Source organism: Dromiciops gliroides, chromosome 2 (assembly GCF_019393635.1).
Source record: "Dromiciops gliroides isolate mDroGli1 chromosome 2, mDroGli1.pri, whole genome shotgun sequence".
Classification (NCBI taxonomy): domain Eukaryota; kingdom Metazoa; phylum Chordata; class Mammalia; order Microbiotheria; family Microbiotheriidae; genus Dromiciops; species Dromiciops gliroides.
Genome location: NC_057862.1, coordinates 412240661 through 412384839, shown reverse-complemented (window position 1 = coordinate 412384839; position 144179 = coordinate 412240661). Strand labels below are relative to the sequence as shown.

The 144179-nt window shown below is 41.5% G+C and overlaps 2 protein-coding genes across 3 annotated transcripts; both read right to left on the bottom strand.

Moving 5' to 3' along the window:
- Window positions 1-37070: 37070 nt before the first annotated feature.
- Window positions 37071-52163, bottom strand: POP4 (POP4 homolog, ribonuclease P/MRP subunit). The gene is made up of 7 exons (XM_043988401.1): window positions 51907-52163; window positions 48907-48959; window positions 43503-43726; window positions 41919-41996; window positions 41684-41745; window positions 39625-39726; window positions 37071-38552 (listed from the first exon to the last, which is right to left on the bottom strand). Exons 1-7 carry the CDS (start codon window positions 51944-51946, stop codon window positions 38416-38418), a joined length of 696 nt encoding a protein of 231 aa, XP_043844336.1. The 5' UTR covers window positions 51947-52163; the 3' UTR covers window positions 37071-38415.
- Window positions 52164-77722: 25559 nt separating this feature from the next.
- VSTM2B (V-set and transmembrane domain containing 2B) lies at window positions 77723-137537 on the bottom strand. Of its 2 annotated transcripts, none has more exons than XM_043979983.1 (6): window positions 137020-137537; window positions 135630-136474; window positions 134416-134600; window positions 132960-132989; window positions 130746-131247; window positions 77723-78438 (listed from the first exon to the last, which is right to left on the bottom strand). In XM_043979983.1, the coding sequence occupies exons 2-6, from the start codon at window positions 135700-135702 to the stop codon at window positions 78350-78352; spliced, it is 879 nt and encodes a 292-aa protein (XP_043835918.1). In that variant the 5' UTR covers window positions 135703-136474; window positions 137020-137537; the 3' UTR covers window positions 77723-78349. The 2 variants fall into 2 exon arrangements, with proteins under 2 accessions (XP_043835918.1, XP_043835919.1); XM_043979984.1 differs by lacking the exon at window positions 137020-137537 and adding an exon at window positions 136838-136967.
- Between the last annotated feature and the right edge of the window lie 6642 nt (window positions 137538-144179).

Below are 144179 nucleotides of genomic sequence, written 5' to 3'. Positions count from 1 at the left end.
ACACATCATGTCAGTCAGAAGGGCCCTGGCTTCTGTGATCACATACACAAGTATGCTTTTCCTAGGGCTTTTATAAAGAAAAGGACTATTTGCTGAACTAGCAATTGTAAGGTTCAGATAACCAAAAGAACTTCTGAAAGATTTGAACATACAATCAAACTGAGGGCTTACCAAACTTTGGAAACTTAACAACTTATATTTCCCTAGGGCAGTTCAGTGGACTAGTTCAGTTTTCCCCTGAGCCCTAAGTATCCTGTAGCTTCTCTCACCCCCCAAAATGAATGGTGTCTTTCTCTCCAGAATAGCCTCACTCACTTGCAAAGATTGGAGGTTGGCTAGGCAGGGCCCCTGGATAAGATTGATTTCTCCAGGACTGCAATTTGAGACTTCTTTAGCCAATCAGGAACCAGTTTGATGCAGGTATCTCTTGGTGCCCCCCCAAAACACCTTTGCATTTAACCCTATCTAATGAAATAATAGACATATCCTATCTCTAAATGAGACAACACCAGCACTCAGGATTCAGTGTCATCAGAGGTAATCCCATGGATGTGGAGACACCCCCCCCCAAAAAAAAGCCAAGCAGACCCTCCTTTCATGGGCTAAGCAGGGATCAGCCTTGGAGAATACCAATTAACAAAGCTGAAAAAACAGTATTCAAAAGAATGGGGGAAAAGACTACCATAATTAAATAAAGCCTCACTCAGGAGCCCTCAGTGATTGTAACTGGTCTTTACTAATAATAGCTGATTTTTATATCTGACTTTAAGGATTGCAAAGTAGTCTGGTTTAGCAAGACCTGCATTCAAATTCTGCCCTTGATGCATCCTGCCTGTGTGACCCTGGGAATATCACTTAAACTTTTAGTGTTCCAGACAACACTCAGACAAAGGTTCTTAATCTTGGTGGGGTCTGTGAATTTAAAAATGCATATATTTTGATATTTTCAATGAAATTGGTTCCCTTTATAATGCTACATATTTTATTTTTGTGCATTTAAAACCATTCTGAGAAGGGATCCATAGGCTTCACCAGACTGCCAAAGGGTTACAGGGGAGTAAGAACCCCTGAGTAAGACAGTAAATTGCACAGCAGTCGCCAATCTGCATTGGTGGAGGGTGTTTCCCTAACAGGAGTTTCCCATAACCAATGAAATGAAATAATCACAGGACCAGTTTCAAAAAAGATCAAAGTCCTTTACATGCATTATCTTCTTCAGCCCACAACAATTTTTGGAGGGTAATAGGTATAGCTATTACTACCCCATTTTACAGATCATGAGAGAGGCTGTGACTTGCTCATGAGGAGAGAACCAATGAAAATCAGGGGGGAGATTTGAACCCAGCTTTCTTCTGATTCAACTCTTCTCTGTCTTTCTGAGAGGTGCAACCAGGAACTACCAATAAGAACAGTGGATCTCACTTCCAACAAGTGTGAAGTGTAAGGAATTTTTGCAGTGACCTATAGAGAGCACAGATGTTTGTGTTTTTATGAGTGTCAAGTAACTGCTATTAATACACAAAGTGCAGGCTGATTGGGAAGAGAAGTTGAAAGGGCTTGAGGAATACTTCTCTACTCTCCAGGTTGTTAGGAAGAATGAAGTGTTTCTTGAAGGAATGGGGAAAGGGCTTGGAGGTAAAAACAAAGATTAATGGATCTGACGAGGCAGGGGGGAATTCTGACCCGCACTAGGGGGTTTGAGGGTGAAGGAATGTGACACAGAGGAGGAAGGAAAGAAGGACCACTAACCACCTGGAGCTAGGTAATAGCTATGAGGTTCTGCCTGGACCCTCTGAGGAAAACGGAGCTTCTTTTGCTCCATGAAATGATGACATGGATTCCCCAGGTGGTATCCACTGGAGAGAGATCATACAGTGAGGTTCAGAGGAAGAAGAGATGATTAATGACAGCTGGTAACTCCCTACTGTGGAGTATTGAGGCAACTATTTGTCCGATTGACATTAATCATAGAGTGGTCTTCTGTCTTCCTGGGGCATGTAGCAGGGATGTGTCCAAGAGCATCCTATGACTTGTAAAACCTGACAAGTACTTCTATTGACTCATATGGGAACAAATGTCACTGCTGGAACAAACCTAGGGGTCATTGCTATGGATTAGGAAAGATACAAATGACTGAAGATGGATATTCTATCATAGTGGTTACAAAATAGATCCTGGAGCCAGAAAGATCTGGGTTCAAGCCCCATCTCTGACAAATACTGGATTTATGACTGCTACCCCTATGTAACTCTCTAAGATCATAAACACCTAGAAGAGGCAGTGGTCTATGCTAATGAGATCACAGGTTCAGTACCTATTCTTATGAAAGAGCGTTATGAATATTATAAAGGCCTTTACCCCCAGAAGGTCAAGAAATTGAAGCTCTTAGGAGCCAGATTGTATTTTCATCATTGCTGTTGACTAAAGGTGGGGGATTCACAAGAGAAAGTCAGATCTGAGAAGAGAACAGAAGGTTAAGAACAGCATGTAGATTTCTGGACCACAGTTTTAAAGTACAAGAATGATGGACTCTGGGCTTGCAATGCATGGCAACTAAAGAGAGTAATGATCTCAGAGAAACTTGGAAAGACTTGCATGAAATAATGAAGAGTGAAGTGAGCCAGAACCAAGGGAACATTGTATAGATTAACACCAGTATTGTTTTAAGAACAGTTTTGAGTGAATAAGTAATTTTTACTATTATAAATATCCAAATTAACTATAAAGGACCTATGAAGAAAGACAGTACATAGAGAGAAAGAAAGAAATGTATCCAGAAAAAGTATGTATAGAATAATTTTACATACATACATACATACATACATTTGTGTCTAATAGTAGCCATCTCTAAGGCCAGGGGTGGGGATGGGGGAGGAAGAAAGAAGGGTAGAAAATTTACATAATAACTTTATTATATATTTAAAAGGAATATCAAGTTGTACATAATGGATTTGCAACTTCATGTGCAATCATCTTTTTATTATATTATGTTATGGAAATGCTTTATTCCATACATTTAAAATATAGAAATAAAATTTTAAAAAGAGGACTGATGAATATGTATATACTATATAAATATTTAATATTGAAATATCTAGTAACATGTTTATAGACATACACAGACACACACATAATACACTGTATATGCACATACCATAAAACACATGTTCATGTATATATTTATTAAATATATCTTCAATCCATAAACACAGATATACAATATACATACATATATATATGTGTGTGTGTGTGTGTGTGTAAGGAGTAGACCTACAATTTTATTGGCATAGGGAACTCAAAGTCCTTCTACCACTGTAGGCCAGAGCCTTCTCTACACTTTATAGTCTTTAAGTTGCCTAGAACAGGATCACACAGCCAGTTTGTGTCCGAGGTGGACTGGAGCTCAGGTATTGCTGATTCTGAGTCTGGCTCTCTGTCTACTATACCACCCTGCCTCTCAAGTATATGTATAGCTATGTGTACACACCACACACATGTATATATGTGTACATGCCCCAACACATGAAGATCTGTGTGTACACATCACATGTATATCTATATGTACATATCACAATATACATGTATATTTGGGGCCCCAGCAATAAAACTCTGACCTCATATTATTTCTATAGAAATAATCAATAAGGCAAAAGAGAGGATCCTGACAGACACAAGGAAGTGGCTTTGACCTCCTAGATATGACTGATCGTTAGCGAGGGGGAATTCATGTTTAGAATGCAGCTGTGAGTGTGCCTCTTATTCAAAGGGAACAGCCTCCCTAAAGGGGGTCAGAAGAGCATTGTATATTATGAAGGTATACTCAGGTGAGTAAACCCAGGGACTCAGGGACGGGAGGGTGAGAACCAGTTGGGAGCATTTGGATGTAGAAACAATAGCAATATTTTTGGGGAGAGTCCACTACAGAACACCTGGACGGAAGGAAGAAATAGATTAGAAATTCAACAAACAGATCACAAACCTGGCACAGAGGTATGATATAGTAGTGATAGGGGACTTCAGCTATCCAGACATCTGCTGGGGCTTGCTCTATGCCAAGATTGCAGGGGCTGATGAATTCTTGGCTTGCTTTAATGATAATTTCATTCTTCAAAAAACAAGAAGGGAAATTGATTCTGTGCCTTGTTCTGAACAATAGGGAGGAACTAGTTGCATGAATACAAATGATGGGAACTTTAGAGGAAAGTGACCCCTTGTTCTTAGAATTCATGCTAGAGGAAAGTGAGGAAAACTAGGCAGTCAGATTAATCAACAAGTACTTTTTAAAGCACCTATAATGGTATTAGGCACTAGGGTCACAACTACCAAAGTCAGTCCTTGCAGCCTCCTGGGGGGAAACCCCATATCCATATGAATAAAATACAAAATATATGCAAGATAATTACACAATACTTGGGGAAGAGGCACTAACAGGAATCAGGAAATGCCTCTTTAAAAAAAATGGTGCTTAAGTTGTTCTTGGAGGAAATGAGGGTTTCCAAGAGGCAGAGGTGATGAGAGAAAATTCTAAGGATAGAGTACAGGCTGTGCAAAGGCATGGCAATAGGAGGAGGACTATCACATACAGAGAAGAGGGGGCAGGCCAGTTTAGTTACAGCACAAAGACAAGAAGGAGGGTAATGTATAGTGAACCTAGAAAGGGGAGCTAGAACAGATTGTGAAAGGCTTTAAATGTAAATAGAGGAGTTTGCATTTCATTCTAAAGGCAATCAGGAAACACTGAAGTATTCTGAACTAGGAATAACACAGGTTTAGACCTGGGCTTCAGGGAAATTGATTTAGCATCATAATGAAGGAAGGATGGGAGAACAGAGACTATAAGCAGGGAGACCAAGTGGAGATTTTTATAATAATTCATTCCAGAAGAAATGAGGGGTTGGATTGGCATGACTGTGGTGTGAGTAGAGAGAAGGAGATGGATGGGGGAGATATTGAAGAGGAGGAGAAGGAATTGATAATAATTGGCAATTGATGGGATATAGGTGAGAGTGAGAATGAAGAAACTGGGATAACTCCTAGGTTATGAGCCTGAACAACTAGAAGAATGCTGGTGCTCTAAACAGAAATAGGGAAGTTGGGAAGAGAGATGGCTCTAGAGGCAAAGGAATTGAGATTGAGATGCCTATGGGACCTGTAGGAAGAGATGTCTAGGGGGTGGTTTGGAGATGTGTGACTGAAATTCAGGAGAGAGCTGAATACATGGATTTGGGTATCCTATGTATAGACAAGATGGTTGAATCTATAGGAGCTGGCAAGTTCAGTATGGTAGAGAGGATAGATAGAGGAGAGGATTCAAGACAGATCCATAATACATGCCTTTGCACGGGGGCTGGGCATATAGCTATTGATACTGTAAAAGACATTGAGAGAGATCAGTCCAACAAATAGGAAGATAATTATGAAAGACTAGGGAGGGAAGAACATCCACAATAATGGACTTAGAAAAAAAACCTGGAAAACCTCAACAAAATACTGGATACCTGAAAAACAGAGTACAAGAAACTGAAATGAAAAAAAAAGTGAAGTGAAACAGCAAAATCAGAACACTGATATGTCTATATGTATTTATGTCTGCATAAGCATAAAATCACACACATATATATTATCTATATTTTAAGAGTTTATCTGAAAAAAATACAACCGGGGGAAATAATCTAAGAAACATTGGTTTGCAAGAAAAACATGATGAAACAAACAAACATAAAACCCCAAATAGTATTATTGGAGAAAATGATGAAATGAAATTGCCTAGAAATAATGGAAGTAGAGGGTCAAGTGTAGATTGATAGAAACCATAATTTACAAACAGAATAATCTCAGATTTAACTTGTTCAGAAATGCGATTGTTATGTTCCAGAATTCCCATTTTAAGGCAGAAATATAATAAGTGGAAAGGAAGAGAAAAGTCAATTATGAAAGAATTCCTATTAAAATAATTTTAGGACTTCTCATCAATGCTGAGAAAGGAAAAGAAAGATTGGTCCATGATATAATGAAAAGCAAAGGAAAATTCTTTCCATCCAAGAATACTTTATCTTGAACCTTGGGGTATATGGGGTATTCAAGGAAGACTAGCACCTCTGGAAAGAGGGCTTGCTGAGCCCTTTGCAGGGCTGCTCATCGACCTTTGGTATAGACCTGGCACTCAATTTTCAATTTTGACTCCAAGAAGCTGTAGCATATATAGCAGCCATACCCCAGTAAACCACCTCTGCAGATGGGATAAACCAGGTTGAGGCTAAGCAATGGGCTTCAAGCCCCCTGGTGAGTTGGAGGGGAGGTGTCTACTCCCAAAGCATGTGAAGGCTTCCCTGGGTGGAATGGGTGAGAGAGAACAATCTCTTCCAATATCATGAAGCTTGCTAAAGCAGGTACTGTGAAGTGTTTAAAGCTTGGTCAGACATTGAAGACATCAAGGTCATCTACTGCATCTTGGACCATTGCCAGGCATCTTGACTTTTATCTTGCCACTGGACTTTGATGATTCTGGAAGAGAAAGTGAGGTTTACAATGTTGTGCAACTTTGCCTCACTTAAATTCAATTCATGCAAAAGTCAAGATATCATTGGTCCTTTTCAAAAAGGAAGGACAAACAACAATGTCCTGAACCCTTAAGTGTAATCTTTTTTTTTTTTAAGTGAGGCAATTGGGGTTAAGTGACTTGCCCAGGGTCACACAGCTAGTAAGTGTTAAGTGTCTGAGGCTGGATTTGAACTCAGGTCCTCCTGACTCCAGGGCAGATGCCACCTAGCCACCCCACCTTAAGTGTAATCTTACAGAGAGCTTTTAACTGAATTGATGATTTCCAAACATTTCTTTTGAGAAAACCAAAGTTAAGCAGAATCTTTGAAATGCAAAAACTTAAGAAAGGTTAAAAAAATTTGAATAGCTTAAAAGTGATAAGTGATGACCTAGTAATACCAACATCCTACTGTTTACATTCTGAAGAAGGGAGAGAAGAGGATTGTCCCTTTTGAGTCCCACCTTATATAAGGGTAATTGGAGGAATCATTTTTTAACACAGAAACTCTGGGCTTCAGTGTCCAAGAAAGGAGTATATGGGCATGAGGAACATAGTATTTTTGGTGATTGGGACATCATAGGTGAGTGATGTTTGCTGAATTAATCAATAAACATTTATTAAGTGTTTCCTGTATTACAGGCAAAGGAGGTACTTAGTGTTGGCTATTTTCTCAAGGAGTTTGACCATGAAGGGTAGGAGAGTAATACGATGATAGCTAATGGGGATGGTAGAATCAAGTGAGGGTTTTTTAAGGATAGGGGAGACATGGGTGTTGTGTATAGGCAGCAGGGGAGAAATCAGTAGATAGATTGGGAGAGATTGAAGATAGTAGAGTGAGTGGGACTGATAGTGGGATAAATTTATGGCAGTGAATGGGATCAAGGGTGAATGTTGAAGGGTTTGCCTTTGCAAGGAGAAGGGCCACCTTCATCTGAAACTCAAAGGAAGGAAAACAGTGGAGGAATATGGCTGAGTGACATGAAATGAAGAAGAGGAAAGAAGTGAGAACTATTTCATGAAAACACATAGATGAGAGAGTATCCAGAAGGAGAGAATGATCCTCAGCATCAAATACTGCCTAGAGTACTACAATTAAGAGGTCACTGGTAATTTGTGGGGAGAGAAGTTTCAGTTGAGTGATGAGATTAGGAGCTAGTTTGCAGAAGATTGAAAAGTGAGTGAAAGGTCAGGAAGTAGCAGCAATGGGTGTCAATAGTTTTTTCAGGGTCTTTGGCTGTGAAAAGGAGAGAAGATCTAGGATGATAGCTTGAGGAATTATAGGGCTTATTGATGATTTTAAAGGATAAGACTTGGGCATGTTTGTAGGCAGTAGGGAAAATTGGTAAATAGAGACAGAAGATGAAAAAGGGAATGATGATTGAGGGCTGGGTGGGAATCTGCTGAAGAAAATGTGAGAGAATAGAGAGTACATATGAGGAGTTAGCCTTGGCAACATCTTTATCCAAGACTGGAGTAAAGAATGGAAGGTAATATGGAGGCATTTTGAGAGGAAAAGAAGGGAAGAAGAAGAAAAATAAATAGAAATAATTCTATTAATAATAATTCTAGGGTCAGCTAGGTGGTACAGTAGATAAAGCACCAGCCCTGGATTCAGGAGGACCTGAGTTCAAATGTGACTGCTGACACTTGACACTTACTAGCTGTATGACCCTGGGCAAGTCACTTAACCCCCATTGCCCTGAAAAATAAAAAATAAAATAAAATTTATGATAATAACAATAACAACAATAATAATAATTATATTAAAGAAAATAAGAGTATACTAAAATTTGTGTGATACAACTAAAGTAGTTCATATAGGAAAATGTGTATCACTGAAGCATTATATTAATGAAAGAAGATAACAGAAAGCCAATAAAATGAATGTACAACTAAAAGTGCATAAAATCAACAAGTACAAATAGGATTTTGAAAAACAAAAAATAAACAAAGACCATTTAACTAAAGAATGAAACTAAAACCTTTTAAAAATTAGGGGGTGGCTAGGTGGCGCAGTGGATAAAGCACCGGTCCTGGATTCAGGAGTTCCTGAGTTCAAAATCGGGCCTCAGACACTTGACACTTACTAGCTGTGTGACCGTGGGCAAGTCACTTAACCCCCATTGCCCCACAAAAAAACCAAAACAAACAAACAAACAAAAACTTTTAAAAATTAGATAAATCATTTGATTTTTTTTTAAAGAAAGGAAAACCAAAAAAGCAAAATAACAAATGAGATGGGGACATTTCAAAATGAAAGGAGAAGAAATAAACAAAATTATCAGAAACTATTGTACTAGTTTCATTACCAACAATGTTGCCAATTTAAGTGAAATGGATATTTTTTATTTTACCAGATGAATAAAACAAAAATAGAAAATATAAACAATCTAACCTCGAAATAGAAATCTAGTAAGACATAAATGAACTAGCTCCCAAAGAAAAAACTCAATGGAATTTATAAGTAAATGCTAAAAAAAATTTCAAATAGCTTCTATGCCACATAACCATTTGCAAAAAAATAGAGAAAGAAGGTAGGTACATATTAAACTCCTTCTATGAGACAAATTTGTTTCAAGAAGAACCATAGGAAAGACTATATATGAGAAATCAATATAAATATTAACACAGAAATATTAAATCAAACTTTAGCAAAGAGGTTTTACCAGTATATTAAAGAATTATTCACTATCACCATTTTAGATTTATGCCAAGAATAATGCAAGGGTATTTTAACATTTCCAAAAACTATAGGAATAACAAATAAAATAAATAATGAAATGAAAAAAAACCCACATGAATTTACAATAGACAGGGGAAAAAACTTCAAAAAATACCGTATTCATTTTATGTCAACAATACTAATGAAGCTAAAAAACAAGAATAAAAGGACCTCTCCTAAATGTAATCAAAAGTGTCTGTCTAAAACTCAAAGCTAACCAACCATATTGGTAATGGAGAGATGATGGAAGCTTTCCCACAATTAACAGGAGCATAACAAGGATGCCCATTGTATTCACAGTTCTTAGAACCAGTGCTAGGAATGCTAACCATAACAATAAGGCAAGAAAAATAAACTCATGGGATAAGTATAGGCCACAAGTATACAAAATTATCTCTGTGTACAGATGATATGATGATTTGTTTGGAGAACCCAAAAGAATCAACAACAAAATTAATTGAGACAATAGTTTCAGTAAAGTAGTAGAATATAACCACAGAAATCATCAGACTTTCTGAATATTACTAGCAAAACTCAAGAAGAGAAGATAGTAAGATAAATTCCATTTAAGATAACAATAACATATTCATATTTACCAATTTACCAAGATATATGTCTTACTACATTTCATTTATTTGCTTGTTTATTTATTCATCTATCTTATCTCTACCTACCTATTTATTCATTCATCTATTTTTATTTATTCATTTATTTATTTAATCACTCACTTTATTCATTTGTTTATTTATAGAAATATACAAAGATCTATATAATTGAAAAGATACCCAATTTAAATTCCTGGGTGGTATGTGTAAGGTAAATAAGAAGATACTCCTCAAATCAGTCTTCAAATTTAGTGTGATACAAATCATGTATCAAAGAAATACTTTATGAATTAGACAAAATAATAGTAAAAATCGTTTGGAGGACCATGATGAGGTCAAGATCATCAAAGAAAACAATTTTTTAAAAAGTTAGAAGGGAGTTTTTGGTACCTTCATCTTCATATTCAAACTATACCACAAAGTGATAATTATCCAAGTTATATGGTACAGGGTAAAAAAAAAAGAAATAAAAGGAGATAAACAAGATCTAGAAATAAGTGCACATAGCAGTTTTTGATTAAACATTGACACATGAAGTATTGGGGAAAGGATTCTTCATTTGATAGGAATTGCAACGAGAATATTGGAATGCAATATGTTGAAACATCAGTTCAAATCTTCATCTTATACCTTATTCAACAATTAATTCCAAGTTTTGAAACAATCTAAATCTAAAAGGTTAGATCCTAAAAAAAAAAAATAAGGGGAATTTTATATCTTTCACAATAATGGATAACTACACAGGACAGACAATATTATTAAAGACAAATTGACAATTTTGATTACATAAAATGTAAAAGCTTTTAAACAAATAAAATCAATTCAGCTAGAAACAGAAGAAAAGATAAGGAATGGAAAAATCTTTGCATTAAATGTTTCTGACAAGTCTGACATCCAAAGTCTATAGTGAATTTACTATAATTTAAGGGATTAAAAGTCAATCCCCAATAGACACATGGTCAAAGTATATGAACAATTTTCATTTTTATATATATTTAGAATTTTATTTTCCTAAATTACATATAAAATACAAATTTTGACATCAATTTTTTTAAACCTTTGTGTTCCAAATTCTCTTCCTCCCTCCATCCCCCACCCCTGACAAGAACTCAAGCAATTAAATATAAGCTATGCATGAGCAGTCATGCAGAACATTTCCACATTAGGCAAGTTGTGAAAGGAAACAGACAAAACCAAAACTTCAGATAAAGGAACTAACAAAAAAATTATGCTTCAATCTGTATTCAGATACCATCAGTTCTCTCTCTGTAGATGGATTCCATTTTTCATAAGACCTTCAGAGTTGTCTTAGATCATTGCTTTGCTGAAAATAGCCAAGCCACTGACAACAGAACATCTCACAATATTGCTGTAACAATTTTCAAAAGTAGTACAAACTCTTAATTAACCACCTGGAAAAATGATAAAAATCACTAATCAGAGAAATACAAACTGAAAAAATCTTTAGGTATCACTCTTATACTCAACAAGTTAGGAAAGGTGGAAAAAGATGGAAAAGCTCACCAAGATCAAGTGGGAAAGCAGTCATGCTCATGCACTGGGAAAGCTGTGAACTGGTTTTTACCATTGTACAAAACAATTTGGAATCATGCAAGGAAAGTTAGTAAATTGTTCATACCCTTCAACCCAGAGATTCTGAAATTAGGACTCTATATATCAGGAGAGTTTTTGATAGCAGTAAAAGACTCATATCTATACAAATATTTATAGTAGCATTAATTTTATAACAAAAAGCTAGAAATAAAATATATGTTCAACAATCAGAAATGGTGGTATAGGAATGTAATAGAATATTAATGGAATAATACTATCCTGTAAGGAATGAGGAAAATGAAGATTTCAGAGACACATGGAATGATCAAGCAGAAACTCCGAAAAGAACAATCTACATAATGATTGTTGTTATTGTTTGATATTTTTTTCAGTCATGTCTGACTCTTTGTGACCCCATTTGGGGTTTTCTTGGCAAAAGTACTGGACTGGTTTGCTATTTTCTTCTCCTTTACAGATAAGGGAAATGAGGCAAACATGGTTAAGTGACTTGCCCAGGTTCACACAGCTAGGAAATGTCTGAGGCCAGATTTGAACTCATGAAGATGAGTCTTCCTGACTCTAGGCCTGGCACTCTATTCATATAATGTTTACACAGAGTAAGCACGTAAAGAAAGAAACAAAACTGGTTGAGTACACTGATCAATATCAGTACAATTCTGTCAAAGTTAAAGGACACATACCCCTTTCTGGCACTCTTATCAATTGTCAACTTTTTTTTAAAAAAAAAATCTGCTTTGCAAATGGATTTGTTTGGGTGTTTGGGGAAGTATCTTGTGTCAAAACAAAATGAGACAATACCTTCCCTAAAGTCATAGAAGTAGGCACAGATAGATAGAGTACAGTTTGCACCTATAGAGGGATTCTGCACATTGAAAAAATCACACTTCCTTTGTCAGTGTGTTACAATACAAAGAGCACTTTCATCAAAGTCAAAAGACCAGAGTTTCAATCCCTGCCTCCTACTTGTGTGACCTTGGGCAAATAGCTTAACCTCTCTGTGACACAGTGTCCTCATCACTAAGATAAAGAGGTTGGACTAGCTCCTTTCCAGCTCCATACCTATGATCCTAAGGATTAGTCTACATGTATCTAGAATGTAGTAGGCAATAGCTCTTCTGTACTCTATTTTGATGAGAGCACAGCTATTTTTTTTTATTCTGGACACTACATTTTAGGGGGTACACTGACAAATTGGAGCAGATTCAAAAGGGAAGGACTAGGATGGTAAAGGAAGGACTTGGAAGTTGGGTTGAAGAAAAGATATTTTATTGGGAAACTGATTGCTGTCAGTGAAAGAAAGGTTCCCTTGGCTCCAGAGAGAAGAACTAAGAACAATGGGTGAAAGTTATAGAGTAGCATGATGTAAAAAGAGCTTCCTGGGAGCAGCTAGGTGGTGTAGTGGATAAACCACTGGCCCTGGATTCAAGAGGACCTGAGTTCAAATCCGGCCTCAGACACTTGACACTCATCTAGCTGTGTGACCCTAGACAAGTCACTTAACCCTCATTGCCCCACCAAAAACAAATGTCATGGGGCGCAGAGCACCCCAGAATTTCTCTGGGGCACACCAAGGAATCTTCTCCTTGAGAAACTAAACCAGAGGACAGATAACGCCTAGAGGAACCAAATCGGACTGAGCTAGCTTGGGATTCCTACCCTTCATTCTGGTCTCCCTTATCCTGGGGAGATAAGTTTGGGTGTGGCTTCGGCCTTTGTGTTCTGAAGAGGGATCTGAAGCCACCCCTCACCCAATTCCTTTAGTCACTACCAGTGGGGGATGGTCCTCCACTGCTCACCCAATTCCCCCAGCTACCACCAGTGGGGGATGGTCCTCTCTCACTAAAGGAACTTTTCACGGGCAGATGGTCCACCCCCATCAGTCATCTATAAAAGTACCTTCCGGTCTCCTGTTCGAGGAGATTTGGTACCTCTGAGCCATGTGCTTTATGCCAAATCTCCCCATGAAAAGTCTAAGGATTTCTTTCATGGTTTCCCTCCCCCCACCCTTCCCTTCCCTTGCTCCTAAATAAACTATCACCTTGTTCTAACTAAGTTTTGTGTGCAAGAGGGTGTAATTCTTTAAAGAGGAATTCCCAAGAACCCCAACCCCAACCCGTACCCCATTTTCCCACCATATCACAAACAAACAAAAAAATAGAACTTCCTAAAATTTGAGGGGTCAGCTATGTGGCTCAGTGGATAGAGAACCAGGCCTGAAGTAAGGAAGATTCACCTTCATGTGTTCAAATCTGGCCTCAAGACACTTACTAGCCATGTGACCCTGGGCAAGTAACTTAACCCTTTTGGCCTCTGGTTCCTCATTTGTAAAATGAGCTAGAGAAAGAAATGGCAAAGCACTTCAGTATCTTTGCCAGGAAAACCCCAAATGGGGTCACAGACAGTCAGACACAACTAAAATGATTGAACAACAGCAGCAGCAGCAGCAGCAGCAGCAGCAGCAGCAGCTTTCCAGAAATGGAATGGACTGCTTTGGGAAGAAAATGGGATAATTCTACTTTAGACCTCTATGAGTAGTGTATGTTTCACTAAAGTTTCCTACAGAGATAATAGATGCTATTACTGAATGTTTAAGAACCAAATGGAGTGTTGTGGAAAAGGACAATTTGGTCTGGAAGTTTCGAGTTACAGTTGTGACTGTCATTCTTTGAAGTGAGTCTCCCTATGGATCCGAGGAGAGTATGTGTTCTTAATCTTTGATCTTTGAGAAACTATGAGAATATCTACAGAGAAGACAAAGAGAAAGAAGGGAAGAAGAAACATCTTTCTTGTAATAACTGTCTTAAAACTATTATTTTACAAAAAAGCACAAAAGAGAATCTCATAAAGAATCTGCAAGGAATTAACAATTTGCTACATAGAGATAACAGGATAACCTACTACTTGTTGGAGCCATTGTAAAGGTAATTCCTCTTCAAGGTTAATCTGAATTATTAACATTTTCGTAAATCTAAATAATTAACAAAGTAACTTCCGGATCTCATTTGCTCCCTTGGATTTGTGGAAGTAGCGAGTTGGCAGGTTCAAGTTACCATTTCAGATGATAATTCAATTCTTACAGAGGACTACAAAATCTAAATATCTAGCCCAAATATTTCTCCTGAGTTTTAGTTCCACACAGCAAACTTTTTAGCCAAGTGTAACTTAGTGCTACAATGGAAAGAGTACTAGGTCTGGAGTTCAAAGGATTTGAGTTCAAATCCCACCTCTCTTGCTTACTGTCTGTGTGACCTTGGACAAATCACTCGACCTCTCTGGGCCTCAGTTTCCCCATCTGTAAAATGAGGATGTGGCATTAGATGGTCTCTAAGGTTCCTTTCAGCTTGAGCTCTATGATTTCATATTTAAAACAGAACTCATCTTACCTCTTAACTGACCCTGCTTTGAACATCTTAATTTAGGTTAAGGACACATCTTTCCATTTTGCAGATTTTTAACCTTAGTATCCTCCCCTTCTCTTCCCTCTACCTCACTCGAACAACATTTCAGTCTATTTCCTTATCTCCACTTACATGGTTACCATCCCAATTCAGGCCTTGATCATCTCAGGCCTGGTCTGTTTTACTAGCCTTTTAATGTGTATTCTTGCTTCTAGTCTCTCCCCTTTTCAATTCTTCCTTCACATAATGAAAAAATAAGTTTCCTAAGACAGAGATTTTGATCATGTCACTTCCTTGCTCAAAGACCCTCACTGGCTCCCTCTTACTTCTAGGATCAAACCCCTTGGCCTAGCATTTAAGGCCTTTTACAGTCTGATTCCAGGCGACCTTTCCTGTTTTACTTAACACTTTTTCCCTAAGGCAGTAATGTCAAACTAAATAGAAACAGAGCCACTAAACTTTGCATAGGAATACCTTTGATGGTACTATTGACTTAGAAAACCACATATTAACATTATTTATTTTCTATTGTGCTTTTATATATTTTGTTAAATGTTTCTCAATTATATTTTAATCTGGTTTTCAAGCATGTTTAATACTTCTGCCCCCAAGGCACTCAACTTTCCAACTCAACAAATATTTATGAAGCACAGTGGATAGAATGCTGGCCTGGAGTCAGGAATACTCATTTTCATGAGTTCAAATGTAGCCTCAGACATTTCCTAGCTGTATGACCCTGAGCAAGTCACTTAACCCTGTTGGCCTCAGTAAAATGAACTGAAGGAAATAGCATACCATTCTAGTATCTTTGCCAAGAAAATCCCAAATGGGATCACAAAGAATAGGACACAGCAGAAATGACTGAACAACAACAAACAGAAATAGTAGTTACACAAAATCTTTTAAGAAAAGTACAAAGTGTTCTCAAAGCAAAGAAGGAAGAGATAAAGGAAGTGTTGACTATTCTATTTGACACTATAGTTGTACTGGGAAGAAATGTCAGGGAAGCCTTCATTCATTGAGTAAATTCATAAACCCACCCCCAATCCAACTCCTCATCCTTACCTTTCTGCCTCTATCTGTGGCACTGCCATTCTTTCAGTCACCCAGGTTAAATCTGACTTTAAAAATTGTTGATGTTTTTGTTTTTACATCACAGTCATTTTCTGGATATACTTCCTCCCTCTTTCCATTCTGCAATTAGTGAGTCTTCCTTTGTCACAGAGAAAAACATTTAAGTAAATTAAACCAACACAGTAATTATTTCTGACAGTATATGCAATGTTTTGGACCCATAGTTCCCCACCTCTCCAAGGAAAGAAGGGTGATACATTTTTTAAAAAACTTCTTCTCAAGGGCAAAGATCAGTCAGAATAATCATGCAGATTTCAACTTCATTTGTAATATTATAGTCACTGTGTATGTTGTCCTTCTGGGCCTACTTATTTCACTCTGCATCAGTTTATATAAGTCTTCCAATATTTTTCTAAATTTTTCATGCCTGTTGATTTTCACAGTACAGTTTCATTCATGAACCATAATTTGCCAAGCTATCCCCCAAATCAGTGGGCACCCACTTTGGTTTTGTTTGTTTTTGCTAACACAAAGAGTAGCTATGAATGCATAAATATATATGGGATCTTTCTTTCTGTCTCTCACCCCCTTGAGGTATATGTCCAGCAGTAATCTTTGAGTCAAAGGGTAAGAACAGTTTAGAAACTTCTTTGTGTACACTCTAAGTCACAGGATCCAGAGACTAGTCATTTTGCAGATGAGAAAACTGAAACCCAGAGACATTAAGTGACTTGTCCAAGATCACCCAGGCAGTAAGCATGAGAGATAGGATTTGAACCCAAGGCTCCTGGCCCTAGAACCGGTGTCCTTTCCAGTATTTGGCCAGTTAGGTCCTTTCCAGTTCTGTGATTCTGTGACTTGATCATTTAGGCCCTTTTCATCTGACATTCTGATGTGGATTTTTGTCCAACCATAGGACTGAGTTTTGCGAATGAGCTGGAGATTAAGGGTGGAAGAAGTAGGGCATAATGGGTTGGGGAAAAGGAAAAGGAAAAGAGAAAAAAGGAAGTGAGGATGGGAAAGGAGAGAGAGAGATGGGGGGGGAGAGAGAGCGCACGCGTGAGAGAAATGTGAATCAGTGGAGAAGACCAAGAGAAGTGAGGAAGAAGAGGAGGAAGGAAAGCTTAGTAGAGGCAGGTGAAGGACAAGAAGTGACAGAAAGAGAAGGAAAGGTCTGGGATGAATGAAAAATGGATGGTACCTCAAGTTTTTTCTACAGTTAGCAATCACTTCTTCCTAGAGGGGAAAGGGGAAAAAGCCATGGAGAGGAGAGGAGAGGAGAGGAGAGGAGAGGAGAGGAGAGGAGAGGAGAGGAGAGGAGAGGAGAGGAGAGGAGAGGAGAGGAGAGGAGAGGAGAGGAGAGGAGAGGAGAGGAGAGGAGAGGAGAGGAGAGGAGAGGAGAGGAGAGGAGAGGAGAGGAGAGGAGAGGAGAGGAGAGGAGAGGAGAGGAGAGGAGAGGAGAGGAGAGGAGAGGAGAGGAGAGGAGAGGAGAGGAGAGGAGAGGAGAGGAGAGGAGAGGAGAGGAGAGGAGAGGAGAGGAGAGGAGAGGAGAGGAGAGGAGAGGAGAGGAGAGGAGAGGAGAGGAGAGGAGAGGAGAGGAGAGGAGAGGAGAGGAGAGGAGAGGAGAGGAGAGGAGAGGAGAGGAGAGGAGAGGAGAGGAGAGGAGAGGAGAGGAGAGGAGAGGAGAGGAGAGGAGAGGAGAGGAGAGGAGAGGAGAGGAGAGGAGAGGAGAGGAGAGGAGAGGAGAGGAGAGGAGAGGAGAGGAGAGGAGAGGAGAGGAGAGGAGAGGAGAGGAGAGGAGAGGAGAGGAGAGTGTTTGGGGAACTGGAAACAGGATGTACCCTAGTCCTAAAACCCTGAGTCACAAACTTAAGAATTTCTCATTTCCCTGGATCTGGTGGAACAGGGGCTGCCTTTTCTTAACTCATCAGACATCAGGACTAACCAGCAATAAATCGAATGGCCTCGTGCACATTTCCCCTTTTGTTCTCCTGATCTTGGAACAAAAGATGAACCTAAAGCCCCGTGTTCTTGGGACCTGTCACCGGGATGGGCTCAGAAGACTGAGTTCAGTCAAAGTGGCTGAGGGTCCCAGTCTTTCTAGGACCAGGAGGCTCCTCCTGAGTTATCATTAGTCCAGGCAGCAGCATGAGCACTGCCTGCCACCTACTGGCCCAAGCATGGAGCTCTTGCCACCATTTTCAATGAGACCTTTTAGGAAGGAATAAACAGCTTTAGAGATCTCAGGATGCCTAAAAGGCTCCTGGCATGGATGGCCCAGGAGAGGGGAATTTCAGTAGAGATTATAATATTCCCTCCTCACCAACAGAGGTCACCACCAAAAGAGAGTGTTCTAATGGAAAGGATGTTGGACTTGGGAGTTGGCTCGGGACTTTCAAATCAGAGGGCTGGGTTGGGATGGGGTTCTAATCCTGACTGTGAGTCTAGATGTGTGGCCTTGGGAAATTCACTTAATCTCTCTCGGTCTCAGTTTCCCCATCTGTAAAACGAGGGGGATGGTCTCTCAGGGTCCTTCTAGCTCTAACTCTAAGATCCTATGGCTTGGTTTTAGTCCTAACTCTGATATTTCAACCAATCCATCAGTAAGCAATTATGAAGCACCTACTTTGTTCCAGGCATTATGTTAAATGCTAGGGATACAAATGCAAAGAAGAGAACAATCCCCGTTCACTAGCAGCTTAAGCTGTAATAATACTTATTAGCTAGCCAAGGCTAGCCATATCCCCTAAGCTGTCTGAACCTTGGCTTCTCCATTTCTAAAATGAGGATATTAAGACTTGCCACTCTACCTCACAGGATTATTGCAAAGAAATTATTTATAAACTTTATAAAGCAGTATATAAATGTGTTATTTTCATAGTGCAGGCAAATTTCTTTCCATCCCTAAGGCTACTAGATTTTGAACTAGATTTTGGCAAGGGATGGTGGTGAGGGGAAGGAATGGTTCACTTGCCCATAAGTCCTCCTCACTGGAGGTCTTTAAACAAAAGCCGAATGACCAGCTACTTGTTGGGTTGGGTTGCAGAGGGGTTGCTTTCCTGGGTGGGAATATTTAAGGTACCAAGGGGAGGGAATAAACATTTACATAGCATCAATTATATGCAAGGCATGGTGCTAAGCACTTTTTACAAACATCTCATTACCTCTCTCTGTGAGGTAAGGTGATGTTATTATGCCCATTTTATGGGGAGGGGGGACTGAGGCAGACAGAGGATAAGTGCTTTGCCCAGGGTCATACAACTAGTAAGTAGCTGAAGTCAGTTTTGAACTCAGGTCTTCCTGCCTCCAGGCTCAGTGCTCTATACACGTGCCACCTAGTTCCTTCCCCCTTCTCCTGCTATTGACTAATGAGATAGTGATACAGGTTGTGAGTTGCAGTCTGAGATTGAGGAGGTGGTAAAGGAGGCTGTCACCTGCAAACCGCAGTGCTCCTGTGTCCTCTGCCATTGGATGGCTCAGCTATCAATCAGTCTCCTCCCCAGTCACCAATGGACGAACAAACAATTGAAACCAATGACTTAGCTGGTCAGATGCTGAAAGGCAGACAGCAGTGACCCTGGCAGGAAGAGGGGGAGGAACAGCTTCCACCATAACATGACTGTGTGCCCTGGGGCTGCTTCCGAGGCCCCATTAGTCCAAAATTCCTGCCAATTAGCCTTTCTTCTGCTTCCTGGGACAGCTAATTGCAGTGACCATAATTCCCTCTCTAGCACTGATTTTCTCCCCAGGAAGAATTTACAGTGGCATTTAAAGTACCTAGAATTTAAAGCCACCTCCACAATCTGACTCTATCCACCTCTCTGGCTTTATTCTCTGTTATTCCTCTGTTCACCTTTTTGTTCTGGAAAACAGAACTATGTACTAGTTATTCCTCACACTTGACATTACATTTCCAGCCTCCAGATCTTTGTCCAGTCAGTCCCCCTCATCTTGCCTGTCAGAATCTTTTTTGTGCTTCATGAGTCTGCTCAGGTTGCTTGGTTGTTAGTGATCCCTCCCTCTTGTGTTTTTTTATCTATGTTTCCATATCAGTTTCCCTGTGTTGGATGAAAGTGTTTTGAAGGTAGAGAGTTCTTTACATGACCTTTGTATTCCCTGGGACTAGGGCATTGACTTGCATGTAGTAAATCATTAATAAAAGTTTGTTAAGTTGAGGTTTAAGTATCAGCTAGACAGAAATCTGGAAGAGTCAAAATAGCACTTGGTATTTTTCTCTTCATTGCTTTCTGGACCTTTTGGGGGCAAGGTATGACCTCTCTGAGCATCTGTTTCTCAGTTCTCCATAGTAAGACCGTATGCTTATGAAAAAATATATTGTTACAATAAAAAGACCCACAAATAATAAAAATCATTTCATTTTTGGAAAAGCCAGCCAGGAGCAGGTGGAGGGCATATTAGGTTGTTATATGTCCATAAATAAAGGTCAAATACCATTACAACAACTTCCTAAGACTTGGTAGTTGGTAGCAATGGAATTCTGCTACATGCATATTGCTTGGATTAAGTGGGCTGTCACTTGGATCATGGGTATTTTTTTTTCTTTTTTGTTAAGGTGGTCTTTGTTGTCTTCAGAGCTTAGATAAAAATAGAAGTGATATTTCTTCTGCCTTTTCCTTTTGACTTTCAATAGTGCTACATGGATAGGAAGAAATGTTGCCAGAGAGTGTCTGAGACCCTCTGAGAATATTTACTGGCATCATACATAAGTCTTTGTGAGTAAGTAGGGGATAGGCTTGAGGAGGTGTTTACTTGGGGTGTGGCTGCTGGTGAGAGAAAACATGCTAAGTTCAGTTATTTCTCTATTGCTGAAAGATCATACATGCTCTTCTAAATCCAACACCCTGTGGCAAAGCCCCAATTGTCCCACCTTAGTTATGATTCTGTTTTTACCTTTTCATTAAATCATAGGATTTAGAGCTAGAAGGCAACCTGCAAATGATCTAAATGTGGAAGTTCATGCCCAAAGAGGTTAAATGATTTGTGACCCAGTAAGGATTTGGAACCCTAGTCCTATGATTCCTTATGAAACCACAGAATGGAGAATCCTAAAAGATGAATCCCCTTTATTCCATCTTATCTTTAACCCTGGTCATAAGGGGATTCTCCATAATGAGATCTCGCCTGAATCTGAGTTCCTTGGAATGTGAGACAGAGCAAGGTCTCTGGGGTTTGTAGACTCAATTCTTTCACATTCTCCTTTTCCAACTAGGGAACAGCAGAGCTATATTGATCTGTGGCTGGGAGAACGCTCCTGAACGGGAGGAGCCCAAGTTATGAACTGACTGGGAGTAAGTACACAACAGGGAAGTCTTCCTAATGGGGCTCTCCACCTAGTTAACAATGTAATTGACGGGTGATGAAAATGCAGCTCTGTCACGTAACATTGACTGGGCTAGATAAATTCATGCTTTATGGGTTTCCCCTTAGGGACTTTCTAGGTAGAACGCCAGAGATCCTATAATCCAACGGGTCCCAGGAAAGGCAGGAAGCCCTTTCTGCCAACAAATAGCTGGGCTCTTTCCCAGCTGGAGAAAGATAGAAAGTCCTGAAGCATCACATGGGTGGCAGTGTGGTATGGTGGAGAGAGCCTGTGGATCACAGATTTGGGACTGGCCAGGACAGTCCTTAAAGGTCATCTAATGCAACTGTGCTTGCTTTTTGATCTCTAATCAATGAGGAAAGGTAGTTTCAGAGAAGTTAAGTGAATTGCCCAATGGTCACATGAATAGGCAGTAGTAGAGAGTGAGGATTTGAATTCAGGTCCTTTGATTCTAACTCTATCCTTATTTGTACTGTACCACACTGCTTCCCAGAGTAGTGCACTGGAAGTCAGGGGATCCTAAGATCATAGGATTTGAAAGCTAGGGTCATAGGGCAGGGTGCAGCTAGGTGGCACAGTGTATAAAGCACTGGCCCTGGATTCAGGAGGACCTGAGTTCAAATCCAGCCTCAGACAATTGATACTTACCAGCTGTGTGACCCTGGGCAAGTCACTTAACCCTCATTGTTCCGCCAAAAAATAAATTAAAAATTGAAAGCTAGGGTAGAGATAAGTCCATTTTCTTCTCTGCACCTGTTTTCCATATATAAAAAAATGAAGTGGTTGAATGAAATGACCTCTAAGTCCTTGTGCCAGCTCTGACATTCCAAACTAAAGCAAAGTCAGTTGTCCCTCCACCTCTCAACAGATGCCACTGTAAAATTTCTAGCCACAACTTAGGTGCCCCAAACCCAATCAAAGTCACTTTATTTCTAAAGGAAAATAGCTTTAGAAAAAATTCCTGGATAGAGATTTGGTATAATTTGGTATGTTTATATCTGAGTCACAACTCAAATTTTATGGCTCTGATAAATCATGATATGGGGCAAATAGAATGCTGTGCCTGGCATGAGGAAAACTTGAAATCAAATCTGACCTCAGACACTTACTTGTTGTGTGACTCTAGGCAAGTCACTTAATCTTGTTTACCTCAGTTTCCTCATCAGTAAAATGAGCTGGAGAAGGAAATGACAAACCACTCCAGTATATTTACCAAGAAAATCCCAAATGACATTATGAAGTGTCAGACACAACTGAACAAGTGGCCTGACTCAGCATTCCCACCATGCAGATTGAGATGCTAGAATGACCTATAGCATTAGGGTGAGGGCAGTGGGAAGTAGGCAGCAGGGCAGGTTTCTGACCACACTCTCTTGTCCTTGGGGGACTTCTGGCCCTTACACATTGCAAATGGCTTCCTTCAGTTTAACACAATTTTTTTTTACATCATAAAAGTATTTTATTGTTTTCCAGTTACATGTAGAGATAGTTTTCAACATTTGTTTTTATAAGATTTCTAGTTTCAAATTTTTCTCCCTCCCTCCCCAAGACAGCAAGTAATCTGATATAGGTTAAATATGTACAATAACATTAAACATATTTCTGCATTAGTCATGTTATAGAGAAGAATCAGAGCAAAAAGGAAAAACCTCAAAAAAGAAAAGCAACAGCACCAAAAACAAAAGAAATAGTATGGTTCAATCTGCATCCGTATTCCACAGTTCTTTTTTTTTTTTTTCTGGATTTGAAGAGCATTTTCCATCATGAGTTCTTTGGAACTATCTTGGACCGTTGTATTGCTGAGAAGAATCAAGTTTATCACAGTTGATCAACACATAATGTTGATGATACTGTGTACGATGTTCTCCTGGTTCTGCTCATCTCACTCATCATCAGTTCATGCAAGTCCTTCCAGGTTTCTCTGAAATCTGCCTGCTCATTGTTTCTTTTTTATTTTATTATTATTATTATTTGTGGGGCAGTGAGGGTTAAGTGACTTGCCCAAGGTCACACAGCTAGTAAGTGTCAAGTGTCTGAGGTCATATTTGAACTCAGGTCCTCCTGAATTCAGGGCTAGTGCTTTAACCACTGTGCCACCTAGCTGCCCCCTTACTGTTTCTTTTCTTTCTTTCTTTTTTTTTTTTTTTTTTTGGTGAGGCAACTGGGGTTAAGTGACTTGCCCAGTGTCACACAGCTAGTAAGTGTCAAGTGTCTGAGGCCAGATTTGAACTCAGGTACTCCTGAATCCAGGGCTGGTGCTTTATCCACTGAGCCATCTAGCTGCCCCCTCCCTTATTGTTTCTTACAGCACAATAGAATTCCATTACATTCATATACTACAACTTGTTCAGCCATTTCCCAATTGCTGGGCAGTCCCTCGATTTCCAATTCCTTGCCACCACAAAAAGAGCAGCTATAAATATTTTTGTACATGTGGGTCCTTTGCCCTTTTTTATGATCTCTTTGGGGAAAAGACCCAATAGTGATATTGCTGGGTCAAAGGGTACGCAAAGCTTTGTAGCCCTTTGGGCATAATTCCAAATTTCTCTCCAGAATGGTTGGATCAGTTTACAGCTCCACCAACAATGAATTAGTGTTCGAATTTTTCCACAGCTTCTCTAACATTTATTATTTTCCTTTTTTGTCATATTAGCCAATCTGATAGGTGTCAGGTGGTACCTCAGAGTTGTTTTAATCTGCATTTCTCTAATCAATAGTGATTTAGAGCATTTTTTCATATGGCAATAGATAACTTTGATTTCTTCATCAGAAAACTGCCTGTTCATATCCTTTGACCATTTCTCAATTGGGGAATGACTTGGATTCTTATAAATTTGATTTAGTTCCCAATATATTTTAGAAATGTTCCCTTTATCAGTTTAACACATTTTGATGGAGCACCTTTTAGACCCCAACACATTCAAGGCACTGAAAAGAAGACAGGAGAGGAAGAAGAAGACACCATTCGTGCCTTTAGGGGGTTTGCTGTCTCTTTGCGGGGACCAGATGTTGACATATGAAAACATTAGGCACTATGCATGTGTAACTGGAGTCAAGAGATTAAGATTCTAGTTCCAATTCTGACATTTGACTGTGTGATCCCAGGCAAATTGCTTCTGTCTGGGTCTCAGTTTCCTATTCAGCAAAATGAAAATCCAATACTTGCCTGGTATTGTGTAGACATTGCTGGATATGGAGTCAGAGAACCTGGGTCCCAAATCTCAACTCTGTCACCATCCATGTGAATTTAGGAAAGTCATTTTGTTTTGTTGGACTGAGATGTTCTTCTGTAAGAGGGACTTAGACAAAATCATTGCTAGGGTCCCTCAACTATAAATCCTATGAATTTATAAAAAGGTAGAAGCAAAGCCCCTTGCAACTTTTGTTATCTTGGAAAAGATACTCCATCTCTCTGAGACTCAGTTTCCCCATCTGTAAAGTGAGGACATTAGACTAGATTACCTGTAAGATTCTTTCCAGCTCTAAATCGATGTATGTCCTTCTACTCCTGTCACAATGAGTTTCTTAGTTTTGAGATCATCTACAATTTCTTTGTAACAAAGTACTGACTAGGGAATAGCCAATTTAATAGGCCTGTGATGGCAGCAACTTCTTTGAACTGGATAGGGGCACTTGAGTATACAAATTAAATGCGTGGATGAGCCCCATGCATCAACAGGTGGGCCAAATTTGGCTAATCTCTAATCTTTGACTCCAGGCTTGAAAAAGGCCAGGAAGCCTTCCCTCTAGCAGCAGAAGGACCTGAGCTATGCACCTAGGGCCATCTGGTCTGGGCCATCGCAGAGATGCCCACATCCTTAGCACGGCAGAGGGGCTGCATCATGACCTGTGAAGGCTTTTTGCCAATTGATGCTTCTAAAGTCAGGCTGTGTGGGAGACAGAGGACAAATAATGAGAGGTGGATAAAAGAATAGGTTCCTACCAAGAGACAACTGAAGGAGGGACTGGCTGAAGTCCTGAAAGGAAAGGCTGTGGATGTGGGGGAGAGATGCCATTTGGCTTCCCAGCCCTTTCGTCCCCCAAATCCACCTTTTGCTCTGCTCTGTGTTCTCTCTCTTAATTATCTGAATGAAGCTTGCCAGGCCTCTGCCTCATACAAGTGTTATCTATATGGCACCAGATGTTCCTGGCTCCTGAGAACTGAATGAATCTTCCTGCCCAAAAGGAATTTGGGGCAGATACATACAGGGTACTCCCAGACTTAAATGTTCCAGGATGGTTATCAAAGGCCAGAGAAATGCATGCTAAATCATCCTAGATAGAAAAGATAGTGACTAAGGGCACTGGAGATGGTACTGGGGGGAGGGATGGGAAACTTCAGAAAGAAAACCTTTCAAGGAGAGACAATGTAAACTCGGACAGATTTAGACTTGGATGGGAGTAGCTGCTTTTCCTTCCTTATCAACCTGAAGGGCTTGAATCTCCCTAACTGGGAATATGAGATTTGTTAAGCTAAAATGGAAGATTGGATGTGGATCTGCTTGGCTTCAGAGGGTAGAATTTGGGGGGTGAGGAAGTTGCAGGGAGGCAGATTTTGACTCCATGCTAGGAAAACTTTCTAAATCTTCGAGCTGTCAAAAAATGGAAGTGTTCCTCAGGAGGTGTTGGGGTCTCTGTCAATGGTCGTCTTCAAATGGAGTGTGGATGCTCATTTGTAATAAGACATTGTAGCTCCAGAATTCCTGTTCAGGTACGGGTTGGAGTACATGGCCTCCGAATCACCTTCTACTTCTGAGATCTTGAAAATTTTTCAGTTCAACTCTACTGAGGGTCCTGTGCGTTGGGCTTGCACACCTGTGACCCTGGGCAAGGGGCCCAGTGAACCAACTCGGGTCCAGCTTCTTCCCGACAGGGATGATGTCGATGTCATGCTTAGACATCTAAGCCAACTCTGCAGGAGGGGGAATTGGTTTCACCCTGAGAAATAAATGGTCTCCTTTCTCCTTTCCTCCCAAGACAGGGCACTTGTAACTTTTTCCACATTGGAGTTTCCTGGAGTAAATGAAACACCCTGGAGACCTGAACCCAAACACACTGGCCCCCAGGCCCCTTCCTTCTCATTACCCCACTCCTGCAGTCAAACTAATTTGGGGAATAAAAGCCCACAGCCTGGCTTTCTTTATGGGCCCCATTAAACCTTCTGTCTTCATTATTTAGGACGATGACTTACCTTTTACTCCATGAAGCCATAATGTGCCTGCTTCCATAAAAGCGACTAGAACGGCCTCGTGGCTGTTAGCAGATTTTCCTCTGAGTCACATAATCCTCGGTGAGCGTGGCATAACTATCATTTACATTAATTAGGCAGCCAGATAATAGGGTGTTCAATAGTTATTACAGCCTTTAAATTCTGTAGCAAACACCTCTGCCACCCAAGAACCAGGAAACGTCCCCAGCCCTCACTCGCAAATAACTGTCTGCATGCCAGGGTGTGAAGGGGTGGCCTGTACCTTCCTGAGCAATTAGCCAAGGGAAGCCTGGGTTTGGGGAGATTTTTCCTCTGCTTTTGTAGGAAGGCTTTCAAATATAGGGGAAGGGGTAGTGGTGGTGGTGGTGGTGGTGGTGGTGGTGGGTGGTGGTGAAACCCTTTCCTAAGCTTCAATGGATGAAAGGCAAGAAATTCTAGTTCTCACTATGGTACTAACTTGTGTTTTCTCTGTTTCCTCTGTTGCCAGGTGAAGATAATGAACCTCATTTCTTCACAGTTGTGAGGTTAACTGAGATGGGGAAGTATTTTGAAAAGCTAAGATTCCTGTATGAACACAAGCCATTGTCAGAACAATTTTTTCTTGTGTTTAAATAGGTCTTTGATTTGCTAAAGCACTTTGAGTCTCATGCCCGGGGCTGGTATTAATATATCCATTTTACAGATGAGAGAACTGAACATAAGATGTCAAAAGACAAGAGGCCTGAGGGCAGAAAGCAACATGGGAAGCCCCTTCTCCTCCTGGGGGGGGGGGAGGGGAAGAACTCAAAAGGAGAATAACCAGGTCAGAGAAGGAGGATGGCCAGGAGAAGACAGTATCCTGGAAGCTGAGGCAGAGGGTGGTCACTGAATTGAATTTGGCGATTTAGAGGTCATTGGTGACTTGGAAAGATTCGTTTAGTGTACGAAGGTGGTGGCACAGCCATTAAAAATGCTGGACTTGGCACAGGAAGACCTGAGTTCAAATGTAGCCTCTGATCCTTCCTTACTAGCTCTGTTACCCTGGGCATTTCACTTAACTTCTGCCTGTCTTAGTTTTCTCATCTGTAAAATGGTGATAATAGCACCTGCCTCCCAGAGCTGTGGTGAGGATCAAATGAGATGATATTTGTAAAGTGCTTTTTGCGAACCTTAAAGCACTGTATAAAGGCTCACTGCTGTTATGATTTTTAGTGTTCAGGAAACAAGTCAGAATGGGAGAGGGGTTGAGAAGGTGGGGAGAGGGAATGTTTCCTTTCTAGTTTAGCAATAAAGGAGGAACTAAGAGAGAAGACAACAGTAGATCAACAGTGGCAAAGGGTTTTGAAAATTTCTTTTAGTAAAGGCTTAGGCAAAGATGAAGGAGCCAGTAAAGAAGTGAAGATGGTAAAATGGAGGTTGAGAGAGGATGTGTAAAAAATGTGGTACAGGAAACAGGGGTGGTGACGGCTTTGGCTAGGAGGGGAGGCTCCTCATCCACCTGAGATAGGAGTAAAGAAGAAAAAGGTGTGGAAAGGAACAGATTTTGCAGGCAGTTAAGCAAGCTCCCAAGTGGATGGCCCTATTTTTCTCAGAAAAGTCATCATCTGAGAGACAGGGTGAGGAGAGAAGGTTTTAAAGAGTTGTGGGGGTGGGGGCAGCTAGGTGGTGCAGTGGATAAAGCACTAGCCCTGGATTCAGGAGGACCCGAGTTCAAATCCAGCCTCAGACACTTGACACTTACTAGCTGTGTGACCCTGGGCAAGTCACTTAACCCTCACTGCCCCTCCCCCCAAAAGAGTTGTGGGAGATGAATGGAATAGGAAGTCATTGAGGGTTGCTGTGCTCTGATAGCCCCATTGAGCTGAAGGAGCATGTGATTGTAGAGGGTTCAGTCAGGACAGGAAGGCAGGTTATGGGTATTATCCAGGGTTGGGGATTTGCAAGATGGGAAGAATGCAAAATTTGAGATATGCAAAATGTGCAGATATATAAATTAGGAGTAGGTATGCATGTGTATATATATATATATGTATGTATGTATAGATATATGTGTGTGTATGTGTATATACATGTATATTTATACAGGATTCATGGATGGAGAAGAATTTATTAAAATAGCTGACTATATGATCAAGACTGTGAGTGGAAGTAAAGCCAGAAGATGAAGGACTAGGAAGTCTGCAAGTGACCAGGGTTCACCTAGATGGGCAGTGAATAGAGCGCTGGACTTGGAGTTAGGAAGACTTGAATTTGAATCCTGCTTTAGAAATTTACTAGCAGTGTAACCCTGGGCAAGCCACTTAACCTCTCTCAGGGACATAGGATGGAAAGGAATTAGGTGCAGTAGAAAGACATCTAGACTTGAAGTCAAAAATCCTGGGTCCTCATCCTACCAGCAAATCAGTCGATAAACATTTATGAAGTGCCTATTATAGGCTCGGCATTGTGCTAAGTGTTGGGGATACAAAGAAAGGCAGAAGACTTGAATCTCCAGGAGCTCCCAAGATACTGGGGGAGAGAATCTGCAAACTATGTATAAACAAGATGTCATGAGATAGGTGGTGGGGTCCTCAGGGATTCCTCTGTAAAGAACTACAACTCTCACACACAGTCCAATTAGAATAAAATGGTCTTTTATTTGGGTGCTAGAGAAAGTGACCGAGAGGGAAGTTGAAGACGTGGGCTCCAGGGAAGGAGATGGCTTAGAAACAACCTCCTCCTCAAACTGAAGAAAGGCCAAAGCCTTTATATAGAGAGGATAGATGGGGTCACCACCTGACGGTGGAAAGTTCCTTTTGGGGGTGGGGAAAGTTTCAATGACGGGCGGTGGTCCTGAATTCAGGAGTGCTGTTCCCTGGCATGCTCAGGTAGCGGCCCAGAACTGTCCTGTCTTCCCTCTCTTCTCAAATCTTCCTACTCTCTTTTCTTGTGATGTCTCAGCAGGCTCCCCATCCCCACTCGGTGACCCTCTTCACCTTCTTCCTTCCCTTTCTCCCTTGAGCAGGTAGATAGCCAGCTTCACGCCTCCCTTAGGGCACTTAGGATCCTAGTTGCCAGAGGCTGGGGAGGTTCATATGGAGGCTGAGCCCACATTTTGTGAAGATGAAGCCTTATATTTTAGGACTTGTCCATGGTGCCAGGAAATCTTTGTTCATGGTTTTAGTGAGGATCCTGGCCCACGGTGACCCATGGTGCAGCCAAAGTCATTAAACCGAATGAAGTTGGGCAATGGTAAATTGTGAATTCAGCCAAACCTCATTAATTTGAGCCCCTCATTGGCCCACCTTGGAATCGGTAAAGATTTTGAACAGGGCTGACCTAGAGCTGATCTTTGTACATATCTATGAAGAAAAGGTCTCTGAAATGAATTAATATTATTGAATAAGATTTTGTGGGGGAAATTTGAGACTGAACTGGTTTTAGGTACCATAAAAGGTCTATTTCAAACAATCTTGAAAGGAACAAACCATTCTCATGTGTTCATTAAAATAGGTCCTCATAAGACCTCTACCCAATAATCTTTGTTAGCTTAGTGGAGTTCCTTGTACTTGCATATAACAAAAAAATTTTTTTTTAATTTCTTCAATTTAGTTTTGTTCCAGGTAATCTAAGTTAATGAAAACATTCTGTAATAAGGTGTTGGAATCAGAATGCAAACATTTGGGAACCATTGCCCCAGCCTGTCAGCTCCTGGAGGTCAGCCCCCATCTCCGACACTGCTAGGTAAGGTCGGTCACTCAGCAAGTGCACAAAAGCACACCTGCTGCCCACCTGTTTTTCTGGGCCTTGTGGTTGGGGACTAATTAGGGAATACTTGGGCAGGGCTTTTAGCTTCTCAGCAGAGAGGTGCCAGATAAATACAAGGTGTTTGTCGTTGTTGCTCAAAGAAAAGTAGACCAGCAGAGCGTAAATAAGCAGAATGTTTGCACCGTTGTTTAGCAAGCAAAGGATCCTGGCTGCTCAACACAGCCGGCTGTTGCGCATCATCTCCAAGCCGGCCTGCAAATTGCCAGAGTAATCTTCCTAATGCATTGCTCTGATCATGCCATTTCTAGCTCCAAAACCTCGATTGGTTCTTTGCCCATAGAGGGATATCCCAGGACCCCTGACTTAGTGCTAGAAGGGACCTTTGGGATAACCAGGTCCAACTCTCTCATTTGGCAGAGAAGAAGGCCTAGAGAAGTTAAGTGACTTGCCCCCCATAACACAAGTAGTAGAAAGCAGAAGTGAGACTTCTTCTCCTGACATCTGAGGCCCACCATGTTTTAGGCCCAACCATTCTGGCTTTCTCTACTTCATAATCTCCTTCACATATTCTCCTGTCTTGGCCAAACCAAGCTACTTGCTATTCCCTGTTTTTTTCCATTTACATATATCTGCATATCTCCCTACATGTCTTAATAATAATAATAATACTAAAAGCATTTATATAGCACCTAGGATGTACTGCAGGCAGCTAGGTGGAGCTAGGTGGTGAAGTAGATAGAATGCCTGGCCTAGAGTCAGTAAAACCTGAGTTCAAAACTGGCCTCATACACTTACTAGCTGTGTGACCCTGGGTAAGTCACTAAACTCTGTTTGTCTGTTTTATCATCTGTAAAATGAACTGGCAAAGGAAATGGCAAACAACTCTAGTGTTTCTGCTGAGAAAACCCCAAAAGGGGTCATGAGGAGTTAGACACGACTGAAAATGACTAAACAACAATCACTATGTGCCAGGCATTTTACATTTGATCCTCGAAATAACTCTGGGAGGCAGGTGCTATTATTAAGACCCATTTTACAGGTGAGGAAACTGAGGCAAACAGAAGTTAAGTGACTCACCCAGGGTTACACAGCTAGTAAGTAATTGATGCTGGATTTGAATTCAGATCTTCCAAAGCCAGGCCCAGTGTTGTATCCACTGTGCCACCTAGCTGCCTGCTGACAATCTAACATTGAGCTTCAGGGCCTAGCTGAAATGCCCCCTTTTGAAAGGCCTTCTTGGATTCTCCTCCCTCATACAGCACTCTGCATCTTTTCTTTTGGCACCTTCTGTCCTGTATAACCATCCCTATGTGGGCCATATGGTCCCTGCTAGACTGTCAGCTCCTTGAGGAAAGAGACTTCATCTTATTTATTTCAGCACCTAATCTCTCCCCCTACTCCGAAGGCCTAGCACAGAGCCTAGCACATATCAAGTGCCTGACAAATATTTTGTGAATGACTGAACTTTGGGATTCTTGTAGGTGCAGGTGGAGTGCTGTAATTCTAAAATGGTCCAGGATAGAACACCAATCACTGAGCCAGCTGAGCTGATCTCCAGGAAGCATTGTCATGGGGTGCAGAATCCACACCCAAGAAAAAGCAAAAGACAGGTGGCATCATGGATTCTTAGAAGGTCCTCATTAGAGTAGCATAAAGTATTTGCTCTGAGACCTTAGAGATTCATCCCCTTCATTTTAGACAGGATGAAAATGAGGCCCAGAGAGGGGAAGTGAAGTTGGGGTGAGCTTTGCTTGTGACAATAGTATATTTCTGTTATTCTATTGATAACCTTAGATTCTCACTCTTTCTTCCTTCCCTCCTTCCTCCATCCATCCATCCATCCAGTCTTTATTTTGTGCCTACTATGTACTAGATGCTCTAAAAAGCAGATGAAAGCACTGTGCTGCCCTCAGGGAACTTACAGTCAACAATACTGTAACTTAATGCCCTCAAGTCTCATTGGTAGCTCTGGCTCCACTCTGGAAATCTGGTTACATCTTACACATGCAAAATAGTTATGTGGGATTTAGAACTCAAAGGGGCCTTAAAAATGGAGTCCAATCCCCTCATTTTATAGACGGTGAAACTGAGGGCCAGAGGCTAATGTTTAACTTGTCTGGAAGACTAGTAGAGGCAAGACTCAAACCCAGGTCTCAAACCCAGGTGCACTGCTCTTTCTACTACAGCAAAACAGCCTCTAGGGCACAACCACTGAAGATAAGAAAATGGTTCTTAACTGGGGGATAGGGGAGAAGGCAGAGGAAGGTCATGGTGTTTCATATGTATGTGTATATATTTGGGATAGAGTGCTTCACTTTGATTATTGTTCTCTTTTCTTTTTCGTTGTTGTTTTTTGTTTTTTTATTTGTTTTTGGTGAGGTAATTGGGGTTAAGTGACTTTCCCAGGGTCACACAGCTAATGGTAAGTGTCTGAGGTTGGATTTGAACTCAGGTCCTCCTGACTCCAGGGCCAGTGCTCTATCCACTGCGCCATCTAGCTGCCCTGAGTGCTTCACTTTGTATATGACGACACAGAACTGGAAATCTGAGGTGTTTTCCCAGGAAAACAGTCAGGTCATAGTCAGCCATTCTCACCCCCTAAGTATCTGTAGAGAGGTCGGCAATGGAGCAGAATCTTGCTGTGAGGAGCTACCTGGACCATAACATATTTGATGCCATGACACTGGCTTTAGTCACACTGGGCACTAAACTCTGAGCTAAATGGCCTAAACGTTATGTATCTGTTTGTAGTTAAGTAGATATACCTTGTACAGGCACCTACTTGGTAACATGTGTCCTTCACAGCTCAAGAAAAACTGCCAAGAATGTTATTGAGTCTAATTTTCATTTGTCTAGCACTCTCGTTAATGATGTCTATTTAAGACATCCATTAAAGGCCCATGAGGTTAATTAAATGGACAATTCCAATAAAGTTCTATTAGAATCCCCCTATTAAATTAATATTATAGACTTTTAACAGATGTCTTAATTAGGCATTATAGTTAAGGAATGCAAACTAAATTAAAATCAAAGCCGCTGTCCAGAAAGAAAGCTTTTTACCATGATTTATAGTTTATTCTGAATCATCTCCTGTTTACTCTTTGGAATCTTGGAGAGAAGAAAAGTCACTGGTCAGCTTTTCCAGAAGGTGTCATTGATTGTTCCAAATTATCTGGTTTCTGGCCAGGGTGAAGTTCAAAACTCCTGACTTTCAGGGGCCCTCTGGCCCAGGAAGTCTTCTCAAGCAGCTCAATGTTTTCTCAGAGTGAAATAGAACAAGGATGACCACTGGATACAATCCTAAAAGAAGATTTGCAATACTTCCCCACAGACCTCAGAGGTACAGATCTCCAATGATCATACTGCCCTGGGGGTCTGACCGTACCAGGTCAACACCAACCTTAAGCCACTCTCCTTACTGCTCCCAAGGACATACTGCACTAATTTTCACTTCCATGTTTTTATTCAATCCGTCCCCCTTGCTTGGAATAATACCCTCTCCTCCTCTATATACATTCTTCTCTTCCATTAAGGACCAGATCAAACCCCATCTCTTCTCCATGGAGCCTTTTCTGATCACATTGGATCGTTCTTTTTTGAACCCCTAGAGTACCTTACTGTCTATGCCGCACATCAGAACTTGATTATATACAGCCTTGCTTCATTTACTAATTGTTCCATCCATTCATTTGTTCATCTTGTCTCTCTGATTAGGCTGTGAGCCAGGCTAAAAGCAGGGACCAGGCCTTATACTTCTGCGTTCCCTACATGGTAGGTGCTCAACGAATCCTGTGAAACCAATGGGAGGTAGCCAACTTTCTCAGCATCAGCTTAGTATGATCAAAAGGCACAATGAGGGGCAACTAGGTGGCGCTGTGGATAGAGCACTGGCCCTGGAGCCAGGAGTACCTAAATTCAAATTTGGCCTCAGACACTTAACACTTACTAGCTGTGTGACCCTGGGCAAGTCACTTAACCCCAATTGCCTCACTAAAAAAAAAAAAAAAAAGGCACAATGACTTGAAGTTGAGGCCTCAATTCCAGTGCAAGCTCTATCCCTTACTAGGCAAGACATAAGCCCTCTGGTTCCATTTCCTCATCTATAAAATGGACAATTACCTCCTTACCCCCACCCCTAACAATTTGTTCTACTTTTTATTTGTAAAAAATATTGTTGGTGGCCTCAAGCTGTTTGGAGATCAAGAAAGGATCAAGGACTAGCCTTCTAAATACATTCATAATCTGCTTTTTAAAACTTTTTAAAACAGTTAAGTAAATTTGGCAGTGGATCTTTTCTGCTGTTACATACACCTTCTCTTCCAATCCCAAATACTATCAAACTAGTCAAACAAGAATAACCTACATGGGCTCAGCCCTGGTAGCAATGTATAATTTTTATGTTATGTATAAACACACACGGTTCCAAAGGTTTGTCATGTTGGGGTGGGAGTGGGGATAAGCTCCCACTCTCTATAAAATGCTCCAATGGCATGCGTCTCAAATAGCCTCTGACAACCGAAGCCCAACTCCTGGCCTTCTCGTGGCAGAACTGTTTCCACTAACAGGAGAAGGGGCGAAGGCGAGTCACTGGCTCCTTAAAACCAGTCACTTCGGGCAGGTGGGGCTCGTTAGCCTTGGCAGGCAAGCCGCCCAGGGGAAGGAACCCTGATTTTAAACCTCCGCTGCCTTGCGGCTATGCCCATATATGGGAAAGGCTTCGGGAGTTAACCCCGAGGAAAAATCAGGAGTCGGAGTCCCTTAGGCAGTTGGATGTTGGACATCACATCCCTCTGGCAACTCCTGAGGCGGCACTGGTGCCAAACTGTATTGGCTCTGCCTCTCCTTTGGATCCACCAGTATCTCAGAGAGGGGAAACCTGCTGCATGGGCAACAGCTTGTTTTCCAATTGATGTGCCCAGGCCAGCGCCCTGGAGAGGACACTCCAGCTACTCCTCATGGGGTAGATACAACACGGGATGCGGCAGTTACTGGTTAGAAGTCACTCAGGAGCTGTGGCTCCCGTATTGGACTGCACAGTCACATTGTGGCCTGTGGCTCTTCAAGGCGCTGATCCATGGTTATCCGTGACTGATGGGAGGCCTACACAGAAACACACACACACACACACACACACACACACACACACACACACACACACACACACACACATCCCTTTCAATATGACTCCTTTTAAGTGAGGGACCCCGCTAGAGGGTAGGACCCCTGACCATTCTAACACAGTTAAGGTGAATTTGTCAGGGACCTTGCAAAATATATTCTGGGTCAGGTCTTGGTTAGACTAGTTGACCTTTGAGGTCCTTTCTGACTTTGAGATTCTAACTCCTCACACTCCATCTGCTGTGAGGATCAAATGCTGTGAAAGCCCTTTGTAAATTTGAAGGTGGTATACTATTATGATGATGATGACTCTGGGGAGGTACAGGAAGGTCCAAATCCAGGTGCCAGAAAATAACAAAAGCATGATGGTATTAAGCATAATAGGGAAGAACTGCTGGGGACCTGGAGAACTTAGAGTGACTCATGAGCAGTACTCATGTGAGTACTTTGTGCTCAGCCCAGTACAAAGCATGCCAGGAAGGAAAACCAATGAAATAAAAGGCACTTCTCAGGGCCTAATAAAATACAGTACACACAGGTACTGAGAGGATGAAAAGAGGAAGAAGCTTTGCGGAGGAAGTGAATCTTAAGTTGGGTCTGGGATATCTAAGGGGAAAAAAAGAGGTTCCTGAATTTGACCAACTAGTTTCTTTGCCTAACAGTTGTGGAATGCTGACTTCTTTTTCCTCTATTTCTCATCCTTTCCCCTTGACTCAGATAGTTTGGGTGGATACATTGACTCAACATTTCTTCCTCCTCCACACATATAGTCCTGACTTGCAACCTATAGCCCTGCAGTCAACCATGCCATTGCTGCTATGACTATGTCGATGCATCTTTGCCTTGCAGGTCCCTGGTATCTGAATCGGTGAACAGTTTCACCTCTCCCAGTTAGCTGAGAATCAGTGCACTTAACAAATAGCTTGATGGCCTCACTGTCTTGTGAGTATTAGTGGATTTCTGTGTTGAACTCTATTCTTGAGTAACTTTTAGGGGCCCAGCTTAAAAAGGTAACACTCCTATTGTGCTGCCATTCCATCTCACTCCACACCACGCCGCCCCCCCCCCCCAAAAAAGAAAAGTCTGCAAAGAATTGTTCCTACTAGCCACTAGTAGGCTGAAACATTACCACTGCCCGTACTCCCAGAGCCTCCCAAATGCCAAGTTCTCTGGCCTACTTTAAAGAGACAACTAAAAACCTGGCTGCACATTTAATGGTCCCCTGGTTCCTGTATCATTAACCAGTTTGCTTGACTTTCTTGGAACATCCAGGGCCTGTTCCCAAACTAACCTGTAGTGGGCTACTGGTATTGGTTGGACAATGCTGTATCTACATGGACTGTGCCTCACTTTTTCCAGCTATGAAATGGGGATAAGAGTACTAACCACTTGCCTCCCAGACAGAGGAGTACTTAGAACCTTCTCCAAAGAAAAGTGACCTTTCCAAGTCTCCTTAATCGAGGGTGAGGGAGAAGGGAGGAGAGGACAGGAAATTTGTGATTTAAGTAGCAAGCAACTTACACTGAAAACTTGAGTCAATGCCAAATGAAAAACAGATTTCACATGGCAAGTGGCACCAACAACTTTTCTGGAAAGCAACTGTATATTTATACAACATTAGAACCCTTTTACAATGAGTGCTGGCTGGCAAGAACAGGATGGTTTAGGAAAGAAAGTTATAGCACCTATTAAGAATTAATGATACTCAGTTATGAATGTGGCACTTTCAGCCAGTTAAAACAGAACAAAAAACACTTTAAATTAACTAACAGAGAGATTTATTTCCCCATCAAGAAAGCAGGTAGTTATGATCACAGCTTACAGGTAGGGCAGAAACAGCCAAGCACTGCTCACGAATATAAGAATGAGGGAGAGCCATTTCCTATCGACCAACATGGGGTCAAGGCACCAAAGGCCACAAGTCACAGTAAATAGGTTGTTTTGGGCATATCTGACATGCCAGGGTCGTAGCATTCCAGCTCTCATGTCAGAGCAGCTCATTACCTGGTCTGAATCAATACTCATCCATCCTGTGTGCAATGTTCTTTCTTCCTTAATGTGGAGTGCCTGTAACGTGTGGCTCAAAGACAAAGGATCATTAAAAGCCCTGCTTTTGTACAGAAGTTTCTGGTGAGAAGGGGAGAGGATGCCAAGGATGATCTGTGGTACACATCTTGTTTGTCAAAGGAAAGACACTTAAGGACACGGATCCTCCTCAGGATTTCCACCAAAATGACTGAAAGGGTTTCAGGACAAAGCCTGTCATCTCTCTCCCCATCCCAGAGGGGGTAAGTTAGTTGTATGGAGCTTCACTCCCTTTTAACACAGTCAACACTGGCCCGGCACATTTGAGTCAACAAAGAAATAGAACCTCCAGGTTTTAGCATCAAAGTACAAAGGGCCTTATTTTAAAAAATAATATGTATGTTGCATGCGTAATACAAGTTCACTTTCTTATTCAGATTTCAAAGAGTTATTACAGAGAGTTTTCTGAAATGGCTTCAAAGGACCCCTGGGATGAAGTTTCTGGAAATGGAAGGTCACACAATGTGTGGGAGTTTAGAAGGGAAAGCCTCACGATCCTCTCTGTTCTCCCAAGTGCCGTCACTTTTCTCTGGATGACACCATAAAGGCTTGGCACTGGAAAACGTTCCATTCCATATTTCCCTCTTTATAGTCTGCTACTGAGGAGTAAAGACTAGATGCTCCGACTCTTGACATGGGTCCCAACTACCTAATCCAATAGAACTATTAATTTGCAAAATAAAAGCCGGTGATTCGGAGGTTCTTTCTGCTGATACTGCTACTCCAGGGGGCGACAGACTTGAAGCCACTCAACAGTCTCACTAGAAAATAATGCAACCTGAAAATCATCTGTTTAACCAAAGAGGTGGGCAGACCACACGCAGAATTTTAAACAATATGGAAAGAAAAGACAACTAGCAATTGAACTGGTGAAACGAGCTGGAAATGAGCTACTCACTGGCCTGGCGGTATTTTTTTTTTAAGAGCAAGGCACCAAACATGAGCCAGCTGCCAGTTCAGGTCTCCTGCTTCCTTCTCACTGTTCTGAATTGCAGTGATATTTTCTTAAGCAGCCATGAGTTCATAGGTCAATTGTTCCTTTTGCTTTGAACTTCTTTGCAGAACGCTCACTTGATCGAAGTTGGAACTTGCTCCCATAAATATAGGAAATGAAGCCATCGATCTCTACAGTAAACACACAGTTTAACTTGGGAATAACTAAAAGGAAAAAAAAGACAAGTGAGAAGAAATTCTGGCACTCGTTTGCTTTTGTATGTGACATCGTCATTCAGGCAATGTTATAAATGAGGAAACAGAAATAAACCTGACTTCTGGTAGTGATGATGTCCACAGAATGTATGGGAAAGTTTTGCAGCCGCAAGGCCAACTTTTAACAAAAGACATCAGTCAATATGACTCCAATACCTAATTTTCACAATCAAAAGCCCTGGGATCAGACTTTCAATACTCCCCCAGGGAAAGAGCTGCCTAAGATACAGGTTTTCTAGAAGACATTTGTAAACGAAACTCTAAAATTTCACTTTGCCTTGATTTTCATGGAGGGAATTATTTACGCTTTATATTATCTTCCTGTGTAATTTAACTAGGAGAAAAACTAATCTCTGCACCCGTATACCAACATTAAAACAAATAACTAAACAACTGAATTAATGAGCAGAATTCTAAGGTTTTGAAAGTTTTGAATCTTGAGGTAAGTATGCCTCGGTGTGGCAACTTTAAGCACACTCTTTCTTACTTCTTATTCTTTTCTTGAGTAATGCCTCCCAATGTTCAAGCTGTCCTTGAATGCTGCCCATAGAAGCAGAGATGTCCAAGGACTCAGAAGGTGCAATTCTTTATCTCCTTCTTCTTCTCTCCCTTCTTTTCTTAAGTCTCAGCATTTGGAAGGGAGACTGCTAATCATGTCAAAGTCTGTACTTGGCATCCAGGAATAGGCAGAGGGGTCAACTGTCCTCCTGATGCAAAAGGCAGCCAATGGCCAACCCTTCCCACTGCCAGCCAGCCTCTTCTGTTGGTGTGGCAACCAACCCTGGTTATCCACACTCACAGATAGCGGGCCATTTGGGGAAGGCCATGGGGTCAGAAGGGAAATAGCTTCTGAAGCTGGCTTAATCATTTCCATGTTCCCATGAGTTCTGCACAGCAGGCTTTACAGGACGAGACAGACATGACTACCTAAAGACACCCTGTGACCAGCATGGCAGTAACCTGCTTACTGAATGTGTGTTACCCTCAATGCTGTCATGCCTACAGGGAAGTGGCCACATACCTTTTAACTTGTCATCTTTGGTGATAATTTTGAAGACGTGCTTCATTTCCTGAAGCAGAATTCCCGTAATGCCAACATAAGAGGGGCATTTAGATTTGGTGACTAAAGAATAAAACAGAAACAATGGTGACAGTATTTATGGCTGCTCTGAGCCTTTACAAGGAGAGATACATAGAATGTCAGAGTTGGCAGGGCCAGTTGTGAGTAATTAGACCAATACTTCTCTCCCTCCCCAACCGTCTTTCCAACCCCCCTCCCCACTTTGTACAAATAAAGAAACTGAGGCTTGAACACAAGAGTTACGTAACTAGCTAGCTGGTGGCAGAGAGGTGAGGCAAGAAACCTAGGTTTCTTAGCTCCTGGTGTAGTATTCATTCCACTGCCCCCAATGTCCTCCAGGAACGTCCCTTCTACAGAGGCAGAAGTGGTGACATCTGCTTGAACTATGGGATGTGAAAGTGCTTGTGAGAAACTGTAAAGGGCTGTATGGATGTAAGGTATTGTTATTATTTTAGTGCCAAGCATCAAATGGAGGGGTAGCCAATTAATCATTAAACATAAATCTACAGCTGAATGTTCATAAATATGACTAATACTCGGCAGTATCAAGAGGTCTTAGAGCCCTACAGCATGAGAGAAGAGACTAATTTTTCTGCATGGGTAATATAGAGAAGAAGTCTATTAAAAGGCAGTCAATTATACAAAGGATTTGAATATACTACCTACCAAGAAGTACCCTTCCACGAACATCTTCAAATATGCCAGTTGTGATGAATTTCATATTATGGATTATCTCCTACTTTTTCCCTAGACGTATTCTTCATCCAAAGGGACTATTTACTGTTTTCCCAAAACACATCATGTACTTTTCCACTTTAATACTATTCCTTACATCTATCATGTCTTCCCTTCATCTCTATCTGTTGAAATTCTATCCATTCTTCAAGGCCAGTTCAAATGCAACCATTCCTTGGTGCCTCCAACTGCCTGTGATGTCTTCTTCCTCTGAACCTTCTGTGCATTTTCTAGCTCTTCTTTGATATTGATGACATTCACCTTTTTATTAGTTCTCTACACATATTATATTTCAGTCTTTCCCACCTACCCCCACATTCCTCTCCTATGACTATCAGCTCCAGGGGCTGGGTCTTTGTGTCTTACTCTTTTGTGTACCCTGCTCAATGCCCAGCATAGGGCCTTGGACATCGTAAGGGCTCAGTATATGTAAGCTGAGTAAATGAATGGATGATAAATACAGTTTTCACAAGCTGCCCAGTTTCCATCTAGCAATGACTTTTCCTAAGTGATGAGGACATCATTATGCAGTAGGTACAACTCTCCCTCCAAAAACCTCACAGCTTGAGAGGCTCCTCAGGCAAATTTGATTTTTGAAATGATTTGGGTGGACAAAAGCAGAGGAGAGGAAGTAGCACTTTACCCAGAAAGCAGTTCCTTCTGGCTAGTAAGATATTTTTGCTATTGTTATCCTGGAAGGAAAATGTAATGTACCTCACATTATAGTCTCAGAGTCCTCAACAAACTCTACTACTAGTAGACAGGATGGCCTCTGAGGAGTTCCATGGAATTTCAAAGGAAAGGAAACCCAATTCTTAAACCAAGTGGAAGAGAATGATTCTAGTTCCACACTGAGAAGAGTATAAGGTAAGAACCTCACCAGAACTGTTTTTATTTTCAAAGCATCCCCAGCGGCAGCTAGGTGGTACAGTGTATAGAGCACTGGCCCTGGAGTCAGTTCAAATCTGGCCTCAGACACTAGCTGTGTGACCCTGGGCAAGTCACTTAACCCCAATTGCCTTAAAAAACCATCTCTAGTCATCCTGAGGTATATCTTGCCACTGGACCCAGATGCCCCTGGAGGAGACAGTGAGGTTGGTGACCTTGCATAGCCCTTCCTCACTTAAATCCAATTCACTGCAAGTCATGATATCACCCCAATGTCATGGAGGACAAATAAGAACAACAATCCCCAGCACTGTGCATGGCATATTGACTTGAAACCTTATTGACATTTATTAAAAATGTAAATATCATCATATACCTGTAATAATAGCACCATGAAGATCTGCTTTTAACAACTTGGCTTGAATAATCTGTGGTTGCCTATAAGACAAAAGATTTAACTACATCACCTCCAAATACAGAGTTCTGAAAGAGCCAAACCCAGAAACGCTACTTCAAACTGATACAGTGAAAGAACCACAAGCCTGGCTCTTGAGGTTTCATTTCTGGTAGCAATGAGAGCTAGAATTTAGAAAAGAAGAAATTTAACTCACATGTCTGGCTTAAGACCATTGCACAAGTCCCGGATATATTGTTTCCAGAGATTATGCAGAGGGAGAAACAGGCTATATCTAAAATGAATTCAGAAACAGGTCAGAGAGGTCAGGCAAAATTAATCAAAGATTACTATATTTATGGTTTGTGAAAATGCAGCGGTACAGGGGAGTTGCAAGGTCCCTGAAAAACATTAAAACAACAACTACAATCCAATTTCAAGAAATTAAACTTTCTGAACACAAAACCTGATTAGCAGGGACTAGCAACTATTAAAATCTCACAGTTCCCTTTCAGGTTACTGAAAATGCCTTTATTTTAAGCAATATCAGTAGGAAGATACACAACCAAAGAATTCAAACAAAGGCATTCATGTTGCTTGGGAGGGGGTTGAGCTGATACTGGATACACAAGAGTAGGGGAAATGACTCTGGTGTTCTATTCCCCAGTTTTACCAACAATTCAGTTCTCAACTCAGAAGGCTTTTGATTGCTGCCTTTACACAATTCTGACATTGATGATGAAGATTCTTTTGACACAAAGCTGTTCATGTGCAAACAGATTCTGAAGAACCAGGTACACACCTTTCAATATTAAAATGATGTTCTGGGACAAGTCTATAGCGCAGGAGGATGTACTTTTTGTGGGTAGTGTTATGTAAAGAAAGGGCACTAAGTCTAGGGTCAGAAGACCAAAGCTGCAGTGTGGTTCCTGATACTAACTAGCAGCTGACTGTGGTCGAGTCACTTTGACTCTCTGACATTTAGCCTCCTCATCTGTAAAGCAGGGACATCAATACTACTTACCTCATGGGTTGATGAGAGAATAGGGATTAGTATATTGTAAAGTATTTTAGAACCTATAGAAGTATGAGTTAACGAGGTACCATCTGTTGGCTCCAGTGCTCAGATGTATTCACCCAGACAACACCACTGTAGGCAGGAACTTTTCCCTACTCAAAACGTGCTGTTTTTGTGACAAGCTTCCACCAACACTTGTAAATTGGATTTCTCAGACTGTAGTCTGGAATGTAGGAGGTTGTTAGCTAAAGTTCTACAAACAGTGGCTAAAGGCAATCATAAGATGGGAAAACCAAGAACTACGGCTGAGGAAGGAAGATGTACTCCCACAACACTGTGACAATTCCTTTATAAAAATGTTCTAACACTTGTGGGTGGTACCTTCCTTAGCTAAAAAACTACATCTATGCTATTAAAAGTCACAACAAAACCCCACAGATCTTAAGAAATATCAATTCCTCTTTCCAATATTAAAACCTTAAGGACAAACTGCTTGTTGCCATGGGTAATGGTTTTGTGCATGACACTGATCTTAGCAATTAGAACTGAGACAGGAACCAAAGGATAGGCATCCTTCCTTCTTAGGCTATTCTGATTGGGGGAAAAAAAAAGGCAAACATGGAGAAACATTGGTAAAGGAAGGGCACCCCCTTGTGGCCGCACATTATAAAAACAAGAACAAGCTTCATTTTACCTACTGTGGGGCTCTCCAGTTACAAATCCCCCCAAATGAGGCTGCCCATCTCCATACAGAGAGGGGAAACTGGAGGCAAGATCTCTCACCTTTGCTGCTCTGGTCTAATTTCAAAGAGGCGCAACTCTCGTCTCTGCTTTGCAGAGAAGCCTTTGGATTTTCTTTTCCTTTCCTTGGGCTTCTTTGGGGGAAAGTACTCCAGCACAACGGCTTTGCGATGCATGTGGTCATGGAGTTTGGCTTCGGTCATATGGGGCATGCTCCGCTTGAGGAAGGCTTTCAGAAAGGCTTCAGCCTTATGGGATCCCTGGCGCTGTGTGGAAAGAAAAGTGGCCCAAGATGGCACATTTAACTTGGGCCAAGCTCAATCTGCTGCCTGACAGCTTCACCACAGTTAATGATGTCCCTTCTCTACAAATGCCTACACCAGCGCTTCTTAAATTTTCCCCACTTGAGACCCCTTTTTGCCCAAGAAATTTTTATGCAACCCTGGGTATGTAGGCATGCAAAATAGGTATATATAACCTTTTACTGTTGCCAACATTTTTGTGACCCCCATAATCAGTTAAGTAACCCCATTTGGGGTCGCAACCCACAGTTTAAGAAGCTTGTCTATTTTCTTGACTTTTCTATGCCTATATTGTCATCTATAACATAGGAATAACAACAACAACAATATCTCCAGGATCAACTTGTGGTGAGGGTCACAAAGAGTTTGGTAAGCAGGCCAGCTGTTACTCTAAGTATTCTTCATCCACCAATATTTCTAAAGCACTTTAATCTCTTCTTTGCCCCTTTCTCTTCCTACCTTCTATTATACTTAGCTGAGTACATGTCAAGATCTCTACCCAGTCCTAAGAAGCTCATCATGCTCCTTGAAGGCAGAGATTTTTAATTTTTGTCTATGTAACCACAGTGAATATCCAGATGCTTAATAAATATTTGTTGAATTGAATTTCTTCCCTTATTTTACTTGCTTAGTGTCTTAAAAGGAACACGACTCTAAAGGATTCCCTTTTCCTCCAGCCTCCCCACTGAAAGGAAGAATTAAATGAGCTGCACGGGAATTACTGAAGGACTAATTAAGAAACTGACATGAAATGGTTTTCAGCTTAACACCCCACATAGCCAATAAGTTAGTAAGTTATGTTCATTTCACCTCCATGACATCTCATACTGCTACCACCTTAGTACAATTATTATATTTCTATTTTCCATGCACCTAGACTATGTCAATATTTTTCTAAGCACTGAGTTTTGATTGTTTATTTGATGTTTTATTGGTACGTTTTCCCCCTATGAAATAATTTTCTAATGACTCTTTTTACATAGTCTCTCCCCAATAGTCCTCCCTTTTAACAAGAAGTATTACTAAGCAATTGGTCAAATGTCTCACTCCACACTGACAGTTCACCATCTCTTTGCTTCCCCAATAATCTTCTGAAGCTACAATTGGTCCCTGTATGCAACAGCCTCTTAACAGATGCTCCCACCTCCCCTCTGCCCTACTTTCAATCCGTTCTTTATACCACTGCCAAAATAACATTTCTTACACATAGATCTGTTTGTACAAAACCTTTTTAATTTAATGTAAACAAAATCATCCATTTTGCATTTCATAATATTCTCTATCTCTTGTTTGGTCATAAACTGTTCTCCTCTCCATAGATCTGAGAGGTAAACTATTCCTTCCTCTCCTAATTTACCCATGGTATTGCCCTTTATGTCTAAATCAAGTACCCATTTTGACCTTATTTTAGTATATGGTGTAAGATGTTGGTCTATGCCTATTTTCTGCCACACAATCTTCCAGTTTTCCCATCAGTTTTTGTCAAATAGTGAGTTCCTATCCCAGAAACTGGAGTCTTTGGGTTTATCAAGCAGTAGATTACTATAGGCACTATAGTGCCTAACCTATTCCATTGATCCATCACTCTATTTCTTAGCCAGTACCAAATAGTTTTGATGACTGCTGCTTCATAGAATAGCTTCATATTTGGTACAGCTAGCCCACCTTCCTGTGCATTTTCTTTTATTAGTTCCCTTGATATTCTTGACTTTTTGTTCTTCCAGATGAATTGTTATTTTTTTTTCCCTAGCTCTATAAAATAAATTTTAGGTTGTCTGTCTTATACATAGATCTGATCATGTCTTAGGCATGATCTCCACTCCAAAGTATTTAGCAGCTCCCCTGCTGCCCTCCTGAATAAAGTTCATACTCCTCTGAAGGTCACTGCAACTTGGCAAGACCCTATCCCTGTAGCCTCTAGTACAATGTACATCCCAGCTCTCCCACAAAAACAAACAAAAACCCCCAGACTGAATGTCTTGTAGACATCTTAAGCTCAATATGTCCAAAACTGAACTTATCTTTCTCATGAAACCTTCTCCTCTTCTTGACTTCCCTGTTACTGTTGTGGGTACTACCACCCTTCCAGTCAACCAGGTTTGCAACCTAAGTGTCATCCTTGGCTTTTCATTCTCTTTTAGTCCCTAAATCCAGCCTGTTGCCAGGTCCTGTCAAGACTATCTTCACAACATCTATCATATATGGCCCCTTGTCTGCTCTTACACTGCCACCACCCTGGTACAGACCTTCATCGCCTCACACCTAGACTACTGCAAAAACTGGCTGGTCATCTCCCTGCCTCAAGTCCTTCCTTGCTCCAGGCCATCTTCCACTCAGCTGTTAAAGGGATCTTCTTAAAGCCTAAGTCTAGCAAATACAAAATCCTTTAAAACCTCTCACAACCTGGCTGCTTCCTATCTTTCCAGTCTTCTTTCACATTATTCCCCTTCAGATACTCTGTGATCCAGTGACACTGGCTTCCTTGCTGTTCCACAGGACACTCCCTATCACTGAACTCCAAGCATTTTCATCAGCAGTCTCCCATGTCTGGAATTTTCTCCCTCACCTCAGCTTACTGGCTTCCTTCAAGTCTCAGCTAAAGTCCCTTTTCATTAAATTGTGAGATTTTCGAGAACAGGTACTGTGTTTTTTCTTACTTTGTATGCTCAGTGATTAGTACAGTGCCTAGCATATAGTAGGCACTTAACATGCTTGTTGACTGTGTGCCTCTGAGTCTTTGTTCGTGGCTTTCCTTGTGGCTAGAATATTCTTTATTGCCTTCTTTTCTTGTTAATTTCCTGCTCAGTCTTTATAGTCTAACATATGCCACTTCCATTGTTCAGCCTTCTCTGATCCCTTGAGATAGTAAAGGCCATTCCCCCACAAATAGCAAGATAATTTCCTTTTAAGACATATTAATATGTTATATACAAATATATCTAAACTCTCCTGGAATCTGTTCTCATTTGAGGATCAGTATAGCCTCTTCTATTCTACTTCCAAGTACTTGATACCCACGAATGTCAAAGAGAGGCTTAAGTCAGTTGCCAGTTTACGTTCTGCCACAGAGAATGGCCACACTAACCTCTACTCTGCTTCTCTGAGCTTTCCTTTTGACTAAAAGACCACTGGACAACATGGTAACAAAACCCTTTCTAGTCCTGCCATATGTACACTGTCCTTGGAGTGCCCTCCTCTGATGCTTCACTGTGGCCTGGGTATTCTTGAGGTTAACAGAGCTGAGCAATGCATGTCTACCCAAACTGGAAAGACTCCAAGTCCAGAGCTGGCTAGCTGGCCATGTGCACAAAGCCTCTTCTCTAGGGGGGCTGGAGGGTGATGAACTTGTCTGTCATCATTCCCGAAGGCTGTCTATGAAGCCTAGAGAGGTTGAAGGAATACCCACACTCATACGAATGAAACAAAGGCGCTTTAAGTACAAGCATATGTGGCTTGAGTTACATGACTTGGGTATTAATCTGCTGAGATGAATGAAGTCTATTCTGAGGCTACAAGGAGATTTACCTTTAATATGAGGGAAGGTATTAAAAATGGCTACTCCAAAGAGGGCTGTTTGTGTCAGGTCACTGTGTTGTACAGAAAGTAGCATGCTGACCACCAAGGAAAAAGCCAAATGTATCTTCCAAAATCCCATACTTCTTACAATCAGTCTTGGAAATGGAAGGACTTTCTAGGCACATTCCCCCCTCTTTTCAAAGGGGGAGTTTATGTCTGAAAAAAGAACAGCTCATCACATGTCCTCAAGCTGCAATTAGAGCACAACCATATCTGCAAAGAACCCTGGCATACTTTGATAACTTCAGTTCCTCATGTTATCTGCTTCCCCAGAACCCCTATGACACCCCACACTATTCAACAGGTAGTAACTAATAAGGCCAGGCAGCACATGCTATCTTTTTTTGCATGTTCAAGTCTTGTCTCCCTATACAGATTAAGGTATCTCCAGGTACATACCATGTTGAATATTTCTTTGCATCTTTAACAGAGTATATCATGGTCTTTGTACACAATTGTTTAATGATAACTTATTTTTTAAAGGAAGAAGCTCTTTAATAATTTGATGAGTTATCAGAAGATAATATTTTTATTAATTTTTTAAAAAATCACCTAAAGTTTCCTTTTTGAAGAGCAGCTTACCAGGTGCATTCAATTTTCAAAATTTAAAGCATTAATGCCAACATTATATGGCACAAGCAGACTGGGTAAGAACCATTTGATGCTAAAAGATGTGTCATTAAAAACCCCTTCTATGTAACTGTTTATAGGGGCCAGCAAAGCACAGTGACAAGGTCAGACAATGGCTTAAGGGGCAGTTTTGTAATGGCCATGACCAAGTATCCCTTACCTATTGTTTATATTCCATATGACATCAGAAAACCAAACAGCTGAAGTCAATTTAAATTTTATTTTAGTAAGATGGGAAAACAAGCCTTGTTGGTATAAGACACAGAACACTTAAATAACTGTTTCTTTGGTTAAGTCTATTAATCCAATCCAACAATTATCCATTAAATGCCTATTATATGCAAGGCACTATGCTAGAAGCTAGTGCAATTAGGCAGCACAGGGAATAGAGCATGTGGCCTGGAGTCAGGAAGACCTGAGTTCAAATGTGACTTCAGATGCTTACTAGCTGTGTGAACCTGGGCAAGTCCTTTAACTGTTTGCCTCAGTTCCTCAACTGTAAAATGAGCAGGAGAAAGAAATGGCAAACAACTCAGGTGTCTCTGTCAGGAACACCCCAAATATTGAAGAATCAGACATGACTGAAACGAGTGAATAACAAAAAATTCTAGAAGCTGAGGATATGAAGACAAAACAGAAGTACCGTTCTTCCTTTCTCCTCTACCTCCTACCCTCACCTAAAGCTTACATTTTGAAAAAGTTTGGTGTAGATAAAGCACAAATCTACATCTCTGTGTGTGTGTGTTTATGCTGTATACAGTTTGACAATCACAGAAAAGACAGAGAATATAACTAGGATAGCTATAACAGCATCCATGATACTGCTATAGCCAGGATATTTTCAATCCTTGTCACCACTTTTCTTTCCTGTTTCCCTTTCCAAACAGAGAAAGTGACACTTGCTTCTAAAGATTAGCAAATTACAGTACACACTGTACCTGAACATCGAGTTCTATGGCCTCTTCTTGAGAGAAAGCTTGGTAAATCAAATCTAGAAAACAAACCAAAAAGATATTATCGGGGGCCTCCATTAAGCATGGCCCCAATATTTAAGAAAACATCTAATCAATGAAATCTAAAGGTAACTATTTAATATGGAGGGAAGGGAGAAGTAGAGTTTCAGGGGTTCCAGGCAGTCTCTCATTTTGCTCCAAGGCCATTTTAATCTCAGGGATGTTAAGAGGTGGTATGCCACAGAGCTTGGAGACATGAGAACTGCAGAAAATAATCTTAATGAATTTATACATAATGTAACTACAGTTCAATTTACAACATTTACATAATACTGAACTTTTGAAGGGCTCAGACCATTTTGAAACTTCTGTGGGATCAGAATAGCTCCATCTCTTTACTGTAGCTTGGATGGCTAGATGCTCAAGGAAAAGTGACTCAGTATCTAAGTGGCCAGTAAAGTAGGTTCACATGACTTGCTCAAGTTCACGCCTGTCCACCTGTGTTGGCTCTCTGTACATGAGAAGGGGTAGGAATACTCAAAGTCAAAAGACCAGATTTTGAGTTCTGGCTCTTTCACTTATTAGCCATGTAGCCCTAGACAAATCACTTAATAATAATAGTATCAATAATTGTAAGCTCCTTGGATAGGACTCTTTTTCTTTTTTTGAACCCCAGCACTTAGCACAGTGCCTGGCACATAGTAGGTGCTTAATAATGTTTTTTGATTACTGATTAATATTTATTGATTGTTAGCATTTATATAGCACTTAAAGTTTCTGAAGTGCTTTACAAAGATCCACACGAGAATCCTAGGATGTAGATTTTATTATTACTCAAATTTTACTGATGAGGTAACAGAAACTAAGAGAGATTAAGTAACTTGTCCAGGGCCACTCAGTTAATAAGTATCTGAGGCAGAATTTGAATTCAATTCTTCTTGACTCCAGGTCCAGCACTCTGTTCACTGGAGCACCTAAATGGTTCTAACTTGAGCCTGTTTTCTGATTTATAAAAAAGAGGATAATTATTATGATAATAATATAATTATTCATGTACTTTCTATCTCAAAAGGTTGCTGTGATGAAACTGCTTTATAAAACTGAAGGCATTATAGAAATGTGGGTTATCACTATAACATTTAACACAATAGTTCTATCCTACCGTGACCATAAATGCCAGATTTTTAAAGGCATTGAAATTTTGATAAAAGGAATTCTTTTTAAAAATTAGGCTTCCCATAAGGGATATCCTTTATAAAGTTTGTGTTTGGAAAACATACACTATAGTTATAACTCATTTGAGGACAAGTACTATGCCTGCTAATGAGAGGGCCATATGCCAGTTTGTACTATACTAGAAAAGAGATGGGATAGGATGGGAAATAGGGTTTTTGTTCAGCAGACTAGTGATGTGGGAGACAGCCTGTGATGGTGTGTGCTCCACTAAGATTACTCAGTCTTTGCCAAGCATAGCTTTGCACTGCTCCTTTGATAAAACTTGGCACACTCTCTCAACTGATCCACTTCTGTGTTATGGCTTCCTCTTCTGAATACCTCCAGAAGTTTCTATAACTCTAGTGCTTTACAGTTTATATAACATCTCCACCCCAACAACCCTGTGAGGTAAGCTGTACAAGCACATTACTTCCATGTTACAGGTAAGAGAAGTGAAGCTCAGAGAGGTGGAGTGACTTTCCTAGTTATACAGGAGGGGCAAGAATTCAAAACCAGGTCTCTTGGATTCTCAGGCTGGTGTTCTTTTTCTTGTCTTTGTGATCCTTATTGTCACTTATTTGACCCCTTCATATACATCTTGTGTTCTTAGCTAGTAAGATTAAAGATTATGAGCTGAAATGGAAGTTGGAGATCATTCCCTCGTTTTACAAATCTGGAAATTGTGGCCAAGGGAAATGATTTTCCAAATTCACGCTACTTTTGGTGCAGTGAAAAATGCACTGGATTTGGAATTAAAAATCTGGATTGGACCAGCTCTATCACAACCTACCTGTTGAACTTTACTCTTGTCTCTTAACCTGTCTCCTCCTTTGTAAAACAAGTGACGTGCAACTGGATGTTCTTTTAGATCCCCTATCTAGCTCTAACGGTTTATGATCCTATGAACCCAGAACTGCAGAATAAGTTATTGTTTAACTAATTGGCAGCTTCCTCTCTTTTTATACATCCACTCTGCCTTCTATCTGTAGTCTTAGCTCCAGAATAACAGGGACTGATCTTCAAGGTTTTTTTTCCCTTGTGGCACTTAAGAGAGATGATCATACAAGTGCCCAAGTGGCATTTGCTGGAAGAGACCATGAAATGATTTGTAGCAAGCAAACGTCAGAGCTAAAACAAATGACAAGAGACTAGAGTCCTGGATACAGGAGCTGAAGAATATCAGGGATGGTTAGGACTTTTGGTCATAACATGTGACTGGCATATGATCAAAAGGCCCTTCAAGAATATTCCTAAAAAGTCACTTCCAGTAAGGTGAAATCCACAGCCTTACGAGCATTCCATTTTTGGACAGCTCTAACTGAAAGGAACATTTTCTTCCACTGGGTCTAATATTTGGTCTCTGAAACTTCTCCCTCTCTGCCCCGGAGCCAAGAACAAATTTAATTTCTCTTTTGCATGATGGCCCTTGATATAGCTCAAAACGATTATCACATCCCTCCCTACGTCTTCTAATTTTCAAATCCTGTCTCAGCTAGCCACTACTTTTTTTACTTTGGCAAGTTAACTCCCTCTCAAGGCCTCAGTTTTCTCATCTGTAAGATGGGTAGGAAGGACTAGAGATATGCCTAGTACAGTCTCCTCATTAAACATAGGCAGGGGAGCGGGCCGGGGACGGGCTGGCGTAGGGTCGTTCTGGAGGGTACAAGGCCAAGGCACGAACGTCCTGGCCTTTCTACAGACGCGGAAGACGAGGGCGAGGAAGCCGGCCCCAAGTCTCCCCGGCCGACCCACCGCCCGGTCCCCACTCACGCTCCATTCCCGAGCTGCTTCCGGCTCTGCCTGATGACATCTCGAGGCCCGCGCCGCACTCACGACGACGTCTCTCCGGCCCCTCCAGCTGCCTTTTTTCTCACTTTCAGCCGGTCCTACGCTGTCCTGTCGTGGCAGCGAGATGCGAGGCGAAGCCGCGAACCTGGCCGCAACTTGAGGACGAACGGGGAGAGAAAAGATAGGAGGAAGCTGGGACTCAAGAACACGGGAAAGATCAGGGGGCTGGCAGACGCCCGGAGATGACGCAAGGGGAAAAAACGTCATGCAAACGCGCCGACGCAGAGCGTGAAGGCATGCGCATTTCTGCGCCTCTCGGGGCGCCACTGTTTAAAAAACTTTGGAGGTAGCTGAAGCTTTAGGCTCCGCTCCTCTGTGGAAGCGAACTCAGAGACCTGGGTAAAGAGTAGAGAAGGGAGCGCGGTAGGGACCCAGAAAAGGACACTCTCTTAACAAGAGGAGTGCGAGTCGGTGTCGAAAGATGACCTCCCCTGCTGCGAGTGAGTGATCCCAAGTAGGGCGGTAGTCACACTGCAGTGGCTCTTAACCTGGAACCGCTTTTTAATGCTGAAAACTCCATTGCAATATAATTTGTTTCCTTTGTGATCCTCTATTTTGTTTTATGCATTTAAAAATATAATCTCTGAGAAGGGGTCCGTAGGCTTGATCAGGCTTCCAAAGGGTTCCATGGCAGGAAAAAAAAATAAAAAAAGGTGAAGAATCCCTGAGGTAGAGCTTATTTACCCCTCGCTGTGCAAGTAATATACTTCAATATATAGACAGATTCAAGATCTTACTGCTGTGGGGACTTCCTCCTTCACCAGGGCATTTCATTTACATGACAGGCACGTATTAAACTCCTACCATGTTCCAGGAGCTAGGGAATTTTTGTTATTTTTCTGGACCTGGATTTCCTTGCTATTGGAAACTCAGCCAATACATTGGCACTGGTTTTGCATTTTACCGACTTCGAGAGGTGCCTAGGGCGCAGAAAGGTTAAGGGATTTTGCCCTGGGTCACAAAGTTGGTGTGTATAGCGGCAGGATTTGAACCCATGACTTGTTGACCACCCAGACCAGCTGCCTTTAAAAGCAAGGTAGGCTAGGGATTCTGAGAGTAAGTACTTCCAAGGTATAGGGGACAGCCTGGACAAGACACAGAGATAGAAGATGGGAATACTAGACTTTATGGTGGGAAGTAATGTGAAATTCTGGAGGGAGCAAAACCAGTTTTGTTAAGGACTTTACCCAATGAGTTTATCTTTTATCCGAGGAAGTACTGGGGGAATCACTGAAATTTCTTGAGCAGGGAAAGGACATGGTCATACCTCTGCTTTAGGACTACCAGTTTGGTAGCTGTGTGGAGTTTGGATTGGAGAGGGGACAGATGGGAGGCATTGATGGTTCTGTTGGGTGTTTGTCCATGTCTTCCCATAAATCCTGGTAGAGAATTTACACAACACAACATATTGGAGCTTATTCTTTACTAGGCTTAAAACAAGTAAACAAAAAACCAAAGAGGTTACCATTACAATTCTCTAGCTATATACCTTTTATATTTTACTCTCACTGTGATTGGTTTAACTCCTTTCCTATTCAAATAAGTTCTTGATGCTGTATGCCACATATTGAGCCCATGCAATAAAGCTCCATAAAATAGAGCACTGGCCCTGGATTCAGGAGGACCTGAGTTCAAATCTGGCCTCAGACACTTAACACTTACTAGCTGTGTGACCCTAGGCAAGTCACTTCACCCCAATTGCCTCACCAAAAAAAAAAAAAAAAAAGCTCCATCAAAGTGTGGGAGAGGTTAATCAGCAAGCATTTATTTAGGTCCTCTGATGTACCAAGCACTGCTAGGTGCTAGTGATACAAAGATAAAAATGAAACCATACCCACCCTTCAGCTTTCATTCTATTGGAAGAAACAAAATGTATACTTATAATTAAACACAAAATACATACAAAGTAATTGCAGGACCTGAAACTAGTAACTGAGGTGATCAGGAAAGGCTTCATGTAGGAGGAGGTGACATTTGAGCTGAGTTTTGAAGGAAGGTAGAGGTAAGAAGAGAGAATATTCTAGCCATGCAGTATAGTATACAACCATATAGTATTGTTGTGTCTGAGGAACAGCAGATAGATGAGCTTGGTTGGTTAACAGATAGGTGAAATATGGGGAAAACCAGTTCCCTTAGAGCCATAGGTACTTCTTAGTGCCAGTGTTTACCATTATTTTGAAAAATAGGCTTATTGTATCTGCTCCTGTCTGGTATCAAAATCTATGTACTAGGGGCAGCTAGGTGGCGCAGTGGATAGAGCACCAGCCCTGGAGTCAGGAGTACCTGGGTTCAAATCCGGCTTCAGACACTTAACACTTACTAGCTGTGTGACCCTGGGCAAGTCACTTAACCCCAATTGCCTCACTAAAAAAAAAAAATCTATATACTAGATTGTTTTTGTTAGTTGCTGTAGCAAAAAAAAAAAAAAAAAGAAAGAAAGAAAAGAAAAGAACTCTTTAGTGTCAGCCGGTTTGGTGGTAACCTTTCTCTGCGTCCTGAGCTAAGTGTATCCTCAGTGGACAATCAATCAAGTGTATTAAGTGCCTACTATGTACTACTTTGGGGATACGAAGGCAATTAATTAGACAAAGACCATTGCTAGTCTCACACTGCAAGCTTTTTCAGCTTAAGCCCCATTTGCATAGCTTTTGAGAACCTAGGGTTAGCTCCATGCTGGGATGTAGTGGAAAAAGTGCAGGTATTAGAATGTTTAAATCCCAAAACTCAATCCTTCTTGGATGTTTTAATAATAATTTAAAAAATAAATTCACTTAGCATTTCTAAACCTGTATTTTTCATCTATAAACTAGGAATTTTTGTACGGTTTACCTCAAATGTGAGGAAAATGTTTTGTAATCCTTAAAGCTCTGAATGGGATTTTTTTCAGTGGGATGTCTGAGTAGCTATAGTGAATCATGTCATCGGTATTATCTAAACAAGAGCCAATACCTTAGATTGGGAGCTATTCTAGATGCTTGGGTTCTAGTACTGTTTCTGTTATAAAATCACGGGCAGCACTTTCCCTATTTGGACTTCAGGTTCTCTACCTGAAAGCGAAAAGTTTGAATCAAATGATTTCTAAGGTGTTTTCTTTCCCTGACATTCTGTAATTCCACAATGAATAGCCTTAAGGGGGAGAGGACAGAAAAAATCCTTGCCTTTCAGATGAAGGAGAGATGCAGTTTCTGATCACTGTAAAAGTTGGATAATGATTTGGTCAGACTTGTATATTGTACCCCATGTTGTATCAGTGCTTCCAAATTAATAGCCACAGTTGGTAGGCATTCTTATAGGGCAGTCTTATAGGACTGAGGTGTCAAACATGCTGTGTAGAGGCTGCAATGAAACCCTGCAACACTCCTGAATCCTGGCCAAACCAGATTCAAATGTAATGGGCAAATATTTAACAAAAGAAATACAAATACAATACAAAATAGATAATATCAACATGTTTTTTTTTAATCAGTTTGTGGCACCAGGGATCCTTATGAAAGGTGTAGTAGCCCCATTTCTATTTGAGTTTGACACCACAGTGATAGGAGCATTTACCACTATCAGTTAAAACTGACCATCAATCACATAGGAGGCACACATACTTTGTTATGGAGAAAATCCTAGTCTGAAACCTGGAAGATTTTAGCTTCGATGCTAATCAGGGTAGTCATTTCCCTGTTTTTCTGATAGAAAAAAAAAAGAGGAGTAATGCTATTGACATGTTAATTCTCTACCCTCTATGATTTATCAACTTTAATGGTATTTCTATGCAAATGAATAACATCTACATAGGCAGCCCTCATCTCTCTGTTCTCATTTTGTATCACTATCTATCTTCTATACATCTTCATATAAGTATCCAATAGACTAAACATGTGTGAAACGGAATTAATCTTTCCCTTAAAACTTACCCTTCTAGGGGCAGCTAGGTGGCGTAGTGGATAAAGCACTGGCCCTGGAGTCAGGAGTACCTGAGTTCAAATCCGGCCTCAGACACTTAACACTTACTAGCTGTGTGACCCTGGGCAAGTCACTTAACCCTCATTGCCCTAAAAAAACCCAAAAATCCAAAAAAAACTTACCCTTCTACCTAATATTCCTGTTTCTATAGAAAGCACCACTATCCTTCTATTTCTCAATTTTCCAACATAGTTATTCTCAACTTTTTATTCCTCCTCACCCCCAATATCCTGTCATTTGCCAAATCTTGTAAATTGTGCTTCCCCTGTATCTATCCCATCCAATCCCTTTCTCTCCATTCACAAGACCACTACCCTAGTTCAGGCCCTCATCAACTCTCATTTTGACTTAGTAGCTTCCTGATTGGTTGCCCTGCTTCCCAGCTCTCTGATCTCCAATCCACCCTCTATAAAGCTGCCAAAATAGTTTCCCAAAGTACAGATCTGACCATATCACTTCTGTATTTGAGAACCATTAGTGGCTTCCTATTGTCTCTGATAAAATACCTATGTTTATCATAAAGCCCTATACACCCTGGCTCCACCCTCCCTCACTTATGTCTTGTTCCATCAAAGCTGTCCTACTTGCTACTCCCAAATTTGGTATTTTATCCCTCACTTAAATGGCTTTGCAGTCTCTCTCATGTCTCTTTCTTCATGTCTTAGAATCTCTAGCTTTTTTCAGGCTCAGTTTAGGTGCTATTGCCACCCCCTAGTTTTTAGTACTTTTCCCTCCCTAAAATGACTTTGTATATACTTTGTCCTCATGTTGTATTATTGCTCCTCCCCACTAGGAGAAGGTAGGCTTGAGGACAGGGATTTATTCCATTTTTGCCTTTGTATCTTCAACACTTAAAACAGTGCCTTGTATATAATGGATGCTTAATGATGCCTCTTGAAAAGACTTGAATATTCCTTTAGTCCAAGTGAATGTTTGAGCCCTCACCTTTGATTTTAGTTCCCACCATGTCTTTAGAGCTCAGGTCTAAGATTCTATCAATTCCTGCTATATCAAACCCTACCTTGTCCTTTAGAAAATGGATGCTACTGAAAAATGAAAGCATTGATGACAAAGGTGGCAATAAATTTGTTGGATGAGAGTCAGTATTATTTTGTGGTCTCTGAGAAGGAGAAATAGCAAATATAAATTGAAAACTCAACTGTTTGGGATATTCAAGTATAGTGACTTAGCAGTACTATTTACTGTCAAATGGTTCATGAAATCCAAATTTCTCCAGGGTTTTAACTCCTGAAAATCACTATTGAAGTCCATCTTTGTACCTAATATATGCTCCACAACAGACTCTTATCTCTGTCTCCTAAAGGAGATTTTACTCATTGAGTTGTCCTCATTAAGAAAAGCTCAGTTCTTGTGAATGGAACATTTGGATGAGCACTACAGCTCTTTGGGGCCACATGAGTGTTCCTTCATTGGATTTATGGGGCAATTCCTGAGGCACTTAAGGGATTCACAGTGAAATCACTGTTGGCTGTGCCAGTGCTGTAAATCCAACCATCCAGGTGAAATGGATGCCTGGGGAGTAAAGTCCACACTTCTCTTGCCTTGTCTTCTCTGCTCTCAACTTTGGTGTTGGTATCAAGAACAATGGGAGCCTTTGGGTGAACATATGTATAGCATTGCTTATTCTGACAGAAGATTTTGATGAGGGGTAGGTAGTATGGAGCAACCTACGAGTTGATATGAAACTTTGAAAGCATCAGCATTGAAAAGGGATGGGGAAAAGGCTAAAGCAGTGACTTGATACATTGAAATTAGAGACAATATAAGTACCTGAAGAAGTCTAGCAGGGAGAGAGAGTATGAAGATTCAGAAGATGAAAAGTTACATTTTTCTCAATTAACCTGAGTATAGAAATTGATGAACAGGTGAAGGAAGATATTAAAAGACAAGTTGCAGAAGTTGAATGACATTTATGTAACATGACACTTTAAGGTTTGCAAATCACTTTGTATCTATTAGTTTATTTGAACCTTATTGTAACCTATGAAGTACTTATCGTACAGTCAAATGTACTGAAAGTTTCATAAGGATCATTTGAACTCAGATCTAGCATTGTGCCACATTTTCTCACAATAACACCTATCTTTACAGGCATAGCTTGAATACCATCTCTCTGAGCTCTTTTCTGACTACCTCAGCTAAAAGGGATCTCTTTCCCCAAACACTTGTCGCAATTTGTATCACTCATTTGACATTTGTATACTATTTTGTTGTGTTGGTTGTTTTTTCATATGTGTGTGCCTTATCTTTTTATCTAGACCATAAGAATTTTCAGGGCAGAAACTGTCTTTTGTATTGTTATAGCTTTCCTCAGTGTCTACTGCTGTGCTCTTCACATAATATGTCTTTAGTAGATGCTTTTTGAATTAAGAAAATGTATCTTCACACTTTTATATTTTTCTTCCTGTGCCTAGCTCAGAGTCCTGCACATGGTAAAATCAAATTAATTGTAGGAGTTAGGAAGGATGGTAGAGATCATTTAGATTAGCCTTATATTTCAAATGAGAAAACTGAGACCCCACGAGATTAATAGTATTCATTAAATACTTGTTGGGTGACTAACCCCCTAGATTCAATATCTTCCACACCAAGCCAGCTTTATTAGCAAAAAAAGGTCTTCTTCATCCTGCCCCCAACAAGACTATGTTAGAGGTGCCAATTTGGTATGAAAAAGACAAAGGTAACCTGAAAGGGGGGAAAAAATCTTTTCAATAATCCTCATACCAAATTATCTGCCCACAAATAATATTGAAGTAACACCAGTCAGAGTTAGAAAAGGAGTAAGAAAAAAGTTGTGCAGGGATTGCAGCACTGTCTCCTTTTAAATTATAATGCCCTATGGATTCTGGTTAGGACCTTTTCACTTCCACACTACCCTTCCCTCTAGTCTCTTAGAAAACCTGGCCATTGAAGTGCATGGGAATCAAGGCTGATTGCTAGAGAGGAATTTGGTGTGAGGTCTGATAGTCTAGTTCTTGAAAATTCTTTTCCAGCTTCCCAGAGGAAGTGTCAATCCATATTAACATTGTTTCATTCCTCCATAGTCAGTGGGAGATAAAAAAGAGAAAGAACCATGCCTAATTCCATATTTGGTCCAGATCAGCAGAGCAGCTCATGAACATGTGATGATGATGGAAAAGTCCTCTTCATAAGTAAGACTTGGAAACTTCCCTCTGGGTATTGTCATCCTTTCTCTCAGCTCTGAAATCTTGGCTAGGATCCCCAGATTTGAGAAGGAATTATGGGTGTGCATCGAAGGGAGGATAAATCTTTAACTACTGTACCTGGAGTCCTATTATCCTGTCACTTCTAGCCCATTGATCTCACCTTTCAGAGGAAGTTGGCTGTGAGAAGAACACAGTACAGCTCTGTCATCAAAGTTCTGCACTGTAGGCATTTTTCGAGGCAGAAAGCCCTCTGCCTACTGAAGCTGAACCCTTTTCTAACATAGGGGATGGCATATGCTTACCTGCTTTAGTTGGGAAAGTGTCAACTGAAAAGCAGGTGATGATTCCAAAACAACTGACATCCAGCATGTGGCGGTTCCTTGAAAATAGGATGAAAACTAAGTCTGTTTATACTCCTTCCTTGAATCTGCCCAGCACCAAGCTTTGTTCTTGAAAAAGAGGCAGCAAAAATTACATTTTCACGAAGAAGGCTGCAAACTTCAATTAAGCACAGGAACTATTATTTCAGGGGCTGGGAAGACTTCCTTGCTCCAAAAACAAACAAACAAACCACCTTCCTACTCCCACCTGCTCGATGATGTCAGAAAGTTCCTTCACTGAAGACCAGGTTTTTTATCCTATAATGAAAGGCAAGACTTAAAAAAACTAATCCTTTTGAGGGAAGGAATTCATTAACTTATCTTTATAGGGGATGTGTAGTGACCATAAAACATCCTTTCTTGACAGTTAGTTTTGATTTAGGGGAAGGAAGTTGAGAAAAGAGATACAGCGAGAGTACTAGATGATCCAAAGCCGGAGAAGTAAGGTGGCACTGTGGATGTGGAGGAGAGCAAAGAAATGAAATGCCAGGGGCACTATAAACAACACTTATTTTAAAAGAGGTACACACTTTCCAAAGCTGCTTTGTTTAGTAAGGACCTTTGAACTCTCAAGAAGGGCCGTTTTGATCCCTATTTGGGATATTTTGTCCATGACAAATTATACCAGGATACATTATTTCTGAGTATATATTTTCTTGCTTCCTATAAGGCTTAGAATAAGGAACATGAATAGTGAGTTGGAGAGCAGCCATCTCTGTCCAAATGCAGATGGTGTGGGTTCCGCTAGAGGGCAGCCTAATACAAGAATTAAAATTGAGAGCCCATTGCCAGCATGTGTCTCTTCAAACCTGTCAGAAATAGCTCTTTACTTCTCATTTCACAAAATGATAGCCTCCTCTACTTGAAATCTCCAACACTCATGAACCAGGACAGTTCCTTTAAAGTACAATGCAGTTTGATTTTGAAAAGCACCTTCCCATCCAGAGTGGATGACATGGAGTTAAATAGTTTAGAATAATATAAAGGTTAAAAGAAGAGAATTATGAGGCCCTGGAGAACAGGCTTGTTTTCCAATGACAGTCAGAAATTGATGGTATGTCTAGGAGAGGAGCAAGCTCTTCCAGATGACAAGATTAGTATTGTTGGTCCAAGTTTATTGTAAGGTTAAAGGGTGGGTTTCCAGGTCCTCTTAGTCCCTTCTAAGGTTGTGGAACTGCAGTGTATTTACTCTATAATGATTTTCCTTACATTGACCTTGATGTGAAAATAGTTACTCATGCCCCCAAAGTCAGTAATGTAAAACATTGACAGTGATCTATAGAAAATTGCTCATGACAAGGGTACTTTCATTTATTATATAGATGCAGAAGAAACTGAGGCAAAGAGAACTGAAGTTATTGAGCTAAATTGCTGCCAGATAAATATTTATCCCTTAAAGCGCATGGCCATCTGGGTGAAATTTCTTGGTCTTTTCTGAATTAAGAAGATCATGATTCCAGTTTTTCTTTCTAGGTAAGGACTTAGAGAGAAGAGATCAAAAGTTAAACACACTGACAGGACAGAGAAGTCCTTTGGCATTTATGTGAAAGGAATAGAGACACAGCCTTAGGTATTGGTAAAAAGGATTTAGTCTACTATGAGGTATGAGAAGGCCATATGTTATCTCTTCCATGAAACCCTCTCCATCCTTCCAGCTGGATGTGATCTCTTGGGATTTCATTTTGCTTATTGGAAAATAAGAGGTTTGGAGTAGGAGACCTTTAAGGTCCCTTCTAATTCTGAATCCTATGATTTTCCTTCTCTGACTCTCAGGGCTATTTCCACTGAAAGGGAAAACATGGAAAAAGATGGTGCCAAGGACACACTTCCATTTTGTCTAGGCTTGGCCTTTAACATAGACTCTCATAGGGATTAGACAGTATCAAGAAAGACACTGGCTTTTCTGTGTAGTATGTAAGTGGGGGAAAACAAATTATTTGGCAGTGCAGTATAATGGAAAGATCATAGAATGGGGATGTGCAGGGGCGGAGGGGGGGGAGTATATTTCATACTGGCCCTGCCATTAACTAGTCATGGAGTTGGCAAATTACTTCCCCTCACTGGGCCCTGGATTCCTTATCTATAAAATGAAGGTATTGAATTTAGATCTCCCTTCTTCCCAGATTATCAGGTATATAATATACTTACCTGTTTAATAAATGTTTCTTGCATTTGGATTGGAATAAACACTTGAGTGCCCACGATGTATAGAGTGCTGTGCTAGGACAAAGACTGGTGATCTCTAATGCCCCCTACCAGGGTTGACCAGAATCCATCTGGTCCGCTTTATTGATCACATGGCTTGGGTGACATGATAGCCGGAAACTCCAGCCCTTCCAATGAAATGGAGGAGCACTAGGCTTTATCATCTGCTAGGCATTGATGCCCTGAAGAACTTTGTCACTATCATCAGAGCTACTGATAGAACATAAAAAGTTCTAAACTTTAGCATCTGCCCTCCTGCTGTACCCTTAGGACTTCTAGGCTTTTCTATCCACTGTTTATCAGAACTTTTGCTAATGTATTGTTCTCCCAGTTAGAGTGTGAGCCCCTTGAGAGCTGAGACTAGTTATTTCTCTTTGTATCACCAGCACTTAGAGCATAGTAAACACTTAAATGCTTTTTCATTCATTCATTCATTCATTTGTTCATCCATATATTCATGATTCTGTAATTATCTCCATCATTTACTCCTCTACTTGGAGAAAGAGAAACTGGAAAGTTAAGTCCCATTTCGTATTTGAGTAGTGGTAAGGAAAACTAACGGTCCCCTTGGGTTTTGTAAAAATGTCAAACTTGCCATTAGTGACTGGATGTGTGTTATGTCTTGCCCAGCCCCTACAGCAGGTTTGTTGGATGATATTACTGCCCCTGTCTGGTAACTCACACAGACTTTTCTTGAGAGTACTAAATAGCACATTTCTCATTTAGGCTTGAAGTGTTTCCTGTTATTAATATGGGATACCTGAGCAGAGACATAGTTACACAGAGTATGAATGCTCCCCTGTAGTAACATAAATCTACCTTGTGGCACAGGGAGAGGGCTTACTTATTTTTATTAGGTAATTGATCGGCAGCATTGATTGGAAAAAAATAGGTCTTGTTGACCATTTTCTTGGATGTCGATCAATGATATTAATTTACAGTACATCATTTCCTGCAGCTGGCACTAATTATTGCAGATAAAGTAATGCATATATCATTGGGGGGAGTACATGACAGCTGTACCTTCAAAGGGGAAAAAAGAGATTTAACTCGACCAGACTGTTCAGCAAATAATGTCCCCCTCCCCAATAGCAGAAACCCAAGCTATCTGATTGAAATGCCTAAGCCTGGCATTCAAAACCCTGTCTTCACAATCTGACCTCGACTTAATTATCTAGCCTTATCTCCTTTGCTCTAGTCCAACTGGTCCAACCTACTTGATGCATTTGTGTCTCTATGTCTTATGCTTTCCCAATCTTTGAAATACCCTTTCCTCAGTCCCTCTATTCTGTTTTTCTCCATATTTTAGCAGCACCTTAGCCCCTTGGGAACTTTTCGAAGCCTTTCCTACCCATTGTAGCCCATAAAAGTCTCTCCTTTCTTAGAATTCCTATGTATTTGCCGTCTTTGTCATTCATTTGCTATTTAAATATACATTGTGGTATTGGTTGACTTTAGTTTTGTCTGGGCCCCTCAACTAGACTGTATGCTTCCTGAAGGCAGGGGTTGTACCTTACTCATCCTTGTATCCCCCCACAGTGACTTGCTAGGCACATGATAGATGTTTAAAAAACGATAGTTTTGCAAATATTGCTCACTGAATAAACAAAGCCATTTGTGTCTGTGGGTGAGACTACTCCAGCCAGGGAGATATGTGCAACAGGTACACACAGACTGCCAAGAGGAAAGGAAAAAAAAAAAAAGGCTCCCGAAGCAGATGATATTCGTGCGTAGCTTCTGCAAGGGAGGCTATTCTTAGGTACACTCAGGAAGTATCCTGAGCTCATTTATGTTCTACTGGCTAAGGGTCTGTGCTATTCATTTTGCATAAAGGAAAACATTTTCTGGGAGGAGAAAATACAATGTTATTGGCCAGGTCTTGCTTCACCCACCTGATGGGGAGAAGAGGCCCTTTGTTCAAATAGGTTCCCTCTCCCAGATCCCGATCTCTTTTTGTTGAAGTCCTTCCTTTAACGTAAGGCCCAACCCCAATGCCACCTCCTCCATGAAACCTTCCCTGGCACCCTCAGGTGAAAGTGATTTGCCCCTCTTCAGATTTCTCCTAATGCTTTGCCTGGCTCTCATTGAGTCTACCTTATATTATGTTATTTGTGTAGGTATCATACCAGTGTAGTAACAATAATAATTAGCATTTAAATAGTGCTTTAAGGTTTGCAAAGTGCTTTGTGTATGTTATTTCCTCTGATCCTCATAATAACCCTGTGAGGTAGGGTGAGGTATTATACCCATTTTATTGGTGAGGAAATTGAGCCTGAAAGAGGTTAAGAGATTTGTCTGGGGACATATGGCCAGTACATATCTGAGGCAGGATTCAAATTAGATGTTCCTGTCTCCAAGTCTAGCACGCTATACACTGGGCTATGTAATTGCCTTGTACAGTGGAAAGAACCCTCATTCTGGAGTCAGAGCACCTAGGTTCAAATCCTACCTTTGAGGCTTGCTACCTATTTGACTTTGGGCAAGTCACGTAACCTCCCTCTCTTGGACTCAGTTTCTTCATTTGTAAAATGAGGGGATTGAATTTGATGGCTTCTGAGGTCCCTTCCAGCTCTAAATCCCCCTATTAAACCCTAAGCACCCCGAAACCAGGGACTGGCATTTTTCACTGTTTTATCACTTGTGGTAGAAGCTTAGTGAAAATTTGTGGAACTGAAGATAATCTAGTACATTTTCTATAAGGAGAATTTGAGCTCCTGCATTTTAGAGATTGGATGGCAGCTGTCTAAATATAAGGTGCTGGGTTTCATCTCCTTTGTTTACTGTTTCCTGTTATGTGTATTACTGTAGGCAATGTGGTATAGCAGAAAAATCCCTGAGCGGGGGGTTGGGGAGGTGTCAACAATTAATATAAACAAACAACAAATATTTATTAAGCACTTACTGTGTGTAAAGCACTGGCAATGTAAAGACAAAAATAAATCATGTTGCTGTCTTGGTGCTGGTAGCTAATTTACTGTGTAATCTGGGGAAGAAGACTTACATCTATATCTATATCTATATCTATATATCTCTATATATCTCCATCTATATATCTATGTATCAGCTCATTGAATCCTCACAGCAACCCCATGAAGTAGGTGTTTTCATTATCCTCATCTTATCATTATGGAAACTGAGGTTCAGGGAAGTTAAGGGATTTGTCCATTGAGGTCACACAGCTAGTAAGGGATTTGAACTCATGTCTTGCTGACTCCAAGTCCACTGCTCTATCCAACAGCTACTTGCATGTCTCATTTGTAAATGCGGGTTGGACTAAGTGGCTCCTGGGGTCACTTCTGACTCTGACATTTTGTGATTCTTGCCATCTGTATCTGCCATAGAGGGAATCCCTGATCAGACATGGTTTGGATTCATTCCAGAAGTTCTGCCCAGCTCTGACATCCTGTGAAAGAGAATAAAATATTGAGTGTTAAAATGATCACTTAAAGTAATTCTCTTTTTCCCAAAGTGCTACCATAGTGCTGGGCACATAGCATATGTACAATGAAAACATATACTTTGTGATTCTGGAGGTCAGTTAGTCTAAAGTTCAGATCATAGCTTTAGAGCTGGAAAGGACCTGAGACTCCAATCCCCTAACTTTACAAATGAAGAAACTGAGGCACAGAGAAATGACTTACCCAGAGGCATGCAGCGAGAAGTGTCCGAGGTAGGATTTGAACTTATGTCTTCCTGATGCCAAATCCAGTGCTCTGTTATACCCCCTAACTGCCAGACAGACACACAGACAGATGGACAGAAACAAGGAAGAGAGCTCCTAGCTAGCTCTGTTGTTTGCACTGCAACTAGAAGGAGAGTAGTCTTGGCATAATTCTTAGGGCTCAGAGGAGAACTGGACTTTGAGATGAGTATTGATTTAGTAGTTGTTTGAGGGTGGATGGGAAAGAAGAACCCAAATCTGCCTGCTCAGGGTTAATCTCACAGTGCTGAATGTAGTTGCATTCTTTACTCATAGATTATCCTGTACCTGAACTCAGATGAATGAACATAGTTTTTACCAGGAAGCAGAGAGAGCACTGAATCATCTAAGGAAGTCTTTTTAACATTAGTTTCTTAAGAAAAGGAATGTCTCTGTTCTGTTCAGATCAGATTCTTTAAGGAGAGGATGCCAAATCCCCTCTTTCCACCCTCCCAGCTGCCTGTTAGGGACCGTCACTGTACTTTTCACCTTCAAAGTTAAAATTTCCACCTGCCCTTCAACTTAATTGCCGGTCAGGGAGTGAATTCCTTTTGAATTTCTAAACTAGATTTTCCGTAGTGAAAGCAGGAACTGTTTTCTTGTGGTGTACAAGGCAGCTAACCCCTAAATAAAGTTTATTTAATAAAGCAATTAGTTCCAGCTGAATTCACGAAGGTGGAATTATAGGTCCATTTGAAGGAAAATGAAAGGGTGTCAAGCTAGAAGGTCAAAAGAGGAGCTAATGAAATCTCCTCACCGAGTGTAGATGATGCAGTGCCCCAAAACACAAGTGTTCCCAGAAGGGCGTTCTCATTTCCAGAGCTCACACAAAACCAGCCCCACCAGAGTAAAACCACAGCATGACACACAAAGTTGGTACAGTAAAAAGTGTGTTGGATTTGGAGGGTGAGGGAGCTGGGTTTAAATATGTATTAACTATATGGCCTTGGGCAAGTCTTTGGGCCTCAGTTTTCTCATCTGGTACATGAGGATGTTAGAATAAAACCCCCTCCGGCTTATGAACCTGTTGTGATCTTGTATGAAAGTGCATGTTTGATATAAGTAACACTAAATCTGAATTTTCTAATATTGTGGCTTATACCATCCTAAAGACTGGAAGGGCATGGGGAAAAAATTCACATAATTCATCGAATCTATGCTTTCTATTTCGCGCAAATAGGGCTAAAGGTATTAGGCTTTAGGGTCAACTGAAGTCATTACTATTTCCTAAGTATAGCTGTAGTCCTACTTATCCTCTCATCTCTGTCTTCTTGCTCCTTGCCCTGGGCTGCCCTAAGAACAAAACACTACACAGTGATCATAGAATTAAAGAACTGATGATTGGAAGAAACCTTAAGGATCCCATAAGCAAATCATTGAACTCAGTTTCTTCCTCTGTAAAACAGAAATAAGAATACTTAGTGTATAAACCTCTCAGAGCTGCTGTCATGAAAGTGAAATGGATCTGAAGGTGACTTGAAAAGTATGAAGTACTGTATAATATGTTTGTGAGATTATTATTTCATTAGCCCTGTTGTGGAGAGGAAAAGCTATATGATTCATCAGACAAGTATGTCTTCTTGAGGTGGAGAAAGGTAAATGGAGTATTGGATGCGAGGCCACAGAGTGGAGAATTTGACAGAATCCTCAAAAGGAGGGAATGTCATTGATTGTTCTTGTATCTCTCTGAACTCATTTTGGGTCCTGTTCAGGTTCTAAAGTGGTGCAAAGGGAAGCAGTCTTCATGTTAATTATCTCCATTCTGGGCTCTCTCCATTGGACCACATCCTTCTCCCTCTCTCCATCCTTTCTCCCCCCCAGCTCCCTAGCTTTGGAATTATGCACTTCATTGCCCAGTAATTAAGTAGTGATGTACAGTGAAATGGTTATCACCAGGGCTCATTCAGGAAAATGAACCATTTTTATATTTAGCTTGATAACATTGAGAGGAAAAAAAAAACATAAATATTTTTAAAGGACTTTCTAAGCGAAGAGGAATTGGTCTCTAAACAGTTGTAGATTTTATGACTCATCAAATCTGCCAGTATTCAATCACCATCTTTCACATACCTCTTTTCAGATGTGCTTAGAAAGTCTATATGTCCATTATGTTCAATTCATTTATTTTAATCACACAACTGAACTAATTCCACATGAACATTCCTTCCTCCCTCCTCCACTCCCCTTTTACCTTCCATCAACCATTGCCATACTTTATGTGGGTACCAGATGAAAAGCCTCCTGCTGTCTTTCCCTGGCTTCCCTTTCCCAAATTTAATTAGCCTTTCAGTGATAGACAAGGGCCTGGACTGCTGTGTTTTCTCCAGCTCTATAAATGCCAGCAGCAATGTAGGCATGCTCTATCAAAACGAAACACATTCCATGGACCACATGGTGTTTTCATGGCTGTGAACATCAGCAAGGGTTTTTTCAGGCAAACTCTCCCTAGGTAGGAGAAAGTTATCAGTGAAAAGGTAACCAGGTCAACTTTCCTGAGTTAATCTCATTGACTAAGCTTTGTAAACAAATAAGAATCAAAATATCAGCCTTCTGTTACTTCTTTACCCCCTCCCCCTGGAGGGGGGGGGTGGGGCAGGAAGCTAAATTTAGAGATCTAGAGATGGGTCAAATAGATCTGTTGAGTTCATTATTGTAGATACTGCAAAAGTCAGTCTTGTTTTCTGTGTCTCTTGAAGAACAAAACAACTGTTGGAAAACTAAAAAAGTTAAATCAATCAGTTTTTCAAATCTCTGATGCTAAACCAACAATTTGCTTTTAATTTTTCATTAAATTAATATTTTAAAAACATGTGATCCTATACTCAGGGAACAGAATGAGACATATTTTTGGAACATGGCCAGTGAGGACATTTATTTTGCTTGACTATTCGTGTTTGTTACGAGGTCTTGGTTTTTCTTTTTCACTGATGGGAGAGATAGAAAATGGATTTTTCCTTATTAAAAAATTTAACTTAATTAAAAAAAAAAAACCCTGATCATATGATTAGATTTAGAGCTGGGAGCAGAAGTGTGCTGGTAAATGTTTAACAGGCAGCACTCTTGGGGGAAAATACTGTATGTATGACATACTTTAAAGTTTAATCTGCATCATTAACATTTTCTCCTTCACTTTCTTAAGTCTAGACAATCAACAAAACAATAAATCAAACTTTGGTTTGTAGTGTTTGCTGATTTTGAGGTATATTAGCACTCACGCTGAAAATTGAACAATCTGCTCTTCTGAGCCAGTTTGCCCGGGAGGAACTTCAGAGATTATTGTCTCCAACCCCTTCATTTTACAGAGGAAGAAACTGAGATTCAGAAAGTGAAGTGATTTACTCAAACTCACATAGGTAGTAGGACTGAGCAGGTCTTTGGTTTCAAAATTTAGTCTTTCCCCCACTATATTATGCTGATCTCATGAGCTGTTTTGTAATCTTGGCCATAGCTCACAGCATCTGAGTTAGAAGAGACCTCCAAAGTCAGTAGAGTTGATAAAACTCTGGATTTGGAGTCAGGAAAACCTGGTTTTGAAATCTGCCCCACCCATTCTAGAACTGTGTGACCCAGACAAGTCACTTCACTGATATCAGGCTCATTTACCAAATGGGCATGGTAATAGCACCTACCAAAAGGGCTACTATGAGGATTGTGATTTACGTAAAGTACTTCGAAAACCTTCGAACACTATATCAATCTCAGTTTTATTATAACCTCATCCAGTTTCTACATGAACAGATATTGTCTCTATAGCATTCTTGACAAGGAGTGAGTTAGCCTCTGCTTGTAGAACTTTAGTGGTAGAGAATCCACTAGCTGCTGAGACAGACCACCCTACTTGTAGCTAGAATTGTTAGAATGTCAAATGTAAATTGACTTCTCTGCACCTTCCTCCCACTTCTTCCAGTTCTACTCTGTGGGGCTGAGCGGAGTAAGGTGAACCCTTCTTTTAACATGGCAGTCTCTCAAATACTTGAACATAGATATCACATCCTCCAAAGTTTTCTTTTCTTTAGGTTAAACATCTTAAATTCCTTCAATCCACCCTCATATACTTAAATGAGACATTGTGGTCATGCATGGAAGTGAGTTGCATATAGTATGGTATCTAGTTTTTTCCCCATCTTGGGCTCATGGTGATTTAGATACTCTGGGTTTGTTTGTTTCTTTGTTTGAAAAATGCTTTAAGGGGGCAGCTAGGTGGTACAGTGGATAAAGTACCATCCTTGGATTCAGGAGGACCTGAGTTCAAATCTGACCTCAGACACTTGACACTTACTAGCTGTGTGACCCTGGGCAAGTCACTTAACCCTCATTGCCTCACAAAACAAACAAACAAAAAACCCCAAAACAAAACAAAAAACTCCTAAAGAAAATGATGCTGGAGAAGTAACAAGTCTTTTTTCTATAGCATATATTTCAAGCATTTGCCATGTTGGGAGTTTTCTTTTATCCTTGGGCTTGTAAGGCTAATTAATAACTTTCATTAATATTCAGGTACCATCCTTTAGTGTAATTGTCCCTCTCACTTCTACAGAAAGGATGAACTATATTCATCAGTCATAAAAATGGGTAGGAGATTTACTTAGAGTTGCAAAAGACAAAATCTTATTTTTTTTCTGTCACTTATTTCTTTGTAGTTTATTTCCATTTTCTAGGAATTATAGAGAGATTGCTGAAAATATTTTTTACTAGACAGATCCTCTTTTGTTAAGTCCTTAATAAAATTTAGGGAAGAAATGGCCAGTTGCTCATTAGTTGGTCTGAATTTTAGCTTGATGCATGGACAATGAATGCACCTCCCAAACTTAGACTTGGTAACTCATTGGCATTGTCTTCACAATGCCAGTTTTTGCTGTCCTTGGTTTGGTTTGTGTGTGCAAACCCTGACTGGATATAGCTAAAGTAATAGCTGATGTTTCTTTAGTTTTATTTGACCTAGAGTTTTTCCTTATTATATCTGATTTGTGTTATGCTCAACTTGCACCAGGCATCTGTCTCAATGCTGACAGGAGCCCTCTGATTCACATGGTGCTACAGAGCTTCTCCCAGGCACATCTCACTCTGAATTGGCCTGAATGTGTCCCCCCACCTTGCCACCCCCACCCCTCAACATGACTCAACCCTAGGCATCTGCCGCATGTCACAGTCCTTGTCCAAAGATTTATCAGTGTTCTTGAGTAGGCTTTAAGACTCCCACATGGGCTGGGTTTTTTTTTCTTGCTTATATACCCCAAGATATGCTTATCCTTGTTTTCCATCTTTTCAAAGCTCAGAGAAAGATGTAATAAGGTTGTCATTTCCAGTGACAGCTGGTTGTGAAAAAAGTCAAGAGGTCTGTCCAAAATGGCAACAGTTCCTGCTCCAGCCAAATTCCAGCTGTGGCTAGTGCCTAAAAAGATGCTTTAAATGTCAGGCCCAAAGAAGAAGGCTTTTCCCATAAGCTTCCTTCCCTTTTTTTTTGGGGGGGGGGAGGGCTATAACCACCGAATCCAGCCTTTTTTTCCACAGAGTCTTGAAGAACAAGTTTCCTTTCCAGTCCTATCCTCACCCACTTTCCTAATCATGAGATCATAGATCTGAAAGGGCCCTCAGTGTCCATCTAGTTCATCCTCTCCCCATTTCCCCCTATTTTACGGATGATGAAACTAAGGCTTAGAGGTGTTAGCTGTATTTTTCAAGGTTGTACAGGTAGTTACTGTGAGGAGCAGAAGTGGAATTTTCACCTAGGTCCTCAGATTTCCAATCTAGAGTTCTTGTCACCTCACCAAGTTCTTTTTTTGTTTGTTTTTTGTTTTGTTTCTTTTTTTTGGGTGGGGCAATGAGGGTTAAGTGACTTGCCCAGGGTCACACAGCTAGTAAGTGTCAAGTGTCTGAGGCCAGATTTGAACTCAGGTCCTCCTGAATCCAGGGCCAGTGCTTTATCCACTGCACCACCTAGCTGCCCCCACCAACTTCTATAATATCCATTGGTCCTGGAGACTCTGCATTGAGTTCAGGAGGTAGTAGCAGAAAGAAGACTAAGAAATCAGACTCTGTTGCTTTACACAGTCAATAAGCTCCTGAAAAGTTGCATACAGGCACTATTTTTGTAAATACAATCCTATTTTAAATGCAATAGGGGAGCTCTTTGTTTAAAGGAATTCTATAGTGAATCCTTTTCAAAGTGAAGGATCCTTTTGTAAACGGAATAATTTATTTGTTTTGTAAATATGGATTTTCTTAGATTGGGCTTGTTTGCAAGAAGGGACACCTATATTGACTTAGATACAGTCTAGTAGCAAGAGGCTCTCTGTAGTTTTGGGGGCTGGTGACCTTTGAAAGACACACACACACAGGTACACAAACATACACACACACACACAGAGGAGACATTTCAATAGAAGACATTTCCTAGCTGTTGGGTTGGGTTTCAGTGCCTGAGAGACTGACATTAAAAGACTGGCAGGAAAACTAAGTGAAGTTTGAATTGAGTCCCCTGGGGTGACAGTGAGCCACCAACCATGCACACATATTTATGGTGTCCCCAAGGACCACGTTCTACTGCAAAAGATTAACATCCCTGCTGCACAAATTAAAAATGCTCCATGATTTGTGGCATGCAGCAGGCTCACTGAAGATCAGCATCTTTCCTTTGAACAACATAATTGAATGTCTCTCAGTCTGAAACACTCGCTGTATCGATTTGAATTAATTATTTGTACATTTGTAATCTTTGTGCTTTCTGAAGGCCTGGCATGCCCCAAACCGCAATACTGCTAATCCTTTTCCCATTGAGTGGACAGCTTCTCTTCCCAACCCTCCTTACAAACTTCCCCACCCCCCACCCAAGTCCTGGAGCATTTGACAGCTTCTGAGGACAATCTATCAAGTCCAGTGGACCAGTTTTTGCTGATGAAGGAGAGGTTTCCTTTTAAAACTGACTGACAATTCCATTTTTTATGAACCAACAGTTTCAAAAGATAAAGTTACTTTGGCTTGGCTTAGTTAAAAGCATTAATTCATTAGAACCTGGAGGAAAAGACAAAGCTCCAACCTAAAACTGATGGGATTAAAGCCTGTAAGATAGGAGAGGTTGTATACCAAGAAGCTGGAATTCCTGAAAATTGGGGAACAATTATTCCACTTAACACATTTTCTGAATGAGCTGGGAATTAAATCTGTACAGTAGATAGACATCGGAGTCTGGGAGTTACAAAAAGGTAGGTGATGTAGATATAATGCATAAGTTACCCTACAGAAAAGGAGAAATTCAGGAATTTTCTTTTACAGAGTAAACTATAAAAAGTCTGCCACTTCCTTTAGTCTTAAGTAGGATATATGATATAGATAAATCCATATTAACTGGAATGCCCAGGGGATAATTGTTTTGATTAATTATAGATTTTAGTTAACTTCAAACTCTATTTATTGAAGCCATTTTTTAGCATCTTTCCTAAAATGTTGCTTTTTTGATCCCATAAGTACAGTCCTAAAGTCTCCTAGCTACCAGATGACTTGCAGATGATGGGGATGCAGACCTTCTTGACTCTAAGTTTGGCTCTTTATATATCCTACCTATCTGGTCCTAAATGTCCTCAGCTGATTCTCTAAGACTATATGTTGCAGAGTAAATATAGATTTACCTTGAAAGGTAAGTTCTCATTAAGAATTTCCTATATGTATGCAATCATAGGTCCTGGCCCCTCCCAGTGCCAACCCCCTTCCCACTCCAGTGTTGATGATGGAATCACACAACCACCTCAGGTGTTTATTCTAAGGATCAGTTCTCATTATCTTGTTCTATAGCTGGATATAAGAAAGGTATGGAAGATTGAGCTGCATGTGACAGATCCAGGGCATCCCTTGGAAGATTGTTTGAGTTTGTGTATGTGTGTGTGTTTTAAATTTTTATTTAACTGGATCTTTAATACGAACTTTTTTTTCTTATTTGCCTCCTTCCTAAAGATAAAGTAGAAAACAAAAGTCTTTTTTGGGCGTCCTAGTAGATAGCTGACCTCAAATCCAGGAAGAGCTGGATTTAGGTCCTACCTCAAACTCATCCTGGCTCTGTGATCCTGGACCCCTCACCTAGCCTTTCAGTGGTTTAGACTGTCTCTACGATTTGGTTTGATTTGATTTTACCCTGCTAAGTACATTTCTAAAAATTTAAATTGCAGAAAAGTACTGACCTCTGTGTGTGTGTGTGTGTGTGTATTTTCTTTTTGGGGTAGAGGGAGTTTCCTCACCTGGTGGTTCCCCATGCCAATGAAATTGCAGATCCCACTCTCTACTTCCTATCCCCTCTAGTTGGGTTCTGTTTAAATATTGGTTAAATATACCCTCCATTTATATTGACTTTGCAGGCCTTATCTGTAATATTGTAGCTCCCTAAAAAAGCTCTTTATTTTCCCCATTCATTCAGGAAGTTAGGAATTTGGCCAGTCTTGCAGGGCCCAGGGCCTAGGTGCTGCTATAAGGAGCCTCATCTTTGTCCCACTGTAGGATGAGATGCTTTTTCTTGGGCTATAAAGGCAGAGGAAAAGCTTCACCAAAGACTGTGAGAAGACCGGTTATGTTAGGCAGGCTCGAGCTCCCAAGACGGCCTATATCCCTGGATGAAAAGCACAGTCTATCTGAAGAAGAAATGAAGAGGTCCTCCCTCTTGTGTGCTGCATCTGCACAGTACTGTAGCCCTCCCTTTGGAGGAAAGCAGCTGTTAGGACTCTGTATCAGAAGCTTGAAGGCCCTCATCTTCCAAACTCCTCTCTTATTCTCACAATCAAAATTTCAACAACTCTGGTTTCTCCAGAATATGCTCTGTTCGGTTCTACTATTTATGCTAGAACCATTGAATTTCAAAGCTGAAATAGACACAGAGGTCATCTATTCCCACATGAGCAGCATTCCCTTTAATTGCTACCTGAAGGTTCTATTGATGGGGAACTTACTACCTCATAAAGCAGCCCTTTCCACTTTGGAATAATTCTAGTTATTAGGGAGTTTTTTCCACAGATTGAGCTGAAATTTGCTTATGTAACCTCAGTCTATTGTTCCTAGTTCTTCCCATAGAAAACAAGCAAAACAAGTCTAATCTCTCTTCTTGACATTCTTTCAAAGAGTCAAAGGCAGAAATGATGTCCTTCCAAAATCCCCAGACTAAATATTATATTCTTAATTCATCAAAGAGCATAAATTTACATTTACTTATGCTAGTTTTAACATCAGTGTCTCATCTGTCCAATGATGAACAATTAACCAGATCTTCATGTACAAGCAGAATTTTTCATTTTCTTATCTGTACATTAGCCACTTAGAATCCTTAAGGCTATTGTTATTGTTTATTTTATATTTAAAAGCAATTTATTTTTCTCAAAGATTTCACTGTACTCTATGAAACTTTAATTTTCCACTGGGCAAAGGTAAGTTTCTTTGCTTCCCTAAGTCCTGTTCATTCTTTAAGGCCCAACTCAAGTCCAACACTATCTATGCCTTTCTTTTGTTTTGTTTTGTTTTTTTGGTGAGGCAATTGGGGTTAAGTGACTTGCCCAGGGTCACACAGCTAGTTAAGTGTTAAGTGTCTGAGGCCAGATTTGAACTCAGGTCCTCCTGACTCCACTCTATCTACTGCGCCACCTAGCTGCCCCCATCTATGCCTTTCTTAATCATTTCAGACCATGCTACTCTCTTCCTCTTCTGTATTTGTATAGTCTGCATTTTGACATTGTAAAGTTGCTATCTAACTATACTGTCTAAAAATCTAATGAGTGGTCGCCAATAAATTAGAAGCTTTAGCAAGAGTTTAGACTTTTTAAGCATTTATCAAGGAGCATAAGAATTTGGTGAAGAGAGGGCCTAGAAGCCTACATCTATCTATCTCAGGGAGCCAGCATTTTTGCTCCACTCTCCATGACAGTCCTGACAAAAGAGAGAGAACCACCTCTTCTTCGTCCCACAAGCCTCCTGTCTAAACCGGAAACATCAAATGTCACTTCCTGACGCCAAGGAACTGACCTCCCAAGCCACATGGCTTGCCTTCAGATGCCTTCTCCTCATGGCAGAGCTTTCCTACCGTAATTCTCCAGCAGGTGGCGTCACTCCAATTGTTACAACATTTACTCAAACACTACCTCATTTGTTATCTTGTTTTGTGTGTTTGTGTACTGTCTTCTCAACTACATTGTAAGGCTCCCAAGGACACAGACACTATCTTCGTGTAGGTCTTGACACGTAGCAGGCACTCGGGAAAGATCTGTTGAATTTAATTAAAGAAGTTGTTTCCTCATACCCCCTTCCAGTCCCACTCCGAAACTGTAGGAAGCATTCCAAAGGAAAGGCAATTTCCATAGCTCATTTAATTCCTCATGGGTCTGAGAGCTGTTGGCAATTTATCCTTTGTAAATTTGGATCGGTACTTTTGAGTCCTGTACGATTCCTTTAGTTTCTTGCACTCTTGAAAAGAGGGACCATGAAAAGAACAGAGTCAGGTCTTCATCTGTCTTCGCATATGGAAATGAAAAGAAGACAAACTTCATTTCTCCTGCAGGTTCGGATATGACTCAGCAGGTCTCCAAATCTAACAGGTGTGATGGACATGATTCCATATGTTCCCAGGGTATTTTGGATAAATGATTTCAATACAAACCAGCAGTCTAGCCATTACCATAAGGTACTTTCTTATATTAATGCACTTTTCTCATTCGACTACTGAGTCTGCATCCTTGGAACAGAAGGCAGGCTATGGAGTTCCTTAGCTTTAGGACCTTGTTCCTAAAAGTTGCTTACACTTCCCTTCTCCAATGGAGTTTGACAAAGATGGTTAGTCTCCTGGGATAAGGCTCAGGTGGTTTATTTCTATATCTTATGCACAGTGCTGCCACTTGTGACAAATCATTGTGCAAAGTTGGAAATCTACCTTGGCCCAAACTGGAAACATGAGGACTCTTTTAAACCAGACCACCACTGTCCCTTTTCCTTTTCCTTTTCCCTCCAGCTAACCAAACTCATACATCCTTGGGATTTGTACTTTGCCAGCATTTCTGGGGGGAAATAGGCCAAACTATTGCTGTCATAATGAAGAGCCTGGCATTGATCGTAATGGAAAAATTGCATTACTATTCTTGGGTTTTTTACTTTTGTTGTACACAGCGTCTATGGTATCTATATTTAACTCAGCACCTGTACTCTTCCTTATTCTTTTCAAGTACAGTGGGCAGCTATTTAACATGACAGTGCCCCACTGCAGTATCAAGTTATCTATCAAAAAAGATCCTTCTGGACAGATTCACTTTATCTACAAGACAAGATGATTAAATTTATAGCTGGGCTGTTACTGATCAATATGGATGAAATGTGAAATAACTTAATCTATCAACCAGAAATGGGGAGCCATGTTTACAGGCACCTTACTTCATCAAGAGCTGTGGGTATCTCTGGTTTACTTAAAATCTTTCTGACTCATTTTTGTCATTCTCTTTTCCTTCCCAGTTACTACAATTTGGGTGTATCTCTGGGTTTTTTTTTGTTTGTTTGTTTTGGTTTTTGGGGTTTTTTGCGGGGCAATTGGGGTTAAGTGACTTGCCCAGGGTCACACAGCTAGTGTTAAGTGTCTGAGGCTGGATTTGAACTCTGAATCCAGGGCCAATGCTCTATCTACTGCGCCGCCTAGCTGCCCCTGTATCTCTGTTTAAATAATAAGAGGTGTACAACTATCTGACTAAAGTCGAAATATATCAGGAGATTTAGATTTTTAAAGGAACACACAGTAGATCCTTTTGTAATGTGAATAATAATTGCCTTCATAATATATGATTTCCGAATTCCAGATTTTCTTAAAGGGGAAATCTTATACTTCTAAAACCTATTCATTATAAGGATTTTGAATACTTGAAAGTTTCTCATCTCCAAATCCATAGAGAAAACAGGTATGGAATTAGCTGGACCATCTTTTCAAATTGCTTCTCTGAGTCAAGAGGAAAGCAAGCAGAATCTGCGAATCAAGCTTGACAAAGAATCTCTAAGTGGGGCTAAAAATCAATTTGTTTAAATATAGCAGGGAGGAGTTGTTCTTAATCTGTACTCATTTGCACTCCCTTCTTGTAGGAGGACCCTCTGCTAAAAGCTGAAGGATAGACAAGCTCCAGGAGGCCCTTTTTATGGGCAAAGGGACACTACTGGTTTCACCTAGCTCCTGGCCTGAGCCCTGTGCCAGCAGGTTGCAAGAGAGCAGGCATCCACATGTAGAATCCGGGTGATGTGGAGATTCTGACCTGCAGAGGTCAAGAGCTTTGAAAATGCATACATTGCTGTAGAAATGTTATTTCAAAGTCTTTTTTTATTCAACTGTTATTCAGCAATATACAATACAGTTTATAAACAAATGTCTTACCTTGTTTCCAATCTTTATTTAAAAATAAATATTATTGACAGTGAATATTAATTATGATAAGATGTGCCTTTTTTAATCAAAATGTCTCCAAAGAAATAATTTACTTGAATAATCCAAAAAGAAAAATCTCAACAGAAAGGGGAAATCCAAACAAAACAAAACAAAACAAAAAACCCCAAAACAAAACACAATCATCTACTAAAAATAGTCCCCTTCATCTGAAAGGTTTGGACCCCACATTTTTACATATTGTCATAAAGATAACTGCTCAACAGTTCGTGCAAAATGAAGAATCGGAGGAAGAGTTTAGAACAGAAAATGACATTGAAGTAGAGAAATCATTGAAGCCGTGCATAGAGCAGGCTTACACATCATCTTATTTGGAAACTAGATGTGTTTATTTTAGGTGGTCTACTTTGTGTAACTTCCCCAAAAAATATGATTTTTTTTCCCATGTAGAATTTTTCATGCTTCTCTCAGTCTTTCTCTGTCTGTCTGTGGGACACAGAAGTTCTTACCAAGGACTGAAATAGGTTCATTTTGTGTTTGGCTGAGGAGTATTAGAGGTCCATCAGTGGTTTACTAACAAGTGTATAAGCTTATGCAGTGCTAACAGGAACATGTATAGGAATGGGTCTGTAGCATAAATAGGTCCCGTACCTACAAAAGAGAGAAAGGAGCAAAGTTAATGCCTTATTCCAGAAGGAAGCTATTCATCCTGTGCAGATGTGGAAACCAAAGTAGGTTAAAGGGGTCTTATGCAATCAGTAGCAGATCTCTCTTCCTTTGTAGCAGCAATAATAAGGTTTAGCTCAAGCAAGGGTACAGAGAATGAGGCCACAAGCTTACTTTTATTTTGTTTTTAAATTAAAAAAATTATTGGTGGGGCATCTAGGTGGTGCAGTGGATAGAGCACCGGCCCTGGAGTCAGGAGTACCTGAGTTCAAATCCAGCCTCAGACACTTAACACTTACTAGCTGTGTGACCCTAGGCAAGTCACTTAACCCCGATTGCCTCACTTAAAAAAATATCGGTATAAAAAACTTCTTTTTACATTTTAATCAATCAGTTGACAAATATTTCTTAAGCACCTACTATGTGTCAGGCAGGGTGCTAAGTGCTCAGGCACAAAAGGAAGCAAATTCCTGCCCTCAGGGAGCTCCCATGTCCCTCCTCCTCACCTTCTCTACTGAACCAGCCCTTATAAATAACAAGAATAAGGAGGAAAAAAAAATGTGCAGCAAAACTAAACACCACATCAACTAACACAGATGTTATTTCATGCTCATCGTCTCCCACTTTTGCCAAGAGAAATGGAGTTACAGGCTCGATTTAGTGACCGATGTAGTTCACAATTATATAGCCTTTGAATGTTTACAAGGCACGTTCCCCATGGTACCTCTGGGAAATTGGTGGTGAAATTATTAGTATTTGTATCAGTATTTTGTAGGGTTGTGGAAAGAACCCTGGATCTGGAATCTTTGGACCTGGGTTCAAATCCCAGCTATTTCCTTTGTTACTTGTATGACTTTTGGGAAGTCACTTCCTCTCATTGGTTTTCTCATCAATAACTTCATTGGAGGTTGGACTGGATGGCCTCTAAAATCTCTCCAACTTTCAATCTATGATCCTATGAATTGCGGCTTAGAGAGATTAAGTGATTTGCCTAAATTCACACAGCTAAGTCTAGAAATCAGTCAGTCAATCAATAAGCATTTATTTAGCACTATGTGCTAAGCACTGTGCTACACACTTGGGGATACAAAAAAGGGCAAAAGCAAACCAAAATAAAACAACCAAAAACGTTCTTCTGGTCTTGAGTGTAAATTCTAATGGGGGATACAATGAATAAAATATATTTTGTTGTTGTCATTCAGTCATTTCAGTAATGTCTGACTCTTTGTGACCTCATTTGGGTTTTCTTGGCAGAGACACTGGAGGGGTTTGCCATTTCCTTCTCCAACTCATTTTGCAGGTGAAGAAACTGAGGTAAACAGGATTCAGTAACTTGCCCAGTGTCATATAGCTAGTAAGTGCCTGAATCCAGATTTGAACTCAGGTCCTCCTGACTCTAATGCTGGAATCTATCAACTAAGCCACCTAGCTGCTCCCAAGAACATAAATCTTTAGGTATATTCAATAGTAGACAGGGCAGCTAGGTGGCCCTGTGGATAGAGTGCTGGGCCTGGAGTCAGGAGGACTCATGAGTTCAAATCTTGCCTCAGACACTTACTAGCTATATGACCCTAGGCAAGTCACTTAACCCTGTTTGCCTCAGTTTCCTCATCTGTAAAATGAGCTGATAAAAGAAATGGCAAACAACTCCACTATCTCTGCCAAGAGAACCCCCATGGGTTCACAAAGAGACACAAACTGAAGAACAACTGAAAAACAATAATATATAGAAAGTATATAAAGCTTTTTATTGGAGTTTTCATATACAAAACAATTGATGTGGCAATGTTTTACATAATTGTGCATGTATAATCTATATCTTATTGATTGCCACCTCAGGGAGGGGGAGGGAAGGAGGGATATAATTTGGAACTCATAGCTTTAAATAAAAATGTTTATTTTAAAAAGTATATAGGGGCAGCTAGGTGGCTCAGTGGATAAAGCATTGGCCCTGGATTCAGGAGGACCTGAGTTCAAATCTGGCCTCAGACACCTGACACTTACTAGCTGTGTGACCCTGGGCAAGTCACTTGACCCTCATTGCCCGGCAAATTTTTAAAAAAAGTATATAAAGGTAATCTGAAAGGGGAAAACATTAGCAGTTATGAGGAGTAGCAAATGTCTTCTGCATGCAGAAGATGGGATTGGATCTGAATCTTGAAGGAAACCAGAGAAACTAAGCATTGGAGATAAGGGGGCAGAACATTCCAGGCCCAGGGGACTGATGATGGAAAGGTCACAGAGATGGGAGACAGAATGTTGTGTCTGAGCACATGCAGATAGACCAGGGTAGTTGGATTTCAGCATGTACAGAGAGGAGTAAGGAATAAGAAGGCTGGGAAGGTAGGAAAGGGTCAGGTTATGAAGAGCTTTCAGTGCCAAACAGAGGAGTTTATATTTGATGCTGGAGGTAATAGGGAGCCACTGCAGTCTACTGGGGATGGGATATACCATGATCAGATCTAGGCTTTAGAGGCACACTTTTGAAACTGGAACTTGAACCTGGTCCTTCAGACTATGAGTACAGGGCTCTTTCTACTATAATATGTAGCTCCCTTTGCTTTACTTCCTTTCTCCTCCTTTCTAAATACCACCCATTCACTAAGGCCTAGCTCAAGTCCTGTCTCCTCCATGGAGCTTTGCCCTCTTCTCTGAACATGTGCTTTGTAGTATTAACCTTGGTACCTAAGTTTAACTGTTAATTGTTCTTTGTTGTCTCATGTGTATATCTTGTCTCCCTAATGATACCCCAAACTCCTTGAGAATCAGGGCCTTCTCTTATTCCAGGAGCACAGTGGCTGTTCAGTAAATGTTTGTTTATTGATTGTTATTCTAGACACTATCCTGACCCTCAAATTACTTCTCCCTTCATCCTTACCAATAACCAAAAAAATCGATGATTGATCACTTCCTGGATAATTATCTGTTTTCCAACACCGAGTCCCACCCTCCTACCCCACTCCATTTTTATGTGTGGAAACAGAAAGAATGAACTACACAGTCTTTTCCTTCAAGGAGATTACAGGCTAAAGGGAAGGTAAGATGAATATGGACAGCCAGGTGTGCAGTGGATAGAGTGCGGGGCCTGGAGTACTCATTTTATGAGTTCAAATCTGGCCTCATTCACTTACATAGCTGTGTGACACTGAGCAAGCTACTTAGCCCTGTTTGCCTCAGTTTCCTCTTTGGTAAAATGAGCTGGAGAAGGAAAAGGCAAACCACTCCGGTATCTTTGCCAAGAAAATTCCAATGGGTTCATGAAGAGTCAGACATGACTGAAAAATGACTCAAAAAGATAAATACATCTGAAAGATATTTCAAGTTTTTTGGAAGAAGTATTAACCAATAAAAGAACAAATTTTTAAAAATCCACTTATTAAGCATTACTATGTGCAAAGTGTTATGCTAAGCCCTGGGGACACAATTAGGAAAACAGGCTAGTCCTTGACCTTAAGGAATTTACATTCAATCTATCAATATGCATTTATTAAGCACTTGTTATATACCAGGCTTTGTACTAGTTGATAGAGATACAAAGACCAAAGAGAAACAGTCCCTGCCTCCAAGGAACTTATAAATACAAGAATATTCTGAAGATAAAGAAGCATCAAGAGATGATGTATAAATTATATACATGTGTGTGTATGTGTTTACATAGATACATACACACACACACACACACACACACATATACTTCCAGTAAAGAATCTTTCACATTTTTATGGCTCTTCAACTTTTCAAAGCACTTTTATATCTGTTATCTCATTTGATCCTCAGGTAGGCAGGGCAGGGATTATTAGACCCATTTTACAAAGGAGGAGATCAGTATTGATTGGAGTCTCTTGCCCAGTACCATGCAGTTATTGGCAGATCTGGGACAAACACCTGGTCTTTGGACTCTTTGCTTACTGTTCTTTCTTACTGTGAGACCGACCTGTCTTTACTTAGGGGGTGGTAGAAAAGCATAGCTCCAGTCTTTCTTCTCCCGTGCAAAGGTGTTGTAATTAGGTTACCAGAAGACAATCTGGAAGCAGATGGGAGAGCTTGGGGTAGGCTAATGCTAATTAATAAGATGCAGCTAGCATTGATATAGCACTTTTAAATGTGTAAAGCACTTCATATATATTTTCTCATTTGATCCTCAAAACTCTGAGAAGTCAGCACTGTTATCATTTCCATTTTATAGAGGAAAGAAGCTGAGGCAGATGGAGGTAAAATGACTTTCCCATGGTCACACAGCTAGTAAATGTCTGAAACAGGATTTGGACTCAAGCCCTCATCCTTCCACAGCCAGAAATCTACCTGCTGTGACTCTAGTGGCCCCCACTAATTTAATAATAGTTCACATTTATAATGTGCATTAAGTTTTTTGTAAGACACTTTATGTTTGTTATTTCACTTGATTCTTATAACCACCAGTGAAGTAGGTGCTATTCTCATTTTACAGGGAAGGAAACTGAGGTTAAGTGACTTGCCCAGAGTAAATGTCTGAGGCACGATTTGAATTCAGGTTTTCTCGATTGCAAGTCCAGAACTACCTACATTGGTGCTGTTGAAATTCTTCTACGGAGGCTCTTGGGGAAAATGCTACAGTCATAAATTAGTTTCTCGATCAGTGGCCTCTATCTAAGCCAACAGAAATGGGCCTTGATTTTAGGCAAACAAAATATAATTCAGACTGCAGAGCTGATAAACTAAGGGAGTTGTTATTCACTTTACAAAAAAATTCCTGACTTTACTAGAGTCCCTTCAAGGTTTCTTGTAGCGTGGCATGTGGTAGTAGAAAGAGCACTGAGCCAACAAGCACCAGAGGTCCTAGTTCAAAACCCAGCTTTGCTACTACCTCACCATGTGATCGGTGCCTCGGTTTCCCCGTCTGGGGATAGAACCTCCTGCCTCACCCAACCCTCAAAATTGTTGGGAGTGAGGGGATGAAATGAGATGTTCTACGTGAAAAGGCTTCATCAAGTTTAAAGCCATGGAAACACAGAACATTATCATTATTTGTTTGCCATTTCTCTGGTACATTTGAAATTCGATTTGATTTATACCAATCTATTTTGCATGCAAGCTCTCAGGAGCACGCTCTTACTGAATAGTTCCATTGCAGCTGTGTTGTTTGGGGGGATTCTTTCTCAGCCCACACTTAGCTGGAGGCCCAAAGCCACTAACAGAGAGGGGCTCCCATCAACATCTCAGAACCAGATGTAAAAGATGGAAATGAGCTTCAGCTACCTAGTACATCCTGCTGTCAGTGCAGGGTTGTTCTTTCCAGTGGAGCTCCTAATGCTTGGCTGAGTCTATTTTTAAATGCTTCAATCAATGTGGATTCACCACTTCCCTTAAAAGGCTGAGGCTGAGGCTGAGCCTGACACAAGCTGAAATTGCATTCAGTTCCAGTGTGCACTGGGGAAAAAAAATAAAACAACTTCCCCCCACCCCAAACCAGAACAAACCACTGAGCTTGAAAACTGAATGATATTTAATCAGAATGACCAGCTTGGCCCTAGAGAAGAGATGAGGAAAATGTTTCTCTCCTCTGCTTTGCAAAGGGAGGGTGACTGAATGTGGAACATTGAAGACTCTTGGTTGGAACCTTGATTAGTTTTGCTGAACTCATCTTCAAAAGAGAGGACTCTTATTCTTTGTCACAAGGGGTGACTCTCTGGGTAGGGAAGGGGGTAGGGAAATATTCACAAATGAAGAGAATTTAAAAACAAAACAGAATATCAATCGGAACTGTGATTTAATTGGTATAGGGAACTATTTAACCTGCAGCAAGTCACTTAATCTCTCATTGCACTAATTAGTCTTAGACTAAAGTTTCTAAGACTGAGTTGCAGAGAAGGTGCCAGCCTTTATTAATAGAGAGAGTTTTCTCTATTGGGAGCTCCTTATACAAAAGAAAAACAAAAGATATTGCTCAATTTTTAAAGAGCAATCTGCTCCAACTCAGATGATCTGGGTTTGAACACTGGGTTTGTGTGACCCTGGGCAAATAATTTACTTCTGTGTTCTTAGGTAGCTCTCCAGACTAAAAGCTTCAGGGAAGGTTCTGTCTTAAATATATATACAGCATTTTTGCTAATCTTAACGCACCATATAAATACTAGCTATTATTATTATTACCAACAATATTTGGTGGAGGGAGTTTCCTCACCTGAGAGTTCCTTATACTAAGGAAAACTACGTTTGTATGTGTGTATGTATGTATGTACACACACATATATATTTTATTTTATTTATTTTTTTTTTACAGGGCAATGGGGGTTAAGTGACTTGCCCAGGGTCACACAGCTAGTAAGTGTCAAGTGTCTGAGGCCGGATTTGAACTCAGGTCCTCCTGAATCCAGGGCTAGCGCTTTAACCACTGTGCCATCTAGCTACCCCTACACATATATATTTTAACTGGATTTAGTGTCAGATGACCTGGGTTTTAATACTGGCATTGTGTGACCCTGAAGGTATCATGTAACCTTTCTCGGTATCAGTTTCCTCCTTTGTAAAATGAGGGTCCTTGATTCTATAATCACAATGGTTCCCTTGAGCTTTTTTTTTTTTTTTAATGCGCAGGACAATGAGGGTTAAATGACTTGCCCAAGGTCACACAGCTAGTAAGTGTCAAGTGTCTGAGGCCACATTTGAACTCAGGTTCCCTGAATCCAGGGCTGGTGCTTTATCTATTGCACCACCTAACTGCCCCCCTCCCTTGAGCTCTTAAGTCTTATGCTCCTCTGTGCCACACTGAACCGTAAATGAGCAGGTTTTGCCTTCTGCTCCTATTGTGATCTCTGTGATCAACACTGGCTTCACAGTAACTGTGAAAAACTACCTTTCCATGTAAGTTTCCAATTTTGTCTCTGACAGCGATCTCTCCCCTTATCAATAGCCTCTTTTTCACTAAGGATCAGAGAGACACACCTTACTGTTTATATACTTATCACTTCTGGCCTGGTGGTGGCAGGGTGGGTATGAAATCTGGCCTCTTCTACCAGACCTTGAATCCTTGCATGACTGGGATTTGGTCTCATACCTTTCTGTATCCATTGTAGTGTGCGCTCAGCAAATGTTTGATGATTGATAAGTAGAAGGAAGCTGTCCATCCTTCTGTCTTCATGCAGGAACATTCAAGAGTCATGAGTGTTTATCCTTTTTGTAAAGGCCAGCAGAGAAAGCAGTTGACTTTTCCCACCTATTGTTGTTAATTGTTTCAGTCAAGTCCAACTCTCTGTGACCCCATTTTGGGTTTTCTTCACAAAGATACTGGAGTGGTTTGCTATTTCCTGGCCCAGCGTATTTTACAGATAAGGAACTGAGGCAAACAAGGTTAAGTGACTTCTCCAGGGTCACACAGCTAGTAAGTATCTGAGGTCAGATTTGAACTCAGGAAGATGAGTCTTTCTGACTCCAGGCCTGGCATTCTATCCACTATGCCACCTTTTTCTTCTAAGCCCCTACGATTCTTCACATCTAACCCAAATCCCTTACCGGGTTAGCTCATTCAGAGAATCACAGAATCATAGATGCTCTGAACTGAAAGGGACCTCAGAGGCCATCTATTCAACCCATGCCCAAACAAGAATCTCTTCTACTACATCATTAAAAAGTGATTTTTGGCTTTTACTTAAAGACTTAGAATGATGGAGAGCCTGCTGCATTGTGGGCAGCCCCTTCTACTCTTGGAGAGCTCCATTCTTTCCTGTTTCCACCTTCAGCATACCACTGCTACTTGTTTTGCTGTGGGGTGGGAGTGGAGGGGTGAGAGGTGGGGTCAAGTAGAAGAAATCTAATCTTTTATACCCAACAACTCTTCAAGAAGACTGCTCTCTTATTTTAGCCATTCCCTCAAGTGTTCTCTTTGTCATGTTAAACATTCTGGATTCTTTGGATGGATATTCATATGGCAGAAGCTCAAGGGCCTTTCACTAGAGGCTCTCCAGGTCATCAAAGTGAGGACAATTTAGGGGCAGCTAGGTGGCGCAATGGATAGAGCACCGGCCCTGGAGTCAGGAGTACCTGAGTTCAAATCTGACCTCAGACACTTAACACTTACTAGCTGTGTGACCCTGGGCAAGTCACTTAACCCCAATTGCCTCACTAAAAAACAAATAATGAAATAAATAAATAAAGTGAGTACAATTTACTCCTTAGACTGAGGACGTTGGTATGATTCAATTCAATTCAACATTTATTGAGGACCTACTATGTGAGAAGAAACCTATTGTAATGGATAGAGGGGCCAATCCTGGAGGTAGGAAGACTCTGGTTCAGATCTTGCCTTTGATACATACTGACAGTCTAATCCCAAGTAAATTACTTAACCTCTCTGTACCCCAGGCAACTAATACTGTAAATTACAGATGCATGGCCTGTCTCCATCCTAGAGGAAGTTTACAAACCAGGAATTCCTTACATCAATGAATTGACACATCCAAACAAAACACAGGGAATAAATAAAATGAAGATTTGCAAGGCACTAAGGGAGATACTGGGGATACAAAGACATCCACAAAACTGTCCTTGTCCTCAAGGAGCATATACTCTATTGAACTTGATGACATAATTAAATTGCAACCTCCATTCCCCCTACAAGGCTGAACCATTCCCTTTCTTATGGGATCTTTTCTGGGCTTATTGTCTCGTCCCTAAGCATCTGGCCTCCAGCCACTAAGTAGCTCTATGACCTTGGGCCAGATTTCACTTCTCAGAGGCTCCATTTCTCATTTTTTTAGACTAGCTGCTTCTTTAACTGTTATAGGAAGGTGTTAGTTTCTAGGGTCCCTTCCTCAATGTAAAATGAGGAGCACTTTTCTTATTGTAAAATGGCAGTTAATAGTGTCCAAGGTCCCTTCTTGCTCTAAATCCCATGATCTCTATGGTCCCATCCAGGCCTTGTTAGTCTATGATTCTGTATGTTCTCATCCTTCCTAAGGAAATGTCTGTGCCTGTGCAGTGACAAAACACCTCAATGAGAAGGGGGAGAAATTCAGCTACTTGCCCATATGTTTTGTCCTCATTTGGATGTTTCTAGGCCCATTCACAAATGTCTGCCAAGGAGACGCAAGGATGGGACAAACCCCAATATGAGAATTTTCCTCTTAAGATATTAATTTTTCTTTTTAGAGGATCATTATTCTCAAACCTTCTTCCGGCTAGGCTGCCCTTAATAGTCTTCCAGCTGCTTCCTGAGTGTGTAGTTGTGGACTATTGTTATTTCAAAGGCCTTTTTAATAATAATGGATTGAATTTCACCACACACACACACACACACACACACACACACACACACACACACACACACACACACACACACACACACTATCCAGTTCACTAACAACCCTAGGAGGTGGGAGAGTTGGCGTTTCTAAAGCAAACTTAGCCTGCCTCAGTCCCTGGGAGATAGGTGGTGGATGGCAAAGCCTTTAGGACACAGAGTTCTTTATGCACCTGAGGTGAGCACAGTGGCTTTGCCTTTCTCAAATTGGAGCCAACAAAGAACTGAGGAGGGGTGCAGTCAGGAATAAGACTTGCTGCCTCCCAGCATCTTTTTGAAATCTCTAAGTAATAGGATTATCCATCTAGGCCTAGAAGGTATCTCAAGGACCATTTGCTTTAACTTCCTTCATTTTACAAATTAGGAAACTTAGGCCTGCGGAAGTTAAATGACTTGTCCAAGGACAACCTGGTAATAAGCACCAGAGGCTGGATTTGAACCCAGGCCCTCTGAATCTGGAGCCTGTATTCTTTCCCCTGGGCTATGCTGTCTACTTTTCTATTTGGGCAGTGAGAATAGAAAGCTTCTGTGACCAGCATTTAGAGGCAAATATATTCACATTCAGGACAACAGTGTTCCCGAGCAGGGCATGGCATATTTTTATTTAAGCTCTGGTGACAAATGAAAAATGGTCCCTCCAAATGAGAAGGTCATCTGTCCTATGGTTGAAAGCACTGAAGGCCATATCTGCTGGGAGAACCTTCACTTGGGTCTTTAAGTACCATTTGTAGACTACTTGTATCAGACCTTCAGCCTCAATGAGTCCAGATTTTTAAAAAATGCTCAAAGACTTCCAAAAGGCCTGGTATAAATAGCCAACAAACACAGTGATCTGCTTGGGTAAGGTACAGAAGGCATTAAAAAGCTTTCAGAGCATGTGGTACCTCAGGGGATGAATGCAGGGTAGAGAGGAGGCATTTTCTGCTTGGGATTTGGGACTGGCCAAGCTAAGGATGACAACACCTTAACTCTAATACATAATCCAAAGAATGAAACTTGTTACTATTTACATTTATATTAATTATTTTCAATGCTTATTAGATCAGAGAAATCAAAATATCACTAAGCTTTCAGTTCCTCTATCTAAGTCCTTACCAGAATTCATTTTCCATTTTCATTTGCAGCTAGGTGGCATAGAAAGACAAAACCTGAGTTCAAATAGTGAATAGGCAATCACTAACTATGGGACCCTGGGCAAATCAATTAACCCGAAATTTCCTTATCTGTACCTCCAAGGGTTATTGTAGGGATCAAATGAGATAATATGTGGAAAACACTTTGCAAATCTTAAAGCATTATACAAATGTTAACTGATTATTATTATCGCTTAAGTTCATATGAATAGCTCATTCTTTTGTTGTTGGTCAGTAGTTTCAATTGTGTCTACTCTTCATAACCCCATTTGGGGTTTTCTTGGCAAAGATACTGGAGTGGTTTGCCTTTTCCTTCTCCAGCTCATTTTACAGATGAGGAAACTGAAGTAAGCAGTGTTAAATGACTTGCCCAGGTTCAAACAGCTAGTAAGTATTTGAGACCAGATTTGAACTCAGGAAGATGGGATTGTTCCTTACATAGTATAATATTATATAATGTAAAGAATTAATTGTTATTTGAGGTTTTTATGCCTCAGCATGCACTGCCCTGGGGCTCCGCAAACCGCACGGTGCTCCACCCACTGGTTGTAGCAGTTGCCAGGGCGCTGGCACCTCACGTCATCACCACTCACCGACTGCCTACATGGGCCTGGCAAAATTATAATGATTGGAAGCCTAGTGAGGGCAGTCATGTGACTGTCAGAGCGGCCATCCCATTGGCTGGGGCTGTGTGGGGTTTCTCTGGGATTGGGGGAGGAGAATTGGGCATTCTAGCTAGACACTGGAAGGCGACAGGAGTTCTGATGCTTATTCTCAGCTGATTCCTGGGCGGTGGTATCTTTACAGGTTGTATAATTTCCCTTTCCCCATTTTATTTCCTTTCCCTTGATCCTACTAATCCTGTTTGTGTTTTTTTTAAGTTCATTCTTGTTAAAATAAATACTGTTCTGTTTTGAGGGAGGCTTTCTCCTTCCTTGCCCCAATATTGCGGTGAGCCACTTAGCTAGCACTCCCCAATTAAAAATTGGTCCCCGCAATAGAGAATAGAATACTTGGTACAGTAGAAAGAACCCTGGGCTGACAGGAGGCTGTGAGAGTCAGATTCTATGTACTAGACCTGATCAGTTCTGTGACTTTTGGTAAATTAATGAATCTTTCTGGGTCTCTGTTTCCTTGTTTATGAAATGAGAATAATAGTACCCCTCATGAAGGGCTGTTTTTAGCATCAAATGAGATAAGGTATGTGAAAGAACTTTGCCCTTTCCATACTGGGTGCTTAGAAAATGTTGAATTTGAAATGTATAAAGTATGATACAGATATAATGTATATACACAATTTTACATATGTACATTACGTACATATACACATCATGATTCATACATTACATGCATATACATATATATTTCATTGGATTATAGATTTAGAGCTAGAAGGGACCTTAGAGTCCAACTCCCTCTTTTACAGAGGAGAAGACAGATACATAAAAGTTAAGTAACTTGCCCTGGGTCACACATCTGATAAGTATCTGAGGTGGGATTTGAACCCAGGTCTTACTTAATCCAAGGCTACCTGCCTCTGTAACTACATCCTTCGTACTCCCAATCCCCAATCTCTCCTTTCTTCCTTTCTGGAAAAATATTTTCTGGGGTGTTTTGTCTCCCAAGGGATACATTTTTCCAAGATAGAACTGTTAGAGGAAGTAGGGTGCCATCCTTAAAAACATTTCTCTACAAGTAAACCTCACAGATCTCAGGCAGTTGCAAGAAGGCTGCAGTAGTGTCTTGCTGAGTCACCCATTCTGTGTTCTAAAGGTGAAGTATGTAGGAGCTGGACAGTTTCCCACTGATAACTCCTCTTTAGCTTCCCCAGATTCAAATAGCACTAAGTGGTGATTAGCCACTCTAAGGAAATAAGGAAATCAGGAAATCCAAATTCTAACACTGCTGTAATTCAGAGATGCCAGAAGTCACAGCATCATAGCCTTACATAGTTAGTCTTCCTGATTCTGAATCTGACCCACCCCACCACAATGCTCTGTCAATCGATAAATCAATCTGTAAACAAGCACTTATTAATCACTGCCTGTGTGCCAGGTGACATGCAAAAAGCATTGGGATAAATATACAAAGAGTAAAAAAAATCTCTACACTCAAAGAGCTTATATTCTAATAGAAATGGAGGCTCTAGACCCTAGACTCCTACTGCATCCAAGCCCCTGGGGACTTTGCAGAGTAATTTGGCAGAATATTTTCAGTCTCTGTGTATTTATTTATGAGGATGCCTAAATCAATATTCCTTCTTACCTGGTATTTGAGGTATATGACCTCCATCATCACAAGATCCTTGAGAATCCCAGTCAAAAAAATAGTTTCTAGTACTATGCCTGCAAAGTCCCACTGCTTCCTTCCCTAAATCCTGGGTTTCAGAGACACTGTCTCCCTCACCACCATCTCTCATTCTCCATAAGAAGGTAAGACACATTCCACTCTCCTCTCCATCACTTCCAGGCCCTTCCTCTGCCATCATCAGTCAATAGCTTTTTGGGTTCACTCTGACAACTGGTCTAGATCCTTGATCTAGGCACTCATCTACTCCCTGTGATTGACATGAAGTTATCTCCACCCTTTCTCAAAGTGTTCTGTACCTGGCTATGTCTCTCCATCATATCCCTTGCCCTCTTACCTGGTTACTTTAGTATACATATTGATATTCCCTAAAACACCCTGGTCTCCCAGGTCGTATGTCTCCTCAACTTCCATGATCTCTATATAACTCTACTCCAAGTTAGCCATACATAACTCTTCTACGGTCATGACCTAGACCACTGATAATCTCCTGATATAATTTCTTATCCTTCTGTCTCTCCATATTCTCTGTTCAGTCACTCCATCACGCCCTGCTTTCTTAGTCCATCAAGCCTGCCCTGGCCCCACTGTTCTCCCTTCAAAATCATCACCTTACTGTTTGTCAGTTCAGATATATATTACCTTCTACCCTTGAATCCCTTGCTTCCTTACCCTGTTACCACTCATGTCTCAGGCAAATGGAAGAACCAGACTGCACAAATGTCTTTTTGAGTCACCCACCCTGCTGTCTTTTCCCTGAGGTGTGTGTGGCAGCTGGACAGATCGCCGTGAATACTTTTTTCCTTTGGTTTATCTTCACCAACTTCCTCTCTGCTTCTATCCATGTGTTGTTGAATGATGCAGGAGAAAGTTAGTCAACTGTGCCAACTAGGTCAGCTACGAGTTCATGTTATCTAATCTCAGTTGAGCTGTCACTACAACTACAGCACTCTCTTTAATTCTCCACTGATTGATCTGACTGCATTTCCCATTGTAAATATCCTCAAGTCTCTTTTTTTTTTTTTTTGTGGGGCAATGAGGGTTAAGTGACTTGCCCAGAGTCACACAGCTAGTAAATGTCAAGTGTCTGAGGCCGAATTTGAACTCAGGTCTTCCTGAATCCAGGGCTGGTGCTTTATCCACTGCACCACCTAGCTGCTCCCATCCTCAAGTCTCTTGTACCTAGGGGTGTGCTGGTAAAGGTTTAACAACCGGCTCTCCCAAAAAAAGTATCCATGATATGCTTTTAATTTTGATCTTCATTGTTAACCTACCCTACCACTTTCTTGAACTAGACAATCAACAAAATAATAAGTGGCACCTGCAAATTTCTAAGATGTAGCTGCTCATACTGGATATTTTGCAATCTCTTCCAAGCTGGCCCCAGTCCATCCCTGCCCATGTCCTCCCCTACTCCATCCCCTCAACAGTGATTGTTACTTTTTGCTTTATTGAGGAAATAGAGGCCATCCACTGTCAGTTCCCTCCTCTCCCCCAGAGGGGAGAGTCCTGAAGGATTCTTGAATACTCCTCTAGCTACCCCCAATCCCATTTTCTCTCCTTTGCTTCAGGTTCTGAGCAATAAATAACCTTCTTCCACTAAGGAAAAGCATTTCTTCTCTCATATTGTCAATCTCTCCTCATACACTGACTTCCTTCCTTTTGCCTACAAATATACCGAAGTCTCTCCATCCTTAGAAAAGGAAAACAAAACCAAAAAGTTCACTTGCAATCCCCTCAAGCTAGTATCCTGTTTTCTCCTCTTCCTTCTACAGCCAAACTCCTAGATATAGCTGGCTACATTCATCATTATCAATGCCCCTTCTACTATCGTCAAAACCTCATATCCATTAATAGACTAAAATGACTCTCTCCAAGGTTACCAGTGATCTCTGTATTGCTAAATCCTATGACCATTTCTCAGACTTTATAGTTTTTAAGTTCTATGCTACTTTTGATACTGTTGACTTTATGACTCCCTCATTCTAGATACTCTCTCTTCCTTTGCTGCGCGAGACTTCTCTCTTTGGTTCTCTCCATTACCTGTTTGATAGTTCCTTCTCAGTCTCCTTTCCTTGCTCACCCTCCAGGACTTGCTTTTTTAACTTTCAGTGTTCCCTAAGGCTCCATCCTGAGCTTTCTTCTTTCTTCTCTCTATACCTCTCAATAATTTTATCAGTTCCCTTGGGTTCAATGATCATTTCTGTGTAGATGATTCCTAAATCAATATTTTCAGCCCATATCTCTCTATGCACTCTAGTCCTACTCCACTAACTGCCAATTATGCATTTACCACTGGATTTGAGATCCCATAGGCATCTCAAACTCAACATTTATATAACAAAATTCATTATCTTTCTTCATAAACCCACCTCTTTTCCTAACTTCCCTATTTCAATGGAGAGTAACACCATCTTTTCAGTTACAAATGTTCACAACCTTGGAGTAACCCTCTATTTCTCACTACCTCTCAACACCCCACATCCAGTCAGTAGTTAAATCCTGTCAATTTTACCTCCATGATATTATTCCAATCCATTCCCTTCTTTCCAATCACATGGTTACTACCCTAGTTTTAGCATCATCACTTCTCTGGATGATTGCAATAGCCATCCAACAGGATGACTCCCTACTTGAAATCTCTCCCTTACCAATCCATCTTTTACACAGTTGCCACAGTGATATATTGAAAGCATAGTTTTAACCATGTCATTCCCTAATGCTTTTAGAATAAAAATGTAAACTTATTTCATTGTCATTTAAAACTCTTCACAATCTGGCTCCAGTTTATCTCTAATGTGTATCATTACGCATTATTTCCTTTTATGTAGTTCAGCCAAACTGGCCTACTTGTTCCTCATATATGCCATTCATCTCCCATCTTTGCCCAAACTTTCCCCTATGCTTGGAATATACTCCCTTTTCACTTCTACCTCATGGAAACTCATTTCAGCTGCTAATCCCCTAGTTCCCAAATTACTTGATCTTTACTGTGTGTATATTTTCTACATATATATATATACGGTTTCTGCCAATAGAATGTAAGTTCACTGAAGGCAAGAGTGTTTCATTTTTGTCTTTGTATCCATAGTACCTAGCCCAGTGCTGGACCCATAGAAGCACTTAAATGTTTGCTGATTGATTTGCCTAAACCCACTTTTTCCAAACTTCCTTATTTCTGTTGATGGTAACAACATACTTCTAGTCACCCAGGTTTGCCACCTTGTATTCACCCCTTCCTCTTCAGTCTCCCTCACCCTCATATCTAATTCAGTAAAGGATTACCTACCACTATGATATAATTCACATCCATCCCTTTCTCTCAACTCACCTGGTCACCACCCTAGTTCAGACCTTTATCATTTCTCCCCTGGCCTATTGCAATTGACTCTTAACTGGTCAGTGGGCTTCCATACTCTCCTGGTTCCAATCCATCTTCCACACAGCTGTCAAAATAATGTTCTTAAGCTACTGACACTCAAGATGCCATAATCATTAGTATCATGCTCATGCCATTTACTGAAGCTAACCTTAGTGTCAATCATGAGTATCTTGAATTCCCTAAGGTCTCTACTACCCATGATTTTCTTTTTTTTTTCCTTTTTTTTGGTTTTGTTCTGTGGGGCAACGAGAGTTAAGTGACTTGCCCAGGGTCACACAGCTAGTAAGTGTCAAGTGTCTGAGGCCAGATTTGAACTCAGGTCCACCTGAATCCAGGGTCAGTGCTTCCCATGATTTTCTAAGTAAGTGGCTTCTCTAGGCAGCTAGGTAGTAAAAGTAGGTAAGAATATTGGACTTGGAGTCAGGAGGACCTGAGTTCGAATCCTGACCCATCCACCTATTGGCTATACAAACCTGGGTGAGTCATTTAAACTCTCTCAGCCTCAGTTTTCTCATCAGTAAAATGGGGATAATAATACCACCTAACATTGGATTGTTGGGAAGCTCAGATGAAAATAACATATGTAAAGGGCTTTGTAAACTTTCGAATTCTATATTCTAAGTGATCTTTCCTCTTCACAAACAAGAAGGAGGAAGAAGAGGACAAAAGGAAGGAAGAGGAGAGAGAGGGAGAAGGGAGAGAGAAGAGTGTGTGTGTGTGTATGTGTGTGTGTGTCTAGGTGGAAGGGAGTTGGCTGGAGTTGTTCACACTTGGATTTTCCAGGTTCAGGGATGAATAATGAAGTCCCCGACTCTGCCTGTCTTAGAGCCGGCACAGGTCCTAGAGCATCAAACATGGCAGAATGGTTGGGACAGGCGCTGTTGTAGGAACATGTTCACTTAAAATGCTTTCACTGGATTTTAATTGTTGCTTTACATCTTCCCTGCAGTGGGGCTTGGATGCCACTGGAGTGTGCAGGAGGTTTATTTGTCATTATTAAGCTGGAAAATTAGACCATGTGAATGGTGAGGGCCAGTCTTCTGAAGGTTCATTATCTGATTAATTGTATTATATTAACAAGTACCACCATTTCACTAATGATTGTTAAAGAAATCAAAGCCTCCTCTTTTCAAATGATATTAATTTTATCACTTAATCTCCAAGATGTTAAAACACAGGCTGAAACACAGAAGCCTTTGCCAGTCGAAACAGCCTCCCAAAGGGTGAAAAGTGGGGCAGCCACAGCCCTGACCTGGGGTCCATAAAAATGAAACACTTGAAGCAGCCTCTGACTGGGTGCTTCCCTTTGAAAGCTGCCCAGCAACAGCTGCATTCGAACAGCCCTATCAGGAAGTCTTCTAAGAGTGGTAACTTCTCTTGATGAACATAAAATGGAACTTATATTCCCGGTCAGCATTGACCCACGGTAAGGAGAATAATCACTTTTGAGTGATTATTTTCAGTGATGGAGCTGGATTTGTACTGGGCCAGTTATCCAAGCTCCCTTACCCAGTATCCCATGAAATCAAGGGCATGCATTTGAAATAAACCTGGCTGAATTGGGGGCATAGTTTAAAGCCAAGAAACAGAGTTAAATGGTGGCTCATTATCATCATGCTCTAATTAACTATTGCCTAGGTGGTCCCCTTTATCAGGGAGATGCCCTTTTCTTACCTTTGTTGCTTTCAATCCCTACCATCTCTCAAAGCTTAGCTGAGGTGACATATTTCTTCATCCCTATACTTTTTTTTTTTTTAGTGAGGCAATTGGGGTTAAGTGACTTGCCCAGAGTCACACAGCTAGTAAGTGTTAAGTGTCTGAGGCTGGATTTGAACTCAGGTCCTCCTGACTCCAGGGCCAGTGCTCTATCCACTGCACCACCTAGCTGCCCCCATCCCTATACTTTTAAGCATTCTCTCTCTCTCTCTCTCTCTCTCTCTCTCTCTCTCTCTCTCTCTCTCTCTCTCTCTCTCTCCCTGTCTCCTAGTCTCTGTCTTTTCTTTTTTCTGTGTTTCTCTCTCTTTGTCTCTCTCTGTCTCTTTGTCTCTGTCTCTGTCTCTCTCTGACTCCTCTTTGTCTCTGTCTCTTCCTTTCTGTTGTTTTGTATGCATTTTGTACTTATCTATACACAAATTGGACAGTTAGGTAATGCAGTAGATAGAGCACTAGGCCTGGAGTCAGAAAGACCTGAGTTAAAATCTTGCTGCAGATACTTACTAGCTGTGTGACCCTGGGCAAGTCATTTAACCCTGTTTGCCTCAGTTTCCTCATCTGCAAATAAGCTGCAAAAGGAAATGGCATTAATTGATCTCCCTGCCTGATCCCTAAAGCACCAAGAAAGGTGATTTTAAGTGAAGTATGTTTAATGATGAATGGTTTTATTCCTGGAGGGGATCAGAGACACAACTAACTCAAAATGGCAAATAACCCAAAACTAATGATATCAGATTTTAGGATATGAGTGTTTTTAAATTTTTAAATGTGAGGACTGTAATGTACCTCCAACAAAACAAGGAAGCTGATCTAGGAGAGCTCCAAAAGAGTTTGGCTATCCTTCTTAATTTTATTCCATTGTCCACTCCATATCCAGGAATAGATAGTGTCACTTCTCTGATTGATATGAAGCACCTAGGTAAGCAGAGCTGAAGCCTCTCAGACTTCCCCTAGAGCAGGGGATATTTGTTACCTATTTGGGATTCAAAGGGCTTCTCTGGTGGCCTGTAAGCTTCAGGTAAAATGAGACAAAAAGTAGGAATTTTAAATAACTGTAACATAAATAACAAGGGCCAATGTGAAGAAACTTGAAATCAATGTTTTTCAGTGTTCAATTTGGATAAGTTCCTATAGATTATGGAATGTTAACTATATGCAATGGGAACAAAATGTTTGACAAAGTTTCCTATGTTATATTTGTGGACAAAATGGTGAGCTATGGACTGGTAGAGAGGACAGCTGGGTGGACTCAGAATTGGGTAAATGACTGGAGCCTCAGAGTAGTCATAAGTGGATTGATGTTGACTGTACTTAGGGAATGGCCCCAGGGATCTGTCCTGGACCTTGTGCTCAATATGTTTTATCAGTGACTTGAATGAAAGCACACATTGCATGCCCTGTCAAATTTGCAGATGAAAGACAAGTGGGAAGGATGGCTAACCCAATGGAATATATAGAGTTGGGACCTAAAAAGATGCTGACAAGCAAGAAGGATGAGAAAACTAGGTCTAGAATTAGACTAAACAGGGATAAATGTAAAATTTCACCTTTGGGTTCAAGAAAGCGATATCACAAGGACAAGATGGCAGAGGCATGGCTAGACAATAGTTTTATGAAAAAGTAAGAAAAATCTGGAATTTTAGTATAATACAAGCTCCAAATGAGTGCAACATTGCAGCCAAATAAAGGCTCATATGATGGCATGCCACATAAAGAAAGGCAGAGTATCCAAATTAAGGGAGGTAATAGTTCTCTTGTGGCAAAATCTAGGGTGTTGTTCCAGACCGTATCTGGGGTACTCTTTTCAGTTCTGGATACCAAATTTTAAGGATAGGGTCCAAAGGAGAGTGATGGAGATAGTAAGAGGACCAGACAACATACCATGAGTGAACAGACGGAATGCCTAGAAAGGGAAGATTTGGGCAAGATGTGGGGGGGACAGTAGTTGAGAGGAGGTGAAGACAGGTTGTTGCTCTATGGAACAAGGACTAGACTCATTTTGCTGAGTTCTAGCAGGCAGAACTAATTGTGGCAGAAAGATAGTGACTTCACACACAAAAAACTAAATAATCAAGGTTGTCAAAAAGAGAGGTAAGCTGCTTCCAAGGTAGTGAGTGAGCTCCTCCTCACTGGAGATGGATGGATGCTTTGTTGCCTACTGTTGTAGAGGTGATTCTATATCAGGTACAGGTTGCACTAGATGGCCTCCAAGGTGCTTTCCAATGTTGACATTCTATGATCCAGTAACCTTTCAGAAGCCTTTAATACCACCAGGATTTCCTACCATGCAAGACCTCAGGCTAGCCTACTACATTCACTGTTTGCTGTAGGCAAAGGAAACACTTATTTTCTGAAGCGGGGTGGCCAGGAAAGAAAGGAGGGGGACACAGATGAGGAGAGGAGTCAGTCTAGGGGCCTGGTTACCACCATCTGGCATGAAGCTTTAAAGCAGTGGCAACTGGGGGATTTGGCAGTGGAAGGAGAGACAGCAGTCTAGGTATTTCTGCTGAGCTGAAGGAATCTCTTTGCTGGGGCTGCTTTATTGTGGAGCTGCTAAATGTCCCAGAGAGCAAAGGTGGAAAGAATATAGGAAGGAGGCCAAGTGATTAGAAGCCATTCTCTTTTCAAAGTGGACAGCTTTTCAGAGGATGAGTCCAGGTAAACTTACTATAATACCTCCTGATTCTGGGAGGTGGGTCTAGCTGGAATTTTTAGCTCTCACTAAGTCCTTGAGATAGTCCAGTGATATTCTCTGTCTCTTTTCCTCTCTCTCTCTCCCAGCCTCCCTGCCCCTTCATATACTGCCCTCCTTCATTTGGAAACCACCAGGAAGCACAGGACCACTTAACAACTGACCAGGGACTTTTGGCAGGGGAGCAGTTGATGGAAGAAGCTGAATGGAAACGAGTCTTTCTTACTGAAGCACTGCAGACTCAGGTCTGAATCCCTGAACCTTGTGTCCCAAGCGCCAACCACTTGGACTTCAGAGCCTTGCCCAGTGGGAAGGGCTACTGTTAGTGCAGGCACCCAGCCAGGGCTCCCCAGGTTTAGAAGATGGGGCCTTGAAAGGATTCTTCTTCTGTCAACCTTCGTTGATATTTTAATTAAGGCCTTTTCATGTGTATTTGTTGAAGGGGAGTTGGGAAAGGAACAAGTGAGCACTAACAGAATTTGGACAGAATTAATCTCCACCACAGAATTAACATATGCCATTAACTAGGACAAAAACTAGGAGCAATTAGTGCAATGAGGTTTTAAAGGAATTAGAGAAATATTTGGGAGAAAAGTAGAGCAAAGGATAAAAGTGGGATTTCAGAGTTGTGGATGAGCTCTTCATCTACCCCACCATGCTTTACTATGCCTGGATACACCCTCCTTCCTATGAGCCAAACCATGCTGCTCTCTGAAGCTTCTTTTCTCTATCAAGCCCTGTTATTCCCCAGCCTGGGCAGTGGCTGAGCCTTCTTTGCTCTCAGGACACACTGTCCTTTCCTGACTCTGTGTGACATCACCTCAGTTGTACTCCGTCCTGATGATGTGCTTGTGGGAGTGACCCCCTAATGCAGCAAAATCAGAGAATCAGTGTCTGAGCACAGGACCTGGCCATATTTCTATTCTATGAGGGAGAAGGGAAGGAAATGCTCACCTTTAGACGTTCCACCTCTCTTGTGCCCTACCCCTTCTCTCTGCAATCAGTCCTCATCCATTCTAGGCTCCTATCACCTTCTATCTAGATGATAACAATTATCTTCTAACAGGGTTCTCCCAATTGCAATCAGTCCAGAACAAGCTACCAGATTAAGTTCCCTAACAAATTAACAAATTTCTTTAATTAAGCCACTTCCTAGCTCAAGAATATTCCAGGTGTCCCTACTACCCACAGAGACTGTCAGGCTGACAGGGATCCAATCCACATTCTTCAGTCTGGCATTAAAGGCCCTCCACAATATAGTCCCAAGCTACGACTGCCCTCTTCTCCTTTTCCCACTTCCCAGCCTGTAATTATAGAATCATGCATCTGAATCTAGAAGAGGTCTTAGCAACCACCTGGTTCGACCTCTTCATTTTATAGGTGAAGAAGATGAGACTAAGAAGGAAATTAAGTGATTTCCCCAGGGTCATACAGCAGCATTTAAAAACAGGTCTTCCTGACTCCAAGTCCAATATCATATCCACTAGGTCATACTTGTTTCAAAAGAGAAGCCTATATAGCACCTGATATTCTTATACAATCTCCCTTCTAAGAATTACCTGGGACCAACGCTGCTTAGGCACTTAGGTGGCAAAGTGGATAGAGCTCTGGACCAGAAGACATCCTTCCTGAGTTCAAATCACACTTAAATAGCTGTGTGAACCTGGGGAAGTCACTTAACCTTGTTTTCCTCAGTTTCCTCATCTTTCAAATAATCTCAAGAAGGAAATGGCAAACCACTCCAGTAACTTTGCCAAGAAAACCCCAAATGGAGTCACAGGGTAGGATGTGACTGAACCACAACGATGATGATAACAACGATGACAACAACAACGACAACAGTGACAACAATGACAACAACAATGACAACGACGACGACAATTCTGCCTTGTTTTGGAAATTGGATGACATTATACATGTTCAGGGTGGTCTATATGGATGTAGTCAAAGCCCTCTGCTGACCCAGTTGGCTTATTTATGGTCCACTGAACATGGCATGAACATTCTCACCTCAACACTTTTGTTCATGAAATTCCTTCCTCCTGAAATGTCCTTCCTATTCCTCTAGGCTTGTCTAAGTCCTACCCCTTCTTTAAGACCAATCTCAGGCCACACTTTCTCCAGAAAACCTTCCCTGTCCACATCAGAGCTCAGTAATCGCTTCCTCCTCTCACTTCCTATGATACTTGGTCTGTGTTTCTTGTTTTCCCCTTAGCATATACCTTTTATTATCTCTTTATGTAGATTTTTCCCCCTCCACCATGCACTATGAACATCTTGAGGGCACAAGCCATGGTTGCTGTTGAATCCACCCCCCCCCACCCCAAACCCAGAACAAATAACACATACTCTGCACTGGGTAGATGTTTAGTAAATGATCTTTGATGATGAAGTTGACTGCTGTAGGGCAGATGAACCAAAAATGATAAAGGAATTGGACCACTCTTGGGGAGAGTCATGCCTGGTTAGATCTTTTGGACTCTTCCCTGCTTTCCCACCTCCAAATTCCCTAGGTCATTTTAAGAAAAGGGATATAAAAAACCGGTGAAATTTTTAGTATTTAACTTTTACAATGGCTTTTTAATGTGGCAAACTTTACCACTAATTCTCTTCCCAATCCCTATTTCTTTCTTAATGAGCTCTTGCCCCGTAATGATCTCTTAATGGTGTTGCTTAATGAAAATGGTAAACAGGCTATTTTCTCAGCCCAAGCAAGTTGATTGTATCATCATCATCACCATCATCATTATCATCATCACGAATATTGATTAGGTCTCTCTGGGCATCAGGCCCTGAAGAAGGGACCATGGAAATAGAAGGACCCAATGGGAGGTGTGAACTTGTAGTCCTAAGACTGAGGAATGTCTGTCTTATCAGCTGCTTCAATTCATCAGTAGTAAAGATAATAGAATATAAGAACTGGGAGGGACCTTAGAGATCATCCAGCTCAACTCACTAATTTTGCAGAGGAAGAAACTGCAACTTGGAGAGGAGAGGGGATTTGCCCAAGGTTGTTAAGGTCAAGACAAGAACTAGAACCCAGATTTTCTACCTGCCAGTTCAAATCTCTTCAGCCCACCTTTAACCCCTCTTTGTCTTGCCCTCAGGCCCTACTCTCGGAGGGTCTGATTACTAAGGTGTTTGTATTTTATTCTAAAGGTAATGGGGAGCCACCAGAGTTTATTGAGTAGTGGAGGAATTGTGCTTTAGGAAAATTACTTTGAAGCTATGTAAAGGCTGGATGGGAAAACAGAGAAACAGGAGATAGGGATATCAATATGATTGCTATAGTGCAGGGGAGAGGCAATGTGTACCTAAATTCCTCATGCTAACTTTTCTCAAAAATCTTCAGTAACTTCATGTTGCTTACTGAATAAAGTAAAAACCTCTGACCCTGGCATTCAAAGCCATCTTCAATCTGGCTTTAGCATACCTTTCCATCCTTATCTACTACAGCTCTCCTTCATGTTCCAGCTAAATTAGTCTGCTCTCCATCTCCTCTACCCCCTTTCTTTGGACCTTTGCTCAAACAATCCTGCAAGCCTGAAATGTGCTGCCCTCATCTCTTCCTGAAGTCCCTTCCTTGTAAGATACCATCACCTGAACAATCCAACTCCACCCCTACATGAAGGTGATTTCTCCTTTCCCACATTGTTCATAATGTTTTTCCTGGACCTCTTTCTAGCAGTTATCACATTCTATCCTGGATCATATTTTTTATGTCTATGTTTAATTTTCCCCCAGTTCCTTTTTAATTAAAACACTCTTTGATGATAGAGGTTTTATCTATCTTTTTATCTCTAGTGCCTAGCACATGGTTGGTGCTTAATAAATGTTTGTTGAATTAATAGTAGTAGCTAATATTTAAATAGTGCTTACTTTGTACCAAGCACTGTGCTAAGCACTTTACAATTATTATCTCATTTGATCCTCACAACAACCCTGAGAGGTAAGTGTTTTATTATCCTTATTTTACAAATGAGGAAACAGAGACAAACAAATTAAATGACTTGCTTAGGGTCACATGGTTAGTATCTGAGGACAGATTTGAGCTCAGGTCTTCCTGACTCCACTCACAGCACTCTATTCACTGTGCTACCTACCTGTTGAATTTAATTATTGTTTATTTATATATGGACCAATTAGTCATAGAGATGGCTTTTTATCTTAACCCACCATCCAGTATCTTTTATTTGATTTTTCTCCAAGGGAATTGGCCTTAAGAGCTATGGGTAAGAATGACAGACAATGGCAATGCTGGGAAAGCAAGGAGAATGTAGCAATGACCTGAATTGAGTGAAAGATTTTTTTGTTTCCACTGTGACCAAATAACTTTTGTCACTTCTCAAATGCCAACTTGTTTCTTTTCTAGGAGAGTGGGTGGAGGAGCTCAAGGCATGACCGCCTACTCTTCAGATTATCAGGGAGAGGAAAGTGTTCCTTTAAAAGTGGTAGAAGGGCTTTGATGTAAAGACAAAGAAGAAAAAAATATGAAGAGGAGGAGAAGAATCATGGTCGAGTTAGGAGGTTGTACTGTGGAAGCATGTGATGCAGAGAAGGAAGGGGGGAAAGGACCACTGAACCCTTAAAGCTATGTAATAGATAGGAGGCTCTTTTCCAAGATAAGTGAGTCAAGCCCTTAGAAGAGAAAGCAGCAGATTGTGTTCAGAGGAATAATGGATCATCACTTGTGTCACCAGGTGAAAGAGTTCATCCATCAGGGTCAGAGGAAGAAGGGCTGAGCATAGGTACACTACTGAGTACTTACATGGCCATATGTGGGTTGACTTGACATTAACAATAGTAAGTTTTGCTGTCTTTATTGGACATAGGTCTAAGGGGAAGATGGAGAAATTTAAATCTGTCCAACATTGTAACTACTACCTACTTTTGGTTATTCCCATGGGCACAAATGATACTGCCAGAAGAAATCTAGACAGCATTTCTTTCTTTCTTTCTTTTTTTTTTTGGGGGGGGTGAGGCAATTGGAATTAAGTGACTTGCCCAGGGTCACACAGCTAGTAAGCGTCAAGAGTCTGAGGCCAGATTTGGACTCAGGTCCTCCTGAATCCAGGGCCAGTGCTTTATCCACTGTACCACCTAGCTGACCCTAGAAAGTATTTCTAAGGATTATGAAGACTTGGGTAAGAAACTGAAGAATTTTGGAGCACAGGTGGGGTTTTCATCACCACTGCAGATGGAAGGCAAAGGCTTTGGGAGAGAAAAGCAGATTTGGCAAATGAACAGCTGCTTAAGAAGATGGTATATGAGAATGAAATTTGGCTTTGTTAACCATGCTTAAAATAGAGGAATGAGGAGTTTTTGGCCAGGGATGGGGTACACCAAACCAGGGGTAGTAAAATGTTGTTGCCTGAAGTCTTGCAAATTTATCAAAAGGGATTTAAACTGTAAAGAAAGAGAAAAGGTACCCATGTTTATCTACTATATTAAATAACACAGAAAGTAGCTATGGAATGGAAAACTAGTAATGTAGAAATTCAGAAAAAGGACCCTTCGATAAAACAGTCTCAGATCTACAAATGTAAAAGCAAAGTGAATCAGAAACTAATGCAATGAGGCAAGTTTGTATTAATTGACTAACAGATATATTTTAAAAGAATCGAACTCATCTTTCTCCACCCCCCAACCCTACTCTCTTATTAGCTTCCCTATTATTGTTAGGGAACCACATTTTTCCTAGTCACCCAGGCTCACAACACAGGAGCTATCTTTGACTCCTCACTTTGACCTTCCATAGCCAATCAATCAAGACCTGTTATTTCTCCTTAACAGCTCCCATACGTGCCAACTTCTCTCTTCTGACACTGCCACCACCCTGGTGCAAGCCATCATCAACCTTATGGCTGCCCTATTGCAATAGCCTGCTGACTGGTCTCCCTGCATCAGGTCTCTCTACACTCCCCTCCATCTTCCACTCGGATCTGTCATTTTATCTTCCTATACTCTGATTCTGACCATATCACTCTCCAGTCCATTCAATAAACTCCCTATTACCTCCAGGATCAAATATAAAATCCTTTGTTTGACATTCAAAGCCCTTCATAACCTAGCCTTCTCCCACTGTGATGCAGTGACATTAGCCTCTTTTCTGGTCCTTACCTGATGCTCTGTCTCCCAAGTCAGAGCATTTTCACTGGCTATCCCTCATACCTGGCATGCTCTCCCTCCACTGCTTCCCAACTTTGTTGGTTTTCTTCAAGTCTGAGCTCACCTTCTTCAAGAAGCCTTTCCCTGTGTTCCTTAATTTTAATGCCTTCCTTCTTAGATTACCCCCAATTTATCTCATACATGTGTATCATGTATATGTATAAATATATAAATTATATAAAAATGCACATGTATAAAGATGCATAAAGGCACACACACATATATGTTTGCATGTTGCCTCCTCGTTAAACTGTGAGCTCTTTGAAAACAGGGACTGCTGGTTTTTTTCTTTTTCTTTTTTTTTGTGGGGCAATGAGGGTTAAGTAACTTGCCCAAGGTCACACAGCTAGTAAGTGTCAAATGTCTGAGGCAGGATTTGAACTCAGGTCCTCCTGAATCCAGTTCCGGTGCTTTATCCACTGCACCACCTAGTTGCCTCCAACACTTAAAAAAATTTATTTTTATTACCAATGCTTAGCATAGTCCCTGGCATATAATATGCCCTTAAAAATGCTAGTGACTCACTGGCTGATGTATAAAAGTTAAATTTATAGTTTTAATGTTTTAAGAATCAAACTATCAAAGGGATATTTTATAGAACTCAATAAAATAATAAAAATTCATTTGGAGGAATAAAAGTCCTAGAATATTGAGAGAAATAATGAAAAACATTAGGAATGAAGGGGTAATAGCCCTTCCATATTTCAAACTCTTATAAAGTAGCAATCTTCTAAACCTTTTGGTATGTGTTAAAAATACAAAACTAGATCAATAAAACAAATTAGACTAGGGAGAATCAGACATAATGGAACTCAACCCAGGTTTTGATAAACCTGAACACATGCATTCCTTAGGAAATAACTACCTAAAAGGATAAGAACTGCTGGGAAAACTGGAAAGCAGTCTGGCAGAATTTAGGGTTATACAACATCTTATAATACATTCCACTAGAAATTAAAAATGGAATATGCAACCTGAACATTGAAACTCATATAATAACAAATAAGAAAAGAAGCAGTTCATATTTCTTTAACCGTTATGGGCAGGAGTGTAATGCTCAACCAAACAAGGGACAGAGAAAGTAGAAGGTAAAATATATAATTTTGATTATATGGGACTGAAAAGGTTTTGCACAACAAAATTAATACATCTAGAATAAGAAGTGGCAGAATATCTTTGTATCACATTTCTTGGAAAAATGCTTAGTATCTAAGATATATAGACATCTAACAGAAATATATAATGTATATAATATATTTTTATATATTTAATATAATATAATATATTTTTATATATTTAATATAATATAATATATACATATATATAAAAGATCAAAAGCCATTCTCCAATAGATAACTGGCTGAAGGATATGAAGAGTTTTCAAAGAAATTAAAAGCTATTAACAATAATGAAAGAATGCTTCAATTCACTAATAAGAAAAATGCAAATCAAAATAACCCTGAGGATTCACATCTTATCTAGCAAATTGGCAAAGAGGACAAAATACGGGAATAATCAATATTAGAAGGGCTGTAGAAAGATATGTGCACTAAATCATTGTTGGTGGATTAGTGCAATTATTCTGAAAAGCAATTTGGAATTATGCATATAGAGTGGCTAAAATTTCCTTATCCCTTGCCCCAGAGATTACACTCCTGGGTATATATTCTAAAGAGGAACTGATAAAAAGTAAGGCTCTATAGACACCAAAATATTTTGGCAGTGTGTTTTATAGTAGTTAGAGGACTGGAAACAAAGTAGATGCCCGTCAGTTGGGAAATGGCTTACTAAATTATGGTATACAAATGCAATAAAACATCACTATGTTATGAGAAACAATATTATGAATACAGAGAAACATGGGAAGATTCATATGAACTGATGCAAATTGAAGTAAGCAGAGTCAAAGAAACATATAATTATTACAACAATGTAAATGGAAAGAAACATCACAAAACAATCAAAAATGCACATTGTAAATTACAAAGTACAAGTTTGGCCTCAAAGGAGAGATCTAAGTAGTTATCTTCCCTCCTCTCCTTTGCACTAGTGGGAAGAGGGGTGGGGTTTCAGGCATGTAGAGCACTGTATGTACTGATCCATATATATTGATCAATTTTGCTGTTTTTTAAAAAATCTTTTCCTTTTTTAATTTTTAAAATTCTTTGTTATAATGGATTAATGGGAAAGATACAGGGGAAATTTAGGCAATGTAAAAGCAAAAAAGACTAATAACATTTTAAAAAATATGCATAGAAGATAAATGTGATTTTATGTAATAGAGGAAAGCATGGTCCTTATAAGAACAATGGGAGAAGCATTAAAGCTTATATAACTTGTGGTTCAGGGCCAACAAACTCTGGGTTCACATGAATGAGATTTAATCTTGGAGATTACCCACTTATATTATATTTCTTTTATTTGTATTGTCTTTCTTTCCATCTCTACTTGCATTCCTCCCCCCTGCCAACCTCTACATTCTCTAGAAAGGAAATTATGAAAGAGAGACCTTTAGGCCATTACAAAAGGAAAGCTCTTCCCAAAACAGAACATCCTATAACCATTAAAGCCAGTCAATTCATTTGGTAGATAGCCTCTTATTAGTTAAACCCTTTCTCCAGAAGGCACAAAGGTGCAAGTCCATATCCTTCATAGGAAGATACAATCAAAAATTTACACAAATTCTTGCTTCCTGGTAAGTTGATCAAATAGATCAGAAAACTCCTTTGACCAACCCCCTACATCAAAATGAGATAAAATTGGTGAGGAATCCTAAGGACAACAAAAAGTAGTTTTTAAAGCTGTATCATGAAAAAGAAGAGGACCAAAAAAAGAAGGAAAGGATCAGAGCTTGGGGAAATGGGATGATGATAACTGACTATGGTAGAGCAACTCAAGTTTTATTTTGTTTCTTATTTATCTGCCAAGAAGAATCATATTGGAAAAAGCAGAATGAACATGACTAATACGAAACTAATGCTCAAGACAAGTAGGATGATAGTAAGATCGGACCTTGCTGCCTATGATGAGTTCAAATCACTAAGCTACATCCTGGGGGTAATGAACAAACTGGTGGATGCAATTGCTGAGTCACTATCAATGATCTTTGAAAGATGGTGGAGCAAAGAAGCAGTATAGGACTAGAGAAAGGCAAATGTTGTCCTTATATTTGAAAAAAAGGAAGAGAACAGAGTCTGCAAATTATAGGACAGTGAACTGGATCTTCATTCCAGGCAAAATTCTACAATGTACTATTAAGGGGATAGTAAGTGAATGTCTAGAAAAGGAAGTAGTAATCAGAAAGAACCAGGATGACTTAATTATCAGCAGATTGTGCTAGACTAACCTAATTTCCTTTACTTACACATTTTACTTTTGTCTTTTGTGTTCACATCATTGTAATTCCCCTACCTCCACTTCCAGACTGATCTCTCAATTATGACAAAGAAAATCAATTAAGCAAAAGCATCAGATTCAGATTCTACATCTGATAACAAACAGTATTCTGACCTAGCTATATCCCCCACCTCTTTGCCCTGAAGAAAGAAAGATGTATCATTACTATTTCTTTGGGATGTTCATTACCTTTTCTGATTGTTACTAGATTGGCAGCTTATAGAGAATGATATTGATATTGTTTATATAGATTTTATTTTGGCAAAGCATTTGGCAACTCTCCCATTAATCTGGTATGCAAGATAGTAGAGATATGGGCTACAGTTAGGGTTGAATTGGTTGAATGGCCAATCAAAAGCTTATTCATGAATGGTTTGATATCAATGACATCAATAGTGGAGTGAACCATGGACATCATTAGTGCTTTTCTGTTGAATCTTTGTTATCAGTGACTTGGAGAAGGGAATAGGTGAAATGTTTATCAAATCTTCAGGTGATACCAAGACAGGAGGGATGGCCAATACATCAGATGATAGAGTGATGAACAAAAATATCTGTAGGGTAGATTTTGGGGTTGAATCTAATAAGATTCAATTTCACTGGGATAAATGTAAAGTTCTTAAGGTTGTTTTGTTTTCTTCACAACTATAAAATGACTAGACAATAGTTGGTATGAAAACGATCAGGGATTTTTAATGGACTACAAGCTCAGTATATGTCAACAGTATGATATAACAGCCAAAAAAACCAAATGCAATTTTAAGTTGCATAAAATGGAACATGTTGTCTAGAACAAAGGATTTAAGAGGGTCTAGGAGAGAGCAAGGACAAAGAAAGATATTTCTAGAACAAGGGAGGTGAGATTCTCACTGTTCTTTTCTCTGTCAAACCACATACGTTCAGCTCTGGGTACCACATTTTAGGAATCACACTGATAATTTGGGGATCCTCCAGAAAAAGGTCACCAACATACCTTCCAGGGTTGCTGTGAAGATCAAATGAGATAATAACAGCTGAGTGCTTAGCACAGAGGGTGGCACATGATAGGTGCTATATAAATATTAGCTAGCTAGCTAACCTAGATGATCCTAATGCTTCTAGGATAAAACAGAAAATCCCCTGTTGAGATTTCAAAGCTCCATACAATGTGCCCCAGATCTATTGTCCCAAACAATAATCTGTGACCCAGCCAAACTGGCCTTCTCTCTGTTCCTCAAAATGGCTCCACATCTCCTGTATCCAGCCTTTTGCACAGTTGATTCCATATTCCTGGGACACATCTCCTTCTTTACTGACACCTCATAGAGTCATTCTTTCATTTAAAACACAGCTGGAGTACCACCTTCTTCATACATCTTTTTCTGCTTCTTCCCATCAATTGTTACTGCCCACTCCCCAAAATGACATTGTACTTGTATTTAACATCGTACTGTATTTGTACTTTTTATATTTATTTAGTATACAGCATACATCCATATTTACTGTATATTAGATTGGAAGCTCCTTGCAAGCAGTTTTATTTCATTCCTTGTACTTGTATTCCCAGCACCTAGCACATTGGTACTTAATAAATGAATACTTGGGGGGGCAGCTAGGTGGCACAGTAGATAAAGCCCTGGTCCTGGATTCAGGTGGACCTGAGTTCAAATATGGCCTCAGACACTTGAACACTTACTAGCTGTGTGACCCTAGGCAAGTCACTTAACCCCCATTGCCCTGCAAAAAACAAACAAACAAAAAATAAATGAATACTTGTTGATTGGTTGATTGATGGTAGAGGGCCATAAGGTCATGCTGTAAGAGAGGACTGAACGAAGTTGGGACATGGAACTGGAGGAGAAAACTTAAAGGGAACAGAATAGGTTTCTTCTAGTATTTGAAGGGTCATCATGTGGAAGAGATAGTACATTTGTTCTTTCTTCCCCCAGGGGACAGATCTGAGATCACTGGTTCCTAGATTTGGAATTGGAAGAGATGCTAGTGGTCATTTAATCTAACCTTTTAATTTTATAGATGAGGAACCAGAGGCCTAGATCAATTAAAATTAGCAATTGATGGAAGTTGCTGAGAGACAGATTTAGTTGTGATGAAAAGAAAAAAAAAGTTTTCTATCAATCAGAGCTATAGTACAGGACTCTGAATGTTTAACAGCTGGCTTTTGGGGGAGGGGACAGAATGTGTTCACTTTTTAAAATGTACACACTTTTAAGCTTACTCTGCTTGATTCATGTTTTTCCATTACTTCCTTAAATTTATACAATCCACAAAACAATAAATTAAGCCCTCATTTGCAGCATTTGCTGATTTCCAAGGTGTAAGTGTTCACAATAAAAATTAAGCAGTGGGCTTGCTGTTTTGAGTTGGTTCCGGCACACTACCTAGAGCTACCTCTAAGTGTAATGGGCTGCCTCAGGAGGTAATGGGTTCTCCTTTACTAGAGATTCTGAAGCAGAGAGTAAACTTCTAGGCAGCTAGGTATCATATTAGATAGATAGTCTGCTAGGTCTGGAGTCAGGAGGATCAGAGTTCAAATACAGCCTCAGGTAGTTACTAGTTGTGCAACCCTGGGAAAGTCACTTAACCTCTGTTTCCCCACTATAAAATGAGGGTTCTTGTGAAAGATCAAATATTTTTAAAGTACTTAGCACTAATAATTGTTTTTTCCTTCCTTCTCTTCCTGTGTATATTATAGACAGAATTTGTGTTCAGGTACAAGTTGGATTGAAATGGCCTCAGCTCACTGCGAACCCTGAGATTCTGTGATTCAAGAGTTAGTTTCTCTATATTTCACACAAGCCATTTATGCCCTCCTAGTCTTCTCTATAGTGACCAGAGATAACATCAGTTTTTATAGACAGGGAAACAGGGGTGTATCATCTTGACAAAGTTCTCACTGCTGAAATGAAGCTTGATGTCAGATAGGAGAAGGGAGGCTGACATTTCTGATTCCTTGTAAGCAAAAACCCTGTCCTCAGAAAGACAAATTGGACTAGTGGTGGGATGTCCCTGATACTCCCTCGCTAGGTTGCCTAGAACAGGTGGGTCTTTGTACCTCAGTTTCCTCTGTTGTAGAGTGAGAAGGGTGATGTAGATCAAGGCTTATTAAACTTTTCCCACTTGTGACTCCTTTTCTCCTGAGAAATTTTGGACACATGGGTATATAACGAAGCTTCTTAACTGTCTACCATTGCCAAATTTTTCACAACCTCAACATTCAGTTACTTGACGCCATATGGGGTCCCAACCCACATTTTAAGAAGCCAGAATATAGATGATCTTTAATCTGCCTTCCACCACTAAATCATCAACTCAGTGAGGAGATGTTCAAAACCTGCTGGGGAGGACTGTGGCTGCTAAGATCTGAAGAGGAATTGTTGCATTAACCTGGGATCACAGGGCCAGGAGTATAGGCATGGAGAAAAATGTAGTCTTTCTTCTCGTTATAACCAGGCTTTCGATTGCAACTACAAATCTGTGTATGTCTTTCTATTTTACACTGGAGAGTTTCCTTTAGAAACACATTTTAACGGAAAAGGTTAACACATTTTAATTGCCCAGGGACATTGCTCTGAAAATTCTATAACATGTGCTCATTAAATAAAATTAGCACTGAGGAGCTGCCCAGGATATGTCATGCATTAAAATATGACTCTGTAGAATATAATGCATTATGAATTATTGCCTTGTGTACTTTTTTGTTACATTAGTCTCTAATGCAGATACAGTTATTCATCAGCCCACCTGGGGAATTGATTTTTAAAATGTTTGAAATATTATATCCACATTAACTTTTACGTGGCCAGCAATAAACAAAATCTAGCCCTGGATGCATCAACCAGAGGGTTTGTGGTGGCCTCTGTGCTAGGCATAGAGAGGGGCAGGTTCTGCCCTGGAGAGTAGGTGAGGAGCTCTGTGATAACTGGGACTTTTGTCTGCCATGGGAGAAGAAGAATGTAGAGAAGAGGGATAGAGGAGGTAAGGGAAGCAGAGGCCTTATGCTAGAGCTACTACTGCTTTTTTTGGAGAAAAAATACATTTGTATTAAGATCTATTATTGTTATTTATCTGATATTTCTTCCTGCATCTCTCTACTCTCTCCCTCCCAGAGTCATTTGAGATTATTGCTTTCTTTCCCCTCTTCTTGTCTTTATATCCCAACCCCCCAGTCATGGCTTTACTGATTTAGTGCAGGAGGCAGAAACTCAGAGGCACATATGGATTTCTAAGTCACATTGCCCACCCTCCCTTTGTCAAGGCCAGGTTAGCTTTCCCTAGACTCTGAGGTTAAAGTCTCACCCATAGGGTCAAATTATCCTCAGAGTTCCCATTTTTGAAGGTCTCCTCCTCGGCTCTTCTATTCATGCTATTCTGTTTGCACAGAATTCTCCTTGCCTTCTTACCTACTCTCTACCAGTCCAAGTTGTACCTAGCTTTTGAGTGTCACCTCCTCCAGGAAGTATTTCCCAGTTCTCCACCCTAATCTTCATCTTTCCCTTGCCTGAATTTCTGTAGCATTTCTAGTCAAGACCATTCTCTTGAGAAAGAACTGAATTGTGGTGTCATTTGTTGTTGTTATTGAGTCATTTTCAGTCATGTCTGACTCTCCATGACCTTGTTTGGGGTTTTCTTGGCAATGATACTGGAGTAGCTTGCCATTTCCTTCTCCAGCTCATTTTACAAATGAGGAAACTGAGGCAAACTGGGTAAAGTGACTTGCCCAGGGTCACACATCCAGTAAGTGTCTAAGGCCAGATTTGGATTTAGGAATTTAAGTCTTCCTGACTTCAGGCCAGCATTCTTTCCATGGTACCACACAGGTGCCCCTATTATGTCACAGGATCATAGACTTACAGCCAGAAGGAACCTTTGAGGTCATCTAATCCAACTCTTACTAATTTTATAAATTTTTATATTTTTATTTATTTCTTTATTTTGTGGGGCAATGAGGGTTAAGTGACTTGCCCAGGGTTACACAGCTAGTAAGTCAAGTATCCGAGGCTGGATTTAAACTCAGGTCCTCCTGAATCCAGGGCCAGTGCTTTATCTACTGCGCCACCTAGCTGCCCCCTCTTGCTCATTTTATAAATGAAGAAACTGAGACCCAGAAAAAGGGGGAGTGAATTGCCTAAGGTCACACAGGTAGTAGGAAAGGTGAGGATTTTAATACAGGTCTTCTGTCCCCAAATTCATTGTGTCATGCATGTGATAGTCATGTTGCCTCAGCAGGGCAGAGATCTCCCTGAAGGCTGGAACTGTACTTTCTTTACTCTGCTCCTTAACAGCAACTAGCACCAAACCGGGCAATTCAATTTGATAAACATTTGTTAAGTACCTACTGTGTGCCAGCCATTGTGCTAAGTCCTGGGTACATGGCAGGTGCTTAATATATAATAACAAATCACACTTTGAGGTTTGCGATGTATTGGTCTCACATCAATCCATGAGGTAGGTAATGTAAGTATTATTCTACCCATGCTATAAAACTGGGTGTAATAACATACTCAAAAATCTGAGGCTCTAGAGGGTGTAGAGGCTTGCCTATGATCATGGTCTAAAGCAGGATTCAAATTCAAGTTTCCTGCTCTTGTTTTAATTGAATTCAAATTGAATTCCAATCCGGCTCTTGCTCAACAACACCATACTACTTTTAATAAATACTGGTTGATTGTCAAGAGGTCTTCTCCTACCTCTCACAAAGATCAATCACCCCCTATGGTGGATCAAGTTCTTTCCTATTTCCGCTTGTAAAGGTTTGTTTAAAATTCTATTCACTTGGGATTTAGAACTTAAGGATCCTAAGAATAGAGTTCATCTTTTTCCTCCAAAGAAACACTCATTTCCTTTATTTCTGCTTGTGCAGAAATAGCCATATCCAGTTTTTTTTAAAAGTTGTTGGTTGGTGCTGCTTCCTTTTACCAGACCTTGCAAAACACCAGCCTGCCCCAGGATGACATTTTAGTTACTTGACTCTAACTCGGTTTCATTCCTACAAGTCCTTTTCCCCACAGTGACACAATTGTCCTGTGTACTAGAAACACACCAGCCTCTCCACAGAGTACAGGTCCCTTTCCTGCCAAATGGCTCTTCTTTCCAGCTAGGACAATTGCTTCCCTGCAGATAACAGCCCTGCAATGCACACATGCACACACAAAACCCCCAAACAAAACAAAACAAGAAGCACTCGTTGGCTAACTGTTGTGACAAGTCAGGCAGCTTTTCTGGCAGCCCTGCTATTCCCATCTGCACCCAATCTAGGCACCCAGAATAGAAGCTTGCAATTGTTGGGATTTAATGTTGTTGGGGGGGAAAAAGCACAACAGTAAATAGCAGGATAGACCCTGCGGCAGCCGTCTGAGCTGTGTCAAAGCACAATTAAAGTCTCCAATGAAGATGTTGTATAAAACCAGCACTCTGAACTTCCACCAGCGAGTAGAAACAACACCATCCCAATTGATGCGATCAATCTTTGAGAAGACGAAGATGAAATGGATCTCTCCCCCTTCTCTATGCCACTCACCCCTTACCACCAATGGTCACCGTACAAAGGAAAGTACCAAGAGAGCCTCTGCCTTGATCATGGCATACTGGAAATAGCACTGGATATATCATGAGCCAACAGTAACACTGAAAATATGTCCATGGAACTAATGGTCAATTTCTATCTATCTGTGGGTCTGTCTGTCTGTGTGTCTGTCTCTCTGCCCTCCTACCTCTGGACTTGATTTCCTTGCTATGGGGAACACCCAGTGAAGAGATGCTCTCTAGCAAGTCAGATTGACATCCCTGTTCTTCAACTTACAATTTTAGAGAATTGTCTGGGAGCCCTGGAAGTTAAATAACTCACTCCTGTCACAAAGTTATATGACAAGTATATGTCAAAGTATAACTTGAATCCAGACCTTTCTTACTCTGATGCTAGCTCTCTATCCACTACTCCTTGCTACCTTGTGTACTGTAATATAACTTCAAACAAGTATCTTGCCTTGCTTTGGCAATTAAAGTGTAAGGATTCATGCTTTATTCATCTTTGTCTTTCCTCTAGCTCCAAGCATAAACTCCTGCTCATTTAATTTGTAATAAGGAGGCCAAAAAGTGAGACACAAGGTTTTGTTTTGTTTTTGTTTTTAGTGAGGCAATTGGGGTTAAGTGACTTGCCCAGGGTCACACAGCTAGTAAGTGTCAAGTGTCTGAGGCTGGATTTGAACTCAGGTCCTCCTGACTCCAGAGCCAGTGCTCTATCCACTGCGCCACCTACCTGCCCTGAGACACAATTTTTCATGTTTATTCTTATTTCCAGGACATTTGCAGTGTATCCTTCTCTAAAAATCTCAGTAATTATAGGCATTTCTCTATTAAGTTCAGGCCTCATACTGTGCACTGGGCTCATGAGATCTTCCCCCCCTCCCATCTTCCCACCTGACCAAGAAAGTAAGCTTCTTGAGGACACACTATTTTCTTTTACTTTTGTATCGTCAGCATTTAGCACACAGTAGGTACTTGCTAGTTGAATGAATAAATGAGTGAACAAATGGATCTTTGACCAGGTGATCTTTTGAACTTGAAGGAGGAACTCGTGTTCTTGGAAAGATAACTTTCGAACTCAAGAATGAGCTGGTGAAAATAGCTGAAGGTATGCTGATAGGGAAACATGTCTCCTACAACATACTTCAGTCCTCTTTCACCTCCTCATCCTTTTTTTGTGCTGTCTAGAGATAATAGGTGCCAGCCCCTCTGGATCTAGATATATCTAAAGTAGCTTCAATTTTTCAGCTCTGGTAACAATTATGGTTGAAGTTGAACTCAGCATTCCCCAGAAATCTTATCCACCTGTGATATCAGGCTGAATTAAAAGGCAATGCAACCACAATTTCTTGGACTTCATCTTGGGGAATTTTAGGTTGTGAAATCCAAAAAATTTGGTCAGTAGTAGGAGCTGCTATCTTTCTCTTTTTCTGCAGCATCATTATGCCTGTTTTGTCTTTCCAAAACTCTCTGTGACCTGATGGTGTGTCCAACACTGAAGAAGAGGCAGCCCAACTTGGTAATATGTCTTGTGTTTTTTTCTGGCACATCTTTCCCCACAGGACTCCATTGTGACAGTGACAAGAACACAGATTTCACTAGAAGCACCAGGGCTCGGGAAGGCTGTTTACATTACACCTTATAATGAAGAGTAGTGGATCCTAAGTTCAGGGGTAGGTAGACCTGTTTGCTTGTAATCTCTTTTATATTGTTTTTATCCTTGGCTTCTTCAGTCTGAACATGGTTTGTCAGTAGCTACTACTATGTTTTTAGTGATAGCTAACAAGGACAAAAAGAGAACCAACCCATTCTGTGCCATGAAACTGTCATCCTCTAAGGACTGGTGTCTCCCAGAAAGCACAAGGTAGAGACTACAAGCCAAGTCCTTGCCACTGTCCACATGTAGGCTGGACTAATCAATATCATATTACAAAAAGCACTTGGCCTCATTTATCCCTACTGATGCCTAGGGAATCCTTAATATATTGAGCTTGGAAAGTGCAGGTTATGCGTATTTGATGAGATGTTCCTTTGGCGGGCTTGGTATTTAGAAATATTCAGGAAGGAGCTTGGAGCATATCTCCTTCACTTTTGTGGGCTATGGAAGTTGACTGCTGTAGGAGGAATAGGAACTGGATGAGCTCTTCCTTTCAAGGAAGGATGGGGATAGTTCTCCTACCATGGTAGTTAAGGAGACTAGCAGGAAGAAGAGCTGGTGTTTGTCCTTTGTTTTCTTTTTTTCTTTTTTTTGGTCAGGCAATGGGGGTTAAGTGACTTGCCCAGCGTCACACAGCTAGTAAGTGTCCCAGCTAGTAAGTATCAAGTCTCTGAGGCTGGATTTGCATTCAGGTCCTCCTGAATCCAGGGCCGGTGCTTTATCCACTGAGTCATCTACCTGCCCTTTATTTTTGAAGAGGAACATGACATCTCTTGATGTCATGACTTGCAGTGAATTGGATTGAAGTGAGGGAGGGCTGTGCAAAGTCACTAACCTCACTCACTCCTCCAGAGCCATCTGGGTCCAGTGGCATGATATAGATCAGGATGACTGGAGATGGCCCCAGATGTTTGGGGTTAAATGACTTGCCCAGGGTCACACAGCTAGTAAGTGTCTAAGGTGAGATTTGAACTCAGTTCCTCCCAACCTCAGGGTCAGTGTTCTATAAACTGTGCCACTTAGCTGCCCAGGGAGAAAACGTAGATTCATTGGAAGGACTAGATAAAAATCCATCAATCCACAAGTATTTGTTAAGTGTCTACTAAATGTCTGGCTACCTAGACACTGGATATGCAAATGCAAACAAGATCCACAGCCCCTGCCCCCAAAGGAGCTTACATTCTACTCGAAGACTAACTATGTGTTCCCAGTTAAGCAGTTACTCAATAAATACTGTTAATATGAATGTGTGGGTTATCTGGATTCGATAGAGATGCCTTATTATCCAAAAGTATTGTCTATGAAACCTTAGGTTATAGGAACAAAATGTCCTTCAACTGAACTCTAAACTGAACCCAGACAGCTAGCAGATAAAAGTCCCTACCTGGTGACTCCTTTTCCCTCAGGATAGTAAGTCCCTATGTTATGGGGACATCTGGGCATCCTCATTCTAGCCAAACCCTTATTTGGAATCCTGTGATTTTATCATGATACTTCCGCATTTCCTCCATACTTGTTAAACTGAAATTGTTAAACTGCGTTTGCTTCTGGGTTGATTTTTGTATCATACTATTGAAATTGACAATACACTATAACCAATGGACAAAAATCCTTATATACCCTCAGAAAGAGGGAGTCTCTGAGCTCCCTTTGGAAGGGTCTTCACATGATCATGGTTCTTTCTTCTTGGGACAAAATAAATTGCTATTCTGTTTTTCCTGTCTGTCTCTGATCTGGGTTATCCTGTAGGAGACATTATGTTCTCTGATCTGGTTTTGTTCTGTGGGAAGATATGTCTCTGAATGATGATGACGGTGATGATTATCTTCATCATCATTATTATTAATTGTTATTATTATTTGTAGGAGACAGACAGATTAAACATATATTTCATTTTCAACAATACAAACGAAATACACAGTTATTTGTTTGTTTGTTTGGTTTTTTTTGCAGGGCAATGGGGGTTAAGTGACTTGCCCAGGGTCACACAGCTAGTAAGTATCAAGTGTCTGAGGCCGGATTTGAACTCAGGTCCTCCTGAATCCAGGGCTGGTGCTTTATCCACTGCACCACCTAGCTGCCCCCGAAATACACAGTTATTAGAGGGGGTACTAATAAATGAGGGAATCAGAAAAGGTTTCTTTAAGAAGATGATACTTGAGCTGAGCCCAGAAGGGAACTGGTGTTTCAGGGAGCAGAAATGAGGAGGGAGAGAATACTAGCTATGAGCAAAGGCACGGGGGCAGGGGAGGGAATTAGATGTACATGGCTAACTAGTTTTCTTGGGGTAGAGAGTATGGTGGGGGCACTAATGAGTAATCAGCCTAAAAAGAAAGGTTACAGCCAAACTGCTAAATGCCAAAGAAAGGGAAAGCAAGTATCATATTCTTGTATCATATTCTCATAGAGCTAGCTGTTTTGATAAAATTCCTGGAATTTTATGAGTGATATTAAGTAGGTGGTGATCAGATCAACTGCCCAGTGATTTCAACTGGAAGCTATTTGATTAGGAACCCAAAATAAACATTTTTTTAAAAGGAGAAGTGTAAAGGGACTTGTGCATGAGAAGGAGGAGTTGAGCCATACCCATTTCATTATCATTAGATAGTGGTGTTCTGGGTTGTGAGGCATTTACTCTAATGGGAATATTAATTTACTCAGCATAAATTTATTAAATTTCTGCCACCTACAAGATGTTATGCAGGCACTGGAGACACAAAGATAAATAAGACATAGTCCCAGCCCTTAAGAAGTTGCCTTTCAGTGGATAGAGCACCGGCCCTGGAGTCAGGAGTACCTGAGTTCAAATCTGGCCTCAGACACTTAACACTTATTAGCTGTGTGACCCTGGGCAAGTCACTTAACCCCAATTGCCTCACTAAAAAAAAAAAAAGAGGAAGAAGTTGGCTTTCAAGGCAACATGATGTAGAGGAGTATTAGCCTGGGAGTCAGGAAGACATTGGTACAAATTCTGTTTCTTCCAGTTATTATCTGTGTGACCATGAGCAAATCAAAACCTCTCTGAATCTTAGCTTCCTTTTCTGTAAAATGAGGAGAATAATACTACAGTATCTCCCTCACAGGGTTGTTGTGAGAATCAAACAGCATGATATATGCATATTGCAAACTTTAATGGTCTATATAAATGCTTGTTATTATTAGCAATAATTAGTACCACTACTACCACCACCACTATTATTACAACTGCCACTACTACCACTACCACGACCACTACTGTCATCACTACTACTACCACCACCACCACTACCACTACAACCACTATCATTACCACCACCAACGCTACCACTACCACTACTGCTACCACTACCACCACTACCACCAATACTATTACTACTACTTATCCTAGAGGGGGATGTCTAAGATAATCTCTAGATAGATCTCAGCTAGCAAGACTCTCCTCAAAATGAATTCTATTCACCCATTCTTTAAGCTCCAGCTCAAATGTCAATCCCTCCATGAGGGTCTCCATGATCAGCTCAGTCAAACATGGATGCCATCACCAACAAAAGACCCCTGGTATATGTTATTCAGACTTCTTTAGTGGCATTTATAACATTCTGCTTTGATTTACGGTTATTTATGTCCATGTCTTACCTCACGCCTTACACACTAGACTGGGAACTTCTTGAGGGTTGGGGCTGTGTCTTATTCATCTTTGTGTCTCCAGTGCCTGCATGATGTCTTGTAGGTGGCAGAAATTTAATAAATTATGCTGAGTGAATTAATATTCCCATCCCCATTAGAGTAAATGCCTCACATCCCAGAACACCACTATCCAATGATAACAAAATGGACGTGGCTGGATTTGCTGGAGAGTTCTCTTCTACTTCTATCCTTGAGTTTCCTCTGTGGAATTTTTCAGTATCTTGTCTCTAGGATATCTTGGTCAGCAGGTTTTCCTTTCCATATCTTTGAGCCAAAATGTCATCAGAACTCTAATGTAAGTGTGGGGATTTTTTAAAGAAGTAGATTTCTGGCTGGACATGGTATCCATTTCTATAATCCCTCCTACTAGTAAGGCTGAGGCTGGAAGATCACGAGTTCAAGAATTCTGAATTGTAGTAGGGCTAAAGCTGATAGGATGTCCACACTAAGTCAGGAACCAATATGGTGAGTACTTGGGTTTTGGGAAGTCACTAAGTTGTCTAAGGAGAGGTGAAGCGGCCCAGGTTGGAAATGGAGCAAGCTGAAACTTCTGTGCTGATCAGTAGTGGGATTGGGCCAAAGAGAGGCCATTATAATTCCAGCCTAGGTAAAATAGGGAGAGCCAGTTAAAAAAAGATATCTGATCTTTAAAATGTCCAGCACATACCCCTTGGCTGTCTATAATATGAGTGTGGAGCAAAAGGGGTTAACAGAAACCTAAGTTGACCAGGCATCTGAGAGAAGATTGGTGCCCATGCAAAAATTGTCCAAACATCCTGGATATTCTTGACATTCTTTTTCCCCGTTCTTTCAATATTGTTGAAGTTGATCTCCACTGAAGTATCCCCCACCTTGGTATCTTCAGTCCTCTGAAATGGGCTACCAGTGAAGGACAAAATCCAATGATGATTCTTTTGTATTGCCTTGGCACCTTCCCCAGTAGCCATGGCATCACCACTGGGCATTCTGCCTACTGAAGTGAGCCTTCACCTTGCACACCATCTTCTTTCCAAGCTGTTTACAGTTCCCATGGCAACACATAGGCAACCCACCTTCATGGCAGGCGAGTAATAGCTATCTCTCTAAATCTATCACAACTATGGTCTTGGCTGTCAATTTCCTATTTTTAATTGAAATTATATCATTCTCCAGCTGAACTACCAGTTTTGTAGTATTCCATTGACAGAATGTGGTTCTTCAGTCTCTCATGCTATCAGTCTTAAGACGATCAGAAGCTCACACACTATGGATTTGTTCCCATAGGCCATATGGAGGGAAACCACTAGTCAACCAAAAGGGTTACTGAGCTACAGATTGTATTCTTTGGGGCTACTTCCTCAGGTAGATCTGATATTTCTGGAAAAGAATTCTATGTATATCCTTAAAAAAAAAGATTGCAAACAACAGACAGACTTAAAGAAAAATAGTCATGTGAGCCCTATAATTCATTACAAATCACATTTAAAAACAGCAGAGAGCTTCTGGTCCTCCACTGTCAACCCTTTACCAATTTCCTAATACAGCCCTTGGTTTGTATTTTTAGGTGCAGTGTCTTTCAGCGAATGAGACATGAACCACCTGAGTGTTTGCACATAAACTTTTAGTGCAAACATGTATTTGGCTGAGCAGGGCCCAGATGATGCACAGGACATGTTTTCTTGCCTGGCTGATGCTGGATTTGTGAGATGAAAATTCTGTCTGCTTTACCAAAGCGTTTCCCTTAAACCACAGAAGACCATGGTGAGTGTGCATGTGTGTGTGTGTGTGTGTGTGTGTGTGTGAGAGAGAGAGAGAGAGAGAGACAGAGAGAGAGAGATAGAGACAGAGAGAGAGACAGAGAGAGACAGAGAGACAGAGAGAGACAGACACAGAGAGAGAGACAGAGACAGAGAGAGAGACAGAGAGAGACAGACACAGAGAGAGAGACAGACACAGAGAGAGAGACAGAGACAGAGACAGAGAGAGACAGAGACAGAGAGAGAGACAGAGACAGAGAGAGAGATAGAGACAGAGAGAGAGAGACAGACACAGAGAGAGAGACAGAGACAGAGAGAGAGACAGAGAGATAGAGAGAGAGAGACAGAGAGAGAGACAGAGAGAGACAGACACAGAGAGAGACAGAGAGAGACAGACACAGAGAGAGAGACAGAGACAGAGAGACAGAGACAGAGAGAGAGAGAGACAGAGACAGAGAGAGAGACACACACACACAGAGAGACAGAGAGAGAGAGAGAGAGAGAGAGAGAGAGAGAGAGAGAGAGAGAGAGAGAGAGAGAGAGAGAAGCAGGATCCAGCTTTGTCCTTTACACATTTTACTTTAAGGCAAATTACTTCCGTGGTGAAAACTTTTCATTTCTTTCCTGAAGAACATCCTTCGACCTAAATTTGTACCCCAGGGAAGTGTGTATGTGTGTGTTTGTGTGTACTTGTGTATGTGTTTGGAGGCTGTGTTCTCATCGGTCCCTGAGACCCCTGAAGAACAAACTGTGTCTCTCCAGGTTGTGAAGAGCTCTGACCTTGGCTGGTTGCCCAGGGAAGGAGCTCTCAGCAGAAAGGTAGTGCAGTCGCTGAAAGCTGTCTGCAACAGTATAATATCCTGCCCCTCTCAGTTCTTCTGTGTCTATCTTGGCTTGTTTTCCCATCTGGAGCAAGGGTTTAGGGAGAGGCAATGTAAATTTTTTGAGAGTTTGTTCTACACAGCCTTCCTCTGAGCTTTCAGTGTGAGGCATATCTCCTGTCCTGGTCCACAGATCCCCCTTAATTTCTATTACACCAGGGCCATTCTCAGAATGGTGATAGCTGGCCACACTTAAATCCTGTTCACTGGCAAGTCGGGACATCACCGTTGTGGTATCTTTGGTTCTCTTTGGGAATGAAGGATGAACAACAGCAACAACAGCTGGCCACCCTTGGAGATGACCAGGCAGGGCCATTTGTGAAGACATAGACATAGAAACCGTAGTATTGAAAACATCTTAATATTAAAAGGTAATTTAGGGGCAGCTAGGTGGCACAGTGGATAGAGCACTGGCCCTGGATTCAGGAGGACCTGAATTCAAATCCGGGCTCAGACACTTAACACTTACTAGCTATGTGACCCTGGGCAAATCACTTAACCCCAATTGCCTCACCAAAAAAAAAGGTAATTTGGAGGTTATCGAGTATAACCTTCCATTTAGTTGACCTTTTCTATTGCATCCCTGCTTGAATACTTCCAGTGATGGTAACCTCACTCCCTTTCAAGGGAGCCCATTGCGTTCTTGGGTAGTAAATTCTTCCTCATAATGAGCCAAAAATTCTCTTCCTTATAACTTCTATCCATATAGTAGTGGAAGCAAGAGGATACAAGACAAGGAGAAACCCAAAGGAATCCCAAGAACTAGGATAATTCCAACTTCTCAGATTTCGTGCTCTATAACTTGTGGAAATAGGCAGTCATTAAGATCTCTTTCCTTCTAACTGAGGTCTCAATCTAATCACAACCTGAGTCTAAAGTTATTTATAAAGAGATTCTTCTGAGAGCACTGAGAATAGGTTATGAAGGCAACATGTGAACTGTGTTATTCATGCACAGGGGAAACTTAACTAATAGGCAATGAATGTCTGGAGCAGTAGCCTCAGTCCTTGCCTGTCTCCTGAGCTCCAGCCTTACATCAGCCATTGCCATCTCCACCTGTATGCCCCAAGGACATCTCAAAATCAACATGTGTAAAAAAGAACTCAACATCTTTCCTCCCTAAACAAGCCCCCTCTTCTAGGCTTCCTTGTTTCCATAGAGGACATCTTCCCAGTCACCCAGGTTTGGAACCTCAGAGTCATCCTTGTCTCTTCTCTCTCCATTCTTCAAATAGAATCAGTAGCCAAATCTTTTTAACTGAACCTCCATAATATTCCACCAAAATATTCCCTTCTCTCCATTCACAAAAGCTACCATCTCAGGGTATGTCCAGATCAACACTTGCCTGCACCTGATTGGACTTCCTGATTTAACCTCTCCCTTCTCTAATTCCATCCTACACACAATGGCTGAAATCCTCATTCTAAGGCTCAATCGTGTCACTCCCCTCAGAAACCTTCCTCATTTCTGTTGACATGATCTTAGGCACATAGAATTGGAACCTCACTCCCACAGCTTCCCTATCACCTCCAGGATAAAATACAAATTGCTCAGCATGACATCAAAAGCCATCCATAATCTGGCTCCCAACTACCTTTGCAGACTTATTTCATATCATATCCCCTTGACACATTCTCTATTTCAGCCAAAATGATTTCTGTCTTTTCTATGAATTTCACATTTGGAGTCCCACCTTTATGTGGTCTCTGAAGCCATCCCCAATGCCTAGAAGGCACTGTCTCCACCTCTCAGAATTCTTATCTTACTTCAAAGCTCAGAGCAGGTGGCATTTCTTTTATGAAACATTCCCAAATTCCCTGTCAGTAATACTCTCTCTTTCTACCTCGAATTATCTTATATTTACTTAGATCTGTACATGTAACTCCTAGTGGACTAGAAGCTTCTTGAGAACAGGGACTGTTTCCTTTTTGTCTTTCTATCTCAAGCAACTAGTAGAGTGTGTTGTACATGGTAGATGCTTATTTGCCTATATTTGAATTTCATGTTCTGCAAATTTAGTCCTTTCCAGGATGCCTTCCTGATTCATCTCCACAGAACTTTCTGTAGCATGACATAGAAACCTCTTCACACTGTAAACTCACTCCACCCCTTGACTGACTCACACCAGTCTTTCCCTTTGATTACATGGTTACTCCTTGACTCTCCATTTTAAGGAGAAAGCCCTAGCCAACAATGTCTTCATCATTCTCTAGGTTGCACCTCTGGCTCATTTCTTCAGAACTTCCTTCTACCATGCTATAAACCCTGGAAGCTCATTTCACCCCTGGACCCCTTCTCACATTGGATATAACCACTGCCCTTGCAGCCTTTCTCTCTTATTGGCTAGTTCCTCTTAGAACCTGCATTTTAAGGAGGATGCCCAGGTCAGCTATGTCTTTATTCCTCTTCAGACTGCTCCTGACTCTGGATTTTCTCTACTGTGCCCCTAAGCCTGGTACCTTCATTTTCTCCATCTCCTCTTCAATTTCTAGCTTCCTTCTCTGTGTTGTCTTTCCCCCATTAGAATGTAAATTCCTTGAGGGCAGAGACTGCCTTTCTTACTGCTTTTATTAGTATTACCAGCACTTAGCACAGGACCTGACACATAGTAAGTGCCTAATAAATGCTTCTTGATTCAACTTGACTTGAATTCATAGGCAGCTTATGACAGGAGTAGATTGTGAGATAACAGTTGTAAGTATAATTTCTCATCTTAAAAGACAGGATTTTAGAACTAAAAAAGACCTTACACATCTTCTTGCCTAATTCCTCATTTTACATGTGGGGGAAGCCCAGAGAGAAGAAATGTGCCTAAGTGGCAGAAACAAGATACAAACCCAGTACTAAATTGCGTATACCACTGTTGCTTCTCAGAAGAGACAGAGGACATGGTCTGGCAGATTTGATTTCTCTTCATACTACTCTGTGTCACCCTCCACAGAGTTGGAGAACCCAAGGAAGAGCACTGGCTGTGATCCTTTGTGGAGGCCCCTATACATACACCTTGTTGCTAGTGATTTTACCTGGTTGGCTGTTGCCTTTTACTCTTGGGCCCAATGACATGCATTCTATAGGTGTTGCTTCCAAGGCCAGGTTGGGAAGAGCTCTAGCTAATTCGTGCTGGAATATATTGGAAAAGTTGACCAGGCCCATCCTGAGGATCTTACCCTTACCAGGATATGTAACGAGCTCTCCTGGAAGCAGTCTCTTACTAGTCAGGCCCTTCAGGCTGGATGGGATTGCGCTGGTTAGAATTGGTCAATTGTTTTCCATTTCTTTTGACTAATAAACATTTGGATATTTCAGAATAACCTGCCACACTTTGAATATGAAGATGGTACCTGATCCCACTATCAGGGGGCTGTGGACATTGAGTTGTGCTGCTAGCAATGGGGATGGGGTACATTAAGACAGCCATATCCTTTTGCCCAGCCCCTTTTATCAACAGTGTCAGTTATGTCAGGGATGGCTAGTTAAAGGTAGGAGAAATGGAGATAGTCTAACTAGTCCAAGCAGAAATAAAATCTGTGCCGGAGGCACTGTTTCTAAACTACTGCCAAACCAATCTTCGTAAAACATCACTTTTATCACATCATTCCTGGGCTCAAATTCTTTAGTCATTCCCCAACGGCCATAGCAAAAAGCAAAAACTCCTAACCTAGCATCCAAAGCCTTCTACAACTTGGTCCCAACATAGTGCTCTGCCTCTATCTCCTACTAGTCCTCAACACAAACCATCTGGTCCCCTAACCTTATCTCCACTTTGTCCCCTGAACACACCTTATATATACCTCCCAGATCAAAAGGTTGAGAGGTAGGGGGGCAGCTAGGTGGCACAGTGGATAAAGCACTGGCCCTGGATTCAGGAGGATCTGAGTTCAAATCCGGCCTCAGACACTTGACACTTACTAGCTGTGTGACCCTGGTCAAGTCACTTAACCCCCATTGCCCTGCAAAACAAACAAACAAACAAACAAACAAACAAACACAAAACAAAACAAAACAAAAGGTTGAAAGGTAGAAGGAATTTTAGAGCTCAGCTACTTCAGATATCTCATTTTACAGATGAGGAGATTCCTGCCCTGTTGGGAAAGCTATGTGTTCAAATTATACAGGTACTAAGTAGCAGAACTGGAATCTGAACCCTTGTGATTCTAGAGTCATTCCTACATCGGTACCTTGGAATATCCCCCCTCCTTCTTCTTCTGGATCTCTTCCTGGATAAATCCATCCATTAATATCCAATTCAAGTCCCATCTTCTTCATTTTTTCTCTCTAAGCATCCTAGCCTAACTTGAACTCATAGAACCATCATGAACTAATAACACTCATCTGCTACATCACATAAAGCCCTGTAACATCTTTATCAGGTTGTCTGATCATTTCATTTGTCAGATTTGTTCCTTGTCTCCTCAGCTAGACTTTGAGTTCCACAAATGGCCCTCAGGAACAAATCTTCTCTTATGTTCAAGAAAAGTTTTATAGCCCAGGGCTGGGTGCATGGTAAGGTGTTCCACATAGGCTTATTGAACAGACAAGCCTTTTGTTTGTTCTATAATATATATAAGTTACTGAGACACATCAAGGGGTGTGTGTGTGTGTGTGTGTGTGTGTGTTTTCAGTCTCTATCTAGCCATTTACCAATGAAGCCATCTGTCTAAGCACAACTTTATCACCCTCCCTCCACCAACCGCATTACATAACTACTCAGCCATTACTTTTTTCCAAAAAAAGAATTGGGACAGAGGTAATCAGACATGTCACAATGCATCAAAGGATTGAAGTCACTGGTTGGGAAACTTAAGTAACTTAAGCCCCAACTTGAGTAAACTCGGTATCAGCAGGAGGCAGTAAATGGACAAGTTAAGCTCTCTTGTGCTTCCTGTCAGGGTAGTGTTTTATCCTTCAAAGAGCACTTTCCTATCCAAAAGGGCTAGGTGGCATTGTGGCTAGAGCACTAAGCCTGGAGTCAGGAAGAATTCAGATTTGACCTTAGACACTTAATAGCTGTGTGACCCTGGGCAAGTCACTTAACCTTTGTCTACTTCAGTTTTCTCAAATGTAAAAAGGAGATAACGAGAGCACCTATGTCCTTGGGTTGTTGTGGGGATAAAATGAGATTTTTTTTTTTTAAATTTCAAATGAGATATTTTTAAAGCACTTAGACCTGTACCTGGTACACAGTAAGTGCTTAATAAAATCCCTCCTTTCTTCTCTCCTTCCCTCTCACTTGATCCTCACAACAACCTGGCAAGATTGGTTGAGCAGGTCTCCTTATTTCCATTTTGCAGGTGAAGAAACCGAGGCCCAGAAAGTTTCAGTAACTTATTGGAGATGATGTAGCTGAGCTGAGTGGAAGAGCTAGGCAAGAACCCAGATCTCCCAACCAAGCTCTTCATTTCTGTCTTCTTCCCACCAAGTTGCCTAAGAAAACTCAGTGGAAAGTTTTTTTTTTAAAAAAAAGCCCTTCCAATGACATCTAAACCCAAAGACAAGAGACGATGGAAAAGATGCTTGTGGAGATTTGGCTGGAGCCTTCCCTATCTTTTCCTGACCCAAAGAATTGCTGAGAAATGCACTCAGTTTGCTTGGCATAGTCACTGTAAATGACAATGAAAGCCTCGAGCTACTCCTGAGAAACAGAGCCTGATACTAGGCATTAGACCCATGTTGCAGTTCAAAAGACAGAGTTGTTTTGTTTTGTTTTAGAGGAAAGCACAATTTGAACTTTTGAAAGACACAGCTTGAGTCTCAAGTTTGTTCTAAATATGGTCTCCAAGAGCCAGAATATTCCTTGGCTCAAAGCACAGGCAGAGTAGTACATAGTCAGCCTGGAAAAGAAGGCTTAGAATCCCCTGTTGGCAACTGTGTTCCTGCTCTTGTTCTAGGTGCCTTGAAGTGTTTTCCCAAACAAGCTCCCTTGCATTATCACCAGGACCTACTGCAGTCTTATTACACCAAGTACTTGAACTTTAATTAGAGATGATAGGTTGGAATCAGACACACGCTGATTGCATCCTTTTTTGTTTGTTGTTAAAATGCATCTGCATCGTCCCTCCTGACACAGGTCCCTAGCTCCTTCTTCTTCAACACCTATTCCCCTCCTCTTTGTTATCTCAAAATAAGCAGCCAAAACAACAACTCTTTGACTGTCACCTCCTCCCCCCCTACTTCCACCAAAACTTTATAGCACACAGAGTGGAAATGGGGGACTAATTAGCAATTATTTAATTTCAGAATTGGTCTAAGTCATGTCTTAGATCAACAAGCCAAGACAGCCTCATTTTGCAGAGGAAATCCATAGTAGAAAAAAATTACTTTCCCAAGGTCATAAAAGTTGTGAGCAGTAAAGCTGGGGCTTTTTCATCCCAAGGAAGTATGAAAAAGACCTACATATCCTTTCTTCCGAAGTTAGCAGCTGGTGAGTGAGAAACATTTTGGAGAACCCCACATTTCCTATCTGCCCCCAAAGGGAGCTAAAGCTTCAACCCAAGGGGCTCTGATTCAATGAATGCCAGGGAATCAGAGCAGTACTGTTGTTAGATCAACAAGAGTTATAATTAAGGGGCAGAAGGAAGACTGAAACTCAGGCCCAGGCAGGGAAGGGCTAGTTGGCCCTACCCAGTAGCACCAAATTCCTTGTCTGCAGAGACTGACTTTTCTGTTGAATAATAATGAACCCAATAATCTTAAGAAGTACTAATAAAACAACCCTGCTCAGCTCACTAATGTACAAACTCATAGGGAAGGAATGAGTGAGTGTCAAAATTGTAGAATTGTAAAGGAAGTGGGGTTGGGGGGGAGTGTAGTCTATGCACTGGTCCCAACTTGAAAGTCTGTTTATAGCAAGTCAACCCCTCTCTTCTGCTCCTGCATAATACAGTGCCTGAGCACAAAGCAATGTTCCCACCTCTGGGTGCCAAAGATCTCTTGTCTTTGTTATGATTCTCTTCTGACCTTATCACCTTATGTCCACAGCAGCAAAGCCCCCAACAGACCGCTGCCAGGGAATCCTGGAGATGGAAGTCAAACACCAAGACAGGAAAGCAATCCCCTCCCTATCCAGTTCCAGATACCCCAAGGATAGGGCAACACTGAGTTCCCTGTTCTCTGGTCCTTCTCCCTACCTCCCCAAACCCAAAGGGAGCAGGGAGCAGGCGCAGTCAGGAGGGATGACTTGTCCAGGGGAAGGAAGGGTCCTAATTGACCACTGGAACATAAAACCAGGAGGAATATAAATTACAAAAACCATTTTGAGAAACGAGCAGAGGAAGGTAAATAAAGGAGGGAAAGTACGTCGGAAAGAAAAGGAACAGGGAAAAGGGAGGCATAGATACACAAAGAAAGGCAGATGAAGGCGTGGAAATGTGGGTGTAAGTAAAAACCTATGTGTGCAAACGAGAATAAAAGCATTTCCGAATAAGCATGGGACAGTGTGAATGCAGTGTGTGGATGTGTATGCGTGGGGACGTTAATTCCCCCCTCCGGCCCCCCAAGGATCTAGGGGTACACCTAGCACCCCTGGAGGCGTTTGCGGTGACATGCTGCCAGGGTTGCGGGCAGGTGGCTCCGCTCCTACCCGGCTCGGCTCTGGCTGGGGCTCTATGCACGCGTCCCGCCCCCTCGGTCCCTTCTCACACTCTCCCACCCACCGCGCAGGCGCCTACGCGCTCTGTAATTGACAGCCCTGGCCACAGAGCTAGACTGGCTGAGTGACCGTGACCGTGACCGTGACCGCGCCCGGCGGGGGGTCAGGCAGACTCACCCGAGCCATGCCTCTGGCGGAGGATGACCGCCCTGCCCGGCGGAGGCGAGGCCGAGGAGGCGGCGGTGGCCGCGGCAGCGGCTGCAGCTGGGGTGGTGGCGGCGGCGTTGTTGGCTGCGGAGGCCGCTGCAGCCTCGCTGTCGGCTCCCGCCGCTGATCCTGCGGCTGCTGCGCCCGCTGCTGCTGCTTCCGCTGGCGCGGCGGCGTTGGCGGCCCCGGCTCGCCCCGGGGGCCGCTTGTCGCGGCCAGGCTCGGAGGTGGCCCGCCCGGCGGCCCCGTGGCGGCGCGGGCCGCTGCTCTGGATGTGAGACACGGCCTCGGCGGCCTGCATGTCCGGCGGCGCGAAGCGCGACAGCACCCGCAGCAGCGCCTGGGCCTTGTGCTCCTGCGTCTCGTCGTCGCTGTAGTCCGACACCCGGCATTCGTACACGCCTTCGTCCTGCCGCCGCACGGCCGACAGCCGCAGCCTGTGCGAGATGTCATTGCCCTGTACCCGCACCGTCTGCAAGAGAGGCGACACGGCGGGCCCCGGGGTTAGAGGCCACCTCCACATCCCCGGAGCCCGCGACCCCAATGTGCCACCTCAGTTTGCTGGCACATGACCAACCCCCAACCCCTCCCTTGAGACCGCACCCCGCACTGGGTCACTCCGTGACCCCATAGTATCCGTCCCCCTCGAACCAGCCCCCTGCGCCCACTCCATGCATTAGCCTCCTGCCTCCCTCCCATCCTCCCATCGCTTACACTGATCCCTATCTGGCCTCCCACGCACAGGCCTCCTGCACTTGTCCGTGCATCTCCTATTTTTATCAGCTCCGCGGTGCCCCTTCCCTTCATTGGAGCCCAGATAGCTCCCCTGCTCCATAGCCCCTGGTAGCATCTTGTCTAGTTAGTCTCTTCTCTGTCTCTTTCTATCCTCCTCCCCATACAATTCTCCCCTCTGTATTAAGTAACCCCCTTCACTTCTGAATATTTCTTTTATACCTACTCCTCTCTTCCCCATTTCCCTCTCCTGTTAAGCATCCTTGCAGATCTTCTCCGACTTAGTCTTTCTACAGTACTTCTTCAGTCTCACATCACACCCCCCACCCACAGAACAAAATCAGTCCAGTATTCATTAACTCCCTGTGTGTACTGTAATCAATCGCTTCAAGCTTCCTATATTAGCCCTTCTTCTTCTCTTTTAACATTAGCCTTCCATTGCATTTCCAGAAAAGGCTGCAGTTTTCCTGGTGTATTTTTTTGGGTTAAATTTTGTATCTGTTTCCCCACCTTATCACTAGTTAATGCTCTTTCCAAGTTCAAGACTCTCTGATCCTAGGCCCTTGCACCATAGGGAAGTGGTCTCTGAAAAACTGCAGATACTTTTCTCAAGATCTCAAAGCTTTTCCCATAATACTCCACAGTCCCCAAGGAGAATTAAGATATTTTAGCTAGTGTACCCCCCCAACATTCTAACACTCACAAAGCACCTATTTTCCTCCCAAATTTCCTTATTCCCCCAAAGCAAACCATTCCTCTCCTCTAAGTCTTCAATACGAAATATCCAGACCCCTTCACTCAATAAATGATGCTACCTCCACACAATACAATTATGACTCTACAATTTCATCTCTAATTCCCATCTTCTCCCCCTGCAACAATGTATTCCAGATCCACAGCCTCCCTCAATCCAATATCTTTCCTCAAAAATTGGCCAAACACAAAACGATTGAATTGTATTGTTTTCTACAGACACAACTAAGGTGATGTGGTGAAAAGCTGTTTAGCAGCATAGGGGAGGACAGTTCTGAGAACTGATAGGGAATATTTTGGGGAAAGGGAGGCAAATGATCTGAGCACATAAGTGATTGCAAATAATAGGGATTTAACATTTGCTGGGAGAAAAGAAAGGCCAAGAAGTGGGTTAGCAAAATGAATAGCATTTAGCACATGGTCTGGGATGAAGTGTTTTTACAGGTGAGAGCAAATCAGAGAATGGAGACAAATGTCATGTTCTTTTGATTTACAAGAAATGAAACTTGACTGGAACAAATAATAGCAGATGGAGCCTTGACACTTGGAAAGCAGCAGAAAAATGCAAAATTACAAGAGTTGCAAGAAAGCAGTTTGCTCTATTAGGTAAAATAGGCTCAGGTGAAAGGATGTTAGCTGTGGGAAGAAAATCCACCAAGAGGGGTCCCCCACACACCATAGCTGTTGCTCTACACTTACGCTGATTTTGGTTGCATCCTTATTTGTTACCTAAAATGCAAAGAGGGAGAGATGTTAGACTACAATCTTCTAGTTTATAGAATAGCATCTCCCACATTAAAGGGGGGCCTCATCCCAGTTGTTACACTCCCTTCAGAGCAAGTTCCCAAACTTCAGATTTGGGGGGCCTAAGGCAGGATCTAATTGATGTATAAGATGATTATAGATAGGGATTTCTGCATGGTAGGGCTGTGTGGCATGTTCCCAAGGGCAGATGGGACTTCAGGGTACCCATGTCCCTATCCTTGCAAGCAGGAATCCACTGGGAGCAGCCTTAGGGCTTGGGGGTGGGGAAGGGGGAAGAGTAATGAGACAATCAGATCAGGCTCCAAGTTTGTACACATAAAACTGAACTGGGGCTCCTACTCACAGCAGGCATTAAAAGGAATTGATGCATCCCCACAGGAGGAATTGGAGGGGGATGCCACTACAAAGTGCCTTGGGTCTACTCTCAATTGCAACTATGGTGATGGATCAATTCCCCTGAATATTTTTTCTTCTTTTTCTCTACCCCCAATACACTGGTGGGATTCCCTGTGAGTTTAATCAACTGGATGGGGGTTCTGGTATCTAGGGAGAATGTTGAGCATTTCCACAATACTGGTGACAACAAGGCCCTCAACGTAGGGGGACTGGACTCCAATCAGTCCAGGAAGGTTGGAAAAAAGCCAGATTGGGGGAGGGAGCATTATATGTGCCAGAGCCAGTGGAAGGCCTGTTTCCAGTGAGTCTCTTCTGGTGGGAGATAAGGGAAATGACTGGTCATTTCTGCAGGTAGATTAATTTCAGCCTCAAGGTCGGGCCCTATCTCTGACTCCTAAAATTCTGGGTCTGGGAGAGGTCCAGACTGGGATCAATCCAGTTTGATGCCCCTTCCTTGGTTGGGATTAGAGCTAGGCACATTCTGTATTCTTTCATTAAACAAACGTGATAATATAGGTAGCATGTTTTGCACACGTTAAAGCTTCGGTATTAATACTGTCATCCTTGTTATTTTGATCCTTGGAAACCCATAAAAGAGACGCTTCAGGTTCATTCCCATATGCAGTATCGATGCAGGGCAGGGCCTCTGCACTTAATATTCGCTTGAGAAAAGGACTGAACACTGCTTTTGGGAAGTTTTTTTTATGGGGTGGGGAGTGGAGTGGAGGATGAAGTGGTGGAAAGGAATCAGAGAGGGTGGAGAGGATGGTTACGACTTCCCTACCATCAAAGGACTTCCTCATCCTCCACTGGCCCGCTGACAGTGGCCATGCCTTCTCAATACACAGCACACAGCAAGAAGTGGGGCTTTTACTCTCGCCTTTGTTGGATCAGAAGCGGTGAGGTGAAGGGTGAATCTATCCCCTCCCCCTCTCGTTCTACTTTCCCCACCCCCTCCCCCACGGGGGTCGTGGAAGGAGCTTAATTCTTTTACCTTGTTTCTGCTGCCTGGGGCACTGAGCGCTAATTCGTGGGCCAGCTCCCGGGGCGGGTCTTTAAGATACCACCACTGGATCTCCAACGAGTAGGAGGTTGATCCACTCGCCCGAAAAGCACAGGGCATCTCAATATCTTCTCCCTCCCTAACAGTCACATCTTTGGGGACTTCGGTGAATGTAGCTGAGAGGGAAAAGACAGAAGTGACAGATTGGGGTTGGCTGAGCTGAGCGCCGCTGGGATATCTGGGTTCAAATTGGATAAAGGGAGAGATAAACCCAAACCAGCCCATTTCGGCAGTGGCCAGAGCTAACCATTTCCCAGAAGATACTCGGGGAGGTCGGGCGCAGGTTCAGGTGGCTAGCTTTGGGAGAAGAGAAGGTAAAGAAATCAGGGCTCCCTCTTACAGTTTAGCCCTAGGCTCCTATTATATAGCACCATTCAGGGAAAGGAATACGGAAGCAAAGTTTAGTCATGTATCTCTAGAGGAAAGAACACTTTGCAGGGAAACGTGGACACGGTCATTATTCTCTTGTAGAATCTGGCCCAGCTGTGGAGGGGGCCAGGATTGGGTGGGGAGGCATCTTGGGTCTTTGGCATCCGTCGGAGATTTGACTGGAGCCATGTCTACCCCCCCCCCCCCCCAATCCCCAGTCTTTCCTCTGCAAAACCGCTCTGCTGCCCTTATCCGCAACTGCGTCCCCCCTCCCCCCCCCTCCCCCCAGTTTCACCTCACTCGCCAGCCCCAGAACAGCAGAAGAGGATCTCTGTAGCCCCTCACACGCTGCGCCAGACCCCTCCCCAACCTTCCCCAAGAACTCAGATCTCTTCCTCTGTTCGCACAGAGCCTGGCAGCCTCTTAGGCTCGGGGCACCCCCAGCTCCCGGCTTCTGCTTTCAGCACCAGCGGGAGCTGAAGGGATTGAGCGGCTGCGAAGAAAGATACTGGATCATGGAGCTCATCGGTGCTTGCACTGTTTTTATATGGGGATGTAAAAGCTGCCTTATGAAGTGCTCGGTCCCTTCGCAGTTTCAGGTTCCTATTCATACCCTAATACTCTGGCCCTGAACAGGCGAATGCACCCGGGCAGATTTCTCTTGTATCTTTGCTTTCTGAAAAGGGTGGGTGGGGAGATCTTCAAAATCGCCCATCGACTCCCCGTCTCCTGTGTCCCCTCCCCCACGGCCGAATCAGGGAAAGTTTGGGACTCACCGTTGGCTATGAGGAGCAGCGGGGCATGCAGCAGCAGGTATCGGAGGGCGCTGATCGGTCCCCGCTGTTCCATTTCACGTGGGGAGAGTTTGGAGAGCGGGCCGAGGGGACAAGCGGATGTAGGCGCCGGGCGCGGCTAGGACATCTCCAAATCCATGGCCCCCCGACCGGCTCGGACCCTGGTCCAGCTTGGGCGAAGGTGGCTTGCCTCCTCTCCCCACCGCCACCCAAAGCCACCAATCAACCCCTTCTGTTTTATTTTCGGGAGAGCGGGAGAAAGGGCGAAGCACGGGGGAGGGGCTGGTGTGCTAGGATGGGAGGAAGGATAAATTCCACAGGATGGGAGGCGCCGGTCGCCCGAGGGTGTGTGTGCGCGCCGGTGCGCTGCCAGTGCCGGTCCGTCTGTCCGCCCGCCTGTCTGCCCTTCTGGCTGGCTGTTTCTGTAGCTCGATCCCTAAAGCGAGTTAGTCGGATGGGGAAGCGGATTTCACTCGGCTCCGGAAGATCCGCGATTCAGTATCCGCCAGCGAGGCAGGGGTCCCGGGCACCGCGCCAGGACCCATCCCCCAATGCCTCTCGGCTCGGGCTAGCCGGGAGGAGGCGGGGTGAGTCGGCAGCAGCGCGGGGGTCTCAAGCACAGCGTTATGAACTCCGGTCGCTGGGCTACCCCGCAGTAGGCGCTGAGAACCACTGGCACTAGGGAGCCACTCAAGAGCCGGGCTCTTTGCCTTCTCTTCCTCTCCTCTTTCTGCTTTTTTCTCCTCTCGCTTTTTCTGCCCGTCGCCGCCCCCCCAACCCCTTTCGTGACTCCACCAGCCAACACTGCTCAGCCTCAGAACGGAAATCTGACGTCCAAGCGTAACGCGTTTTTGGTGATAGCCGGTCCGGAAAAGCCAAAGGAGAGGGAGAGAAAGTGGTCACTGTTGGGGCTCGAGTATCCCTTCCTACCCTGCTCCTGGGGCTGGATCCACCAGAGCGCGATTTTCATCCCCCCCCTCCCTCCCCGACCTCAAGCTCTTCTTCCCTCCATCCCCCCAGCCAGCGCAGTGCCTCCAGATCTCTAGTGCAAAAATGGACCGCCCCCTGCATCCCAGAGGATGTCCTGCCTTGTGCTTCATTTTGGGGGGCCTCATCCCTAGTCTAGACCTCCCCCACTCCACTAACACATTGCGCCAAAAGCGCCCCGCAGCGCCGCGCCGCGCCCTCACCCGCTGGGTCGTGCAGACCACTTCCCACAGGGTGGATACTTTCTCTCCAACACCTCGTTCCAAATTGCCTGAAAATTCTCCCCATCACCCTCGGGACATTCCTGGTGACGTCTAGGGGGGAAGCGTCCCTCTTTCTTCCGCAGCCCCTCCCTTCCCTCTTCCCCCAGCTTCCAACTTCTTACCTCGGTTTCTTAAGCAGGCTGACCCAAGCAACGATGATCAAGCCCCAGTCCATGGCTAGCAGAACAGGAGACCAGTTAGAAAAGACAGCTAGGAGATGGGGGAGGGGCGGGGCGGAGGAGGCGCTGGGACCTTGGGGGTGTGCGGGTGCTCCCGGAACCGGGGGGCAGTTGGCAGTGAGAACCAGAAGGAAGGACCAGGTCCCCAAGAGCGGAGCAGGCACCAGAAGTCCGCAGTGGATCACCGAGGAGAAGTGAGCTCGAAGCAGGTGCCTCTGTTGGAGAGAGAGAGCTATGACCGTGGGAGATGGGAGGAGGAGGAGGAGGCGCAGGAGAAGTGGGGAGGCCAGGAGGGAGGGAGAAAAAGACGGGAGGGAGGGAAAAGGAAAAACGAGGAGAGGAGGGGTCGCGCGAGAGAAGGAGGTTGGCAAGGACAATGTGGAGATAAACTAGTTGATCCAAGGTTGGGGAGATTTCCGGGAGGGTTAGAGGATCGAGGCTGGTTCCCTACGCCCTCTTAAGCCCCCTTCCTCCTTTTACTTCCCAGAGCCCACGCTGCACTAGAGGGAGATCCCGAGGAGGGGGAACAGGAGTCACTTCCTCCAGGCCCATTCCTGACCTTGTTTGCAGCCTTCACCCCGATTCCACTCCCCCCAAGAACCCCAGCGACAGCTGGCTCCCTTCTGGAAACCTCACATTTGAACCTCTTAACCAGCCCAAGCCCAGATAACTGAATTTGGGGATGAGAAGCACACACGTTCCCACTCTCTAAGTTAAAAAAAAAAAAAAGGTTGTAGACTCCGAGGAAACTAGGGAGCAGGAACACGCTGAGCTCCTTTGATTTGTTCTTTATAACTCCACAGGTATCGGGCCTTCTTTTTCTCCATCTTAAACGTGATCATTTCTAGCTCCTGGTCATCTTCTCCACACAGCAGGTGTTTCATAAGTGTTTGTTTGAATAAATTCACAGAAGTCCAGTAGAATGTAAGCACCTTGTGGGCAGGGATAAGTTTTTCTCATTTATCTCTCTATCCTTAGAGTATAGCTTAGTACCATCCTTGCAGATGAAGGGTAATTAATGAGTGCCTTCCTGTTGGACTGTATTGAATTGCTTAGGTGGTTTCTTCATATTGAATCACCATTACCAAGTTCTTAGAAGGGAAGTCAAAGTCTGGCAAGCTCTTGCCTAACACTCCAAAAGAGTTGACAGAGACCTTGGGCCTGGCTGGGGAAGGTATTTTCCTTTCAGCTGAAGGCTACACATACATTCCAATAGATGATGTTATCCAGTAGCCAAAAAATGAGTGTGCTTTAGAAGTTCTTCACTGAATCCCTGCTAAACAAAGGGAGGTCAGGACTTAGACTTTGAATAGAAAGAGCAAGGAATTGAGAATCAAGATAATTGAGTTTTTGGTTTTACTACTAATTGTGTGACCAGAATACTGGCTATGTGATCATGTGCCACTCATTTCTTTCTTTGGACCTTAATTTCCCCATCTATAAAATGAAAAGGGGAGGGGGGCAAGGGATGACTAGACTATTTCAAAGGTCTCTAGCTCAAGGATTTTGAAAGTCCAAACTTTCTAATTTCTCAAGTAATAACACAAGAATTTTTACCCTGTATTGGGTTTATGACCCATCTAGCCCAGAAATCTGATTCTGACCAGACAGAGGAAACATTGATTAAGGATGTAGATATTTTTCACTTAATAGATCCCTATGACTCTATTCTCAAAGCGCACTGGATCTGTAATCAAAAAAAGTATATAGGACTCCTCATTCTGCCACTTACTACCTGTGTGACTCAGTATAAGTAATAGTCTTTCTCTGGACCTAATTTTTCTTATTTATAAAATGAGGAATTCCCAAGACTTGTCAGCTTTTATCATTGTGTGTGTGTGTGTGTGTGTGTGTGTGTACCCTCACACACGTATTCATGAAGGGGAAGAATAGAGGGTGGTAAGGAATTTCATAAATTTACTCTTCGATGTGGCAAATAGATTTTCCTTTTATTTGTCCCAAAATTACTTTATGTGAATTCCAAGTGGATTCTTAAGTTTTAATATTTGGGAGTTTGAACAAACCTATCTAGGTTTACTCTGCTTTGAACAGTTCCAATTATAAGTTTATAGACTTGGGTCCTATCTCCTCTCAGCCTTCATCTTCCAGACTGGAGTCCCCTAATCAATTTAGTCTGTCCTCATATGGAGTCAGTTTTATCCTCTTGTCAATTAAGACATGAACTTACCTCTCAGTGACTTTCTTGGGGTTTTTGTTGTTGATCACTGATGCATCTTGGGAGCCTCTTGGGCTGACCTTCCCTCTCCCTTAGAGACAGATGTCTCATACAACTCTCAAAGAAGGGTGATTTATGTCAGAGGCAATGCAGATGTGGTCACTTATTTATAGACTTTATTTTATATGTATATTCATGTCAGCTTACATGTCACCATTGCTCTTTGTCTAGTCCTGGAACTTCCAACCCTGTTTTGGCAATGACCTGCTGTAATTCTTATCATAGTGCTTGTGACATACCAAATTGCAGAGCAAAATTGATTTTTATTCTCTTGGATTCAAAAAGTAAATACAGCGATCATGGACAACAACTCTGTGAAGTGGACAGGGTAGGTTTTGTTATCACCATTTTAAAGATGAGGAAACTAAACTCAGGTACGAAGAAATAAAATGACATGCTCAAGGTAACATGGTCAGCAAGTGTGAGAGCAGGGACCAGAACCCATTCCTGAATTCCCAGTCAGGGTTCTTTCCCCTCTAGTGGGGTATAGAATTTAGCATTGTCTTCCTAATCTCCATGCTGATTCTCCTCCCCCTCCATCCTCCAATTCTCTTTGATAGGAGACTCCTCAAGAACAGGCACTAGCTCTTCCATGAGGCTAACTTTACCTTTCTTTTAACTGTTACTTTGACACATAAAACGAGCAATTTAATTCAATTAGACAAACTGTTAAAACCTCCACTGATGCTTATTAGAAAGAAGCTGGTGCACTGCCTTTCCCCCATCTGGGGTGTAATTGAAACATAAAGTCCATGCTTACTCTGAGTCGTCAAGGAAGGGTGGAAGGGAATGAATGTGTTTAATAAGTATGTTTAATGCTTGTTCCCCCTCAAAGAGAAATGTACATCAATGAACCCACACATTGTCAACCTCAAAAAGGCCTTTTCTCCCTTCCTGGTACACCTTGCTCTATACCAAAATTTCTTAAACTGTGGGTCTCAACCCTATATGGTGGTCACATAACTTAAAGGGGGGGTTGAGAAAAATTGGGTAACAGTAAAAGGTTATATATATCTATTTTATATACCTAGATACCTGAAGTAAAGTAAAAATTTCTCTGGAAAAAAGAGGTCAAGTGGAAAAAGTTTAAGAAGCCCTGCTCTATACAAGATATATTTTCCTCAAAAATTGGGTTTTTCATAGATATTTGTGAATTGATCTGGAACAGTACACAATTGACTTAGATGATCTTTAAGGCCCTTGTCTGGTGTCGTGGAAAGAGCACTAGATTTGGAGTTAGAGACTTGGGTTTCTATTCTGCTTCTGCCTCTTACTGCTTGTAGGACCTTGGTCAAGTCATTTAAACTCTTGAACCTCAGTTTCTCAATCTGTAAAATAAGAAAATTGGACCAGATGGTCCCTAAGGTCTCTGTCAGCTTTAAGTCTACAGTCTGGGAGCATCTAGGTGGCACAGCCAATAAAGCACTGGCCCTAGATTCAGGTGGGCCAGAATTCAAATCCAGCCTCAGACCCTTGACACTTACTAGCTCTGTGACCCTGGGCAAGTCACTTAACTCTCATTGCCCTGCAAAATAAACAAATGAATGAAGGAACGAATGAATGAATGAATGAATGAATGAATAAATCTACAATCTGGATCTCTTGGAATTTATCTCCTTTGTGTAAATATTTTTGTATTCCCAGAAGCTGGTCCAGTACATTGTACATAAGGGCTATACGATACTTATTCACTGAATTGGATTAAACTGAAATTGGGGACAGCAAGCTGCTCAGTGGATAGAGGCTTGGGTTTTGGTTCCTGCTCTGCCATTCACCACTGGTACAGTTTTGAGCAGATTACTTAAACCCTCTTAAAAATACTTTAAAATACCTGCACCACTTAATTCACAGCAGTGTGAAGATACAAAGAAATGTGAACAAAACATGTTGTAAGCATAAAGCATCAGATAAACTCCAGTTGTTTGTTATTGTAATTGGTGGATTCAGATTTTCTAACAGTTTTTCTTAAAGTAGAGCCCACCTATATTTTATATGTTTTCTGTTGGAAGGTTGCTTATGCGGTTCATGTCAATATTTCTGTATGGATGGATGCATTGGACTCTCAGTGGTACTTTAGAGTACGCTATTTTAAAATACTTTTAGCCTCTTAAGCAAGTAATCTTAAATTACAGATCAGTGAATATTTTTCCTGGAACTCACTTTTGAAAGTTATTTATTTTAATGTTAAGGCCCAATTGGAGATTTGTTGTTGATACTTCTTTCTTGCTTGACCTTTTCCATCATATCTGTACCATATACAGCAGCATTGATTTTGGTTAATGTATTTTGATTTTAAGATGCAACCCATCAATAAACTTTTATATCAATAAACCCAATGCACTTTCTGTACTTGGCAGATTAAAGGAACAGTTCAGATTTATCGTGGCTCTTATTTTAGGCCCAATTTAGTTGCTCTCTTTCCTTTACTGCCAGTGGGGGAAAGGAGACAGTCCCCTAGGGAGCGATTTCCCCAAAAGACAGCATTGGTTCCGCTCAAGCCACTTACACTAGCACGTCATCCCTTCTTCTCAGCAGAGGATCTGGTCTCATACCTCACTGAAAAAATAGGGGCTGTCTACTTCAACCTCCCTCTTCTCCCCAGTATTAGCTCAAGGCTTAGCTCATGTACTATTTCTGGCAAGAGGCCTTTCATCCTTCTCAAAGTTGTTAGTGATCTTCGAGCCCCCCCCCCACCCCCTGCCCCTGCCCTTTCCAACACTGTCCTTTATTTAATTATATAATTACCAACATGTTGGAATAGAGGCGGTCATGGTGTAGTGCAGAGGTGTCAAACCCATAGCCTGTGACTGGCTCTCAGACCCAGATTAAAATGTAATTTGGAAATGTTTCACAAAATAAATAAAAAATACAATACAATATAGATGTTATTTTGTGGTTTTCTAAGTCAATGTGTAACCTTGTTTCTATTTGAATTTGACACCACTGGTAGAGTAGATAGAGAGTTGGATTTGAAGCCAGGAGGTCTTGGCTTCAAATCTTACCTCTGACATATCCTGGCAATATGACTTTGGGCAAGTCACTTAACCTCTGTCTGCCTCAGTTTCCTTATCTGTAAATAACTGCTGCCTCTCAGGATTATTGTGAGGGTTGAATGAGAATATATGTAACGTGCTTTGCAATTCTCAAAGTGCTATATAAAGAGTAGCCACTATTGTTACAACTACTACTAGAAGTAATAATAATAATGATAAATATATTTCAACAGAAAGAAGCAAATTATTTGTCCCAATATTTTGTCTCCATATCACATTTTACCCTGATCTTTCTCTTCTCAGTTAAGTCAAAGGAAGTCTTGTGCTTAGTTGACAGATAAGGAATAAACTGGGTCTATACCACCCTAATAACTGGTCGATAAAAAGTGAAAAATTAAGTCAATTAGCTAGTTATTTTATTTATCTAGTTTGAAAAGCCCCTACAAGATGAAAAATCAGTGATAATCATTTATTTGCATAAAGCTCTTTGTAGTTTAACGATGGAAAGAGGGCTGGATGGGAAATTTTGAGGACTTTAGTTCAAACAACAGCTTTGCCCTATATTATCCATTTAACCTTGGGCAATTCAATTAGTCTTTTGGGTCTCATTTTCCTCATCTGTAATAATAACAATAAGAAAACATTTATGTAGTGCTTACTTTGTGCCGGGCACCTTGCTAAGTGCTTTACAATAATTATCTCATTTGATCCTCACAAGAACCCTGGGAGGTAGGTGCTATTATTATCCATATTTTACAGATGAGGAAACTGAGTCAGAGGTTAAAGACTTTCCCAGGGTCACACAGTTAGGAAGTAGCTGGGTCCGGATTTGAATTCAGGTCTTTCTGACTCCAGTGAAGGGGTTGGATTAGACAAACTCTGAGGTCCCTTCCAGCTCTTAATCTATGATCCTATAATCTCATTTCTATTGAACAACTATTATATGCAAGACTTTGAACTAGGTACTAGGAATAATGATAATGATGACTGATGATGATAATAATAGCTAAGATTTATATAGTGCTTACTATGTGCCAGACAAAAATTATACAGTCCCTTGCCCTCAAGGAACTTACATTCTATTAATTCATTTAATTCATGTGGAAGACCTGTGAGATAGGAAGGAGGGAATTTTTATTCTTACTGAGTAGAAATTGAGTCCCAGAGAGCTAAAATGGCTCGCTTGAGGCTATCCTTGCTGACAGGTGACACAGTTGTCTCCTGACTTTCAGCTCTGTACCTAAGAATCTGGTTGATTCATTAGTAGGTCAACCCAGGCAAGAAAAAAACCCAACCCACTACTGACCAGTCTTTTTAGCCAGGCTGCTGGCTCCCTAAGCCTTTTATATGTGTATGTATATATATGTGTGTGTGTGTGTGTGTGTGTGTTGTATGTTTATGTGTTTGTGTGTATGTATGTATGTGGATGTGGATAGATAGATAAATAGATAGATTGATTGATCATCATCTTTGGGGGATTGGACTTTTTTTTTGGGAATGAAGACATAGGGTGGTTTCAGTAATGTAGAGTAAGTTGATTTTGTAGGGGGTGGGTGGCCTGGAGGAGGGTTTCCTAGGTTCTATTGGTGTGTGTGTGTGTGTGTGTGTGTGTGAGACACACACACACACACAGACAGGGACACAGAGAGACAGAGACACACAGAGAGACAGAGACACACAGTAAGAGAGAGAATGAGAGAATCAATGCCTTTGGATACTGATGGGGATTTGGCCAATGGAGTGGAAGAGTTCTGCAGTTCATCTTGTTGTGGCCTCTGTGTGTATATTTGTATTTATCTAATCATTTGCCAAAGTTAATTTTAATACCTATGGAGTTTTGTGGGTTTTTTTTTAATATTCTCAAGGCGCTTGGG

What these genes read in the sequence shown, in the direction of transcription:
- VSTM2B (XM_043979983.1), bottom strand. Translation starts at nt 135,702, where the DNA reads ATGGAACAGCGGGGACCGATCAGCGCCCTCCGATACCTGCTGCTGCAT. An exon ending in GCTGCTCCTCATAGCCAACG is followed by an intron (nt 134,601 to 135,629) that starts GTGAGTCCCAAA and finishes TTTCCCTCTCAG; the next exon opens with CTACATTCACCGAAGTCCCC. An exon ending in AGGATGCAACCAAAATCAGC is followed by an intron (nt 131,248 to 132,959) that starts GTAAGTGTAGAG and finishes CCTCTCTTGCAG; the next exon opens with ACGGTGCGGGTACAGGGCAA.
- POP4 (XM_043988401.1), bottom strand. Translation starts at nt 51,946, where the DNA reads ATGTCATCAGGCAGAGCCGGAAGCAGCTCGGGAATGGAGC. An exon ending in AAGCAGCTCGGGAATGGAGC is followed by an intron (nt 48,960 to 51,906) that starts GTGAGTGGGGAC and finishes TTTGTTTTCTAG; the next exon opens with ATTTGATTTACCAAGCTTTC. An exon ending in AATGGTCTTAAGCCAGACAT is followed by an intron (nt 41,746 to 41,918) that starts GTGAGTTAAATT and finishes TTTGTCTTATAG; the next exon opens with GCAACCACAGATTATTCAAG.